Genomic DNA, 144,042 nt, shown 5'->3' with positions numbered 1-144,042 from the left:
AAGAAAAACTGAAGCCTTTGGAGAGAAGCTAAGCGGGGTGCGAAATCTATTTACGGGCCAGAACCAGAGACTGTGTCAACACAGAGCGCTGTGTGCCCAGTGAGGTAATTCCCCATGTGCCTGTGCAGCTGGAGGTGAATAAAGCTGAGCAGCTGGCTGCAGTTGGAGCAGAAGTTTGCTCTGCCGTTTTGCTTTGCGAAGCAGAACATCTCGCCAACAGCTCTCTGCCTCATTTAATCTGGTGTCCGCTCTCGTTGCGGGATCGGGTCGGCCGCACACTCTGGTTAATGGTTCGATTAATTCTGGCCTCGCCGGGGGAAGAAGGAGGGAGATGGAAAGGCGAGGTAAGTTGACACCAAGATAAGCCCGAGATCGTTTCACCTTTGCTTTTACAAATTCACTCTGTTCATTAATTCAGAGGGAGAAGCAGAATGGAGATAAAACAGGGATTTCCCATGCTCCCTTCAGGAGTTTTCCTCACTGATCATGTTGCTATCAAGGGTATGACAGTGATCAGTAAAAGAGGTTCAAGAAGAGGAGTCAGGGAGCAATAAACAGAACTATTACTCCATATGACCTCAGCAGGGTGTTTGGAGAATCCTGTGAAATCTTTAATAACGCCACACACTTCACTTAAGGCGCGTAAAGTTTGTAAACTTTGAACTATGTCAGATGCGGCTTCATCAGGTCAGGTCTGATGTAAAGTAAGCTGTTGGCTCTTGACGTTTTCTGGTTAAAATTGGAACATCGCGGCAGCCGGGGCCGTGCTTTTGATGCAATCAATGCCAGTGCTTAATCAGCCATGGGAACGTTGCCTCAGAAATGTCGCTGATTCACGTCGACGTCACGTGTCAAAATACACTGAAGGAGTTAGCAAATCTCCCAAGCTGTTTCCAGCACAGCCAGTTTTCCATTTAGTCCGTTTTCCTCATTTTTGTGGGCTGTTGTCTTCATTTTTTCCCCCTTGTTTTCTTCATCATCTGTAATCCACCCTTTGCTGCATTGTGTTCTGAATATCAAGATATTGGAGAGAAAAGAAAAAAAAAATACAGTATTTCAGTTGGAAACTGCGTCAACATTTGCCTGTGACATGGTATAAATGCCCTTCTAAAGCTTTCAAACCATATTTAAACAACTTCAATTAAACTCACTGAGGAAATCTGTTGGTGTGCAAATGACAAAACAGCCAACTTTTCAATAACAGATGCACAGCTGTGTCTGAAGCTGCGAACCATTTCAGATCGTCACAGCTTTTCATCTGGTTTGATCTCCGTCATTTCTCTACTGAACAAAAAACCCTTATTCATCCCATCACATGACAACAAGCGCTGCTTTCTGCCTAAGTGTCTGCTTTTAAAATGCAAATGCGCTCATTTAAAGCTAAATGATTTCTGTGGAAGTGATCAGTACAGTGAGGGACATTTACATGCCAAATAAAATTGGGTGAAAAAAAAAAGAATGTTACGCCCATTGGGAAGTAAAAGTAAAAACTGTAGAAAATACCTTTGAGCATTTCCTGTATTCTACAATCATTTCTGGTGAGAAAAAAATAATTTCCACATAAGATGGCCAAAATTACTCAGATTTATCGAATCATGTGAACATGGTGAGAACATCATTACTCAGCATTTTGAGAAAAGGTATTCCATGCTCAACCCTCAGTTTGTGATCCTGAGTGTTGAAGTAAGAGCGAACATCATGATAAAAACCAGAGCGAAGTCTGAAACCTTCAGAAACAAAGGATTTTAGTGACTTAAGGAGCTCATCAGCAATGAGAAGATGATTAAAAGTAGCTAAATAGTCTAGAAGAAGGACAATTAAAACAACTATGAAGACACTGAGGAATGGCTTGTCCAAGCACTGGAGGAGCAGGACGGACGATGATCTAAGATGTATCCATTATCCCTAAAGAGTATTTGCAGGGTTTGCTGATGATATGAAAGTTCATGCCTGATCAAGTTTAACCTGCATGGGAGGTGTGAAAGGAGGAAAGCTTTGCTCTCTAAAAGAAACATGAAGGCCAGACTGATGCTTGTCAGGGGGATTGTAGATAAACACTCTGACTTTGGCCAGAAGAGTCTAAAGCTGAAATATTTACACATTAGACCGTGTTGTACTGCTTTAGTGTAAGGCGATACGAAAAGCACCTCAACAAACTGTAAAGCACGGAGGGGGAGGTATCATGGTTTGGTTTGGGGTTGAGTTGCTGCAGCAGAATCTGGCCAACTAACCATCACATAATCCAACATGATTCCTGTCAGTGAACCGGTTGGTGCTGGAGACCAACACAAGGTTTATCTCTCTGAAGCTGTTTCGACCAAAGTGATCAAACTAGGCATTTCTCAGTCGACAAAACATATTTGTTGACGTTAACCAACAAGTCAGATGCCCTCACCTTTCCGCCTGACTGAGTCCTTGAAATAAGCCTGAATCTGAATGTGTCAGCGTGAGTCGTGGTGCAGGCCTGCTGCTTTTGTACACCAAGTGAAGCTGAGATACCAGGACACCAGTGCGGCCCGCTCAGGACGACGATCCGGAGCATCGCGCTCTCTCTCTGGGTGGCCCGGTGGAACGTGGCCAACACGCAGCATACGTCCCGCTAATTAGAGAAGGTTAGCTGTGAGTTTATTCATGCTCACCACTGCTGGCTCCGTAAACATAAACTCAGCCTCACTCTTCCTGCTCTCCAACCAGCCGTAAAGTTATCATCCGCATGGCAGATTAAAACAGTAGCTGGAGTTTGGCGTTAGAGTCTGGCAGGGTTCTCAGCTCTGTTATTCCTCTTTGTTGACAGACACAAACTCTAATTAAAGCTCCGACCTGCGCTGCTAAAACAGAAAGAAGTACTTATTGAACTGAAAACGTCATATGGTGTGTCTCTCCAAACAGATTCAAACATTATTTAGTGGACTTTACCAGGAGAGGTCACTCTGCAGGATGCGTTGAATGTGGGGCCGGAACATCCAGGTGAGTAGAACTACTATTGGACCTCAGCAGGACTCGACTTACAGCTTATAAATAAAAATCCTAATTGAACCGGGTGTTGTGAATCAAGTATAAAGATTTGATTATGAGATCATGTGGTTGTCTTTGTACTTTTTGAAGGCTCTGCTTTGTCTCTGCAGCGGCTGACTCTGATTACGCATATTCACAGATCAGTTAGCGCTTTATGACACAGTTACTTGGGAATTGGAGCTGAACGGCATCATGTGGAAGGTTTTCTTTCTTTGCTCCAAGCAGCTTGGCAGCATGTGATGTTTCCACAAAAATGTCAGGTTTCCATTCAAAGGAAAGAAAAATTACAAAGGCGGTGTAAGAGGGAGTGGATCGGAGATGTTCCTGGTTTAAATGACGAAGAAATACGATGTCGTTAAATCAGAAAGTCCAGATTCTGGAGTAAGTGGATCAGGATTAAGGCTGAAACTATACGTTGCCTTGTGAGGCAAGGCAATGGAAAAGTTGAGCAATATGTTGTTGAACTTTGGCTTTCAGCTTACTTGACTTAATATGAAATCAAGATTTGGTGCTGTTAATTATATATTTGAATACGTTAATTAAATCCTAATTACACTTGATCTGAATACCATAATCAAAGTAAATCCAGGCCTTTGAAAAATCTTATAAATGACTATGGATCTTATAAGCATTGGTGTTCACGTCCCTCCACAGATTTTCATTTGGATTTTGGTCTGGACTTTGACTGGACCATTCTAATACGTAATACTTCTATCTTTTTTCCACGCTGGATGTACGTTTAGCGTTGTTGTTTTTGGTTGAAGGTGATTCTTGATCCCACAATTGTCCTAGATTTAGGTCCATCCACATTAACCCTGACCATGTAGTCCTGGCTGTGATCAGGAAAAGCATTCCCACAGCCTCATGCTGCCTCCACCATGCCTCACAATGTAAAGCATGTCTTCTAGATGATATAAAAAGGTAGTCTTCTGCCAAACAGAAAACACGTTTATCCACATGATTACTTTGTCGCCTCTACTGCATGACTCAGTGACTGTAATTGGGCAAGTGGATGGTCAGCTGTACAGTACAGTATTATCTCCATAAAACGTTCACATCAGGTACAAACTGTACAGGCCGCTTATCGCGAAATGTCAAAAACCGAGTGTGTTTGATGTGCAAGACCACAACAAGGTCAAAGGCAATCTAGAGCAAGCAATAGTTTCTGTCAACGGGCCTAAACAAGAAGACAAGAATGTGTTACAATCCCCCAAAGGCGCCGAGAAAACTCAAACACACCAAAGGCTGCTATGGGGTTTAAACTTAAAGGTTTGCAACTCTTTGCCCTTGAAAATGCAGCATGCTGTGTAGATGTTCCTTCACAACAAGACCTGTGAAGTTGGTCAGGATCGAAATAACGGTGGACGGTGCAAAAACAAAACATACCAAACCAGCTACGAATGTTAAGGTGAAACATTCAATGCATAAAAATGTGAGACAATGCTTCAGTCGGACTGTGGTGTAATTTAATTACAATCACTTAACATTATCAGGAGTCATCCATCTTAAACAGCTGGAGAAGTTCTGCGTTCAGGAAATGGGCATCAGTCCCAGAAGCTGGCTGAGCCAAAACTACATGAGATGCAGACAAAGTGTCTCACAGCTGTAACAGCAACAACATTGTCTTTGCAAAAGGATCCGTTTTTGGAGGGATAACACCAAGAATGCCGACGTTTCTTTCTTTTTTTTCCCCCAGCAGATATGTTGTCTCGACCATAACGCCTCCAACTCTGGACAGACATAAATTTGCAATTGCGATGGAACGAAAGCAGAGGAAGAATAAGGAAGAGTACAGAGTTTTTACGCTGTAAATTCCAATAAACTGACTAACCGAGGCGATTGCGCAACTCTTGAGTTTCGGAAACTGCCTAAACTGAAAGTGTGCGCTCTAATCAGGTGACAGACCGTTAAATTGTACAATGGTGTTGTGTGCAAGGCTTTGTCGAGAAAATAAATAAATAAATAAAATAAAAATAAGTAAATCAAACTTTATGACGTTTTAAAAATAATTTCCACAGAGGTCTGCAGCGTTTCACTTCCATTTTCGTCTCAGAGGCAGATGGTGATTAAAGGTCCGTCTGCAGCAGAGCGAGGAGAACGTTCCGTCACAGACGGAGTATCAGCTTACCGAGGAGGAATCCCTCTCTTGACCGCCGAGACGTGTGCATGCAGACTCTTCTGATTAACCTATTAAAAGTTGGACAGGAAGTGGGGGGGCTTTTAGACTGAAGTCTGACAAAGACTGGATGTGATTAGTGCTTTTTTTTCCCCCTTCTTAGAAATTAAAGGTTGTTATTTTTTGTCATAAGCATTCAATTAACAGCTTTTCGTTAAAATGTAGGATATCTCTTTCAGCAGGCTTCAAAGCTTTAAATTAGAAGCTAAAAATACAAGGTAGATTTTCATGAAACAATAATTTCCCGACATACAAAACATCTCTCCTTGAGCCTCAGTCAAAGTGTACTCAGTTACGTCCTATTAAGACCCTAAGACGCATTTAGTGACCCATTTAGAGCCACATTTCTTTGCAAATTGAATTGCTGTTGTTTTTTGCAGCCACCGTTGGAGACTCCAGGAAGTCATCAAGCAAGACTTATTTAGAAACTACACATCTGTTTTCCCCCTCTGCTCGCTATAAACCTGACTGCTGGGTTCATGGGAATCATAACAGTTGAGATGACACAGACGAAGTATCCCAGGAGACTTTGCCGGGGTTCTCATGGCCAAACGCTGCCCCTTGGGTCAGACCCTGTTTCCTCTGTTCAGCATGACTTTACAAGTGAACTCAGAAATCTGTTGCACAGACAAAAAATGCCTAAATTAGTGAGTATTTTTTTGTTATAATATAGTAAATGTCATTGGAGGCTTTCAATAAATGTTTCTGTGGGAGAAAATTTGATTTTATTTGGATAAACAAACTGGATTCACTTCTTGACACAGCAGATTTGATTTCTAGCATTGACATGCTTTGGAATAAAATGCCATTTTTTTTATGTTTTTACCTCTGTGAAGTGTTTTCTTTTTATTTATTTATTTAAATGCAGGACCTGCCTGAGCCTGTGTCACTTTGCGTTCCAGTTCTCACACACATTTTGGCACCTTGACATGATGGCAGGCCTCAGCTAAGCGCCCGCGGCAGCTCCGCTCGCCGAGCAGAGCGCGGAAACCGCAAACGTGACATCTCCACAATCTGCTGTGGAAAACACACACGGAAAAACAGCGCAGAAAAAGGGGACGGAAAAAAAACACATTAGTTTCACTGGAGACTTTGGGTGTTTAGTGTCTTTTGAAGGCCCCCTGTTTAAGCGGGCTAGTAAAACAACTCGTTCCCCTTCATTAGAACCAGCCTGCAGGGTTCAGTGGAAAGTTTTATCACTTTAAACATTAACAGAGATCGTGTTCATTTCCATAAAGATGATTTAGGATTTATTTCATTTTTTACATTTATGGTGTCTGTCTGCAGGAGCATCTAAGAAACAATACAGAGAGGGTGCCAACGAATATTACAACGGAGACTTTTTTTCCCCAAAGCGCTGGGAAGACGCCAGGGCTTACCCTATCAGCAACATTTGGTCGATACATTATGTTCATTTAGTAATCAAAAACCAAATTTTCCTCTTTTTAGCATGAATTAATATAGGTCAATTTCATCCATACTGATGGTTTATAAACAGATTTCTTATTACAAAGGTATCACACAAGACACATATAAGTAAATTATGTGTTTCAAGAGCTTTGAGATCTTAGTTTTGAAAACCATGCTGTTGGCATTGGTTACTAGCATTTATACATTTTTTTGTATTTACTTTCCAACTACTGTCTAATTTCAAAGCTGATGTTTATTATCAATATTTTAGAAAAAGTGCTAAAAGGTGAGGTCAGATGTTTTATTACCAACCTACAGATTTCTGGTTCTTTTCAATCAGACTTTCTATTAAAGATGTTTGATGATGTCTTGATGTCCACCGATATGCTGAATAATCCAGGTTATTGAAAGCAGTAACCTTTCTATGAGGGCCCTCGTAGATAGCCATCATAGATAGATCAGGCTAGCTATCATAGATAGAGAGCCATCATAGATCCACTCAAGGGCCATCATGTGTCATGAAGTGGCATTGGTGGAAAAAAAAAAGAAAGAAATTATGCCAAAAAAACTCCAAAATTTTGAGGTTAATCTAATCAGTTTAATGGAAAAACAAAAAGGAAATTTGTGGGCTTGAAAAGTAAAACATTTGCTAGGAACCCTCCGCCCCCCTCAAACTTAAGTTTCTAATATGCAGATATCAATTTGCGTATTAGAAACAATTTGTAAATGGTGCAACTATCAGTGCACATTGGGGCTTTCAAACCCATGTGTGGTATTTCTGGCTCTGCATGAACTCGTTTGTCTTCTACCAGGTTTGTCTGTAAAAACCAACAACTGAGCTGCTCTGTGGAAGCTCCTTGTGTTTTTATTACAAGCCCTCTAGCACATGCAAATCTTTGGAAAAAAAAATATCTTCATTATTTTTATGCTGCTGATATTAAATTACTTTTCCTTTTTTTTTTTCTCCACTTTGATGACTCAGTTGATTTGCTGCCTAGCTAAGCTAAAATGGTGGCCGGTTGATAATGTTCTGATTACACATTTTAGTGAAACAATAGTGCTGATTATAGCACATGAACGTTTTGTACTTTTGCACATCAATTGAGACCATGTGTCAGACACCTGGGAACAACGTGTGATTCTTACCTCACTCACTGGACTCGCATCTTTCACGCTCTTGCATTTTACAATTGAGGTCCACTGCCAAACTCAAATCTGTTTTGATCTTTACTGAAAAAAATTTTTTTTTTTTGGCTATTCTCTGTTCACTAGACAAGACAAAGCTTATCTGTGTTTGTTTTGTTGTTTGTGTAAATTGGGTTTATTCCGACATATGGTGAGAATTTCGTGGAAATGGTGCGTTTAGAAGCAAACTGAGAAAACAATGACCTGTTTAAAACGTTTTTTCCCCCAGTAACACTGCAGCAATACAGCTGCATACCTCTGTTTTTAATGATAAAACCCATCACTGTTGAAAAAAACTCCATGTGGGCATCTGTGGAACAATATGCAGACTTTAAAGAACTGCTCGTTCCTCTGAAAGTTGCCCAGTTTGTCTCGATTGTTCCAAACTCGCAGCATCTCATGTGACCGACATCAAAAGCCCTCAAAAGCGATAGAGCTTCTGTGTTGCCCCAAATATTGCAGGCACGTGAAGGAGGTCAGAGGGAGAGACCACACTGATCTGACTTGTGGTCCATTGAACTTAAGGTGTAAATAGATAAGAAGAACTACAAAGAATAGACAAAGATGCTTCTTTTTAGAGGAAGAAGGGAGAGGAGCCAAATGGAGATGAGGAATAACAGTAGAAGAAAGGATAGTTTTGTCAAACTAAGGCAGAGTTAGAGAACCGTCTTCGCCGGAATCGGAATAAAAGCCCGGCTGGACAATCGGCCCTTCTTCTGAGCAGGAAGCTGAGGTCAGAGGAGTGACCTTGATAAGTTGTCGCCCTGCGGTGCGCCACAGCGTGGTCCTGCCACCAACTGTCAGCTGCAGACAGAAAAGCCTCATTAGACTTCTGCACAATGGAGTCGGCTCTGCGGTCACAGATGGGTTACACTGATGAGACGGACGGACAGAAAGCAGACATTGTGCGGCTCAAAGATCTCTCAGTCTCCGGCTTCCTCCTTCGCTCTTTTTTCTTTGACGTCTTCACTTCCTGCATTTAATCTTCTTCATCATGTCATGTCTTCCCAATTCAATTTCATGGGAATACGAAACAATTTCATAAAGCTCCCACAAAAGGCCCCTGGAGGTTTTCCTTAATGAAGATGTCCGGGCTGTTTGGCTGCTTGATGCAAACTAAAGACTCCCACTGCTAAGGTTTTTGTTAATTTGTCAGGATAGCTGAACTGTTTTATTGACCTCTTGTCCTGATACATGCCGGAGCAGTTTGAGTGTAAATAGAAATGTTGAGAATAATGAGAGCGAATATCTGCAGAGGTCACGCGGCGCTGCACAAATCACAATCATTTTGCTCTGTGAGCTGTTTGTATTTGCCAAGATTTATTTCTTATAAGGAGTGCTGCGATTCTCTCACGTCAGCCCTGTTAGTTTTCATAGGAATCTGATCAGTTTAACAAATCAGGAGTTGATACATGCAGCGGTTTGACTCAACAGTTGTTATCCGTCCGCTCTGTCGTTGTGAGGTAACGATTTACTTCAAGGACGAGGCATCTGACAAATATAGGCAAGACGTCGCACTCTAAATTGAAATCACGTGTCGTCCAAGAGTCACAAGTTTGATCCTGAATGTTGGGGGAAGTACGTCAGCAGATGCAGCCGCAACATGTGAGGGAACAGATGCCTCTTTCTTGAATCAGAGTTAATGAAATTTGATGTGATTATCTACAGGGAGTAAGCAGTGCAGGATATTCTAAATCTTACTGACGGTTGCAAATAAATGTTCAGACGTTATTAATATCTGCTTTTTTTTCCTTCTTCTTCTTTTAACAGCCACAAGCTTCAATGTTCTTTACTGGGAACTTACGTGATAATAATGATAATTGTGAAGAGGAAGAAAAGTGATACATGGTCTTAAAAATCTGATTTTTTGAAATTAAAAATCTGAATAGTGTGGTGTGCCTTTGTATTCTGTATTCCCAGCAAAAAGTCTTCAATGTCTCCACCAGCTTAAAGGATGAAACTCTTCCTTGCTGAATAGTCCAAGTTCAGTCGGATTCAACAGAGAGCTTATTGTATGTCAGCATCAGATTTCAAGTTGTGCCACAGATTCTCGTTTAATTTAGGGCCGTACTTTGACTTGACTATTCTGACACATACATTTGCTTCAGTAAAAATTGTTCAATGGCTCTGACGGTAGACTTTGAGTTTTCTACCTGCTGAAAGGGGAACCTCAGTCCCAATCTCAAGTCTTTACAGGGGTTTGTTTTAGAGAGACCATGTATTTAGAAACAGTCTTCTTCTGATTCCCTCTGACCTTATATATATATATACTGATTCCCTCTGACCTTATATATATATATATATATATATATATATATATATATATATATATATATATATATATATATATATATATATATATATATATATATATATTACTACAGTAATGCTGTTCTCATGCTATATGATGTTAATGCATATTAAATTTGTTTACCTGACCTGATGTTGTCCAGCAGACAACTGATTGTTTTAAGCACATAAATCAAAAGTTGAGTGGAAGAACAAAGTGTCGTGGTAAATTATAGACAATGAGCATTGAAAACCAAAACCTTAAGAGAAGCATTTAACACGTTTTATGATATTCACCAGGTGTGGACTTTTACTAGAGTTAGTACATCAAGAGCCAGTATAGCAGAAACATGGACACCAGATGTTATTTTCCTCATGTAAATCCACTCCTGAAACAGAGAAAACTGGAACGTTTTACCTGGTCTAAGGAAAAAAAACCCACTGGACTGTTACTCAGTGGTCCAAAGTCTCCTTTTCAGATGAAAGTAAAATTTGCATTTCTTCTGAAAATCGAAGTACCAGCAGAGATGGATGACCGGCGGCAGATGGCTGCCTGGTGCACCTGGATGACTATTGACTTTAAACAAAGCTGTCAGTACAAATCCAAACCACATGAAAGAGTGGAGCAAAATATTAAACCAAGAACTCTCAACACCTGGCCGCCTCCTTTCACCTCAACCGAAACAGTGCAAATATCACCCTGGTCCAGCAGGATAATGCTAAGTTAAATCGACTCAGTGCTAACGGCTATTTCATGTAGGTACCCAATCTTATTGGTAATTATCTAAATAACCAGTTGGTTATTTAGATAATTTTACGTAAATACATTCAGAACCCAGTAAACATGGAATAATACGTCTTATGATTTACCAGTTCTCCGAGTAAACATTTGGCATTATGATCATTCCTAAGAAAAAACAGTCAAGGGCTGTTTAACTGATGAAAAGTCGACAGCGGTATGTGAGTGATGCAATTTCAAACTGACAAAAAATAACAACTTTCATTATTTAGCAGTTGTATGATTCGACTAATGCAGATATGCCAGACATGGCTGATTCAAGGACATTTAAGCCTGTTTTTGTCATCATTTTAAATCTGGGCTTTCTCATATTTTCGATTCGGCGTGAAAAAAAAAATAAAGGAGACTGAAGTAGAGTCGCGGCTTTAAAACCGGTCAACAACTTGTTTCATAACCAGAATTTCAAGCTGTGTAAGCAACTGAATTTGTCTTTAGTTGTAAACAGTTTCCTGAGTCAACAGCACGTAAGAAGGAAAAGCTGGTTGGTTGACATATTAAACAAATGTTCCCCGCGCTGGCCGCCACTATGAGCTGTTACTGTAAGTAATCACCTCTCCACACGGAGGATTTGACTTGTAACGGGACTGCTGACAGCAGCCAGTAATGACGAAACACACAGTAGCGTGCGGTCTGAGTGGCTGCTGTTGGGGACACTAAATTGGTGACGTTTGAAACTAGATTAAAGATTTGGCTTGGGAAATCTAAAGAGGAAATAGACTTTTCCTGAGGACATAAACTGATAATTCCTCGCAGACAGACTCGTGATTGCTGTAACTCTAAGGCTCAGAGTTCAACTCTTGAACTTTTTCACATTTTGCCACATTTCCCCAACAACACCAGTTTATTCTAATAAGATTTGTCATGATAGCTCAAGAAAAGGTGAATAATCGAGAAGTGGAATGAGAAGAGGTTCCTGATTTTATGTGTTTTTGCAATTAGAAATATGAAAAAGTGTGATGTACATATGTACTGAGACCGAAATGATTGTCCGTCATTCTTTTACAATTAGCTCAGTCAGATTTGATAAAGGTCATGTGTTGACATCGATTTCCTTTCCCTCATATTCTCAGATGGTTTTAGATTAACTTCCACTGAGCCATTTTAACAAATGAATATGCCTTAATGTCAGCCAGACAATTGTAGCTCTCTAAATGCATTTTTTTTTGCACTGGATGTATTTAGGTGATTCTGAGCAAAGGGAGATAAATGCAAATGCATGCCACGCTGTCAGAGCTTTAAAAACATTTTCAAACTGTTTCAGTTTACAATTACACACCACTCTTGTGTTGATCTATGTCATATGACATAAAATCCTAACAAAATATCTGGTTTAAAGCTGTAATGTGACAAAATGTGGGGTGTAGCTACTTTTGTAACTCGTTGAAGGCCTTTTTTCCCCTCACATTACAAGTTTAATACTACAGGTGGCATATTTACTAAATTTCCCCTATGCAGTGGGAGTTGCTCAGTCTATTTCTAGCATCTCATTAAAATTCAGTTCTCACCAGAAATATTATTTCCTGGAGGTGCTGGCTGTGGTCCAGGACGGTTTCAGATAATCTGCATCTGTTTCAGATCTTTAGATGGGTCTAAAAATGTCCCTCCTGTACCTGTTTCCACACCCTCTGTCTCCTGACACGGAGGTGAACGGAAGAAATTGGGAAGATTCGACTTACATAATGAGTCAGGAAACTAGATGGATCAGTATTACACCCAAGGCATCGCGGTATGGGAACTCTTAAGGCCTCTATAGACCGGCTGAACCAGCCTTGTGATGAGGAAAAACAGCGAACAGGATGCAGTGCGAGAAAACTGTCACATTCAGGGAGGTTGAAAAAGGCTTGAATCAACTGTCAGTATCTATATATATATATATATATATATATATATATATATATATATATATATATATATATATATATATATATATATATATATATATATATATACTGCTCAAACATTTCACTTTAATTTTGTGTGTGGCTCCAAATCCAGGCCTCCATTGGTTAATAAATTTGATTTCCATTGATGATTTTTGTGTGATTTTGTTGTCAGCACATTCAACTTTGTACAGAACAAAGTATTCAATAAGAATATTTCATTCATTCAGATCTAGGATGTGTTATTTGAGTGTTCCCTTTATTTTTTTGAGGAGTGTATATATATATATATATATATATATATATATATATATATATATATATATATATATACACACACACACACACACACACACACACACACACACACCACATACATCAATATTAGCTTCACCAACACTTCTTGGAGTGTTTTCAGTATCACATATTAATATGTTGAAGATGTTTTATCAGATTGAGGTCAGGCCTCATCCGTGTCTTTATAGATCTTGCTTCCTGTACTGGTGTGCACAGGAAGGTGCAATCTGTAAACATTTTCCCACAAGGTCGAACAATGTTTTCCAAAAGTCGTGCGTGACAATGGATCAAGAGTTATTTTCATTGGAACTAAGAAAAACCGCCACTCTATAATCCTCTCCGCACAAAACTTTATTTTTGACACAGTCCAGTTTGGTGAGTACCATTTTCCTGACAATTGCCAAACCCAGACTTGTCGGCTGGGTTGCAAGACAGAGGGGCATGAATCATCATCGCTCCAGGAACACTTCCCTGCTGCTCTACAGACCAGCGGTGCCGCGCTGTACGACAACACCTCCGATGCTTTGTGTAGCACCTGATGATATAAAGCTGGGTGCAGCTTCCTGGCCGTGGAAACGCAGACTAGAAAACTCTATGCACATTTTCTGAGCTAATCTGAAGACCGCATCAAGGAGAAAGACTTTTGACTGCAGAAAGTTCACGACCTTTGCATACTTTGTTCATCAGCATCTACTGACTCCACTGTGTCATTTTATGTCATCTACCAATTGTGGTGGTATATAACACTGTTATCAGTCATTTGAATGGCAATTTAAATGTCCTCTCGACTTTCCATTGTTAAATATTAATGTAATATTAATAATAATAATAAAAAAAATTCCTCAGCCCAAACATTGTAGTTTCCTCAAAACTACTCACTTATTACAAACACATGAGTACAAATGTCATAAAATCACACTAACTTGTACAAGTTAATACAAACAAAGACGCAGAGATCAGTCTCTGTTCTTGTGATGTCAAAGCTCAGATCGGAGGCAGCAGAGGGTGTGTGCGGCTGCGGGGCTGAACGGTACAGCAGCTTTTACATCTGGCAACACAGGCGGACCACTGTGTTACTAATTACTGTGCTGCTCGGCTCTGTCACCTCCCCGGTCCCTTGTGACTTGTCACAACCCACCCAGCACGCAGTCCATTAGTGAAAGGACTCTGACCTGAGAGATGAACTCTGACTCAAAGAGAAGATGTGTCCAGATATGGTCTAAAGTATTTTTTGTTTTTTACATCCAGCGTTGCACAAAAAGCTGGCTGTAGGGCAACACTAAATATATTCTGCTGCTCCGTGAAGCGGCAGCGGCTCCCGTTCGTTCTTATCAGCACAATTAATCGCGTTAACACTGAGCAATTGAATCAGAAGTGGGTTTCTGTTTCGTGATGGTTATCTGCACAGCCTTCTCACTGCTCTGCTTTTCAATACAAACATGTAAGTAAGTCAAACTGGAGCAAAGAAGGCTCTGATAATGCTCATGTTTACACAGTAAAATGAGGCAAAGCTCTTGGCAGGCTTTCAGCGATGTGTCACTGTAAGGCAGAGCATGTGTGTAACTTGACACAGATTAAAAACAATGAAAAGTGACAGAGGAAGCATGCCAACACGTTGGATCAGAAATGAATATTTTGTCTAATGCTTTTTTTTTTGTTTATTTCTCTTTTTCCAGTTTCAGTTTCAGGATAGCAGAAGCACACACCTTCTCTCTAATAGAGTTAAATTATGATCCCTAAGCCGCCATTTAACTTCGTGGATAATTTCAATGGTTCTCAAACTACAGCTGGTTTTGCTTGCAATGCCTTTGGTGGTATGTAGAGGAAATGTTGGTATCAACCTTTGCACAAAAATAACTGTAATTTATAGCCAAAAAGCCCAAACAGCCAAGAAGACGAGCCCATCAGGATACCCAATGTACAGCTGCCAAAAATGTTTTACTAACATTATCAGATTAGACTAGAGCTTTATTATCATTTTGTTCAGCTTTTTTTTTTTTTTTTTTTTTGCACAAATGTCACCTCCAGTTGTCATCTTTAAGGCCTCTTAAAGCATAATTTCCTAGTGGAGAGTTATTAATTAATGTAAATTATAAATAATGCATTCAAAGGCTAGGCTGAATATTTTGAAATTGTAAGTTTTATAATTCCTTTTAGTTTTGTTTTGTTTTTTTTTCTTTTTACACAATTTGACCTTGTGATCCCGTTTCTAAAACTGAGAACAAAAGAAGATTTAACTTCATGTGTTGTTAGGTTTTGCTGATAGCAGCTAAGTAAACTGTTAAATTCGCCTCTGCCTGGTTGATTGGTTGTCTTATTCTTCCTGCCTGCTTCCTGAAACACTCTGTCCTGGTTACCAACATCCACAGCTGCTTTGCGTTTGTCAGTGTCTGCCTCAGTAATGTTGTTCTTATCTCTCTCTTTTTTTGATCATTTTTCATGCTGTTTTTAATTTCTCCATCATTCACACTCTTTGCCCATGTCTATGAATATTGAACCCCTGCAGCATTTACGCTGTTCATAAGTGTTTCGTTGTAATGGAGTTCTACTGTTACTACACAGAAATGTATTGTTTTGTACTCAGAAATATATATCGTAATGACTTTGGAAGGTGCTCCGTCTTTGAAGAGGAAAAGAAAACACCTGAAACTCAGACGTTTTCAGGTTTTGCGTCTCTATTCTAACCTGACAGACTGCGAACGGAGCGAGGCGAACAGTTTCACAATCTTTGATTTATTTGATTTGTGTGGCCATTAATCAGTTTGTGGAGTCCTGATAAATAGGAATAGGAAGCTGGCAGAGCAGAAAAGACAGATCTCCTGAAGATATATCTTCCTGAGTTTCATCCAGTCAGCTGTTTCCCTTCAAGACGGCAACTTTGCTGATGCTGTTAAACCAAAGCGTTTGCAGCAGACTGACTGAAAAACAAGTGATCAGAAAGAAACATAAAAGGTTTCCATGAACATTTCCATAACTGAGTCTGACAAGTACATCAGAAAACATTTTGAGACAAGTAGGGAAAAAGTGTACGTGAATATTAGATTTCAACTATAAATAGCATCAGTAAGTGCATTTTTCTAAATGATCAATTTCAGTGACACAGCATCGGGAATATTTCTGACAAAAGTCATTTTTTGTTTAGCAATCTGAGTTCAAGATGTCTTTGTTGTAACAGTACATCTGATTAACCTTTAGATTAATTAAATATTGATTTTAAATCCCTTTTTAACTTCAAACTTTAAACGATCTTATTCCTTAATAGTTTATTAAAAATGAAAACCAATGGCAAACTGAACTTTTCATTTATTGGATGTTTTGTCTGACATTGCTTCATTTGATTAATTGATTTAGATTTATAATTAAAGTTTTGTAGTTCAGATAAGAAAAAAAATTAGTGGCTATAATCATGCTGTAGCACATAAAATATGATGTATAGCTTAAGTCCTCTACAATAAAATCTAAATCTGCTGAAAATCTGATCCTCTTCAGCATCCCCGTGAGGCGATATCGGTCCTACAGCCACTGCACTGTATTCTGTCACATGTGGGCCAGAGACATCAGAGAGCAGACTGAAGGTAACAAAGTCACCTCAGGGTTCAGAGGTCAAGAGGAGCCACACTTCCTGTTGCCAGCTCCATCGGACCCCTGCCGACTTCTTTACTGGTTCTCTCATTGTTCAGATTTATCATCTCTTCCATTGATGTGGCCTCTCACAGAGGCCATTAAAGACCAAAGGAGCATCACCCTAAACCAGATGTTTCATCAAACAGTGCAGCCTGTCACAGAACCGTACGAAGTACATGAAGGATGAGCCTGCGGATAATGTTTAAAGGTCAGCAGCAAGATAACTGAGATAAAACATTCCTGCAAATGAAAAGATCTGCAGGTATTGGATGAACTGCATTTGATTGATCTGTTGTGTCTATGTTCCACTACTGTGCAAATCATTTTAGCTTTTGATGATCTTTTTATGTTGCTTAGTTCCTTTGACCTGCAGCCGACAGCAAACTGAGCTACTTTAGCAAATAATATATAAGCGTATGACAATAAACTGTCAGCAAGGAGCCAAGAAAACATCCGTTTTTTGCATAATTCAAGTTTGAAACTGAACTAATAATTAAGGTTTTAGTTACTGCCGTTTTTGGCTTTGCAGAAAAAACACAGTGATTTTGACTCATTTCTGTAACAACAGACTTTCACTGAATTGGAATCTTTATTAGAAATAGCCCGACTGCTTTTGTTGCTAACTGTGACCTGAGTGTTAACAGGCTACAGAGCTCACTGGTCAGAGGGGGCTCAACTATGTCAATAAGTCTCTGATGTATTAAACCATACATTTAAAAAATGTGGATATGGTTATATTTAAAAAAGATATATATTTGTAAACATTTTTCATATTCCCATTTTGCATTCCTTGGTGTCATTTTTCCTCTATTTTTGTAGCAATTAAATTGACATTTAGAGGTTTGAAAAAAAAATAGATGGGAAAGTTAAGGTATTAAGTATGTTCTTTTAAAAATCCCAAGTAGTTTTTGTTTGGGTTTAGTTTTTGTTTAGGCAAAAGACTTTGAGGATGAAGATCGTCTTCCAGACGAGAAAAACTCTGGTTTGAATCAACAAACGTTCATGTTATATATTGTTTTAATTTTCCTTTATTCTTCAAAATTGAGCTATTTTGTGTTGCTCTATCACACAAAATACCAATAAAAGCCAAAAAGTTTGAAGTCGAAACATGAACAGATTCTGGGTGTTTAATTTGTTTTTACATTAAAGCCAACCAGGCTCAATGTAAATATTTGAGAAAAATATTCTTCTGAAGGTTATCTTAAGTATTTGATCAATGTCCATCAGTAAACAACCCAAAACCTGTTGGCACCGCAGGGGGAACTGGTTTTACAACAGTCTGGGACTTCACTGCACCCTTGAAGCTTCTCTCAATCAGAGCAGACCAGATGTCACGGTGGCTGAATGGGATCAATAGAGCCAGTTGTGCTTACTGCAGCCTGGCACTTTACAACACAGTCTTCTTCACCCCGCAAAGACTCTAGCTGTTAATTAAAGCAGAAGGAAGTGTGGCATTGGGAGACGAGGAGGACACAAAGAGGCAGGGGGTCTTACCCAACTCGAAGGGCCCTGATCAGAGTGACCTCCCAGACCCAGAGGGCTGCCTGCCCTTCTACAGAGCTTCACTGTCTCCGTCTCTGTAGGACCAAACAGATGCTGGTTTATACAAGGAGACAACTCAGGAAGCGCTGCTGAGCTTAAACAGTCTCTCTAACTTTTTTCCAGTCGTCCCTATAGGTAGACGTTTACAGCAACTTGTCTAAACAACAGCGAGTGAAGCAGATGTGGAGGGGAAAAAAGCTCCCGGATCGTCCAGAGACATTTATGGCTGAAAGTGACAGTTGTGGCTTAACAGTTTGTTATCACATGTTTTGGGAGATCTGGAGAGGAAAGCATACACAATCTCACTGTGGATCAGCTAATATCTTTAATTTCAACATAATATTAATGACTTAACTGCTCCCTATGGAGGCGCGTTTGTATCTGTTCTGGCTCCAAGTTAAATCTGGCCTTTCCTTAACCGTCTCCAGGCCTGCTGCTGAATGAGCTGCACTTTGTAGAAATGAATCCAACATGTCGTAAAGCTGCTCAGGCGTTAAGGAACGTGTGGTTAGGTGCCTTCCAGATTTTGTAATTAATACACCGTTTTGTGTAGGAATGTGTTTAGTCTGGCTGTGAAAAGATCTAATTTCTAATTTTTGTGAGCGCTTGCAGGCTGCAATTGGCCAGTTCCCATCCCCCCATCTTTACTACCCATCTCCAATTTCAGTTTTTTTTTTTTTTCCCCCATGTGGTCCAACACCTGATGTTGCGTGGCTTTGGTGCTGGGATGTAATCACATTCTCACAGCAGACTCTGTCCAATCAGGATAATTGGCACCAGACTGCAAGCCACAAAGGAAAGCTTTCGCATGGATTTTTGACTCCCCTTCCCTTGGCACTTTCAGGGGTTTATTGTTGCATAGCTGAGTTTTAAAAGAATGCACTGGCATCCATTAAATCAGCGCTGTGCTATTTCCTGGGGATTTGTTCTCAAATGATCATTTCATTACTTACACCTGGTTAATAGTGATTTGACTGCTAAGGGTTGAAGGTCCTCCATGAGTCTCATAAGGCTTCTGCAATTGTTTTACGTCACAACTTTTTACCCCCCCCCAAAAAAAAACAATTTTAAATAAGTCATGCTGAATATTTCCTGCAAAATAGTTCTTTTACATTTGTTAGCTTACCTTAAGAAAAGCAGAAATTAAGCTTTGTTTTAGTTTACATGCATGGGAGCCGTCTCTGGAATGGGGACAATGCATAAAGCTATGTGTTGTTGTCTGCAAGTAGGCTGAATTCATTTAGTTTTTTAGTCATACAAACCACTCAATACACTTTACATTTGCACTCAGTCACATTCACACAACAATATGCAGATCCATTGGTCAGCGATTCAGTGTTAAGTTCCTTGCATTGACATGTGACAGGATGAAACTGGATAAAAACTCAACTTTCACACGGTAAAACACACGAGATACCGTACTGAACACCTGAATGTATGAGCATTGTTGTTCAAAATGTAGGAATAACTAATTAAGCCAGTTGTCTCCTTCATTAAGATGAGTTTTCATAAATTAAGCTGCCATATTGCAGAACCGCAGGCGGTGGGTGGACTGCTGAATCAAACTCGGAAACATTCAGACCTGAGGCTCAAAAGTATTTTCATTTGACTAAGACACTCAACAGATGACAATAAAACAAAGTAGGAAAGTAAAACAGGCATTGTTTTACTTTGACTTTTAGCAAAAAATATTAATAAAAAAAAAACTTTTTACATCCGTTTCTATTAGTAGAAAAAAAAATACTGGAAGAACAAAAGGCAAATACTTCTGTTAATTGCTGACCAACTTTTTGTCTTACTTCTCTGGTATTCTTACAATTTGTCTGTAGTGATGAGGTTGAGGTGTTTAAGATTCGAAGACCTCCTTCCCATGACCCTAATATTTTGCTCCATCCATAGATTAAAGTCTGGACTTTGACTAGGCCACTCCAAGACTTTAATACAACTTCCAGAAAGAAGACGCATGCTACTAAAATTGGGAATAGTACAACCCTACAGTAAGTTATTGTCGGTCCATATGCAGTTTCTGAATAGTTTGTTATTGTTAGCACATCAATACAATGCAGTGTTGTGCAGCTCCCACCCTCCCCCTCCTCCTAACATCCTGGTGTAAAAAGCTTTAGTGAAAGAAACGGGGCAACGGACCACTTGCTGAACCCCACCTCTAAAAATCACAGCGATCTGCACTGTGATGTTCGCACAGTCGTGACAAGCTGCAACAAGATAAAGGTGATAAAAGAAGACAGAAAACGTGCAGAATGAAAGTGGGACTCTCAGTATAAACACCGAGGGGAGACGTTTGCCCCTGCAGCTCATCTGGTTTTGGTTAAGATCACGTTGCTATTTTTGCTCTGATATGTGATATTTTAAAAAGCCCTTATCTTCATCATGCCAATAATTTACTGACCAACTGGACATAAAATAAGGCCACACAAATGCTCCCTGGCTGTTTTTCGAGAAAGAAAAGAAAATCAGCAGGGACTGCGACCAAAATCCGATACCTAAATTTGAACAATGTGTAAGATAATAGCTTCAGTCTCCCTGTGACCGCAGAGCTGTATTGCTGCATGGGGACTCTGACCGATGGAGGGAGTCCCAAGCTGCTCAAATTCTCTCCCTGCCACAGTGTTTAATCACAAGGCCACACCAAGAAGAAACTCCCAGTCTGAACCCAGAGAAAAAGCATCTGGTGCACCACAGCTGAGTTTCTCATGTTCAAATATAGACAAGAGCAGGAGGCATAAAAGGAAGAAGAGAGCACATTCTTTCCCAGCAGAAGGTTGCAGCACACACCCTGAAGCCTGGTCCAATACTGTTTGGCTGTGTAAAAAAAAAAAAAAAAAAAAAAAATGAGCATCTCTCCTCCAAACCCCCCCTGTGAAAAGCTTTGTGGACAGAATCCCCCTCTCCCACATGGGAAGTTGCAGAAACCTTCACTTTGCGTAGCTTTCAGCACTCAGGTTCTCTCCCTAAAGCTATTTATCAGTCAGTCAGTCAAGTTTGTTTGTGTGGTACATTTCAGCAGCAAGGCAAAGTGCTCTGTCATAAAGACACCACACAGTAAACCAATAAGCGTTGCCATTGTTGCACATGAAAATGTTGGTCAATGTTTCATTTATTGTGCTTCAAAAGCACATCTGAACCAGTGGGGTTTTTAGTCTAGATTTGAAGGAATCCGTTGCGCATTCATTCCTGTCCTCGGTGGGATTTAGTGCTTTTATGCTAGTACCTGTTTTGCTTATTGTGAAGGATGGGCTATATGTGAACCTGGGACAAAGTTTTAGTATTGCAGGAATAACACAGGATTCAATCGGGCGGATGTTTTGAATGATTTAGGGGTGGTGCTTGTGGAGTCCACAGTGAGCCCACATCTCCCTCATCGCTCCAAGATGCAGCTCACTGACTGGTTGCTAAGATACAAGAGGCTAATGTGAGCACCTGGAAGGTAAGATGAGGTCTGTCCCACCAGAACAAAAGATAAGCATGGAGCCTGACCAGCATGCAGCAGAGAGAAGAGTGTTGGCCAAGATGAAGACTGATGATAAGGATCCACATAAGAGAAGGTTTAAAGCACTAATCATATTCATTTTCACAGCTTTGACAGTCCACTTGTTAGAAAAACATCATTCAACAAATAATATATTGTCTACGTTTTGTGTTAATGCAGTGACAGTAGTATTCATTTTATCTGCATAAACAAGTTACAACTAAAATGTTTATTTTACCGGTACCATTAGGAAAGACGGCAAGCATAATATACAAACACAAAATATGACAAAATTCAGAAAAAAAACAAGTAAAGGAGAAACAAATGAACTTATTGAATTTGTGATATGTCAAAATTGACTGAATATAAAAAGGACATCCACAGAGTCTCTGAGAATCTATCTGAAGTGAAGTGATTCAGCGTTGCAGGATTCTGCCACCCAATGTGTGCATAAAGGGAGGATGGAATAAACAGGATAAATGTTTGCTCTTGCAAAAAAAAAAAAAAAATGCAGATAAGAAATAACTACTGAATGGGTAGGCAATTTTAGCTCTAATTTCTACAAGAAAAAAATGCAACAAAAATACTATATACATAAAAACAATAATGTCTGTCGATATATTTGTGTCTGGATTTCAAATAAGTAATATTTTTGGCTTATAGGTAATCTCTGTGAGGGGGGTACATCTTACAGACTAACAGCAATGGTCTAATTAGTGCATCCATTTGCGATGGAGACATCATTGCTGTGTGTAATGCACAGATTTTGAAGCATCTTGCTGTGTGGACTGCATCTAAAAAAGGGAAATATCTGCACAGCCTTTAACAAAGTTACAGGTAAGTTAGTGTATTAAGTCCTGCAAGTTTATCTCTAGTTTATAAGAACATCCGAAGGATTACTTATGTTAAGTAACTCAATTTGAAAAAAAAAGTGAAACTAATTTATTGTTCACAGTGATATATTTCTAACATTTTTTCTGTTATTTTTTTATGATTACGGCTTACGGTTCACGAAAACTCCATGAAGCGATGCATGCAAGTATATAAATGGAAAGTTCAGTGGATGAAAACTGCATGACGACACATCTTCATATGTGCACATCATGCAACTCTTTGCTTTCAACATTTACATGAGTAATGTTTCCACTTCCTAAGCACTTACAATGAGAGGAGTAATGAGAACTCGGTGGTGGTCAGCATGCCCCTGTGAACAATATTTTCAAGATTTAAAAAAACCCTCTTTAGCATTTCATGACATGTTTGCACTATGCAAATACATTAAAAATGTTCCCATCAAAGCAAATCCCTTTCTATGCTAAAGGCAGAACCATATTTGTAACTTATTAAATTGAGTTCAGCAAAAAAAAAAAAAATCTCAAATCTTCATATTCTTCCATATTATTTCCCAGCCACTTTAACTTTTTTAATGTGTTCTTTGTTTCTGAGAAATTTCCCACACAGCTGCAGTGAAAATGCTTTGTGTTTTACTAATCCACTTATATCAGCGCAGATGGTACAAACCAGTTCCCGTCCTAAAAACCCAAGAAACAGGAGAGATTCTGTTATTGTTTAAGTTCGACTTCTGCTCGGTCACTTAGGCCACTTTAAACCGACATAAGGTAAACAATTGTCTCCAGAGACGTAGCTGTGCAGCCTCTTGGGGATGCTGCCTGCTGTGTGGGGGGTCCAACGCCTGGCACACTTCCCCTGACCCCAAGGTTATCGCCATGGTAATCCAGGCTACAGCACCCGAGAGGAATGATGGCTGCTACTGGGTGATGCCCGGGTAAATTTAAGGAGCTATTCCTTCCTTTGGGTTGCTGAGGAGTCGCCTGCACTTTTCCCAGTCTCACATTAGAAATGATGTACTACTAATGATGTTTTGTGAGGGAATCAAACCAATATTACAACAATAACAACAACAACAACAACAAAAACTGCTTTGCCATTTCAGGAATTTCCAGTAAAACAATGTATGCTAATTGGGGGTGGAGGGCTGTGGAGAAGTAAACATTTCTCCTCGAGAAAAAAAGATGAATTAGATGAACTGAAACTGTAAAATCTTTACTCATACTACAGTTGCGCAAGCTAAACAGCAACGCAGAGCTGTAAATTCGCAGCTGCGTGTGAAACTATCCATGTTCCTGACATGTGCAGCAGAGAAGCTCTGTTTGGGTTGAGACCTGGGTCACTTAGATTTCTCTTGGCAGTTTTATATACCCGGCGGTTGAATGGCTGCTCTTTACAGTGATGCTCAGATGTTAACTGTCTCTGATTGAAGGGTTAAAAGCATGCTGTGATGGCATGTTGCTCGCTATATTTATGTTTGGACCCCGGCAGCTCCATCTGACCGCCGCTCTGCGTGGATCCCCTCTGAACCGCGGAGGCCGGGCTAAGTCCTCCACGCGGTTAGGCTCCCGTGTGTTGACATTTAGAAAACCAAACACTGCTTTGCGGGGGAAACATGAGCCTCACTTGCGGAGAATGAAGAAGAAGAAGAAGAAGAAGAAGAAGGAGAAGGAGAAGGAGAAAAAATATGTGGTAATAAAAAGGGAAACTAATGAAGGAAATACCCCCACGCCCCATAAGATGAGGGGGATGAGTTTCAAAGCTGCCCTCTCTCGCCATTCCTTCTTCCTTCTCCGAGTTCAGGCTGCAGCAGCTGATAGTCGTTTCAGCTGGGCTTTGCCCCAAATCAACTGTCAGGGAAAAATCTGTTTTCAATGAGGCTGTTTCCTGTGAATGCAGGAAACAGGCCTGCACACAAAGCAAGGCAGTGTGGCGTAACTCGTGAAGGTACTGAACTCCTTCAACTTCTTTGCTGCGCAGAGCCTGCTGCACCTCCTCGTTCGCACTGGTTGCATTTCAGAGACACAAGCGCCTAAATAGATGTGTATTGTTCCATTGTCATTTTTGATTATGTGAAAAAAAACAAAACAGAAATGCCCTTAAGTGGGAACATGTGGACACCCATTTTGAATGGATTCTCATATTTATATATATATAAATATGTACATCTGTTCATGTTGCTATTCAGATTTCAAAAACAATGATTATGAAGCATGTGGGCAGATTAAATACTGCTCTGAATGTCTGAGCACCTCTGCAAACCACTTATCCAAACATGACATCAGTATTTTTTTAATCCTCAGCTCCTCGTACCGCCGTATTCATTTCTGATCCAAAAACCAGCAGGCGGCGTAACACAATATTTCCCGGGGGACACACTCACCGCATACCAAAACAGGCTTCAGGGAATCAGACTCAGCCCACAGGATGTCACAGGACCCAATAGCTGCTACAGCAGACTAAGATTTGCAGCCAGGATTTATGGTCAAAAGCAAAGGCTGGCTAACTTTTTTTTTTTTATTTATTTTTTTAAAAAACGTATAGTGACTTGTTGAAGACTTCATAACTTTATCAAATTAAAACCACACTCTCAAATGTGTTTTTTGGGGACTTTTGTTTGACGTATCCAAACAAAGTAGTGAATAATTAGGAAGCGGGAGAAAAATAATACATGGTTTTCTGACTGTTTTTAAAATTTTAATCCCAGCAGGCAATATACTGATTTAAATTCAATGCAAACAACTGCAATGAGAAGTCGTGTTGCTAGTAAACAGTCTGTGAGTGTGTAATTTAATCACAGTATAAGTCCAGCTGTTCTGTGAAGACCTGAGTGAATACACAAACAGAACTGAGGTGGTTTTTCCTGCCCACCAGACCTGCAAGAGTAAAATTACAACATTCGGTTCTCAGCTTCCACGCGAGGTATATTCTGGTTCAAACTTATTTCCTGTTTAGTGTCTTAGAGATGTGTAGTGACTATTACTAAGGGTTCAGATGAAGGGTGACATTTCTTGGTCAGAAAGCACCTCGTTGTTGCTCTTGCTGCCTGATATAGAGCATTTTACTTTAAAGGAGTTTGCAGAGATCCATGACTCAGGTGGGTGAACTATCAGCCACTCACTTTACCTAAATGGACGAAAGAAGACTTTGTTAAAAGAAAACTGTTTGGCGTCCTAATAATAGTTTTTCCAAGCAAAGTAGGGGACAGAGCAAGCATGTGGCAGAAGATGCTCTGACCAGACAACAAAACCTGTAGAGCAGTGGTCCCCAAAGTCGGTCCTCGAGGGACGGCATCCTGCATGTTTTAGTTTTCTCCCTGTTGGTAGTAACAACCTTTTCAGCATGTCAATGTTCCTCTTAGGCCTCTAATGAGCCATCATTTGATCCAGGTGTGCTAAACCAGGGAGAGAACTAAAACATGCAGGGTGCCGGCCCTCCAGGACCGACTTTGGGGACCACTGCTGTAGAGTGTCAAAGTGGACAAAATAAATCTAATCATTCTATCCACATTTAAACAACAGCATAGAAAACTTTGTTACATTGTTGTTGTTTTTGTAAGCAGTTTAAAGCAACTTTAGACCAGTGTAAGGATTACAACCTGAACTCAATAAAAACCCCTGTTTTGTCAGCATTCATCAACAGGGCCCAGAGTAGACAAAGGTTGCAGACATCATCCTGTCTAACAGCTTCTCAAACTGGAGGCCCTTCCTGTCAGGGAGACAGCTCTTCCCAGACCAGTTCTGCAGTATAACATCAAATTATCCTCATCATTGTGATTGTTCATGCCAAACATTAAGCATTTTGTAGAGATGCTAACTGAGGTTGTTTGCCAGAAGGTCAGTGTGACCTGCCTCCGTTAACACTCAGTGAGTCGTAGCAATAATCATACACTTTGACAGCATTTGTCACTTCTGTTGGTCAATAGGTTAGTTTTTCAAAATCCAAGTATGTTTTAAATTAAACACATATCTTTTATCCTTGTGTTTTTGCTTCTGCATATTTATTTTATTTTATTTTTATGAAATCTCTTCCTCGTCGGGATCAATTCAGAGTTTTGATGAGCCTGCTCCACTGGCCTGACCAGCAACCGCCTGATATTATCAGGAACCACTGATAACATCCAAACGAATGAGACTGTAGTTACAAAACTAGTACTCTATTGAGTGTAAAGTAAATGAACAAACCAGGTTCCAAAGAAACGGTGAACTTTTCCAAGAAACACCCCTAAAGATCAGCAGACATTTTCTTAAAAAAAAAAAAAAAGAAAAGAAATTATAGACACTTTTGACGTTTTCTCCTCTTTCTAAAGTTTGTATGAATTGTTTTCAACACATTGTTTTACTCTGGCTACTTTGTGATTATTTTTGAAAGAGGTTCATGACTCTTCCACTTTATGATTATGTGTTACTTTATGCTGGTCAATTTTATAAAATTCCAATAAACCTGACAAAATGTTGAAAAGTTAGAGGTACAAATACTTATATATTTATACACACTTCATGTAGGCGGCAGATACAGACCTGTAACTTGTTTGTATTAAAACTCTCTGTCTCTTGGGCCCTTTTTCGACCATTAAACTCACAAAGATTAGCGCAGAGATCATGACTGTGACTGAGAGAGGTGAGGTGTACAGAATGCTAATTTAGAGCTTGCCTCTGAATGTGAACTTTCCCTCTGAAATGGACCCGACAAACACCTTCCACTTTATACGTCCAACACACATGGAAAGCATACAGAAATACTTTTGTCCGCATAGAAAAGAGAGGTCCAGTGACCCCCCATCATTTGACTCTCTTTCCAGTAGACACTTCAGACACAGATGCAAGATATTTATGGGTCCAGATGTGCCTATGTCTATATGCAGCGTTCACATGTAATGCTGATCTTTGTGACCGTTTCTATTCATATGCTACGGCTCCATCTGGATCTCTGTATCGTGAACACATGTCAGGTAAATCCAGACTGGGTAACAGAATACAGGCACAGATGATGAGCCTTCACATGGAGCTAACATGCCGTTTGTCTGCTTCTTCATGCATGGTCAGCAGTGGGCGGGATCATATAGACGCACAAGGCTTTCCAAGAGGAAAAAAAAAACATCTCGCCGTATATATCAGGTTACACCAAACCTGTGGAGTTTGTAGTGAAATTGCAACAATAAAAATCCTTTTGACACTCAACCACTTGGTTATCTTTGATTTGGCTTCTTGTGCGCTAAATCTTGGGACAGATGAGTAATGGGAAACAGGTTTTGAACCAGTGAAACCTTTGGGACCAGGTCACCAGAGGTTGAAGAGGAAGAGGTCACTTTACCCCAGGAGTTGATGGAGGGAAACGGTCAGGAGGCGGGGGCAACCTGAAACACAAGGAGTCGGTTTTCAATTAGGTCACAGCTTAAAATGTCAAAAGGATTTATGGCTAATTTGCCATTTTGCCTAAATATGAAACTCCTCATCCATCTTTCCATTAAAGGTTCAAAAGACATCCCAGAAAGTTAACCTCTCTATCAAACGCGAATCCTCTGAATCCTCATCTATTACCATTTATCGGCCGGAGGAACACACGTTCCTCTGTTTGTTCTTCTCTGATAACGCAGAGGGTGAAGCGTGATGTTTGTACAACCTCCTAATAGCATTACTGGGACCACTGGGAAACACTCAGAAACACAGAGGATGCCTATCTGTATTTATCTTGGCCACTTTGAAAAAACATTCACCTTTCATGAAGAAGTAAGTGCAATAACGCGCCCACTCTGATTAGGAATAAAAACAGAAGCATTTTTCTGTCATGTGGAAAATAGTAGGTTTGATGTGAAAACAGAAACAGCTGAAAACTTAATGTGTTTATTTTAATAAAGTATTTTACACATACAATGCGCTTTGCCCCATAGCGTGTATTGAAGTCAGTAAGAGTAGACACAATTAAGCCGCAAATCCCACCAGCTTTAGAATCATATTACATTTATTTATTTATTTTTCATTTTATTCATATACATACTAATGTTATTTAACAAAATCAATTCTAAAATGTTAATTTATATAATTACAATCCAAGTAATTGAAGGTCATACAAACAGGTTAATATTACGTCAACATCACCTGCCTACTTTGATGCTGGATGCAATCTGGATTTAATAAAGTAAATCATACAATTAGGATAACGTTTAGATATCCTTTTTGTAGAGAAAAACTTCCCTGGGAACCATTTTCTCCATATATAATACCAAAGACAAGACACATAACAAAGAATGAAAAGGTTACAGACTAAACTATGTATTTTTTTCTTGTCTAACTTAAGATGAAGCAGGTTGTTCTTAAAAATGAGCAGCAGGTAAGTCTCACGTCTCAATGAGATGTATCCATAAAAGTGAAAAAGATATGGAAACCTTAAGCAGCTATGGAGCGGTTGTGCAATAATATTCCATATTATTACACCGTTTAGCTCAGTTCACCAACTTATTTATTCAGTTGGAGACAAAAACAATTGTCTTAAAGCATGACAAGCTATTCTTCACAATGAGATGAACTGAAAACACACATTAAAAAAATATATATATAGTTTTTTTTACAAGGATTTACCATTACTTCATTGGATCAAGAATAACTAGTGTCATTCAGGGTGTTCTAGTTATAATTTAGCTACCTTAGTTGTTGTATTGCAAAAGCAGTATTTAAAAACAAAAGTATGGATTAATAGCAAAGTGGATTTAAAAAGGGCTTAAATACCAATGAGGCCTAAAAACAACAATAAATCACAGAGAAGTTAAACTAGTTCTTTTCAAAGTGTTGCTAGTGGAAAAGACTGGATGTTTAATAAAATAAAAATACAACCATCCTTGTATGATCAAGAGTCAAATACAGAAAGTTGGACCAACCAAAGTCACGTTTGGCTGCAATGCGGTGGATCACAGCCAAACGTGACTCTGATTACTGCAAACAGATTGGGTATCATGTTACTGCCTCAAAGAACCTGATGATTTCTTTAGCTCAGCTCAGCTCGCGTGGGAGGAGAGACAAGACTGACTTATTCTCTCTGGAGCTCGAATGCCTGTCTGACTGTGACTTGGTTTTTTTTTTTTTGCCGTTTGTTTACTCATCCGTTGCACCACTTTGTGTTAAGTATGTGCAACTTGTCTGGCTTTTAAGCCTCTGGACGGTAGTTTTAATTCCAAGAAAATCCAAGGATGAATTTCCCGTAATACCTTTATGAATATCTTCATTATTGTGATGTTGTGTGTGCTTCCTTTGTGCACGCTTTTGATGTGCACAAAGGAAGCAACCAAGTCAACCAAAAGGCCACTTTGCTTTATTCTTTTTAGAGTCTTAAGTACTGTTGCATTTCCTCTCACTGGACAGATTCAGAAATACAGTAAATTTTGCAGGACAATGTGCTTGGCTTGAAGCAGAGAGGAGGTGGATTTGCTGAATGAGGCGGTACACACTGCCGAGTAATCAAGCTGTCAGCTGAGTGTGCGTCGGATCGCTGGCTTCCAGCCCCATTTCTGGGATTTCTGAGGAGAAGAGCGCGGTACGGAGGAGTCTGGGAGCAGAGCACATGAGGTTGAGCCATGGTTTCCTGTGTGTATTTCCTGTGTGCTTAATGTCCAGCTCAGGGCCAGCGCCTGTTTCCTGTGTGTGATGGGTGCCAGGCCCAGACCCCCAGCACACGCACGCACGCACACACACACACACCTACACACACACACACACACACACAATATGACAGGTCAAGCAGCTGCTGTGTGCATCAGCAGACCTTCACAGACTTTATAGATATAAACAGACTCACAGAGTTGCAAAGTTTACAAAATGTAGCTCTTGAGAGGCTCACATTTCTTTTCTCCCCTTTCCCTCTCTCTATGTTTATCTTCAATGAGAACCCCAGACATCTGCCTGCAGGGCAACTAACTTTATATAAATACTGTGAGATTATTATGTCAAGATAAGTTATCAGCTTTTTGTAATATTAAGTCCCTTACTTATTTATGTGAAGCAATCAGTTTGTCTCTAAAGACAGTGTCTTATTTCTAACAGCTACTGAAAAATAATGGTTTCTTTCTTCTTATTTCCCTAAATGTCGCATTTTATCTCGAAATTGGCACAGTAGATTTAGTCAATAGCCAGAAAGAAGGAGTACATTTGTCGAGATTTATAAGAAGAAAAAAAAGAAACTGCTGTGGCTGGAGTTAAACACTATCTGTCAAATGGGAAATGTTTTGGTTCCACTTGATTCTTGTAACACATGTCAAGGTGTCCTGGACCGAAAGCCTAAGCGCCCCCTGTTGAAACAAATCTACAAATTCACGACTTCATGCGATTGTTAAAATATAGAGGAGCTGAGAAGCTGTTTTTTTTTAGCTTCTTGCTGTAGCTTCCCTTAGTTTCCCTGACCTCATTTTTCCGTTTGTTTTTGATCTCAGCCTTAAAGCTTGACAGGAAGATACTGAAAATCCAAATCATACAATTGACATTTAGAAAAATTAATTTTGTTAATACCAGCTGATCTTCAACAGTAAATACAGTTTAGCTTCAGTTTATGTTTTGTATTTGATCTTCACGTATACTACTAATACCTCACTTTCCAGCTCACTAATGCTTCACATGTTCATAACAATGCATGTCTTCGAGAAAAGTACAGAATCTAGCATCAGAAAACCATACTGATTTTCTGCAAAGGCATAAAAATAAACCCTGAGAGTCACGTTGCTCTGCCGCCATGCGGAAGTACAGCAAACCTTCCACAACAAACATTATAACAAACTAATGTGTTGTAATGGCAGAGGTAGTGGAACTCAAGGCGTTAGAACGTTGTGTTTTTGCTACACACTCATGTACAGTAGGTGGCGGTATGCACCTTAAAGTTGCTTGCGAGTTACCATAATAGAAAAAGAGAAGAAGAACTCCATACGTTATAAGATTTTTTTTTTGAGTCATTTATGCCTTATCAGCCAACACTGAGGCAACGATGAAAGGCAAAAAAAAAAAAAAAAAAAATCTCCAATCAGTCCTCCATCAGGCCTGTAAGGTTATTTGCGGGAAGCAACGGAGAAATCAACGTTAAAGACCAAGTCTTTCACAGCCAGAGGAAGAATGAGGGGTACAAAGTCTCATTAAGTGTGAAAGCTGCGTCGGACGCATTTTGTACGAACAAAGCGGGTGAGTAATGACTTAAATAATACTGGCTTGTGAAAATTTTCCTTCAGGAAAATGCTTAAAAAGAAACGGTAGCATTAAAAGGCGCTTAAATGTGAATACCACAGTTACTCCAGCACATGTTGTCATGCTGCCGTACTTATTGATCTTTGATTTGACTGTCTATCAGTGTCGTTATTACAAATAATGGGATGTTTACTATCAGTTACCTGGGTGCAGATGAACAACGTGGTAGCTACCATTAATCACAGCTTCATTCAACTGGACTTGAGGTCGGCTGCAGGCCTTGAACCATTTCTTGCGTTATTCCAGACTTCGTTTGGGTTTTGGAAATGTAATAAAATTGTATTTCGCCGTTTACACGCTTTGGGTAACAACTGTGGGGATTGCGTGTTGCACACTGACAGCGTTGGACCATGATTTCCTCGTATTTTTCTCAAAATCTCTATGACCGTCGCATGTTAGCAATGATGAACCCCGGCAATGTTGACGAGGCTCAGCTCCTCCAGATGAGGGGCGTGTACTGCAGATAGCAAGCTTAGATTGGTCAGTTGCTGACAAAAACCTGAGGATGATTGACAAGTAGCCTCGCGTCAATTTATAGATATATAGAATTAACTCTTTCATCCATTAAAAATATCAATTCAAGTCACTTTGCAAATGTGTTTTTGAAAGTATTTAAACTTGCGTGAAGCTATCAGACCTGGACAAACCTCACTCAGCCTAAAAAAAGACAATCCATGTAAACTGCGACAGATGAAGGAGGCGGGAAGTGAAAGAGAAGGTAAAGACAGCATAGAGAATGGAAGGAGGGGATAAGCATGACTGCAGTGGTTTATTCACCTGCGACAAGCTCAGACACAGACCCTGAAACTGTGACGTGGTGAAAGACTCTTCCTGGAATCTCCAAGTGGAAGAACTACATGACTAAGATGATTCCTGCATTCATTTTCACAGCTGTGAGGTTCAATTATTGGGACATGTCTTGCAACATCTCAAGAAAAAATTGTTTCCAGTGAAGTTTCACTTGCCTCTTACAGTAAAGTAAGTTTAGCATAAATTCAGGTACAGTACGTAAAATAAATAGAACTCACGTAGTTCTAACGACCTTAGAGTTTCTAATTGGGCATGACAAAATTTATTGTTAGAACAACATAAACTCTCTATTGTTGCAACCTTTCATCCGTGGTTTGTGAGAAATGATTTCTGGCAACCACCCATTTACCAGGCAAATTAACAAAAAGATCTGTTCATTCAATGTTATTGGATAAAATATTGGAAAGCGAAACAAAGTGAAACAACCAACCAACATCATTAACTTTTGGACCATTTATATCTACTGGATCTTTTGTCATGGATGGACGGCTGACAGGGATTACATGTGTGTCTGTGCACGAGTGTTTTCCTGGAAGCATTGAAAGGGCTGCATGGGTAAGTCTGTTATTAGGTATAAATACACCAGGCTTGACTCCATTCAAAAGGGATAAAAAACACCTCTCGCCCATTACTAGGAGTCTGAGAGTCTTTTTGATTTTCTTCCTCAAGTGTGCAGTGTTGACAGACTGACTCATTTTGTCAGCGAACTGAATGAAAACACCTCTGGAATATTTTCTGGTTCGTACAAAGTGATGAACAAAAGCACAGCAGCAGCTTAATAACCAGCCCAGTGCCTTCGGCGTGCAGCACAATGATGCATCAACAGCTCTTTAACTGAATATCACAAATTCATTAGGATGGGCCTCAGCAAGGACTTACTCATCCACGCCTTGTTTTTTTTTTTTGCTCAGCTTGCTGGCAGGTTTTAACTTGAAGATGGCAAAAGCCTAGAGGGTGGAGACCAGAAATCTGTGGGTGGACGGATTACTAATTTGGTAGCAAACAACAACACTCGCACACCGAGCTGAACATAAAGACCGACTGAGTTTTCTGTTGGTTTAAAACAAAACGGCAAGGTTGAAGAACAAAAGGTTGACACTCAGCTTTTGAGTAACCTAATTCTTCGTGAGTAAGCTCAACTTTGACATTTACAGAAAGGATTTTCACCTGCACGCTTTGCATCACCAACACGTTCTGCTTCCCATTTGTTAAATATTTGGCTATTCATAAGTATTGACTAAATAAGAAGAAAATGGTAAGAAAATTCTAAGTTGTTCGAAATAAACATGATTCCTATTTGAATCTCTACTGCCCCCTAGTGTTGTTAGAAATCATCTAACACCAGAAACGTTAGACTGAAAAGGTGTTGGGTCACTTGCTTCTTCAGACTTTAATGCCACCCTCATATTAACACAAAGGCAACTCATTTGTAGCTACACCTGTTCTTATGGAAGAATTTCATCTAGGTTCAGGTCTGTTTGATTAACAAGAAGCACATTTCACATATTCGTGCTGGGCGAGAAGGCCTGGCTCACAGTCCTTACTCTAATTTTGCAGCACTGTTGACTTTTACATCCATTTTTCAAAACAGGAATCGAGAGAGAGAGAGAAAAGGGGAAGACATGAAACAAAGGTCCTGAAGATTTAAACCCCAGACGGTTGCAGGAAGCAGTGGTTTCCAACCCTGTATTGCATGATTTAGGTGTCCTCTTGCTGCCACACATCTGATTTAAATAACAGGGTGATTAACAGGCTTCTGCAGCTCTAGACGGAATGCAGAGGAGGCCATGCAATCCATTGAAAGAGGTGTGCTGGAATAGAGACACATCAAAAACAGGTAGAACAGGGGGGCCGTTAGGACGAGAGTTGGGAACCACTGGCAGGAAGGACAAATAGCTTTCACATATGGGGAGCCTCCTTTCCCAGTATGCCAGTGCTACTCTAATCCAGATGTGTCCTGTCGGGGTGAAGTGAGGACCATGGGAAGACCAGTCAAGTTTCTCTTCAACAAAATTGTTAAATAATGTCTATATGAACTGCCAAACCAAGACTCATCCCTGCTAAAAACAGCAGCCACTGCAGAGAACATGTTTCCACAGCTCTAGAGGCATGTCTCAGTGGGGTATTCATTTCTGAATCCAGTACTTTGCTTTGCACTCGGTGAGGTAAGGCATAAATACAACTTCTGAGCCATGCAAACACATTCCTGGATGCTCCCTGTACCTTAAACAAATCTGAAGTCCACATAAACTTTGATCTGTTGATATTAACTCTGCAGAAACGTAGTGACCTCTGCTCACTAGGTCCCTGAGAATCTACTGATCTCTGATTTTACATGATCTTCCACTTCATGACCTATTTCTCCTTGTTATTATACCACAAACTGTTGACGGTGGAATATTTATTGTAGGAGAAATTTCGCAGCTGGATGTGGTGCACAGGTGCCATGACCTGACTCATGCTTTCTGAAAGATTTGTAGAAGCAGCCTGCATGCCTTTCCTTGCTGGACGCTGTTCACTTGTCACCATGGATATAAAAATATCGCAAAAAGAAGTAATAATATTCTGTTATTTGATGTTTTCTAAGATCATTATTGCGCATAGTTATAAGTGGTAATTTTCTGATGTTAGTTGAAAATGTAGTTGATAAGGTAAAGACATTGATCTCATTCAAAATGAATTATTACAGACTATAATATGACAAAGCTATTACTACAACACCGGCTTGCTCTCAACAGTGCTGTTGATCTTTCTCAGAAATTAACACAACTTCTCATGTGGCCTGTTGCAGCCCAAGTGCAACTAAAGTAAGCAGTGTCATATTCCCTAGGTTTTAGTCTGCAAGTAAAAATAGAGCACCATGGGACCTTTGCTTGTTTTTGAGCTCTTTACATTTTGGATCGGGACTCATGTTTGTCTTGATTGGTCATCTGTTGGTAACTAGTGAAAATTAATCCACTCACAATAGAAATAATCCAGTGTCCCTTTGAGTTGAAGTAAAACAAACACCTGACACACCACAGGTTGATTTGTATAAAGTTGCAGTGCAATAATTAGGCCAGTTGGACTTGTTTGAGCTCCAAACGGAATCAGGTTATCTCACCAGACAAAAAAAAAAAAGTATTTTTGACTGAACTGATTAAATACAAGATTTTGCACTAGCAGCTGCTAACATATTCAAACCTCCAGCCGAATCACCTGGAATTAGGTAGATAGTCTTTTATTGATAGTTGTCCAGTGGACCACTGTCAAGTCAACAATTCATATAGAGTACAGTGTTGTAGGCTACAACATTGTCTTGCTCTTGTAATATTAAAATTCTTTACTTTTTTTCTCATTAGCTGTGATTACTTCTGATCAGTATTAAGAGAAATAAACTCTTGATGAATGCAGTGTTGTGCAAATAAACAATATTAACTATAAAGTGTTTGTAAAAAATACAATCTGTGTAAGGACAAATAAAAAAAAACATTATTTTCCAACAGGTATATGAAAAGGCTTTAATCAACACTTTATTATCATAAGAAATACATGACATACTAGCATGACCTTCACGTTACGCTCCGTCAGTAACAACCTGGTAGAATGACCATTAAACTATTTGGAAGAAAAAAATGATTGTGTAGCCCCACTGCAGACCACTAGAGCGCGCCAGAGAGCTGCTGTGTTTATTCTTTGGATTTAGTTAGATCTAGGTGAGTCAGATGGGCTGGTTAGCAAACCACAAAGTCTGTTTGTGATAACAGAAGAGGACTTTATTAGTCATCTGTCTGAAAATCAAAGGGGAGATTTAGAAAACACTGCTCCATCCTGCAAGCTAAACCTCAACATTTCAAACCAGTGACTAACAACTTTCAGCTCAGAGTTCACAATTTTTCCCCACCACTTAAGTGTTGTTGTTTTTTGCTGTATAGTAGTATTCCTGAGCCTCATAATACTTTGGTTTTAAATGGGGTTTGCAAATTAGTTTGATGTGACTGAACTTTTGTATCTGAAAAATGTTGCTGGAAATAATAATGACTGGATGGACAGTTAAGAGGGGAAAAAAATCCCCTACCCTTACAGAAATGTAAAGTCATGTGCAATGCTGTTCAAATGAGAAGGGTGGAAATTAGCTTGCGGCAAGGATCAGTTTGTTCTTCATCTGGGAGACACCTAGGACATTTCCGTGTGAATGAATGTTGGCTACAAACAGGGTGACACAGATCAGGTCTGAAAAATCAGCTATTTTGGTGTTTTTAATCAAACTTGTCTTCAAAGTCTGTGAACGTGTTTGTTTCCGAGCTACGACCACACCTAAATTGAAAACATATAATTCCTGTTTTATATATCGCTCTGTTTTTCTGTAATTTTTCGGAAAAGCTTCATCAGGTGTTGTTTTTTTTTTCTGTCGTCATCACCAGATGCTCTTCAGAAGCAGAGTTTAAATATAAACCTAGCTGAAGAGCTGCTCTGTCATTGTTTCCTTGCCTTCCATCTGTTGGACCTGTGAGGAGAATCTAATCCTTGGGATTTTTTTCCTTTAAATCTTCTCAAACATGTCACATCCTCCCACCCTGGATGATGATGCCCTGCAGTGCTATTACAGGGGAAAGAACCAGACTGAGTGGGTGAATCATCAAAGACATCCACATTGTTTAATGCTAGTATGTTCAGACAAGCTGACACTCTGTTATTAGAAAGTCAGTATTAACTTTAGCTGCACATTCACATCTGACCCGCACGAGGCCTCTTCTGCAGGTTGGTGGAAGCGCAACAGAGTATCCATTTTGTAGGAAACTTCACGATTGTTTGCAAGAAATCTTACATGAAATGGTGCATTTAAAAGGAGCAGCATGTAGTGAATCTTGGAAGCAAATGCACAAGTGTGTTTTTGTCTCATGTTTTGGAGGTTACAGAGTTAAATTTGCTGTGAAAACATGTGAATTTCTATCTTACTGTCAGGATTGTAATGTTTTTTTTGTTGTGTGTTTTTTGTTTGTTTTGCAGGCAAAAACAAGTCAAGAATGGCAGTGAAATTTTTAGAAGCAGGTGGTTAAGAGTGGTTCCAAAGTGGAAAATATGCACGAGTACGCTGGTATGACAACATGTTATCTTATGATTTTAAGCTGTGTACACAGGCCAAATGCCAACAGAGCACCCACCGAAGCATCTGATCTCTGAGCTCTCCTACAAATTTCAAACAAACAAAAAAAACAATTCAGTTTTTTTTCTTTTCTCATGTCTTAGACATACTCATACGTTGCTAAAAAAAAAGGAAAACATTCACAAATGAATTAAATATGAGACTTTTCTTATATTTTGCTTTCCTTCTTGTGATTCACATGTTCTTCATGCCTCATAATTAGGTGAAAGTTTCTGACATGGAACCAGGGCACTGAAGTCTATCCAACAATATCACAAATCCCTAAATGATCTATAAATGGTAAAATGGTATTGGGGGAACAAGTGGGATATCAGTGATTTGACACAACGCAAAGACAGCAGCAGAAATATCAAGAGCACTGGGTGCCGAATAAAAGCAGGAACTCCTCATGATCAGTTATGAGAGGTATGCTGTTAAACACAACCTGATGCAGACAATAACATACTGAGGGCTGTGTTCTCCTCTGCTGGTATATGTATGTAATAATGGACTTAAAAAGGATGCATGTGGATCCAACATTAACTCAGATCTTTGGGGATTTCCACAGGGAAATTCCTCACCAATCCTATGGATAACTCAGGTGACTTCTCCACATTTTGAACCATGCCTCGCTGGTCCTGCAATCTCGCAGCATGCCATGAAAGCACAGAGAGGCTCTGATCTCAAAGTGGCTCAGGAGGTCAAATGTGTCTGCTATGGAGGATTTGTGGACGCATATTTATTTAAGTACTGTGATCTGAAAGGAGCTAGATCTACAGAGAGTAGACAGGACCTCCGATGGTGAAGCGAAGTCACCAAGTATAGAAGATTCCTTGTAGATCAAATTTAAAAGCAGCATCAGGTCTTGATTAGGTTCGTGAGTGGTTAGCTTGAAGCTACACAATTACAAAATACATTTGTCCTCCATGTGGAATATACAGAGGTCCCATTTTTCCGAATGGCTGAACTTACATGACCTCAATCACACACACGTACCATTCTGCACCATGCTGCAACAGAGTCCCAATACCTTCCCCCCAAAGACAGGTGCAGAATTAACTATGTTCAGTAATACTTGGTACTTTAGTCAATATTGACAGCTGACCATCACACTTTTTTTTCTTTTTTTTTTTTTTTTGCATTAAGTGTAAAAAAAATATAAAATCATCTGAACTTTGTGTACTTGTTTACATCCCAGAAATGTCACAATGTTGATCTCATTCGTTCCTAGAGTGTGCAGGACTGCTTCTAGTGGAAATCATTCCCTAAATGATACGTTTTCCATACACTGTATGTGCTCCACATACTTTGTGTGTAGCTTGATTACGAATTTCCCTCCCCACAACTTCATTGATGTAGATAATAAATGGGAGCATGTCATTGCCCTATTTATCACCTGGACATGTGGTATTTGAGCAGAAACCTGCGGGCGATCTAGGATTACAAAAAGGGTAACCTTCCTCAGCGGGAGCAGGTGAGACAGCCCATGAATTCCTGAGGTTAGCCGTTCCTTTATGTTCCTGTTGAGAGATGGACAGGACTAAACGGCTCTCCAGGAGGTGAGCAACAAACGCATAGTCGGAGCTCAGACAACATAAACCCCAGGCTAATCTTGTCACCAGTCTGCACTCGGATATGTAAATAAATTCAGTGAGAATAAACCTAAATCCTCTCACAAAAACGGATGTTTAGCAATATGACAATGACTGTCTACAAGAATAAGAGATGTGGTGGGGTAAGCTCTACTGACATCCAAGCTGCTGAACACCTGAAGAGTGAAGAGGAGATCTGTGTCAATCACAAAATGGGAAAAGGGGATCCCATGACATCGTTCTCTCCCATTGCATAACCCTTCACATTTTAAGCTGTTTTTCAAAAGAAAATAGATATAAGTTAATTTAGATATCCAGAAAAAAATCAGTTTTTGTTTCTTTTATACTTTCTTTTTTTGATTGAAACTGGCAAACTGAAATGATACTTAACATTTTTCTAATGTGCCCACCTCCATCTCACTCCACTAAAACACATGTTCTGACTTGTTTATCCAGCTTGCATGTAAGAGTTCAATTTAAATATTACGAGCCACAGTTTCTGCCGACTTCATCGTTTTTTGTTTTTTTTTGCTAGATGTGGTTGACCAGATTCTACTTCCTGTTGTTCCAGACTCAACACTTTAAATAAGACAATACAAAATGGTAGAAACAATTTACTGGTTGCAAAGGCTTTAAATTGTTTTTGACATAATAATGTGGTTTCAGTTTTTTTATTTTATTTTTTTTATTTAATGTAGCAACTTGAAAAACGTTGATCACCGATGACCAAGAGATGGATACGCTCAGGAATAGACGTTGGTTCACCACAGCGCGCACGACTTCCTAAGTTAAATTTAGAATATCCAATCTGACATGTTTGAAGTGCATGTCAATGTATTACCATGATCTTACTTGCACTTGAATAACATATCTGGATGCAGCTCCAAAGAGGAGCTTTTTGGAAAATAGACGGAGCATTATGTGAGCAAGGCACCCCCAAATGGCTGCCAGGGGAGATGCAACACGACCTCAAACATGCAAGAAGGAATCAAAGCAACATGAGGGGATGACGTAAAATGACACAAAGCTTTAAAAAAGTCAGTTTTACATAATGTGCCATATTTAATGCTTTTATTCTGCTTCCTATAGAGGAAAAAAAAGATGAATGTGATACAGACCATTTTGCAGAAGAAAAAAACATTTGCAACTGCATCTTATCTATATTGTTCATTATAAGTGGAATCTATGAAAAGTAGAACCAGGAGGATATAGGCAACATTCCCCTTTTGGAATGTGTCTTTATTACTGCAGCATGGCTTTGGTTTTAGTTTTGCTGGCTGACTCAAAATATCCAGAGATGGAAGACATCACATCTGGCTCACATAGGTTTCTTTTTTTTTTTTTGCCTTCCTGCCTGCCTAAAATGTCTCCGGCTGTAAAAGCAAAAGACTTTAATACAATGGCAGAAATAATGAGAGCAGTTGATAAGAGCAACCATCTTTAACCAAAACATCTATTTTGACCCCCGTATGGCTGACAATCACGTTTCATGCAAAAAAAGAAAAAAAAAAAAAAAGTTCTTCCCCTGTAATTGACTACATTGCAGTCACACTCCCTGATGAAGAACTTTACCACTCAAGGGTGGGAATTTGCAACTTTACTGCCACATCTTCACTTGCAAGAATCAACATGAATAAGTGGTAATACTGTCATTGCTGGAGGGAGCTTAAAGTGTTCAGATGGAAGAAACCAAAATTATAACGTCTCCTGCTGCTTAATAAATGTACTCATTATATCGTGCATGGGGTACTTATAAATTACAACTGACTGCTTCATTGCAGAGTACAGTTTCCATATATATTAAAAGAAAAGGAATGTACAACAGAGTAAAGCACACAGTGTACAAATAAGTAAGAATTAACTCCTGTTTTTTTTACAAACTTTTATTTCACCATGAGTGAAACATATTTAAACACCAGTCTTGTCAAACTTTTTTCATGAACTCTCACATTCCTTTGTTACTGTGCAAAACTCTTCAGCCATGATAGCTGCTGGTCACTTTGTCCATTTATCGTTTCGCACCTTTGCAGCTCTGGTCGTTTTATACTTCTTTTTTTTATATATATACTTCATTCATGCCTTCCTATTGGGGTGTTTGTACCTGCTTTGCAATGATTTTAAATACTTTTCCATAAACTACTTATACTCTACTGTAATAAAATATGACTCAAACAAATATTAACTGCCACTGATCTCTGTTCTCCATTCAATTTTATTTAATTTTGTTCAAAATCTGCAATATTTCATGATAAAAAAGCTATTTTTAAAGAAAATAAGACAAATTGTGAGACTTATGTATTTTTATTATTATTCAATTTTACAAATATTGACTTACTGCTTTAAATGGACGTGGATTGGTATGAAATGCTATGAAATTGTCCTGGAGCTGAGATAATTGACTTCAGTTTTTTTTTTTTTTTTTTTCTTAAAACAAGGCAAACATTGTAATATCATTAATCCATCCAGATGGCAAAAAGGTCATCAAAGCGTACTTTGAGGCATTTATTTTATTTAGTTATCCTTGCACCTACCTGCTACAGTATATATTGCTGATAATGATAAGCCACATAAAACTAAAGCAGATAATCCATGTTCGATCTACAGAAAGCTTATGCAGAATTGATTTTAAATTGTTCCACAGCACCTTTGAAATTATTTCTTTGAAAAAGAATTATTTCTCTGAATCTTTGAAAAATATCAAGTATATCACATTCTGACAATAACAAAATATCTTCCAAAACACTCGTTCAAAGATGCAAAATCTCACCATTTCATGTCTCATAATCAGATATTTATTGGGGCTCACACAATGCAGCGCACTCCATGGTAAAAAAAAACAAACAAAAAAAACCTTAAGACTGAACAAATCAAACTAGTTTTCACACTTCTTGATGTAGGAGGGTCAACACTGGCGTGACGTCGGTCTAATAAAACCGTAAAATTAGAGTTGCAGCTTTTGAGACAAACTGACCACAGCCTATAAAAACTTGAATGTCAGAAGCAGGGTTACATCGTGAATCTGATTCTGTTAACAGGAACATGGGAACATATTTATCTGATATGGGAAAGTCTAAGAAAAACTCTTGCTCTCCTCTGTGGCTACATGCCCACTCTCTAAACACCCACTCCACTCATTCTCAGAAGGTGCCTCCAGCTCTGTCTTTGTGTCTCACACTTGGAATCAAGAAGTCACTGCAGAAGAAGAATCTGAGTCTTATGGCACCAGAGAGGTTTTTTTTTTTTCACTCTAAGCTGGAATTTATGTCTTTTCAGCTACATGCTAACATCTTCTTTTTAGGTCAAGCATTTGTTTGACACCGGTGGTTCCCAGCATTACTTCTAGATCACATGGCAACAAGAGCAGCATTTAAAGCTTATGTAGTGTTTTTGTTTATGTTTCATGTGTATTTTATATATACAGAGAAGCTGTTTACTCCATATAGAAATATATGCATATATGGTGATTTACAACGTTCTTATGTGAAAACCACTGTTGACAAAAACAAATAACTTTTCTCTCTCTCAACTATTATTTGAACCCTGTTTTTTGTATTAAAGCTGCAGTATGTAACTTTTATCAAAAAGTGTTTTTTTTTTATATTTGTTAAAACCATCATTATGTCGTGACATTTCAGGATGAGACTGAAAAAGTTGAGCTCCTCTGTCTCCTAGTATTTCTGAATACACTGGCTCAGTCAGAAACAACCAATCTGAGCCAGGAGGGGAGGGTCTTAGCACTGTCAATCATGCCTGTGTCTGCTATGCTACAGCTTGTTCACCACAACAGAGCATGCCATGAATGCTCAGGCTAGTTAGTATGGCCACTGATGGCGGCAGAAGGTTAGCTGTTTCACCACCATTAGCATAGCTGCAGCACGTTCACTAGCCTGATTGGCAATGTTAAGATCCGACTCTTGGCTCTGATTGGCTGTTTCTGACCGTGATTGGTGCATTTCTGCTGATGATAATACTGGGGGTTGAAGGGGCTTGTGTGTGTGTGTGTGTGTGTGTGTGTGTGTGTGTGTGTGTGTGTGTGTGTGTGTGTGTGTGTGTGTGTGTGTGTTGTTTTTTCACAGATTATCTGCCTCACAACATGGTGACAGTTTTAACAAATACTTAAAAATCATACATTTTAAAAATAAAAGTGCATCCTTAACCCAGGTAAAATTTTATGTAAAAAAAATCATTTTGTCTTAAAGTGTGAATAAAAGAGGCTAATAGAAAAATATTGTAAAGGTAAATATTGTATATATATATATATATATATATATATACTTGGAATGATTGCATATACATGTAGTGTAAAGATCTAATTTGCCCCAAAAGTTTAAATCAGTCAGCCAATAAATAAACAAACCACGAGTCCAGTTTCATCGATCTTACCCGGAGGAATAAAGATGTTACTAACACTCAGTCTGACTTGCATTCGGCTGCAGGGAGGGAGAATGAAAAAAAAAAAAAAACAGCAGAAAGGGAGAGCTCAGGAGCTGCTCTCCTTCAGGCGTCCCGACAAGTCTGGACTGTTCTGCTCCTGCTTGTGTTCAACTCTCCTCGAACAAGGCGGCAGGCTCGGGAATCAGAAACTGTTTTTTTCACGTTGCTGACTGTCGCCTGCAGGGATGCAGCGATCATAGCTGGGTCGCTGAGCTGGCTGACTGGTGGTGACGGCGCGATCCTGCTCCGTGAAGTTGTGACACTGTGAAACTGTGCCAACCGGTCGTCTGTGGATATCACTGCTGCGTGGAACCCCCACCGCACCGTGGGCTCGGGCTGGATGTGCCACAGGTGGACAGCGGCGGGCTGTGGGCCGGCGCACAGAGCAGAAATCCCCAGGTACAGACAAACTTTTCTTTTTTTTTTTTTTTGCATTTCATTGCAAAGTTTTTTTTTTTCAAAGTGCCATTTTCATAATATGCGAAACTGCTGCCTGAAAACTTCACGCAAAGTTTTAAACGCTCTGACGCAACATCTGTTTGCATGCGGTGCCGTGTGGTACTGATTCTGCTGCAACATCACTGTCACGAAGGATTGCTCTCACAGAAAACCTCTCCATTTTACGCACGTGTTGTCAGAAAATGCTACGAATCCCATTCAAAGGCGAAGATCTAATGGCTCGTGGTTGAGTCTTAATGCGTTTTAAACCCAAACCCTGAAATGGAACAGAAATCCAGCAGAACAGAGTGTGCACTATTAAAGCTGTTGGTTTAGGAACAAAAAGCAAACAAAAACTAATTTGTTTTTTCCTCCAAACCCATGACCAACTGGGTTGGGTCATGGGTTTGAACAAAAGTCAAACTTCAGTTAGTGGATGCAAAAAGAAAAAAAAAGGATTATATTAAGTAATATTTGGATTAAAATGCATTATTTTTACTGTTAGTTTATGTCTAAGTTTATGTTTTGAAAAAGTTTTACTGCGCCATGCTGTTTACTTTTACTTGAGAAACAGTATTTTGGCGTAGGGCATTTGGAGGTCAAATGGCACATAGAGCAAGAGGTGCATATTGTCAATGGAAGTGCTGTGTAAAGCTCTAACATGTACACAGTACAGCAAGTGTTGGCTTCTAACTTTTTATGCATTAGAAAACTTGGAAACATGCTTCTGCTGCTCAAATGTGTTATTTTTAATGATGTCACTTATATGTACTAATTTCTTATTTCATTATTCTCTACCCAAATCTGTTATTTTATATTTTTTCTGTATTTTCACATCATTTTCACACATTAAATTAGATTAAACAGTACATCTCAAGTTCCCCGTTCAGTACTTCACCAGCCATTTAGCCAAATACTTTTTTAATATGGTAAAAAAAATGATGGTAAGCTACAACATTGTAGCCACAGCTGCCCTGGAGAGGTCTGACAGAAACGAGGCTGTCATGTCCCTGAGATTCATTAGACTTTTTTAAAAAAGAAGTCTAATAAAAACTGCATCCATTTTGACCACATATTTGGTTGAAATTGTCTTACTTTTGCCCCAACATGAACCCTTTATTTGACTAAACAAATAACCCGGCAGTTTTAAGTGTGTTGACCTCAGTTGAACTTATTTAGGATGAAGACAGCGACCGACCTTGATTTAGGATGGAGGAAAGTATGCACACTCCCCTCTGCATGCTTTATTGGTTTCAGTTATCTGGTCTACATCCGACTGCACCCTCAGCTTTGTTGTGGTTTAGCTCAGAACAGTAAAAAGTTCAGTTTTTTTGTTGTTGTTGTTGTTTTACAATATAAAATAACATCAGGCTCTTTCTGCTTCACCTTCACCCTCTTGATTTTTTCTTTCTACTCCTCATTCTCTGCATATTTGCAGCCAGACTCGGTTAGGTCTCTGGTGCTTCTCTGACATTTGGTGCCAACATTTGAGAACTGCCGCAGCTGGTCCCTGTGTGTGTTTGATGTGATTATCTTCGTTTTCCTCGGCTGAGGATTAGAAGTAGGATACTCATTTTTGTTCTGCATTAAAGCGGTAGTTTACAATGAGTCATTCTTTTGTTTGATTTCACTTAATTTAGTCTCTAATTGTGTTTAGGTTTGGCTTAGTCAGCTGGAAGGCAGGCGTACTGCTGTGTCTCTGTCTTTTCATGCCCCATTCATGTTCCTGAAAGAGACGAGTTAGTCTTTGAAGACAGAAAGAGCACTTTCCTTGATTAAGTCTGTTCATCTTTTCTTAACAGAAACTCAAAGCTTGTGAAATTCTGGAACGAACTTGAACCTTTTTTCACAGAGGCGATTTATTTTCATAATAGATAGATTATTGAAGTTGGCTGAAAACCATGACGATGGCAGAAGTGATGGATCTTGTTCTCGACTTGAGAATCTTCGGGGGGTTTTCAGATAACCTCTGACAAGGACTCATTTATTCTTACCAGTAGCAGAGAACCAAGAATACAAGATCCCTGTGGGGTGGTCATTTTTTAGCAGTCTTGGGTAATTTAGTGGGACATGTCGCCCTCGTTTGACCCTTCAGTTCCCATGTCCACTCACTTCACAGTCTGCCCTGAACTCTGTCACATGCTAGTGGCCCACTGCTCCTGCTGGGAGAAAGCCATCTGAACCGAGCCACATTTCTGTGACTCTGCCAGAGCCCTAGTTTATAGCTTTGCTCAGTTTTCATACAAATCCTACCAGAAACTCTGCGATGAGTCATAGTACTTTCCTTCTGTCCCGGAAAGACCTTGTTAAACTTATTCAAAAGATTGTGTTTGCACGTTGTCTTTTCTTTTCAAATGGACTTTGTTTAAAAAGGACTTTGAGGAACTATTTACTACTGTTTCTTTCACTGTTAATTATACCTGCTTGGTTTAATTTGTCAGGTGATTTGTACAGAGTGTGGTCGTACAAGCCAGGAGTTTCAAAAGTGAACACATGTCTAAAGTTTCTATCGGTTTTGGAGATTCTGTAGTTTTTTTTTTTTTTTTACTGAGATCCAAAAACTCACAGTGACCATAAATATAGTGATGTAGTGTTAGGTACTGAGTCCGTGGTGCGATTCTCACCACAAAATAATCTTGAGTAAAAATGACTTGGTTTCTCAGGATCATGGTATTTACACAGAGACACCATCTAATCATCTATTTTTTATATTTAAAACAGGAAATCAACAAATATTCACACTGCTTCTGAGATTATATAACACATTGATCACTACAGTTCCGACAATGTAATTCATAGCATTTATTAATTGTATATATCTTGATTGTGATGTTCAAACTTAGAGCAAAAGCACAGCTTCGTTTGATTTTTGGTGCACATGTAGCTGTAAACATTCAACCCTGTTTTTCAAGAGACAAACACAAACAGGAAAATCTGCTTAAGCTTTTCTAGTTACTCTGCTGTCCACAATTCAAATTATGCACATCCTTTCTCTTGATTCTTATCTTATTTGCAAAGGTTAATTTTACTATTTGTTAAAAACACAAAGATGGAGCCAAAAAAAAAAAAAGCACCAAACGTTTCCAGGAGCAAAGGAAGCTGATAACTTACGCCATTTGGCATTTGTGTTTGCCTCAGGGTCTGTGTTCCCACTAAAATGTTGCAAGTCTTTGACAGCTTGGGTTCATCGGTCTCATTGGTTTTATATCTTTTTCTTTAGTAAAACTGGTGCACTGTGTACAAAAGTATATGGGTGACCGCTTCACCAGATTTAAAACAGCAATTGGAAAACAAAATGAAATGTATACAAGCTGATGTGCTCGCTCCAGAGATCTTTGGATGTAATTTAATTTGAAGCGTGTGGAATCTGAAAATACTTAAAGACAAGGAAAAGTAAGATCTACACGTGCAACTTCTCGAGCTTTATGAGAATGTTTTGGACCGAAATAAAATCTTCAGCTGGTAGTCTTGTCGGGTCTGCATCTTATAGGGGAAGAACCGTTTGTCATCAGCTGAGAGGTTTTTGCCTTTTGAGATCAAAGATGAGAAGGAGAAAACAACAAAGCTTGGTAAAATAATCAAACGTTATTGTAAGGCTCAGATCTCTGCGCACATATTAATGCTACAGTAAAGGGAATCAGTGGAGATAAGCAAGAATTACTATGTGCTTTCTGGTTAAAATTCCTTAATACTGTAACACTGCACCAACCTTCAATAGGGATTAACAGATAAGTTACCAGAGGCTGTTTGCAGCTTGTTGCTCATTGAACCAATATTGAAGTGTTTGTTTTGTTATGTAAGACAGATTGCAAGCCAAATTGCTGGAATCTTTCTGTGAGAGAAATAAATTGTCCTCATCAGGATGGATATGGTGCTAATTATAAATAAAGGTAATCTGCTCTACATTATTCCACTGTAGATGTCAACAGTCTTTGCCAGTCTGTCAGCATGTGTTAACTCCATCTGTCTTTCACGTGCTCTCCTGACCTCAGCTCTCCAACGTTCTGTCTGCTTTCAGACATTTTCTCATAAAGCTCCCAAGAGTTAAAATGTTTTGTGTTGACCTGCTGACTCCCATAAACCACTGATTTTATCCTGTTGTATAGCCTCCCGTAGTTCTGTTAACCCGACTGCATTACTCTGATGAAAAGGATGTTCTTGGCTTATAGCTATGCCCCACCTGACCAAAGCTGACACATGTTACAGTCAATACTGACAGATGTTGCCATAAGTTATAAGAGAGTATGATTTTTAAAAGGTAAAAGGAAACATTTTTTTATGACTGGAAGAAGAGCGGGGATCTCACGGACTTCATATCAACCATATATAGGAATCTGGCATCTGCCTTCCATATGAACAAAAACCAAAGACAGATCGAAAACATGCGAGAAGAATACTTTTAAGTTCCAATGCTGTATTACTCCTGAAAGCCAAAGAGATACGCATTGGTATGTGAAGGTGAAGTAGCCTATTTCAAAAATGTAATAACACCCATACGTCCGTCTTTTAGGACCAGGATGGCTGGCTAATGGCAAATGACACAAATAGTGATTGTTTGCACTGATTTCTAATGTGCACAATTAAAACTTGGACACGTTTGACTCAGTTTTGACAGTGTAATGAACTATTTGAATTTCAGTCAGTATATAAACTTTACTTTGTAAGACTTAATCAAAGAGCATATTTGGTGCTTATTAGCATATGTTTATTCACCTTATTCATTTCAGCAGTTTGAACGGTTCAGACAAGCACAGTCAGAGTTCCTGGTAATACATTTTTAATCCTAATTGAGGGTTCAACAACATCGAGGCGGTTTAACAGCTTTGCTGGTTTTGTGGCAGTGTGCACTGAAATCAGAGAGAATTACTTATTTCTTTTTATTCCTTTTGTGTCATAACTGTTTGTATTTATTTGCTTATATTTGGATGGCAAAATAAGGTGAAAGAGTTAGATTTTTGTTAACTCTTTAAGTGAAACAGAATTTTTCTAACAATTCTTGAGCCCTGATGTAATTATACAAGTCTTGAAGTCATGGATTGAATTTATAGCTATTTAAAATAATGCAGGTACAAAATCTCAACAATTTACAACACATCTCAAGTCGCTTTGGTTCAAGACAAGCAGATCTTTATCATATCATCATATTTGTTGTGTTTATTCCAATAAAATCCAGTTATGTAGTCAGATTCAGAACCCTTAGTCAAATTCAGTCCAAAATAACCTGATGTAACGATACTGAATCCATGTCGCATCTTGTGGAGAAGTAGGAACCTAATCTAGAAATGAGAGCGTCTCATTTCTAGATTGTAATTTCTTAAATAGGAAGCACAAACAACGAGAAAGACAGCAGGATTAACAGACTTAAAACTGGATGGCTAGATAGCAGAATGACAACATTAGAATCTGTGAAAGAAGGTGACAGGCTTGTAAATGCCTGGGAGGTGATTGATGGAACCAGAAATGTGCCCCAGTCAACACAACAAGCGACAGGTGTTTAGGGTGCCTGACGAATGATGTGAGAAAAATGAATCCATGTCACAGAAAAATGAGAAATATGCAGACACAAAGAAACAATGAACACAAATGAAGTGACAGCAACTTCAGCTAAACACAAATAAATGCTACAGAAAATGAAGCCAAATTTATCAAGTAAGGGAAAGACTCAAAATACAAAACACAAAAGTTAATGTTTTTTCAGTCACAGTTTAGTTTTTACTCTCTTTTTTTGTCTTATTGCTAGTATAGGAATTGTTTGAACAGAAAAGCGCTGCATTATTAATGACAAAGACTGACAATGTAACATGTCAATACAGCCTGGAGCTGAAGCTGACTGATGTAAATGAAGAGGATCGCTCTGATTGTCAGACAGAGCCGTAAAACTTGGTAACATGCTGCAATTAATAAGACTGGCAGACAGGATAACAAGAATCAGGCACAGACAGGAACAAGCAGTGTGGAAGCAGACAGTGACACATAGCAGCTGAACATCTGAAGATGATGCGAAACTAAATGACTTACAAGATTAAAAAGGAAATTCCAAAGTAACCAGAATAACCCAACAATATGCAACGGATTTAATGGCGATGACTAACAAACTGAAGGAATGTGATGCTTTTAAAAGAAAAATGTTGGTGGCGTTGCATAAAGCTCTTTTCCTCTTTCGTCTGTCCAGGCCGTGAAGATGTGGAGCTGGGTTTTCACTGCTGCTGTCCTGCTGTCCTCCATCACACTTGCTGACGCTCAGGGTAAAATCATTTGTCTTATTTTGATCCATTTCTAGATATTCAGCTTTATTTTTGATTTTCAACATCACAACTTAAGTTTTTTTTTTTTTTTTTTTGTCAACTTATTAATTATAATTTTGCTGCTTTTTGAACTTCTAGATCCTTTTATGTCTGAAGTTTTATCAAATTCTTGGCCTTTGAACTTGATCTGGCTTAAATGCCTACAAAAGCAATGAAATTTAAACTTTTTGAAAATTTGCTGAACTGTATGCAAATGGAAGTTTATGTGATTTTTTTTCTTACCGATGTAGTCTAGTTCATATAATCCTATATAAAACATCCGATATATTGTAGATTTTAACCGATTTAACATTGTGTGGACTTCAAAAACCTATGAAATGTCCCTTTATCAGATTGCCCAAATTATAAGTCTTCTGCATTGTGTTGCTTGCGGATTTGTGGAAAAAGAAAGAAATCCACAAAACAGATGGAAAAATCTAGGAAAATGATTCTGGAAAAGTATGGAAATGTAAAACTAAACATTAACAACCTAACAGCAGACCAATGCTGCTCACTATTCTCTATTTGTTATACGTTCTAGATAATATAGAAGTGATTGTCAAAGCCACTGTCGGATCACGCTTGTGTTTGTCGGCTCCAGAGTTAAAGACTCGACTTTACAGAAATGACTGTCACAGTTCTTGTTTTAACACCAGCAGCTTTTGCAGACTTGACTGAGATCTGCTGACACCTCGGGCTAACCATCTGTCAATCACAACATATCCTCTTTTTTAAAAGTAAAGTAACATTTCACAGAAACGAAAACAGATTTGTTTTGGAGTTTATAAGCAAAATAAAAAGAGACAATAAAGATATTATTGGTTTTTTTTTTTATGCTGAGTGACTGGCTGTAATTTCCTTCTGCTTTTGGACCGGAGGCTACATGCCTTTGAAGTACAAACCACCCAGTCTTACTCTCATGCAGATGAGTTGTTACACACTCATGGGGAAATCTATGAAGCATAGCAATCAGTTTTTCACCTGCAATCCGTTTTATTTCTGCACTGGACTCTCAAAGCTGTTTGCACAACATACATGCAGGAACAATTGCACTAATAAAGTCCAGCAGATGGAAGCAATTTGTTTGCACCATTTCTTTCATCAGATGGTAGCTGTTCTCTCTTTATCCACTAACATAATAGATGCAAAAGTAACAGACACAGACTAGACACATAGATGACTATGTAGATCAATAGATTTATTCATTCATTTAATAATTATAGTAACTTTTATAATGTCAGAGCACAAAAAGGAACTTGTGTATAGATTGATCTTTCATGCATTTGGAAACAATTCACTAAAGTCAACATGAAATACATCTGTTAAAACATTCCACAGCATCTGCATTTCGAATTTTGAAAAAGTGACAGAATAATTGTTCTTAACACAGTGTAGGCATTGTATTGGATTTAATTTGCACACATTTATTTCCAGAAACATCTGGTGTACGGTGATCGCTTCCCTGACTTGCTTTATTTTGCATGTCCCTGCAAAACACAACCAGGGTTTGTTTTGGAAAACAAGGAGTTGTTTGCTCGGGCTGTGGCATACATGAAAATGGACGTGGTTTTTCTTAAATGTGTGAAAAATGCCTAATTTATACGTGGTTGGTTTATGCCAACCACGTATATTCTGAGATGCCTTTTTTTTTGTTTTGGACCTATTTGTAGAATTGGAAACAGATGCAACCCAGTAATTGAAAACATTTAGCATCAGATAATGGATTTGCTCATCTAACCCACAGGGTTTTCATTTTGACACAGATATACAAAGATGTTTCATTATGTCTAAAGAAAGAGTGTATTACCTCACTCAATGCCCATTTTATTAGGTACACCTCACTAGTATCAACTTGGAGCCCGATTCGCCCTCCAGAGATCACTGGACTGCAGCGACTTCATCAATATGGTCGGCGAATCAGCTTGAGACGATTTGAACTTTGTGACAGAAAAAGTTATCCTGCTGAAGGTAGCCATCATCAGAAAATGGGAAAACTGCGGTCATGATGGAAGGATGAAATTATGATAGAAATTATTTCCAATTTTGATGGAATCCAGATCTTGCAGTTATTATTTAAGTATCTGATTGCGTTTCAAATTGGTTACTTTTTAGTGTAAAGGTAGTATAAAAAACTTAAACTGAAGGAACATCAGTTTTTATTTTACTTTAAGTAACATGAGCAATTATGACTGGCTATGTTGCAAAGAGTAAGAAGAAAAAAAAAAGTTAAATTCTTATTTTACTTGAGCTTCCGTAAATTATTGCAACTAAAAAGCTGTTTTTGAAGAGAAGAGTCAGGCTGTGGCATAATTACCAATCAACTGGACCAGAGGAAAAAAGGCAGCCCTAATCCCAGGTAGCAATGTACCAATTTAACGATTTACCGTACAAAAGCCTCACCCTCACATTATTCAACACAAAAGGAAGTTTTGAGGCTGAATTTATGGACATGGAGTAAATGACAAGTCACTGTTTCTCCTTCACTTTGCAGGCAGGTGTAATAATGTGCAGGCAGCAGACATCGTGTTCCTGATTGACGGGTCCTCCAGTATCGGCCGCGCAAACTTCCTGCAGGTGAAGGGCTTCATGGCTGGAATCGTAAAGCCTTTTGCCAGCTTTGTCAGCGAGTCGGGGATCCGGTTTGGGGCCGTGCAATACAGCGATACCTCAAGGTGACTGACAGGACTTGTAACTCCCTCTTTTCTCTGCTTCATAAGCAGAATTACCTTATTATTGCTGTTGCTCTTTCTTCAGGGTGGAGTTCGCCTTTAACACACACCTGACAGGCACTGATGTTGTCAACGCGGTGCAGAATATGAACTACAAAGGTGGAAACACACGCACTGGAGCTGGTCTAAAGTATGTTTCTGATAACTTCTTCAACCCAGCCTCCGCCCGCGACGTCCCAAAGGTCTAACCACCACAACGCTTAATTATTGCGTTTTACTTCACGCTAGGGACTGGTAGCTAATCCTACCTGCTGTTACGTTTTCAGGTCACCATTCTGATCACTGACGGGAAGTCACAAGACCAAGTGCAGGAACCGGCTCAGAAGCTACGGAGTCAGGGAGTGAATGTTTTTGCAGTTGGTATGTTTTTTAGTTGTTTTTTTTTTTTATATATCTGCAGCCTTGTGGATCAGATGTCAGAATGAAGGAGTAAATATGAAATCATCTGCTTTCTTTTGTTCCCCTTTGCCCAATTTAATAATATAAAAATCATTTTAGGAATCAAGAGTGCAGACAGGAACGAACTGGCTCAGGTTTCCTCAAAGCCCAGCAGTGATTTCACCTCATTTGTTGGGGACTTCAAGCTGCTGAATACGCTCCTTCCTCTCGTTAGCCCTGGAGTGTGCTCGGCAGCAGGGGGAGTCTATGCAAGTGATGGTGTGTACGGAGGCCACAGCTCAACATCACTGTATTGAAATATGACATATTCATATTACTTTTCCATATTTTCTTGCATTACAACCAGAGAGCTCAATGTATTCATTCAGATTTAATGGAATAGAGCAGCATAACATGACGTTTTTTTTTTTGTTTTTTTTTGGAAGGTGACTCATTTCAATTCTTTCCATTAAACATCTGAAAAGAGCCGCATGCATTCATACTTAGCATTAATAAAGTACAGAGGTTTGTGGTTATAACTTGGTAAAATGTGAAAAATTTCAAAGGTTATAAATACTTTTCCAATGCGTTGCACATGTGCATGTCACTTTGGACAGTATATCATATTTTTATTGATCCGTGTCTCCCAACCCTTCCATCAGAGGCCTTTTCTGGTCCGTCTAATCTTCAGTTCACGGCACAAACGACTGATTCTCTCCGGTTTCGATGGAGTCCTGCGGGAGGCCCCGTGAGCGGCTATGCCATCCAGTACGTGCCGCTCTCCGGTCTGGGTCAGCCGATCACTGCAGAACTGCGCCAGGTGCGTCCAGGTGCTAGAGAATTTTATGTTGTGACTCGTCGAAAGATAAACCAGCGCATGTGTCTCAGCCCTGACTCAAGAAAAGCTTAATTGCAGTCTTGGGAGCCAAAGTTGATTGTGCTTTGCAAGAAAAACATGCGTTCAGGTGGAGTACAAACATGTCTAATGGGTGGATCCTCTTCATGTAGACGCTGTAGAGATTAAAGCGTGGTTGACTAAAATGATGTAAAAATGCCCTAGTTTAGGCTGTTGTCAGCCACATTCTTTGCAAAACATCTGAATGAGGAATGACTACAAATAAGAGATGTGTCTATCTCTACAGGAATCAGTCTCAGCCAGTCAGAGGTTTTTCACTGCGCAAGATCTCAGGTCAGGAACAGACTACCTGGTGACTGTCATCGCCCAGTACCCCAACAGTGTTGGAGAGTCCGTTTCTGCAAAGCAGCGAACCAGTAAGAGCTGACGGCAGACAAAAACCAGAAGGTGAAGACTAGAATAACACTAGGAAACCTTCTCCTGTCCTTTTTCTCTTCACACAGGGTCACTACCAGGAGTGTCCAGCCTTCGCTTGGTCCAGGCGGGCTACTTCTCCCTCTCTATCGAATGGGATCAGCCTTCAACTCCTGTGCAGGGCTACAGACTCACCTATGGGCCACGAGGTCGAGCTCACTCACATTTCTGTTATTGTTTCCTGTCACTCTTAGACATTCTGCCTCTGACCTACATTATGAATTTTACATTCCTCCTTTGTTCTGACGATATCACAGAGTGAAGGGTTACAGTCAAGTCGATACAGTAGTCAAAAATTGTCAACTTGTTGATGGCAAGTTGGAACCGTGTCAAGAATGCACAGGAGTTTGAGTAAAGCCTGATTAGCGCTAGCTTCTCTTACTCTGAAGTGCCCTCAGGCACCGGCTGTAAGAGTTTGCACCGCTGCAGCCATGACCTAATTTATTAAATGCATTCGTCTTCAATATAGGTGTGAAAAAGGCTAAATTTAACTCTTTTTATAGACTGAACAATTAGTCATAAAATCCTTTCATTTCTGAGGACAGGGTGTGTCGAGAGGTTCTGATGATTACACAGTGATTCAGGAGGGGAAATTGCCCCCCTGAGGGAAGTTACGGCTTCTCCCACTGAACATGTGGCAGGAGTTGCCACTCTCATTCCTCCGCCAAAGGAATCTCATGTTCACCCTTCGACTCGCCAGGCAGATAGACGAAAGTAATTACAGGACAAGTTTTTTCACGGTTTATGTTTTAGGCTACCCTTAAAATTGAGTTAATTCGCCACCTCAAGCCCACTTACAGTAGAATGGATAAGCAAACTTAAGAATGGGATTTTGTATGTCTTTGCTGTGTAAGGGTATAGAGGAGACTTGCAGCTCCTCGGAGATCAGAGCTAAATCCTATTGAGATGCTGCAGTGTGACCTTAAAGGGGACGTTCCTGTTCAGAGACTTTTGCATTGACTAAAAAGTGGGACAGAATTCCTCTACAGTTATGTAAATGACTCTTTGTCAGTCGTCACTGAGGCTGGATGGCGGCCGAGGGTGGGACAAGCAGTTAGTAGGTGTTGTGAGCGACTAGTTTTCGCAAACGGCCAGGTTGGTCTGTAAATTTTTTTCCTTTAAATAAATAAAATCATCATGTGAAAACAGATTTTCTTTGATATTAAGAATTTTAGAGAAAGAACATATCAGTAAGGGGGAGATTCTTTTTTAACCCACTAACATGACCTATAAAGGCATTGTTGAGTAAAAGGTTACCTGATCTAAAGACCACACATACTGCACATTTCTGCTCCTGTAATTATGCTGGATGAAACGCTAAGCGTATTTTGAGATGCCTCCCAGACCGATAACAGTCCACCGTGCATCTTTTTGCCCTGTGCATTGACTAGGACAACCAGCGGCCCAGCTGCTGGAGCAGTCTCTGCCTGCAGACGCCTCCTCTGTCACCTTGGAGTCTCTTCAGCCCGACACAGAGTATGTCATCAACTTGTACCCTCTGTTCTCCAGAAACGGTGCATCCCCGTCCATCCTCAACGCTCGCACTTGTAAGTCCGTCACAACTGATGCTTTCATCAGTATGCTTTAAGAAAACAGATTGGATCAATATTATGAGGTGTTATAAAGCATGTACCGTATCCTTTAGATGGTAATGCCTTTTAGTGGAACAGAAAATGATATTAATCGTTTGTTTCCGATGGCTTCAGTGAGCCTGGAGGCTGTGCAGCAGTTGACAGTGGAGACGGTGTCTGAGGGCAGCGTCCGTGTCAAATGGAGACGAGTCAGTGGCGCACAAGCGTACCGTTTGGTATGGGGACCATTCACAGGTTAGAGTTTTTTTTTTTTCTGATAATATTTTTCTTTAAAATCTTCCATTTACAAAAAATATTTATGCTTTGCTTTTCCCCCAAGGTCGTAGCGTGGAGACTGTGGAGGTCGCTGGTGACACTGAGCTCTATACTTTGTCCAGCTTGCAGTCGGATACTGAGTACATTGTCACCATCATCCCGCTGTATGAGGGCAACACTGAGGGGCCCCGAGCCACAGCCAGATTCAAGATAGGTAGGAAGTGAGATGTTTGTCACGTTAAGCTTCTGGGGATTTTTACCCCGTCTTTACTGCGTCCTAATCCCTCAAAGCATGTTAAAATCAGCAATTAATTACTGTACTTTATGTGAGGCTAGATCTCTAAATGGCACATAGTAAAAAGCAGAAAAGTGGATGTTTTCCTATTTTTCAGTTCCATTTCTTTAGAAAACAGTTCAGTTTCAAATCCGTTGCCTGTCGCCTTTGCCTCTGGAGGTAAACTGGACGCTTATTACTGATACTTCTGTGTCCATTGTTTTTCTTATTAATGTGAGAATTTGCACTAGTGTGAGAATTTGCATCATTTTCCATTTGGTTGCAATTTTGCTTAACGTCAGTATTAAGATCACCATAATGTTTCTAACCTCACACTTTAATTAGAGCGAAGGCTTAGTCATTGCTTTTGGTCCATGTTTGAAACTCAAAGCCGCAGCCTGAAGAGAAGACCACATTTCTCATATTGCAGTAAAGTTCAGAAGGTCTTCATCTTCTCTGAAAACCTTTCACCTATCAGATAAAAACGAAACATTTTTTGAGCATTATTCTCCATTTTGCTGACATGCTGTAACCCATTAAGAATCCTCTTTGAAAAGGCGAGTGCCCTCTGTTTTGACCGGTCAAAAACAGAGACGGGGAAACGAGGAGGGAAAGAAAAGGAAGCAGAAAAAAAGATGGCCAAAAATCTCTCTGCCTGTTTGTCTCTCTTCTAAAAGTCAAACACGTGTTACTGTTTAGGTCGGACAGACACAAGCCTCAAAGCCCGGGCCTTTCATGTGTGATTCCCATATGGTGTCACTTCAATGAGATGAAGGCACTGAGTCACTCCGGAGCTGCTGCTTTTCTGTGCGGAGTAAAATACTGTCTGAAAACTGAAAAGGTTTCAGAAAGGACACACACAGACAATTTGATATCCTCTGCTTCTGTAATTGTAGCTATATGTGTGAGCATGTTTGTCATTTTTGTGATGTTGCCTCGTGGGACCCTTGCGGTTGTTTTTATTGATTGGAAAAGAGCTTGAGGAAGAAAATAATCGCGTGCTGCTTCCTCACTGTGCTTTCCTCAGAACGTCAAGAACAGCAGGTTCTCAGAGCAGTGACCACAGGACCCTCCTCAATCCGCCTCACCTGGAGACTGATCCGGTCCGCTGAAGGCTACCGCCTGGAGTGGAGGGCGGGAGAAGGTCAGATAAAAATGCAACATAATGGCTCACAGTTTTCCTTCTAATTCTGGCCCTGAAAACATACGGACAAGCAAGCATTTCTTTGAAAACATGTTGACAGTTTGAAAAGTTTAATCACAATCAACAGCCTGTTTTAAGACAAAGTAACCAGGAACTTCATCCGAACTACATCAAAAATATGTAGTTTTGTTTTGAAACTTTCATATTTCATAGCTTTTCTCTAGTTTATTTTGAAAATTGTTCAAATTTAACCCCCGGTCTCTAATTGGTGTGTCTGTGCATGGTTGCTTGTCTTGCGTGACTCTATGTTGCCTATTTATTTATTTTTTTTACATTTTTATGTGAAAACCTGGATATCTTGAATTGTAATTCCGCTCCCCCTTCTTAAGGAGAAATGATTGCATGTTAAGATAAAATGCTGAGTCTAAAACCTCTAATGTTGCAGTCTTGCTCTTTCCTGCAGGAAGTCCTCTCCAGAGCCTGTCCTTTCCTCGAAGCTCCACCAGCTACGAGCTAACGGGTCTCCGGCCAAACACTGAGTACATCTTCAAGCTGTACACGCTGTACGAAGGCCGTGAAGAAGCCACGCCTGTCTCCACTGAAAACATAGGTCAGTCAGCCGTTATAAACAGATTTCTGCTTAGTTTATGGGTCATAATCACGCTGGTGAGAGATGGCCTGCTATTTCAAGCTTTGAACTGCATGTCTCGGATGATTGTTTCTCCGTTTCAGACGAGCAGCCAATAGGAAGCGTGTCCAACCTGAGAGTGGTGGAGTCACTGGGCAGCACAGTTCGAATTGGGTGGACAGGCGTGGTGGGGGCCACGCAGTACCGGATTGTTATCTTAAACAGCGAAGGTACGCTCAAATTTTATTTCTGCTTTTTGTTACTTTTCATTGGTTAAGGAAAAAATTATAGCCTTTGCTTCTCCCGGTGTCATGTCAGATGGGACAGAGTCGATCCAAGTTATTCCCGGAAACCAGACGACCCTTGACCTCAGAGATCTGACAGTGGGGGTGTCATATGGCGTCAGCGTCACTGCCCTGGTGAGGTCGAACGAAGGAGAAACCGTCACCGTCTTCATCAAACCAGGTGAGCTGAACAGTGCGTTTGAAATCACCTGAAAATCACCTGAATAGGTTTACAGGTAAAACACCTGTAAACCTTTGTTTTCCTGCAGAGCCGGCTGCAGGCAGAGTGACCAATCTCAGAGCAACAAATGCAAACAGCCGGAGAATTCGCATCGCTTGGCAAGGTGTCACTGGTGCAACAGGATATAGAGTCACTTGGAGGCAAGGCAACAGTAAGTAAAGCTCTGTCCATTTAAAGGAGACCCCAAAAGTATACAAACCCTTAAAATCTTTGAAAATAAGTGAGATAATTAGTCAATTTAAAACCTTTTTCCACCTAGCGCAACATGTTAGATAACACATCTGAAAAAAACAAATCTCTGATAAAGGATATATTGGGGGATGGAGGGGGAATACGACAACTACCTGGTTGTATAAATGTGCACAAGTTATATTTTGTAACGTCTTATGATTGAATTTTAGCCTCTAGTCTTCTCTGGTACATGTTTCAGCCATCGTCATCTTGACAATATTTGACACCCTTATTAAAGTTGTTGATCTCTTTCAGATTGTGAGAACAGCTCATGTCCACATTCCTCTTTAAGTGAGCCTGCACAGTTTTGGTCAGATCTGGTTCTGGCCTCTGGCTAGGCCTTTCCATACCTTTAATTTTCCTCAGGAAGTCATTCTTTTGTTGATTTGGACGTCTGCTTTGGTTCACTCCAAAGCTACAAAGTCTTTATCTATGGTTTCCCGGCAGGTGTCTGAATGTTTTAGCTCAAATTTGAAAGCCTCATAGAACTAGTCATGATTTCATCCATCTTATCAAAGAGCACAGTTCCATCTGAACAAAACTTACTCCATACCATGATGCTGCTGCTTCTTTGTTTCACTGTAGGTACGCTGTTCTTCGGGTAATGGCATGTTTGTTTTCGTGCCAAACATGCCTTTTGAAATAGCAAATTAAAACTTGAAGTTTAGCTTTATCTAATCATATGACTCTCCTCCACAAGGCTTGGGAAACTTTACCCAGTTTTTAATCATTTTCTTCTCCTGACTGTAGAAGAAAATGATTTTGTCTTCAACCATCTATTCCAACTTACAGACAATAATTGTTGTCGCATGTCACTGGTGTAGATTTATGGTCTTAAGTGGAAGGGAATAGTACTTTTCCTCTTGTTTCTTGATGTTTAGCATCCAAAAGGGAAGAAGTCCAGTTACCTTCTACTTAAACTCTTAAAAGTCACATGTAGAACATTTTACTAACATGGTCTTACTAACCTCCTTGATAAGTTTTTAACTCAACCTTTTCATCAGTTTTGGAGAAATGTCCAGTTTTTTTCTCATATTTTTTTTATGTATGTCACTGTGGTTTCTGCATCCATCTCCTGACTGATACCTTTATACAGCATGCTCCTTTCCTTCTCCATAGCTTTGGTCTTTATCTAAAAGATGTAAATGAGCAATTATGAGAGAGATCAAATGGCAGGTGTGAACTCAAGACGAGTGTATGCTGAAATTAAATTTAAAGGTGCCTCAGAAAATATGCTAATAATACAACTTGGACTTTTAATCGGGTGTGTATGCTTTTGAGAGCCGTGACATAGGCATATATTTCAGGATGTTCTACTGCAATATATTTTCTTGTATTTTACAATCTTCTGTTCTCCTGTGCAGACGCAGAGCAGTCTCGTCTTCTGGGAGCAGAGTCTACTTTTTACACAATAGATGGCCTGCAGCCGGATGAGGGTGTGGTAATCGGTGTCGCCCCTATCGTTAATCAGCGTGTTGGCGAAGTCGTCACTTTGTCTTCAAGGACAAATCCCTCTACTGGAGCGTTGTCTGGGCTTCGTGCCACTGAGGTTTTGTCACAGAGGATACGCATTGCGTGGTCATCCTTTTCTCGAGCTACTGGGTACAAGATCGTTTGGCGCCATGAAGATGGTAAGAAGTGATTTGCTGTAGATACAGCAGCTATTAAGGGTTTACATATTCAGTTCTTTGCAAAAGCCTTCATGACCTCTGAAATTATGTGCATCTTTACACATTTTACAATCACAAATCTTTACGTGTTTCACAGGTATTTTACATGACAGATCAACAGAAAGTTAGACATAATTTTGAAGGGTAAGCAAAAATATAACATGGCTTTGCAAAAAAAAAAAAAATTATTTTTGCAAATAAAAATATGAACAGTGTGGCCTGTGTGTGTATTCAGCTATGGGACATAGTAGATATTTAGAACAAAAAACATGGAGACGGGAGACTACTTTTTTTTTCTCTCCCATTCATCTAGCAAAATAGCTCAGCCTCTGTCACAGAGACCAACAGTGATGGATTAAGTTCTGGACTTTGACTGGACCATCTGAACACATAAATATGCTTTAATAAGGTGATCCTCTGCCCATTTCTGAAGTCTTTTATAGCCTTCAACAGGTTTGCCTTCATGATTGTCCTTTATTTAGCTTCCTCCATCTTCCTACAAGTCTGACCTTATTCCCCATCTATGGTTAAAAAAAAAAAAAAAAGCATACTCACAGCATGATGCTGCCACCACCATGTGCCACCATGGGGAGGGGTGTTTGAGGTGCCGTGCTATTTTTCAGCCACACATAGAGTTGTATATGGAGGCCAGTGCTTCTCAATTCCAGTCCTCAGCGCCTCCTCTGCTCTGCATGTTTTAGATGTGCCTCTATTCCAGAACAGCTGATTCAAATGATTGCATGACCATCAAGTACTGCAGAAGCCTGTTAATTCCCCCAAATATTCAATTCAGGTGTGTGGCAGAAAGGAAACCCTGCTATTCCGCACAAAGGGAGATATTATATTAGACAGGTACTAGATACTATTATTAGATTTCTCCATAACTTTCTCCTTGACCTGTCTGCTGTGTTCCTTGGTCTTCATGATGCCGTTTGTTAACTAATGTTTTCCAACAGACTTCTGATCCCTTTACTGAACAGCTATTGTTATACTGAGGTTGAATTGGACACATGTTGACTCTGTTTACTGATTAGGGGACATTTGAAAAGCAATTTGCTGCCCTGGATTTGATTTAAGGGTATCAGAGTAAAGGGGGATTGGCACAAATGTATCACACATAAAAAAAAGAGTATTGAGAAGGTTAATGTTGACACTTTCTGTATCTCCATGCAGGAACTGAAACAACACAAACCGTAGCTGCTGATGTCTCCTCCTACACCATAGACGGCCTTCGGCCTAACTCGGCTTACACTGTGCAGGTTTCTGCCCTCGTTGGCGCTCGAGAAGGAAGTCCAGCTGTCCTCAGCGTTAGAACAGGTATCTCGTTTGTTTTCTCCTTAGCTACTGTTGCTGTTTTTAGCAATGCCCCTGCTGAAAGTGGGGGGGGAGGCGGGGAAAGGGAACAAAGTTTGAAATGTTTCTGTCCTGACAGAATCCGACCAGTCGGTTGTGGGAACTGTGACGTCGCTTAAAGTCCAGGAAGCCCGAGGGGAAGCGGTGCGGGTCTCCTGGGTTGGTGTCCAGGGAGCAACAGCTTATCGCATCATTTGGAGGAGAGTCGACGGTGAGCTAGTTTGTGTTTATCCGTGTGTTTTCTGTCGTGCTGCTATGTTCCCGTCTGCCTCGCTGATCTGCTGCAGAAGTCAGAGATCTTTCTGCCTCTTTCTGCAATAAGATCCTTGTTCGATCTCAGCTCAGACCGACGACCTATCCGTGTTTTACTTAAACACTTCAACCAAACTGTTTCAATAGTTTTTTCTTCAACTTTAGATTCCCACAGCTCATTGCATCCATGTCGGTGTGATTTCTAGTACACCCTTCTTAATGAAACCAATTCCAATTCATGGAAATGCGAATAAAAATCTGACTGTCATGCAAAGAAGGTCTTCTTTTCACACGACTTTCTGCTGCTGTAGGTAGGGAAGAGCGGAGCCAGCTGGTGGGCCGGGATGTGAGTTCCATGGATCTGGACCAGCTCGATCCTGGAGTTCAGTACGAGGTTCAGGTCATCGCTTTAGTTGAAAACAGGGAAGGGTCGCCCGTTTCCGTCAGAATCACCACACGTGAGCCCTGCATTTTACTGTCGGATACGTTGTACGGTGAAACATGTCGGCGTTGGGTTGTGATCTTGTGTGTTCTCCATTTGCACAGCTGGTTATGTCACCCCACCCCCCACACTACCAACCACAACTATACGAGCGACCGAGGCTAACGCGGATTCTGTGCGGCTGAGCTGGGCTCTCCTTAAGGGCGCCACAGGATATATTCTTCGCTGGAAAGAGGAGACAGGTGAAGAAAAGGAAGTCACGATTTACATTGTACAGCCAAACTCTCAATAACCGTTTCATCATTTTAAATATAAATATTCGTCAGATGTCGGCCGGGGCCTCTCCGTCACCCTGCCTCCGTCGTCCAGCTCGTACCTGGTGACCGGGCTGCGTTTGGGCCGCCGGTACAGATTCACCATCCAGCCCACCTTCGCAGGCGGAGTTTCACCTGAGACTTTTGTAGATGAACGCACCGGTAATGCACCGTCATCACGTTAAAAAGCCTCAAAAGCAGGAGACATTTGGCCATTGTTGCGAACCGTTTCCTCTGCAGTGTGTCTGGGTGGACGCCTTGACGTGGTGTTTCTTGTGCCTGCGTCCACCGATCGGTCTGACCTGGTGAGACCTCTGCGGGACATTGTCACCAGTGCAGCAGGGTCGCTCGCAGCTATTGGGCCCCAAGACTCGCAGGTACATTTCACTCTCAAAAGAGAAGAAAAGTAGGTTAAAATGCTGATAGATTTTATTTTTTATTTTTTTTAATTTGACAATAATCTGGTTTTTTGTAGGTTGGGGTGGTCGTGTACAGCTTTAGACCCAAAATCTGGTTCCTGCTCAATCGTCATTCAAGATTCGACACGCTGCTCCAAGAGATCCAGTCTACACCCTTTGATGAAAGCCCAGGGAATAACATTGGTCTGTTTTTTTTTTTAAGAATCATCTGTTTTAAGCAGCTGATATTGTGTGGCGGTGTGCAGTGGCGACATTAACTGTGTTACTCTTCAGGTGAGGCGGTGACGTTCACTCGACAGTACCTGCTGACCCCCTCAGCTGGACGGAGACCCAGGGTGCCCGGGGTGGTCGTGATCATTGCTGACAGAAAGTCTGTGGACAACCTGACCCTCGCAGCCAGCGGTCTGAGAGATGCAGGTGTGAGCGACTGAAACCGTGAACATGTGATGTGTGACGCCGACATCACTCTGGTTAGATGAAATCACTGCTTAGCATTTGGATAGTTTAATCCCTTTCCTGAATCAAATCCATTTTTTCAGTTGTGTCCTTCATAATCCATAAGAATTAAAACAAACGTTATGCAAAACTTTAAAAATAAAAAGTCAGAGTTATAAATATCAAATCAAATCAAATTTATTTGCATAGCACCTTTCAGCAACAAGGCATTTCAAAGTGCTTTACATCGTAAAAGCACACAAATACAAAGTCATAGAAACGGTCAACAATTGAAGCGTTACATTTCGCCGTTGTTAGACATCAGATTGTTGAATAACGTTTCATTGATTATGTTTCAAAACCAATTCCACTCACGGTTTTTGAGTCTAGCTTGAAATGCACTCAGTGTTTCGGCTGTTTTTCAGTTTTCTGGAGGATTGTTCCAGATTATAACAAACTTCATTATAAAAAAAGTCATTCAGAGAAGCAGTCTTTCAAAAGTATCCATGCCCCTTAACCTTTTGGATATTTTAAACTGCTGTGTGTGTTTTTTGGGGGATTTTGTAACAAAGTAATGCAAATTGATGGAAAAAAATACCAACAATCCTTTTTACAAATACAAATCTGAAATGTGTGGCATGCACTTGCATTCACCCACATTTAATCAGATACTCACATTTAAACTCCAGTGAAACAAATCCAGGCTTAAGCTGTTCCATAAAAACGAAAGTAATAAACATCTCAAGTGGTCTGAAAACAAACACACGTATCATTTTTCTTCCACTTAATAGTCATGTGACACTTTGGTTGTTCTGGAAGATAAATTACCAATTAAAAACATTGAAGTTTGTGGTAAAAAGAGACTAGATCTGAGAGACACTGTAGAAGTTATTTATCTTTTTTTCTGATTTCAGTGACATACATTTTTATTTTCTTTTTGACTTCCAAATAATCCAGGTCCGTGGTGTTTTAGCGCTACTTTGTGGATTCTTTATTTTAGGTTGCCTAAAATAACTCTCCTAATTGTGTCATCATGTTTCTGTGACATGTGGGCGCTGCGTGATCTTTCAGGCTACATAATGTGTAATAAACAGGGAAGCTGATTTTTCACAAATTTCCCTGAGATGTAAAAAAAAAAAAAAAAAAAAACTCAGTGTGAAAAATTTCTGCTCCTCTCTTATCTATGTTGCAGAAATGCTTCACTTGACATGAATCTTCACATATGTGTTTGCATGCAAGGTGTGACCGTGCTAGCTGTGGGAATAGGCCAAGCCGACACGGAGGAGCTGCGGCGGGCTGTGACTGACCGAAGCCCGCAGAACATCCTGTACGCCGGTAACGCGGAACGACTCAACACTCTGCACCCTGATCTGGCCGACTTGCTTTGTGGAATTGCCAGAATCCCAGAGGTGAGTCTGTTGATTAACAGGCCACGTTGGTTTTGGGAAAAAAAAGCTTGAAATTCTCTTTAGGATTTGTTAGCGAGTAATGGTGGAGATAGATCGATGGATAGGGGCTTTGTCTGTGGTAATGCAAGTGATTCTCTTGACTGTCGTGTTTTAAAAAAAAATAATAATAATAAAACTGAACCCTCTATAGTCCTCTCCTAATATTTTGAGAAACAGATCACCACTTTTAATCCTGAATACAGGGGGGTTAAATTTCCTCTGTGTGACTAGACTTATCTTGATGGAGACAGTAGTAGCTAGTAGCTCCCGCCGGACCACTGGAGGTGGAGAAACAGCATGAGAAATATTTCTAAACTCACCTAGGGTCACTTAGTTTCAAATTGACCATTGTTTAGCCCACCTGAGTATTGTTGCTGACCATGTCCATCCCTTTATCACCATGGTATACATATCTTCTTATGGCTGCATGTAACACACCAGGTCATAAAGCTTAAATCATTTCAAACTAGTTTCTTGAAAAATGGCAGCGAGTTTATTGGCCACCATGGATCTTTTATCATTTTCCTCAAATTTTAGAGGAATGTTTCTGATACCTTGCTGAATCGGTGCCATCAGTGCCAAACTTGTTCTAGCTTGATTTAACTCATAAAGTGAGCAGCAAGAGGAGCATATTGGCACCTTTCAGTGTCCAACAATGAGCCTGAGAGCTACATTGGGTAGAGAGAGATGTCTGGATTTAAATCTGGTCCCGATTCAACCTGATCTCAGTTAAATGAAAGTCAGTGGATCATTTGATGAATATTTCATTCCACCTAAAGGTTTCCTTTGATTTGTTCAGGTCACTCCAGGTAAAGAGCAGTGTACCGTACAGTGTCCTCGGGTAAGTCGGTTTTACGCCATCCAGGATAAATGAAACTTACTGATGCCTTTTTCCTTATTATGGATTTTTATTCATTTATGCCTTTTAGGGCGAGAAGGGAGATCGTGGCGAGACGGTAAAAATTTACAGTTTCTTTCTCCTTTTAACATCTTCCAAACAGAAATTAGAAAGTTGTGCTATTAATGAAATGACATTTATTAGGTTTTAGCCAGTTTTTGAGTGTCGTTTGCAACTTTTTGTGTCTGCAAAAAAATAATCATCAGTAAATGTTAAAGTGCCTCTTTCTGCTTTGTGCCACAGGGTGCAAGAGGCAGAGATGGTGCAGATGGACGCAAGGGCGAGCCTGTGAGTCAGACAGATCAGCCACTTTGACAATCCGTTGTGGAATAACGTACAGTGTTATATTTTAAGCTAACATGCTGTGTGTCCCCTAATGTCACGATGCAGGGCCGTGATGGTTTGCCTGGGAGGGAAGGTCCGAGAGGTCCTGAAGGACGTCCAGGAACACCAGGACAAACGAGCCCTATTGACCCTTCTCAGCGGATAAAAGGGGAGAAGGGGGAGAGGGTGAGTGCAGCTGAGTTCATGCCAACATGATCAAAAGAAAACTGTCAAAGAAACGTTTATATATTTTCATCTTTTAGGGCTTTCCGGGAGTGGATGGAAATCCAGGATTTCCAGGAAGACCAGGAGCTCCTGGAAATGCAGGCGTTCCGGTGAGTAGAGCTACTGGAACCCATTGATTGATATTTTTTTGTTGTTGTTGTTGGTTTTAGTTTAACAATAAAAACAACTTTTTGTCGACCCTTAGGGCTCCCAAGGTCTCCCCGGGGTCAGAGGAAGCCCAGTGAGTAACACACTGACCCTCGAGCTACCAGGTGTATGTCAAAACTCAGCCCTGTATTGTTGTCTTGTTTTAGGGTGAACCAGGAGGACAAGGCACGCCGGGGTCAAAGGGTGATAAAGGGGAGAGGGTGAGCTCAAACCTTATTTCAAATTTCACAAAGAAAAACGTTCCTTCGGTACAAACGAAAGCCGAGACCAAAGTGATGCGTGAGGTGTTTTATACTTTCTGTGGTTTGGTGATGTTTCAGGGTGAGCCGGGTTCCTCTGTGCCTGGTGGGGGTCTTGCAGGGAGGAAGGGAGAGCCAGGCGTCCCAGGAATACCAGTAAGAACCTATAGAGTTGCGAAATTGAGATAAAGATGGAAAAAAAACCAACAAAATTCACATTTTTTACTGTATTTTGTGTAGTAAATGAAAAGTTCCACATTTAAAACATTCATCTTTTATTGATAACATCATGTCTGATTCCTATGGAGGGGTGGAGAAAGACTCCTGAAGGTGTCACAGATCTCCTTAGGGGAACCCAGTAATTTTCTGGATCTCATGTGAAGGGTAATCCGGGTCGGCCAGGTGGCGACGGAGCCAAGGGAGACCCCGGAGTTCCAGGCCGATCAGGTCAGGACGGTCGCCCAGGAATCCCAGGAACGCCGGGACTTTCCATTAAGGTTTGGCTCCTCCACAGCTTCTCTGCAAATTGATTAATTATAATTGATTTACCAGGGCAAAAGGGGAATGAATACAAATGCCTGCCACACTTTTCAGATTCCCTAAATGATGTTTCATTCTCCTTTTGTGCCACAACAACCTCTAAGTTCTTTACTTTGACCTGTCACATAAAATCCCAATGGAATAGACTGAAATCTGTCACTGCCACATGTCAAAATGTAGATGAAGCTGAAAGGGTACTAATACATTTTCAAGGTCCTGCTTGGTAATTAACATGACTGAAAAATAACAAATCGGAGAGCCACACGTTGGTTCTTTAGTCCTCTTTGAGTTAGATTATTGTTAGTAAAGCAGAGCTGCTGTGTTCAGAATAACTCACATGGTGGTAGCATTGAGTTACATGCAGAGAAAGCATCACAGCCGAGGCTCAAATTTACCTTTGACTTTTCCTGTGGATGAATACTTTCTGCAATTTTTTACTGTATTTGATTTGATCGGCTCAGTGAGTTCTGTTTCATTCCTTGCATGCATATTTGAAAACATTTTTTTTCTTTTCTTGCCAGTAAAATGAATTATAAATATAATATGATCTTGGGATATATTTTACTCTTAGTTACGTGTAGATCGGAATCATTGGCTGTTGCCACTTTTATGTAACGGATATGATTGAGTCCATGCATTGAGTACACTCCAGTCCACAGGATCCCTGCAGCACCTTATTATGCTTTTCACAATGCAGCGTGCATTATTTTATCACAACAGGAGCCAGGCTGCCACAGACGTTGATTTTTTTGTTGCTCCTGTCGAACAATGCTGCCAGATTAGATGTAGAAGATGCCATTTATACCAGCTAGATCTCTCTGATGCAGGATAAAATAATTGCTGCTTAATTATTGCAGCAATGATCATTAGTAATCTCACGCTGGGCTTTGCAGACCCTCTGTCTACACCGATGAAGATTAATTCCTCTTCTTCTCACTGAAAATTGAAAGCTTAAATGATGGCTTGTTCTTCTTTCTAATGAATTCATCAAATAATTATCATATCCACTCATGGAGCTTTGATTATCAGTTTTCTGTTTATCAGTTGATTATTAGGTAAAAAAAAAAAAAAAACCAGATGAATAAAGCAAAGTACGTTTCCAGATACAACAGAACTCTGCTATTCCTTGTGCTTGGTCTCAGTGTACATCACAAAGTTTGACAGGATTTGATCCTGATTTTCACAAGGTTTTATTACGTTCTTTAAATTTAGACCCAAGTAATATTTTTGTTTCACTACACGAACGTACATGGGAAGACAGGAAACTGTGTAAATACAATTCAATGCATTTATCATTGAAAAATCATTCCTTTTTTCCCACTAGTTTATTTTTCCTAAAAAAGTAATATCCCACATATCCCATTTATGTTTAATTGGTTAGTGAAACAGGAGAGTTTATTTTAGCAAAATAATATCTCTATTTTGCTGGTTTAAAAATGATCCTCTCTTATCTGTTACACAGTAATTGTACAGTTTCTTTTTTTTTTTGTCTTTGCTTACTAAGCTTTTTTTTTCTCAAATATTTCTGACTTTGTTTCATTTTATCTCCCTCAGGGAGATAAGGGCAGCCAAGGAGAGAGGGTGAGTCATGCCATATTGAACATGTTCTCTGAGTGCAGACATTTCCCCAGGAGCCAAAGAGCGTAAAAGATCCTCGGCTCTTATCTCTCTTTGCTGACAGGGACCTCCGGGAGTGGGAAGCGGTGTGGCCGTGAAGGGTGAAAAGGGCTCCCCCGTAAGCATCGTCAGTCACTCGTAATGTGCTGACTCGTTAGTTTTGCAGGTGAACCTCTGTGCGCATCTCGTGTACTTTGCATTTTCTAATTGCTTTGACATCCTCAGGGCATCCCGGGAACGCCTGGCGGCCCGGGCCCGAGGGGGCCGGCAGGGCCACAGGGCAGCAGAGGAGAAAAGGTATCTGCAGGCTTGATTTGGTGATCTAACTGTGAACAGAGCAGAGCGACTGTTTTAATGAGAACGGGTCATCTGTGGTCGTCAGGGCGAAGACGGTGCCGGTCTACCTGGACCTCCAGGAAAGCAAGGAGAGACCGGGGATAGGGTGAGTCTGATTGAAGAAGATTTCTGATTGGCCGGTGAGATTTAAATGGCTGCCTCAAAGAAGCATAGCTTAACTTTGAATTAGATGTACGGTGCAAAGTGTATTACCAATGTTTTCTCCACGTGGATTCGGTGCAATACAATCCTGATTCACTAACCAGTGGCTCCACCTGTAGGATAAATGGCAACAGACTTTGCAGAAATTTCACAAAATGCTGTTAAAACATAGCAGTGGATACTTAATCAATTGCTCTGGTAATTGATGAAGTATCCATAATTATTTTTTTAGCAGTTCTAAAAAATAATTATGGCATGTGATTTTGTTTTTGTCCAGATGAGTGTATTTTTGTTTTGTTTTGTTGTTTTTTTACACCTGAAGATAATGCATGATGTTCAACCATGCAATCTTTTAGAATTAGTCTGAATTTGCTTCACCTGAACGACCCTGTGCCCTGGATGAAAAGCACCGCGGCGCAACATTTTTAGCTTATACATATTTCCGATAATTTCCAGGGTCCCCGCGGGCCTGCAGGTGAGATCGGCAACAAGGTAAGACGCATGCGATTAAAACAAAATATTTCTGTAACAAGATGGAAGAGGAACGACCGACCTCTGTCCCACCAGGGAGACCGAGGACAGCCGGGCGAGCCTGGGACACGAGGAGACAGGGTGAGTCATATGTTAGTCCCTGCGGACATGTCCACACCGGCATGTATGGTACTGTGAATGCTTAAAATCTTCAGCTTCTCCTGAAATTGACAGTGGATTGCATCTTGGCGACAGCTTAAGCAGAACGTGTTGATGATGTTCTCGCTTCTCTGTGGACTCTGATGTTCCAGTAGGACTTGGACAGCAAAGCCTTGGTGCTTCGTTGATTGTTTCTGAATCTCCCAAGGGATTTGCTTTTATCTTAGAGGGACAGTTTGGGTCAGAAAGTTGACAGCAGACAGTTTGTTGGAGCAGCAGTTTGTCTATAGCTGAGAGGAAAAAGTTAGAGAAGCTCATCAGAAAGACCAGCTCTGAGACCAGGATGTCCTCTAGTTGGACAATGTCTCCCACCTCAAGCATGAAGCGGCTGCAGAACTGGGGATCTCTGAGAGACCACTGCGTCTCAGGTGCACAAAGTCGCATGATTGCAGATCCTTCCTCTCAGCAGCTATAAGATTTTATAACCATCACTGCTTCCAACAAACCCAACCGGTTGTTTACATCCCTCATGTTTGTTTTTGCACAGTTTTTCATTTTCTTGTCAATTGTGTGTTAAGTTTGCAGTAGCGTTAAGCAAAGTTTGTACACTTCTTAAAATCATCTTATTCAGTTGAACTAAATTATTTCTCATAGGTGTACATGTTTTATATAAATTTCCCCTTATTGTTCAATCTGTTATTGTATTTTTTTTTGTTTTATTGCTAATTTTATGTCTTTCTACTTTCATTTACATTAATTACTGATTTTGTACACCTGAAATTAAATGAGGGATATTTAATTTCATTTCTGTCCCCTTCTCTTCTCTATTTCTATTTCCGTTTTCATTTTTGTCAGTAACCTCAGATATTTTTGAACTTTTGCATCTTCATAGGGGGAGCGAGGGCCTGCTGGGGAGACCGGAGAGAAAGTGAGTAGAGCTGAAGTTGTTGACCGTTGACCTTTATTGATTTAAAGGAAGTTTGCAACGTTTTCAGCATAATGCTGTCTTCTTAGGGAGACCCAGGGAAGGCAGGCATCCCAGGATCACCAGGCCTGAGAGTGAGCATTGCTTAAATACTTCATTCCTCGTCTGTGTGCTTTCCTTTTTGGTGCTCCTTATGTATATGGAGCGTCTAAACTTATTGTTTTAATTTAATCAAAGGGTTTACCAGGCCCAAGTGGACCAGCAGGAGAAAAGGTGAGACTGAGAGTCTATTAGGATCAGCGATGCATGAAGCTGCAGGTCACATCTGCGTGTCGCATCTTTCATAATCTGATTGGATGGACTTTCAAGACACGATGTCTGTTTCCAGGGGAATGAAGGAGCACGAGGGGAGCCGGGCAGGAGTGTGAGTGTTTAGATCTGATACCTGCAAGTATTGACTGAAGGTCTCTGACAGTGAAATGGAGACACTCTGCTCTCTTTTTAATCATTCAGACGGCAGGTTTACCAGGGAAGAAAGGAGAACAGGTTAGAGATAAAACGTGTCTGAATAAAAAAAAACAAAAAAAAACTATTATCAGCTCAAACAGACATTTTATGTTCTTGGTTCTTTGCTTGTTTTTTTTTCCAAAGGGTGAAAGTGGTCTGCCTGGATCTGAAGGCCTGAGAGGGGAGAAGGGGGAACCGGGGCAAAGAGGAGAGAAAGTGAGCATCCACACGAGGAATCACATGTTGGAGAAATCACGTTTATCAAATCAACATGACTCTCTGTTGCTCCATCAGGGTTCTCCAGGTACTGGAGGGTCTGGTGTTCTTGGACCTAAAGGAGAGCCAGGAGAGCGAGTAGGTTTATTATAATTTAGTCCTCACAAAGGGCACGCCTTATTTGTGAAACAATCTTTTGAGCTGTGTCCACTAAAACTCCTCCAGTTTGGTGTGGATTAAACATGTGGTCTTTCCTCAGGGACTTGCCGGTCTTAATGGACGACCAGGAGCCAAGGTATGTGGCCCTTATTGGCTTTTTCTTCAAATTTGCAGCAGCTTAATTGCTAAGTTGACCTTTTTCACTGTTATTTAGGGAGACCCAGGAGAAGCAGGCGAGAGGGGAGAGAACGGACGCCCAGGAATCCCAGGAAAACCTGGCCTGCCTGGAAAACAGGTCCGAATCGAAGGAAAATTCAATCTTTAAAAGCAAAATAAAAAGAGCTTCAGACAACATTGAAAAACAGTCAGATATGGAGGACAAACGGTGCTGCTGGCCTCAAGAGTTTGTGTAATAATTAAACAAAAGAGTAAAAAATAGCAATGTTTCCCATGCAGTAATGAGGTTTGTAGATGTGTTCAAATCCATAAAGTCTCTCCAAAAATGTTTCTTAATAACAGACTTGATAAGTATATAGATATTTTAAAATTCAGTTTAAAAGTGCTGCTTTTAAACTGTGAATTTGATGCGCTGCAGAACATCAGATTTATTGCTGACAAAACGATGTCGCTCACCTGCTGAAGAGCGAATATAAACATCCCCAATCTCCCACTGAAAGGACCTGACGTCCAAAAAATCCAGAGTGGAGAGCATCCGCCCTGCTACTGCTGTGGAGCTTTTTTTTTTTTTTTTAAGTGAGGTTGTAGATTTATGCCTGAGGCTTTTGCCCTAGAAGACGCATTTGTCTTAATTTCCCGTCATTCTAGTCTCTTGTATGGGACTGCAAGCCGCTCTAATGGAGCCGCAGATCAGCCATTCAGATACAATGACTGCTGCATACATATTAGTGTAACCGTTGTTTTTCAGATGACCTTTGACTTCAGTCACTTGTCTGTTGATTGAAATTACATCTGAGTTTATATCAGCTTGAACATGCTGGGAATCATTTTTTACAATTAATAATGAAAATAATCTGTCCAGCGGTCCAGGCAGGCTAATCTTTCAGAACTAAAAAGCTGTTTTAGTGTTTGTGTGAGCTCAACCAGACATATTTTACTCACCCACTGTTTTTTTTTTCACTGTCTACTCATTTTATTTAATCAAAAACAGCCCAAAAAAAAAAAAAAAAGAGTTGGCTATAAATATCACATATTTTAATGTTTCAGTCTCAGTTGGTTTTGATTTCATATTTCTTTGCTAACTGTCTTTTTTGGGGTGGTTTTTGTTAAGCGCTGCGTCCGCCACTTTATTCGATTCACTGATTTTTGCTGTTATTCTTTTACTATTAGTTCTGTGACACTTTGTCTTATTCTTTCATAGTAGATACATTTCGCAGCATATTCGCTGTGATGCTAAGCTCTTCCCTCTTGTTTCTAACATGCATCCCTTTCTAATGATGGCAGTTTAGAGGTAAAGAAAAAATAAAGCCTCTTTTTTGGTGTAAAACTCCCATTTCATGTTACCTGCCACTTCTTTATCATTTTATTTTACTATTTCCAAATTCTAGGGAGAAAAAGGTGACAAAGGTGACGAAGGCACACCCGTAAGTGGCTCTGGTTTCGTTTAATGTGTCATTTAACATGAACTTTAATCATCATTCTGACTTGATGATTAGGAGCCAAATGTGATCATGAAAATTTCATCCGTTTTCTCCTGCAGGGAGAATCTGGACTTCCAGGAAAACCAGGAGAAAGAGGTTTGCGGGTAGGAGATTTTCTTCTGGTTAATTTGCCACATTAGCTGCCACCTCACATCGAGTCCAGGTAACAGACATCGTTACTGAATGCTCGTTCAGGGACTGCCGGGTCAGGCGGGGCGGCCAGGAGAGAAAGGAGACCTGGGAGATCCGGGAGAGCAGGGGAGAAATGTGAGAGACTCTTTTATGTTTAATCGCACAGACAGCTTTTCGATGCGCTCTTGTGCTATTCCGGAGAGCACGTAAGAGAGCAAACCGCCAGGAAGGTCGTCTGCTCATTGCCTTTATCGATCTGGGTTCGATTACAGGGCAGCCCTGGACCCGCTGGCCCGAGAGGAGAGAAAGGAGAGCTGGTATGCCGTCTCCTTTCATATTGAAATCGACTCGTGTACCTTCAGATGTGAACTCAGCAGATTCACACGCTTTCTTCTCTTTAAGGGACCTCAAGGGCCTGCAGGACCACCGGGGAAAGTGGTGAGTTTCTCACTTAGCGTTTTTTTTTTTTTTCTGTTTGGACAAAAATGCCGATGCGTTGAAAAAGCCGAGCTTAATGCGATACCTCATGCTTGTCTGTCAACAGGCTGACATCCAGGGTCAGCTGAGAGGAGAGCGAGGGGAGAAGGTCTGTGCTCGTACTGTGTGTTCTGGTTTCAGTGCATAAAAAATAAAAATAAAAAAATGCAGGAACATTTTACTTTGAAATTGCAGGTTTCGACCCGGAGCTTTGCAAATGTACTCGTACCTCACAACATGAAAGTCACAGCAAGAAATGTCAATGTCTTTTTATGTGATGGATCAACATAAAGTAGAGGAATATTGTGAAATTGAAGGAAATATACTAATAGATGCATTTTTAAAAAAAAAAGAAAAGCCCAAGTGTGGTCTGCATTTCTGTCAGTTCCCTTTACTTTGGTACCACTAAATAAAATCCATTGCGACCAAAAGTCACAAAAACGGTACGGCACAACTGCAAACCTACCGAGTCCATCAAAACTAACAGGTTTGGCAAGGAGAGCATTATTCTTCTGGGAGCTGAGCATAACTGCCTGCCACACTTTAGAGATTTTTACTCATAAAACATTTTGAAAACCGAGCGTTGTGTGTTCCCTGCACTTCATAATCATGCACTGCGTATGCTGGCCTGTCATATAAAATCTCAACTAACCGCATTCACATTTGTGACTTCAACTATTACAAGTCACTTTGTTTTGAAAACAGTAGTAGCACTCACTAGAGGTCTTACATTATCGTGACCCCAGGGTGACGCCGGTGACCCCGGAGAGCACGGCGGCAAAGGTCAGAAAGGGGAAGCGGGGACTCCTGGAGCTCCAGGCCTGCGAGTGAGTTTGGTGTTTTAAATGGCTGCTGATTTTCCACTCTGCTCTAAATGCACCCGCATGCACATCCACTCCTTTCTGTGTGGATTTGCTGTGCATGACTGATCATTGTCCGTGACTTCTTCTTCTTCTGTCCATGAAGGGTCCGGAGGGACCGAGGGGGCCGGCAGGGATAAAAGTGAGTTTGTTCCATGCTTCAGTCATCATAACTGGTAGAAATGTTCGTCTCATTTTCAAATATAATGAAATGAATTTCCCTACGAATGTCTGCAGGGTGACACAGGAGAAAGAGGATCGCCCGGAGAGAAGGTTTGCAATCGATAAGTGTGACGAAGTTTGGTTTAATCAAGACTGAATCCAACAGTTATTCACTTTTTATCTGAGTCTTGAGTTTTTGTCTGAGTCTTGACTCAGCAGCAAATCAGAACGCCTTGTTATTTCTTTCTTTATGTACCACTACAGAAAACACTGCTTAGTGCTTCTGACTGTTTCTCTTCTTGTGACAGGGAGACAGAGGAGCGTCTGGCTTAGATGGGCGTCCTGGTCTGGATGGTAAACCAGGCTCTCCGGGACCACCCGGATCAAGGGTAACCCAGTTCCTCACATATTTGACCAAACTCTAAAAATCATTGCAATGAAAGTTGCTGTATTACAGGTGAAAGCAGGTATTCCCATGCAGTGTATCACAAATGCACTTCATTTCTTACTGTGTGACATTAAAGCAGACTAAACCTTTCCTGTCTAGGGTTGGCATGAAACGTACTCTTTGCTAAAAGCCAAAAATAATCTTAGAAATCTCTTTAGAGAATATTTTATTGCTTTCTTCAAAGGCAGAGGTTTATGTGACATTAGTTTTCTTTTAAGAAAATCTCAAAAGCCCGGTAGACTTATGTCATGGCTGTGTAAAATTGCCATGGGTAAATCAACAGCATTTGAGTTGAATGGATGTATTTTAAGGCGACACCTTAAACACAGCCGCTTCCTCGTGTGATGTAGCAACCAACCAAATCAACCAAGAGCGGTAGAGCGGCTAAAGTCTGGTTCATCCTGTGAGCAGATGCACACTTAAGTATAAACATAATTTTAATATTTACTAATCTTTCCTTTCAGATCCAAGGTGTGTTTTTGTCTGGCATTTGCTAACTGACTCCTACAATAAAAGCAGGAGACTTTGTACAGCTGCTGGCTAAAGCCAGTAAGAATGCATCACAGTGAGTCCTGTTCTGGACTGAAAGGCCAATCAGTGAAGCAGAAGACATTATTCAAAAAGAAAACTAAAAAGCTACAGTATGATATGCGAATGCACACAAGGACAAACGCCAAGACATGTCCGGTGGTTAGGAGTTGGTCATCATGAGCGTTGTTTAATTTAGATGATGATAAATGAAGATGGTAAGTCTGAGAACACCATGATCCCATGTGGCAGCATCGTGTTATTAGCACGTTTTACTGCAGGAAGGAGCAGTAGACTTCACAAAATAGATACAATGAGAAACTCTTGAGTGAATATTGACGCAACATCTCAAGACATCATCCTGGAAGTACATTTTTTGTGGACAACGTCCCCAATAATGCTGCCAAATTAGTTTTCCAGTGGGACACTGTAAAATATTAGGGTTTTTCTACTTCCCATAGAAAAAAACAAAAAAGACCTGAAAAAGTGTGTGAGCAAGTCGTTTTATAAACCTGACTCAGTTAAGCTAGCTTTGTTTGGAGAAATGGGACAAGATGGTGGAAGGAAGTACAAAAAGTTTGACCCGAGCCATACAGTGTAGAGGCAAATCTACCCAGTACTAAGAAAATGTGTGAAAGCTTCTGAATTGAAATAAAGCACACATATATATATATATATATATATATATATATATATATATATATATATATATATATATATATATATATATATATATATATATAATCACTTAATTGAGGTATATAGAAAATAGAATTTTTTTTCCATCATAAGAAAACTAAAACAGAACAAAAATGATTCTGATTTAATATTGGATATTATAAAATATGTATTTTTGATACGGTGTATTTTAATATCTGTTTCCACTACAGGGTGATCCTGGGAAGCAAGGCGACGCTGGAAGAGACGTAAGCTCCCCTTTTCTATTCAAAGTTACATTTCTTATTACTAAAAAAAGAAATTCAAGTATTTTGTTTTTCTTCTTATAGTTTTGTTAGCATACATTCCCCTGCTTGTTGCACTGGAGTCATAGTGTCTGTGAACTTGAGGCGTTCGTACAGCAGATGGCGCTGTGTAGATGTTGAAATTCCTGCTTCTGCTCCTGTGGCTTGTTGCATAAGCTAACAGTGGAGAAACATGTCTCCAGGCCAGGCCAGTTTCACAGGAGACCGTTATGTAATATTGACAGTAATAATGGTTCCGAGGGTTCTGAACTGCTTCAAGCATTCGGTTTAATAAAACCGACTCCTGCTTTTATGGGTGGACACACTGTACCTCTGCAGCTGCTGATGTATGCTATGATCAAACTCTGTGCATATTTTTATTTTTTTTCCCGATTTGATCTGTTCTTGTAGGGATTACCGGGATTAAGAGGAGAGCAAGGTGCCCCTGGTCCTGTTGGTCCTCCAGGAAATCCAGGAATACCCGTCAGTGCTCACTGTCTTACTCACGTGTTGGTTTCACATTATGTCTCTAAACTACTCTGTCATAACCGAGTCATTTTGTGATGTAGGGTAAAGCAGGTGAAGATGGAAAACCTGGTCCTGTGGGCAAAATGGTAACTCTTCATATTCTGGATGTGTTATTACCAGCTTTTGATTTACTCAGATGAGATGCATTTGATGCTTTTGGTTAGCAATGTGATATTGACTTTGTTTATCAAGAGTAAAAAATATTGTGAATTATGTGCATACTTTCCCCTTTCCGTTATTCTCTCACTAATGGGCTAAATGTACTGATCCATTTCTCTGTGGAGGATCAAAAGCTGTGCAGATATGTATTATAAAGTCTGCTGCATAATGACTGCCTTTAGTGAGCAACTGGAACAGCAGAGCTGAGAGCCCCAGGAGCAGACTGGCCATAATTCAGAATGTAATGCATTTTTTTTTTTTATACATACACAGGGAGAGGATGGAGTGCCAGGTGAAGACGGGAGAAAGGTCTGTGGCTGTTTATGAATTTATATCATCTGACACCGGGAGGTTAAAATGTATGAGTGCATGATTATGCATATGAGTGTTTACCATTTCAGCTCAGTGGAAGACATTTAGGCTGAACTAGCAACATGATATTGCAAAGCAGCCTATCGGCTATAAAAATATGTTCTGATTTTAGGTGTTTGATGATGTTTGTGCAACACTTTTAAACTAAAACAAGCAAATGCTTTAGAGTGCATTTCAAAGAGATTCAGACCTTGAACCTTTTTTCAAAATCAATTTTGTTGTTAAAATTTGTGATATGTACAAGAACATACAGAGGACTGAGATTACTCTATGCACATCCGCGGTCCAGTGAGCATCTAAATAAACATTAAACATTAAATGGATCATAACACTAAACTAATTTATAAAAACTAAGTGGACCTAAAGTGTGTGCATAAAGGTGCTCAAAGGTTGTTTTTCTTTTTAGCACATTACAACCACAAAAAAGTGTCAAATTGGGATTTGTTTGATTGAAAAAAACAGAAAATACTGCAGAATTTCGAAGGGAGTTGGAAATTATGCATGTTTATCAAAGTTATTTATAAAAAAAATAATCTGAAAGCGTGATGTGAATGCATTTGGACTGCTTTTAGAAGCCACTACTGAATGTCCTCATCAGCATGTCAGCCTGCCAGTGTTGCATTCATTCACACTCCTTTGATTCAGGCGAGTTAGAGGAGGTGTACATCTGAAAGTTGCAGGATGATCTTGAGGAACGGACCTGGGCACATCTGCAGTGCATCACCTGCACATGTCAAACATGGTGGTGGTATCTTTGTTGGTGGGCCGCTTTCCTGGTGTGATGGTTCATTTTCCAGCCAGAGAATAACTCTAAACATAGCCAGAGCTACAGTGGGGACTGGTTTAGATCGAAACAAATACATGTCACAATGGAAATGTTCGGATTCAAACCCACATCTCATTAAGATTCTCTGGAAAAACTTTGAACATTTCTGTTCCCAGAAACTCTCCTTCCAGTCTGACTGGCTGAGATCAAAACAAAAATGTGGGGGGCAGTGTGAGGGGTTGAATACAAATGCCACATCATTCAGAATCTTATTTGTAGAGAAAATTGAAAAGAGAAAATTGTTGTTCTTCCAGGTAACAATTACCCATTATTCTGTGAAGAAAATCCCATTAGAATGCTTTATGGTTTGTTGATGTAAGGTGGCAAAATGTGAACACATTCCAGACCTATAAATATGTCAGGAGGATAATGTAAAAGCCTGCTAATTGTTGCAGCTTGTGTTTACGCTCAGATTCTCAGGGGTGTGACTGCTGTTTCTAATCTGCAGGGCGACAAAGGAGACGCCGGAGCAGCTGGAAGAGATGTCAGTTTGGTTCAACCTTTTTTCATTTATTTATCTTTCACTGCGCATGTGATTTAAAGTTTGGTTCCACTCTGCATACATTTTCCACTCTTCCCCTCATGCTTCCTGTTTGTATCACTTCGCTCACCGGCTTTCCTTTTTATTCGTCTGTTTCTCTCTCTAATGGCTCGTTTCTCAGGCGTAGTTTGCTCTGACCCCGACATCACACACTCGCCCTCTACTGAATCAATGGGCTCCTTTAGACCCGGCCGTATAGATTCACTATCTTCTAATGATGAAGCTTAGCCTTTAAGGAGGGAGCCACTTCAGAGAGGAATCCAGAGGGGCGCCAAATGTCACGCTGCTGTTTTCATGTGCAAATTCATATTAATTATCTCTTGAACATCAGCGGAGGGGTGGCAGCAGCCACCTGCTTTGATTTTATAGTTCAACCGAGTAGGAAGTCACCAGGAGTAGAGTGAGTCACAGTTTTAAGTTCACGAGTTGTTTTCCTTTTTTTTTCAGGGCCGTGATGGGCAGAAAGGGGACCGTGGTCCCGCTGGGCCCTCCGGCCCCTCTGGACCGCAGGGGCCTGTCGGATTACCTGGGCAGGTGATTCTTGTGAAGAGAACTAGAAAACTAGTAGCAGGAAAGTAGCACTTTTGACTAATCTCTGATGTATTTCAGGTTGTTTATGTAAAAGGTGTTGAGGCTGCGCCCATCCCAGGTCCACAGGGGCCTCCAGGAACGCCGGTGAGTTCAGGATTTTAAAATTCCTGAAAAGCAAATTACTTCTCATCCTGAACTTCATCACAGTTTCGTTCTTTTAGGTCCGTAAACTAGAAACTGTATCAATGAGAACCATGCAGCTTAACCAGAAAATACTTCCTCCTGCATTGCTGTGACATCCTGAACTTATCTAAAAGTTATGACCTAACTAGTTTATGCTCATTTCTTTTCTTTTTTTTAAATAAAATTAAGTTTTAAAAACATGTCATGTGTACATATGTGTGTTGATTGTATGATGCAACATTTTGCTGTGGGTTTCATTTACACCTGCCTCAGTGGAATAACTCATCTTCTTCTTGTTTTCCAGGGTGTGCCTGGGATTCCAGGAGCGGTGGGAGCCAGAGTAAGAGGCAACAGCTTTTGCCTTTTTGTTAATTAATAAATGCTCTGTCTGGTTTCATGACCTTCACTGTTTGTTTGTTTTTTCCAGGGTGAGCGAGGTCCAGCAGGACCTAAAGGAGATGCTGTAAGTCACAATTGATGCTGATGTCCTAAAAGATTAAAATCAAGGTTTCGTCATTGTTGTGTTGAGCTCTGCACGCCTTGTTTATGCGCAGGGAGACCCAGGAGAGGACGGGGCTCCTGGTAGACCTGGGACAGCAGTGGTATAATGACAGGAGATGCCACGATTTCCTCTCTTTGTTTGTATTTATGTATTTATGCTTCTATTATTAATGCGGTGTCTGTGCTCTCTGAAAAGGATGTACAAAAAGCTCTGTCCGGCCTCGGGATACTGGTACGTGGTCTGTCTCTGCTTATTACGTTTCATTTAGGAGACTGTTGTTTTAGAGATAAGGAACTCAAGCTATATCAAAGAGATAAAAGTAAGCAAATTCAGAAAAAAATGTTTTTTTTCCACATGTAGTTGGGGGGGGAAGTAAATTTATGCCATAAAGGATTATCCGTCATTTGTTCAGAATACTACCAGAACTGTGTTGTGACATTTATAAGTGTGTGGTTCAAGGTATTAGGTCAAGGGTTAAGGGTTGGGTGGAGACTATGTCAATAACTGAACCTAGAATTTTGACTTTAGGTTACAGAAAATCAAAATAAACTCATTTTTTAATATAAATACATATTGGCCAAACAATGACTCAAATGCCTCCTCAAAAGGCCAGAATTAATGATGCTAGTTAATGTATGTAAAATATACATGCTGCTGTCTGACCAGTACTGTTTTAGGAATATGTAACAAAACACAAATTCAGGATTATTAAAGTACTTTTTGAGGAACAGCAGCAACAGGATCATCCTTTCTTTTTTTTTTTTTTTTACTAATACCTCAAACTCTTATTTAGCCCCCGCTCTTCAAGAAGGCTGCCAAATCCAAAAGATCCCCTCGTCTAATATTCCCAACACCTCTGAAATGTTTGAGAGCTTACACCCCAACATCTCTTAAAATTATAATGAGGCCTTTCATTTCTGAAGCGCCGGCATCAGAATGTGGCATGTAGAGGAGTCAAATGCATTTCTGAAGCTGTGGACATGAATTTGTTCTGACCTCCCTTTACCTGAGGTCAGAAGCATTTCACAGGGACTCGTTGCTGCCGCTGTAACACTCCTGCATTTATCTGGTTCCTTCCCGGCGTGCAGGTGTCGGATCTGAAGGTGCTTGTGGACAGGAAGGGCACAGTGCTGCCTGCTGCTGTTGAGAAGGGCGACAAAGGAGACAGAGGGGAGCCTGGGTTGAGAGGACCATCTGGAGCAGATGTGAGCGTGACTAAGACTCACTCCGTTACGCGGGCGTTTCGTCTGATGCGTTGTCACTTAATGTGCAATATTAAGACTGTCGATGGTCAATTTTCCAAGCGTTCACCAAGATGAGTACTACACCTGAGAGGCATCTGAACAAAGATCTTTGATGTCTGCCTTGTTGATCATTTATTTATGGGAGTTTCTTTTTATGAGGCTGTTATATAGGGAGGAGAGTGTAAGTTTAATTACAGCAACTATTTAATGACCTTTATTATCTGCCAGTGGTGCCATTTAAAGCCTTGATTTCTTGCACGTGTTCTAAAAAGTGCTTTGCAATGCTGTTTCTAATGTTTCTATTGTATAAGCACAGATTTTTTTTATTTGTAACTCTCCGATGAGCATGCAGAGATAATGAGGAGTTAAGTGATTTGCACACAAACAGCTGGCAGGGCCGGCGTTTTTCATGTGAATGTATGATTTTATTTATTGAAGGGAGCCAAATAGCCTCTTGTTTCATCCGCACAACAAAGAGCGAGCGGATCAGACGGGAATCAGACGGATTCTGATTTGACCCGAGTTGACTCGACAAGAAACACGCTGCGTGCCGTCAGCGAATCGCAATCTCCTGATTAGCTGCAAGCTCTGCTTTGTTTGTCACTTTCTGTTAATTAGAGCTACCACTGGTAGAGTGCCGCAGTCATTACTGAAACGAGGGGCTGCAGAACTGGGCACGGGAGCGGTCAATAATTATAAAATCTGATTAAGGGGCGTTGCAATCTTTCTCACGAGAACAAAACAATGCATGATGTGACATTTTCTGGCACAGGGCAAGATTTTTGGAATATTCTTTTGAAAACTGTGAATCCAATTTGTTCACACATGTGGAGTAAAGGGTTGCACACATCCCAAACCACAATTAGCTTAGATTCCAATGTCTATGTTGTTGGTTTTTATGCCTGGTTGGTTCCAAGGTGGTTGTGCTAGCTCCCTTTTACTGTAATAATGGTTACACAAATCTCAAACTGTGTTTAAAAATGTCTGCTCATTGCAGAACCATTTAGTTCAGAGTTGATTAGTGTGAAAGTTATTCGTTAGTGTGAAACCTGCCACCGCTGGACTCTGGACTCGCTGCAATGTGTCCTCCTTTTCAATATGTGCTGCCAAAATATGAGAACTGCTTTGGGATTTCCCTCCGACTTCCTACAAGACTGATGCATAAAGCAGGACCCATGAGGACGTTTGGTTTGGAGGAAATAACCTCTGACCTCAACTTTAGAGAGCCTTTGGGTTAAGTTAGAGCCAGACACTACAAGCTAGGCTACGTTTTCCAACATCAGTGCCTGACCTCACAAATACCCTCACAGAAGAATGGTCAAATATTACTATTACTATTTTAAATACCACTAAAAATGGGGTGTTATTAAAGTCCATGCATGTGTAAAGACAAACACCTCAAAACCTTTGGCAATGTGTCATGTCCTGAGGGGTAACGACAAGTATGAAATGAAAAATTAAAGCAAATCAAAATGGAGCAATTTGCTTGAGTGAATCCTAAATTGTGACTCCGCCTCTGTTCCAGGGCGCTCGAGGTTTTCAAGGAGATAGGGGACCGAAAGGGGACCAAGGGGAGCGAGGGCCCATAGGACAAACGGGGCCTCCGGGAAGAGCTGTTTTAGAACGAGGACCAGAGGGTCCCGCAGGGCCTGCCGGGGAGCCTGGGAAGCCGGGAATACCGGGCGTTCCAGGGAGAGCAGGGGAACTCGGAGAGGCTGGGAGGCCAGGAGAAAAGGTGAGGAAGACAAATGGTGCCCAAAATGAAGATCTTTTTCATTGACTGGGCATGCACAGTGAGATCATGTGTGTCTGTGTTTCAGGGAGAGCGAGGGGAGAAAGGTGACAAAGGCGAAGCTGTGAGTAATTATGTCAGACACATGTAGTTAGCTTTTACGGTTTTTACTGTCAGCTGATAATTGCCTCCATTTTTCAGGGCTTAATTGGATTAACAGGACCAGCTGGGCCTCCAGGTCAAAAGGTTAAGTCCCTCTACCTGAGAGCTTTTTTTTTTTTTTTGTAGAAGCGTTGAAGAAAAATTGATTTTAAAAGTACCAATATATCTTGCAGGGAGATTCGATTTTGGCTGGTACTCCTGGGCTTCGAGGCCTTCCTGGAGTGAAGGGAGAGCCTGGTGCTGCAGGACCATTTGGACCCAAAGGAGAGAAAGTAAGATACGAAGAATATAAAATCCCATATCAGCACCTCATGCTTTGTTTTGTGGAGTTATTGTGTGTTAAATATATCACAGGGTTTTGTGGGACCTAGAGGTGATAAAGGAGACAGAGGAGATCCTGGAGATAAAGGACGCGAAGGTTCAATGGTGAGATAACTCTTGGTTTAGGTTACAGTATACAAGCGTAATGAAAAAAGAAATACCGTTGGGTGAAATGATGAATACGTCTGGTTCTACTGAGAGGTAGATGTAAAGATAATATGATCATGTTTTAAGTTAGCCTTGGGAAAGTGCTAAAGCTCAGCTAGCATGAGCTTTAGCAGCGCTAAAGAGCTGCTCTGTTCATAAGGGTTTTAGCTGGGTGGACCAGTTCAGCGTTTGGGACAGAGGAAAGAGAACGTCATATTTGAAAACTAACAAAACCTCACTTATATCATTTGTCACATTTGGTTATTGTAAACTTTTGGAAATGCGCTCATTAATTTTCCAAACTATTAATTGATGTTCAGTAAGCTTCACGTTCCCTGAAAAAGTATTAGCCATATTATTGATTCCTTCGTTTCTAACATATTTATGAAATAAAATATTTTCAAATGATGATTCCTTTTTTTAATATTAAAATCCATTCAGACCATCCTGGCCTTGTTTGAAATAACAATTACCAGCTTATTAGATCACAAAGTTCCTGATTATCCACATGTCCTTTCAGTTTCACTTGCCACATTGTTACCTGATTGTTAAAATGCGGAATTAGGAAATCGCTTAAGAATCAACTGTCTCACAATATGACGAGAAGCAACACATCATGCTGCAATCTTAAGAAATTCAAGAACGGAGGAGAACCGAGCTCAATGATGATGAAGCCTAGTCAAAACATATAATATAAATATTATTGTGATTATGTGGCCCGGCCTCAGACAGGCTTAGAAACTCTCCGGTATATCCGAATTAAATTGATTCTGCAGAAATGTAAAATACCTATTTCCAGTGATCACAAGTATTTTATGGTGGTTGTTGCTGCCATTTATGCCACAACCAAATATTATGTTGATGGGCCAATTGCTTTTTCACAGGAATTAGATTGGTTGGGTCATTTTTCCCTCTAATGAACAAAATCATTATTTGTCTTTTATCTTGAAACATTCTAAGTGTGGACATAAAAGTGCTTGTTTATATTGACATTCTTTTACATACATCTTGGTGATAAAATGCCATTAGGTTGTATGCAAATAACAAGTTGTAAATAACATTCGTTGTCACTTTGAACTAATCAAAAGCAATTTAGAACGCTACGTAAAAAAAATCAGCTATTTTAGAAACGTTATCGACACATAAAATCGTCATAAAAAAGGATAAGATGCTTTTTTCTTTTCTTTTTTTTTCTATTTCAGGTAAATCTAAGCTTTATTTTAAGTGGCACATTTATCTCCATCCCTGGTCAGGGTTGATTGCATTTTGCATACATGTTGCAAAGTCATACATGTTAACAAAATGTGGAGATTGTTCATATTAAAAAAGGCAGAAAAATGCTGAACTTATTTCACAAAATCTTTCATTTCACACATAAATGTATATTTGCTGTGTATATTTTAGCACTGTGTGAACATAAGGTATTGTTTTCACAATTTTATCAATAAGTGGTGTGTAATTCCAGGGGGTCCCAGGGGATCCTGGAAAACCTGGACAGGATGGGAAACCAGTAAGTGGATGTGCAGTTCTGAATTTAACGATTCTGAAATTATATTACTTATAGCCTGATGTATTAGCATGGGGATTCAAACTGTGAACTGGTAAGTATTATTTTTGTTCATAGAAGTCAACATATGTTACGACAGCTTCATTTCTGGTATTTTACAGTGTCATTTAATCAGAAGCACACACATTGTTTTGAAAATATAGTCCACATAATGTCAATGCAGTTTTTTTTTTTTTTTTAACTCTAAAGATGTTTTTTATGCTCAAAACTAAAAGTCAAACTCACTTTTTCATGATTGCTTGTTTTGGATGTGAATAAAATGGAGGAGAGCTGCAGACATTAAGCACTTCCTCTCAATTTGTATTTTCCTTCTCGACATGTTGGAGCAGGGCTCTACGGGAGCTCCTGGTCCTCGAGGCCAACCAGTGAGTAACCCATTAGCCAGTCTGCTTTTAGACCTGACCTGCAGACTAAAACTACTGGGTTGGCTGCAAGCTCAAGTCAAACGGAGCTCTGTTTTCCCCCTCCCTTGCGCCAATGCTTCATTGATCCCGTTGCAGCTGTGCACCTAACACCCAACTCTCTAACCGTCTCTCCTGTCTCTGTTCATTTTCTTTTCTGTCTGTCTTATTTTTTCAACACCTTCCTCCACCAAACTGTCTCCCCATGCCCCTCCTGTCATTTCCTTTTTTTTTTGTTCTTTGTCTTTCCTCCTCTCCAGGGCTTTCCTGGGTTCCCAGGAGTTCTAGGCAGACCGGTAGGTTTTCTGCTGCTGGCTGGCATGCTTTAAGCTCTGCAGGAGGGAGGGAGGGTGGGATGTGTCACTGTGCCACCAGACACAAGTGGGTATGGACCAAAGTCACTGATATGCCTGAGGGCTGTAGATTAAACAGCAAGGAGCCTGAAAAGCGACAACAAATGGAAGAACAACCTATCATCACGATGCCGGCACTGTAATGTAACTCCTAGGCAAACTGAGCTGCTTTAATCTTAATTCGTATGAATTTTAAGCCATATTCTGGCAGCCTGGATAAGAGTCAGACCCTGATTGGTTCCTCGTGAAACGTCCCCAAAGGCACTTGTGTTGAACTCAGGAGGTAATATTTGAAGTTTGATTCAAAACATTTTAAGAGCCTCCATCAGGATCCTGTGTACGGCGCTGTGTGTCGGTGACTGTGTCTGTCTGTCTCGAGGTGGGGTTGCTCCGAACCGTTCTGACTTATTGTTGCATTTCGTGCATGTGCAGCTGTGCCTGCTGTCTGTCTTATTATCCTTGCACAGTTCTGATTTTGTCATTGTCTCTTGTTTGCCTTTTGTATGTTTTGTACGTGTTTTTAATTTGTGTCTTTGTGTCTCCTTGTCAAATGTTGATGTCAAATTGTTTGTAAATGTATGACATTATTTGTTGGAGACTCATTATTGTCTGTTTCTGTGTACAATGTAGTGTGTGCAGTTTTATTTCAATGTATATAAATGTTGTATTCTGGATAGTTCTACATTTTGGGAAAAGGTCAAACTCTTTTTTTTGCTCTTTTGCTGAAAGTTTGAAGAAAAGGTCGCTGTGATCTATTGACAGGATGTAAATAATAAGCAGAGCTGCTGTAAAATCTTATCTCTGTTTGAGCTGCTCTCAGGACAATGTGGGGGATTTGTTTAGAAATGGCTTTTTTTAGGAGCCAAGAGTCTTAACAGACTTAACATAAAAACAAAGAGATATTTTAATGAGCCACTAATTGAAACGTTATAGAGCAAGATAGTCGGGGGAAAAATAGCCGAAGTTCACTGCTGGAGAACTCCAGTAAAGAGCAATACTTTGGAGTCCCCCTAGTTGCGATAAACACTATTAGACACAATCTATACACAATCCAGTTGTTTGGGAGTGACGCCAGAAAAAACAGACTCTGTTCAGGATGTCACAACACTTTTTTTCTGGTTATATAAAAGACAAAAAAAACTACAAAAGTTCCTCATGGCCAGTGATAAATAGGGTGGAAAATCTACGATCCTGGATGCCTGGTGCTCCTTCTAATGCAGTTTAAGACTTCAGTGCATTGAATCATGACCTCTTTGAAGAAACCAGGAGATTCTAGATAAAAGTCTGGTTGCCAATGTCAGTAAAATAAAAATGAGTCACTTTTGCGTCTCTCAGGTACATGTGACCAAAATCAACATAAATGATGATTCAGCAGACTCCTCTTTCATAGTCAGCTGGTCCTCAGATATATAAATATTTTCTAAATAAAAAAACACGTATCCTGTTCCAGACAAGAGAGCAAATGAGAGCACGATTTGCTGTCATTTTATCAGCAGTTTTTTTTTTCTTATTTTGACTCAGATTTCTTGTGGTTTTCCTCACTAAGTAAACCTACTGAAAACAAAGTATGGATTTTATTTTTCACAGTAGGAGATTATTCCACCACATAAAAATTAAATAGGCTTTTCTCACATATTTACCAGGGACACATGTATCCACATTTGGACTGATGCCATTGGGTTATTATTGGCTCCTATTGTCCCGATTGCAAATTAACCGAAATGACAGGAAGGGCACAAAAAATAAATACATCATTTGCATCGATTCAAGATCAGTTTTTCTTTTAGCCCATCAATATGTGTGACATTTGAAATTAGTAGAAAAGTTGAGTATGTCAGTAATGAGTGCTGAGTCGTTTGGTGGCTTTTATTGAGCACAAACCAGAGTTTGATCCTTTAACTGTGTCCTCGAGTAATTAATGTGATTTTAGCTGGAAGCGCTTTTCATGATGCATGTTTAAATCAGTCTGTTGTAGTAAGATTAAGGCCCCGAACTCCATGAGGAATGTGTTTAGAGTTTCAGCACTGCTCGGCAGCTGAACATCTGGAAATGTGTCATTTAGTAATTTTATAAATGAAATAGGTTCAATAAGGCTCCGTGGCGTACTGGAGCTTAGAGAAATTATCTACTAATTTTTTGTTTTCCTCTTCAACTTTCAGCGAAATAGCCAAAACAATTTCCTAAATGTCAGAATGTTCCTTAGCATGTGGCGCGTGTGCCTGCACCTGACACTGCTGTCTTATGGTATAAACATTAAATATGAAACATTTTCTCACAGGGAAACCCGGGAGAGCCTGGCATGAGGGGACCAACTGTAAGCATGAACACGCAGTAAAATGTGTTTTAGTCGATGATCCCTTGCCACAGTTCAAAGCTCAATTTCCTTCTTCTTCTAATAGGGACCCATGGGTCCTGTTGGCAACCCAGGTCCACCAGGTGTAAAGGTAGCTTCACAGTATTTTCCAGCATTTCGTCATTTACAAAGTCCTGAAACTCAAAAACACATTTCCTTCCCGCAGGGTAATCAAGGAGAAGCAGGCGTCGGTTTCCAGGTGAGACGGCCGAGCCTAAATATTTCTTCATCCTCAGATTCAATGTCACAGCAGTCCAAACACTGAAGTTGTGGAAGAGATGTGCAGTGTTTGAGTTTAGTCTTCCTCTCTGTAGGGTCCTCCCGGTGCTCAAGGGAGCACAGGTCTGCCTGGACCACCGGGCCCACCAGGAGCTGTCGTATGTGTTGTTAAAAAAAAAAAAAAAAGCCAGCTTCCCTTCGGGGAAAACCCACCTTCACATTTCCTCATTGAAAACCCCTTGCTGTGTAGCATAGATTATATTCCCTTAAAGCAATGTGTTTATTTCTCCCTACAGGGTCCGCAGGGCCCCCCAGGACTGCCAGGCCAGGTGGTGAGTATTTAATTCTGTTCTGACTGCACCGTGGAGCACGGAGAGGAAAATGGGAAATGGAAGAAATGTTTTGCCCCTGAGGCATTTTTTTCTCTTGTAGTGAAAACAGGAAGGTGATTAAAGTCGATGCCAAAACATCTGTAACAAGACCTGATTGATAAATAGCAGCTTCAGTACCATTTTTTTTTTCATTTGTTTGTTTGTTTGGCAGCTTAAAAATAAGCCTATGGAACAGAACCTTAAGATTTTAGGTCAATGTTAGTTCTACCGTTCTCCTTTCATATTTGGTTTGATCAGCCGTGCTGTTTGGGTGCACATATGCACATGCAATAAGTAGAATTGAGTGGAGATGTTTTGTACCTACACATGTATTTATAACAAATATGAAATGCACCATGATGTGGCCTGTTCGTCAGGGTGAAGCGGGGAAGCCTGGTGTTCCTGGAAGAGACGGGGTTCCTGGTAAAGAAGGACTGCCTGGGTTACCTGGAAAGCAGGTACTTTATACCTGTGTGTGTGTGTCTTAAATATTCTCCTGGTTCAGCACACGAGTCAAGTGAAGAGTTCAGACTTCTTGCAAAACTTAATGGTACACTTAGAAGGTAATTCAGCTTTGTTGGACCAACAGAAACATCTAGACTATGTGCTGGCCCTTCAACACTTTGATTGGCCACCCCTAATGTCGCATGTGGAGTTTCGTGTCATTCTAAGCCAGGTAGTCAGCCACTGAGACTTTGAAATTTAAATCCCAGATTAATTCAATGGTTTAACAGCTGCTGTTAAACCAAAATGTGCTTAATTTCCTTACATTTAGACTCGCGTAGACCACGGTTTTCAACAGGGCACCACATGTCGATCAGAAACTGCCTGAATTCACCAGCAGTTCATGTTGTGCAGCAGCGTCGTCCTCCTTGTTTGCTTTTGTCGACTCCTCCTCAGTGTTAACATGGACACTTTGTTCTTCAGGGTATTGCAGGACCTCCAGGGCTGGCTGGCTTCAAGGGGGAACAGGGAGACAGTGGTCCTCCTGGGAAGGTGAGCGTCTTGTCTGTCCACTGGGCTGAAACTGAAAACGACAATTATTCTGTCACTTTGTTTCGACCTAAGCTTGTCTTGGTCTATTTTGGCAAAAACAAAAACACATGTGCTCAGATTGTTATTTATTTATTTAATAGTTTGTTTTAATTTGGCTGTTAGATTGACTGCTTTCCCATGTGGGACACAAAGCTTATAAGTTAAATGGCTCCTGCTGTGCATGTGCTGCTTTGGTGTTTAAATTGATGTAAATGCCTGAAATCTCCATCTTCTCTTCCAAGCTGTGAATCACCTCCAACCTTGATGCAAGCATTTAGACCTTGATGAAGTAGTAGTGTTGCTATAGCATAAATGTGTGGCTGCCAACGTGAACTTATTCACCAAAAAATAATGATTTTTACAAGGTAATGACTAAGTGGACTAAATATGAATCCACTTCAAATTGAAAATATTTGTACTTAAACAATTAAATACATGTTTCACTCTACTTCCACTTGATGGTTATACTTTATCACATTAAATATCAATAGCATACATTGCAATTTGTGCTTGTAAAAATGACACAATGTCAAGAATATCCAAGGTATGAAAGCTTGTATGCACTATATATTTATCAGTTAGTTAAGCTACACTGCAGACTATGTTAGCTGACTGCTGTCAATGCCACAGCACTTTAACAACAACATGTGTTCATCTAAAAGAACACACTAAACATGGGTTTATACTGTAATGAATAATTATTTGATTTGCGCACTATGCTGAGGTGTACAAACAGAAAATCATGTAAGTGGCTCCCTAAGGCATCATTACAGCAACATGTCGGTGCTCTGTGGTACAAGTCCTGGCCATAATCGCATACAATATTTCCTCTACACAGTCCATGTCATTGGCTGAATAAAACAACATAATCTATAATGCAACACAAAGCCCCGAAGGTCTTTGTTTTCTGCATCAATACGAATAGCCAGCCTCTTTAATGTACTCGGTTACAACAGGATGGTTCTATGATGAAGCCATCATAGAGCTCCTAAAGTGTAATTTGTCACTGTTAATGGTTCCAAAGAGGAACCATCCCGCTGCTGACACTGGTAGGTCTCCGCCCGCCTGCAGTTTCTGCTCTAACGACTGCAGACATTTGCAAACGCGACCGGTTTTGACTTGACATAAAAAAACGTGCAAGTTCTGCCAGTGAGGATCTTCACTGAGACAAATTTGCCTTGTTGAGTCTCAAAGTGACAGAGAAGGTCACTTGGATTGTTTATTCATCACATCATCATAAGCTGTGTGCTCTCTCCTGTGATCTCTGCCGGACTTAATGGTGTAAGTGGCATCAGTAGGCATCGCCGTCAATATTCTCTATGGCGTCCTATAACCATCGATTAAACTGCAGCCTTCTGTGACGTCTTTTAACACGTCCTCCAACACCGACACTCCTTTGTTTGAAACAAAAAGTCAAACATTTTGGCCTGGTGCATTGCATTTGGATGCAAACACATGACTGCAGTGTTTCCAGAGGCACACAGTGGTGCACCGTCCAGACAGTGGCACAACTTCACATTATTCAGGTGGATGCGAAAACATAAATCCCCCCTCTGCCCCCCCTCCGAGGCGACGCTACGTGGAGTGTAAAACTCGCTACATGTACCTCGTTATGTGCGAGAGGTGAAGGAGCGTGAGGCGCGCTGAACTGTATGGGAAAACATAATCCGCGCGTCGCCCCCTCCAGACGGGGTTTTGGCGCCCCCTCTGGTGCTGTGCCCCTATGCGTTGCATACGCTGCATACCCCCTTTTTGCGCCTCTGCGTCCAGAAAACATGTAAGAATTTAAGATTGGATGTAAATTCATCACAACTGCAAGATGAAACTCCAAGCTAACATTTCAGCTCTAGAGCACATAATTTATTCATACACGGTTTGGGTTACGGCTTCATTAAGTTGTTGGAAATGTTGAAAGCATCGAAGTTGCACTGAATGCAGCGTCTAAATCAATGCAAAACACAGCTGCGCAGAATAAGCTGAAAACATGTACTGCTTTTCATATTTTAACATATATGGTAATTGTTTTTGTCCTGAATGCATTTATTGTAGTTTTCTTTTTTGTATGTGCATCTCTGTTTAAATCTGGTTCTCAATAGTTGACAGAGTAAAATATATTGTGTTTCTTTTTTAATAAAATCCTGTTTTTAGGTGTTTTGATGATAAATAAATAAATAAATAAATAAATAAATAAAATAAATAAATATGTAGAATAAAATAGAATGGAATGTGGTCATATAACCTAATCTGACCTGGAGCTGCTGGTTCTTATCTTTTTTGCTTTACAATGTTTCCAGAAAACACACACTCACACTCACTCGTGCAAGTTTTGTGTTTTGTGAGCAGCCCCACCATTCAACAGATGTCCTGCTGTTCATAATATTGACATGAGTTGTGGTGACATGTGTCTCGACGAGCTCCCCCATCGTTAGCAGGTTCAGCACCTTGGACAGAGCCACGGTGATGCTGTCAGCGAGTTCAGCAGTTTGATAAATGACCAGGCAGCATCTGCTCCACATCTACCTGCTGCTACGATCATCCCTCAGATATACTCGTATAAACACGTAATTAACTGATAAGATGAGATAAAAACTTTGTCCAAAGAAATGGAAATTTCTCAACTGATATATATATATATATATATATATATATATATATATATATATATATATATATATATATATATATATATATATATATATATATATATTTTTTTTTTTTTTTTTTTTCTCCCAGAGAAAAGCTCTTAGCTCTAACCAAAGCGAATATTTTTTTATTTATTTTTTATTTTTTATTTTTTGTATAACATGTAAACTTCTGTTGTTGACATCTTTGTCAGTTTTCAGACACTTTTAAATTGTCCTCATATTTTTTTCAGCCTCATCCTAAAACCAAGAAAACAAACCAGAGCTTTTGGCATCAATAACATTTTATTAAACTATGAATTGTGACCAAATCCAAAGTGCGGCTCTGAAAGAACATCTCTCGCTGAAACAGAACGTGGCTGTGGAAGGATAGCCAGCATTTTTTCTTAGAGCTTTCCTTACCAGAAGAGCATGAGATATTTAAAGCAAGGATGTACCAGACCTTGAGAGCCTTGTTGAGAAAACACTCTAAGTACCTACACTGGACACGCACACACACACACAGAAATATATATATAAAGTGTTCAATATTAATTTAATCAACATGTACCTTCTTATTGAAGGTGTTAAGTAAGGTAAGGAAACTTTATTTATTCAGCACATTTTCAGCAAGAAGGCAAATCAAAGGGCTTTACATGAATTAGAAGGAAATACAACAAAACAACAAGCCAAAGGAAAGAGCAAAAGAAGACAAATGAAAATAAAACAAATCATAACCCCACATTTAAGAATAAGCAGTTTGTCATCTATAAACTAGTTGAGGTTTCTCTGGATCCTTGTTCTGATAATGTTGATCTAATGTAATGGGTAGTTTCTCCAGATAAGCTTTCTCTGGATTCTAAGTTTTTTTCTAATTCCTGAATATATGAACTAGATGCTCATGTTATAAGTACTCCATCATTTATAAGCCAGAATGAGTTTCTCTGGATTATAATTAGCCAAATGTTGGTCTTATTGATGTTTGCTGCGGCCTAACCAAAGCCACAAAAACATTTGAGATAATGCTAAAGATTAGGATGGGGGGGAAAGAGGTCCACATACTTTAAAGAACTGGAGCCAAAGACAGTGAAGCAACATGCCATCAGTTTTTTTGTTGTTTTTTTTAAATCATCTTTGAGAGACGTTTCTTTCATTTGAATCTGTACCTACCAGGGGTATGAATAGTTTTGGGCTTATTTGTAGGTAGATTTTTTTTTAAAACCATTGAATATAATGCTGCTAAGAACAGTGACTTACATACACAACCAGAAAATGTCAATTCCCAACACCTTAGACTCTGAGCAAGGCTGAGATTGCGTTTATTGGATATCCTTGAAAATAACAAGGAGCCGGAGAGGATATTGATGAGTGTTGAAGCTTTTAATGGTAGAGCATTTTGTTATGCATTTACTTATCATAACAATAGCAGGTGTTTTTTTTTTTTTCCTGTAAAAAGAAATCATAGTCATTTTCTGTATTTTTCTTCCCTCCCTCCTCCAGGCTGTGGCTGGACCTGCTGGTCCAAAAGGAGACAGGGTGAGTCACTGTTTATGTCGGCATGAAAGGTGCAAATAAGCTGTTTTTTTTTTTCATTAGAAATAAGAATAGTAGCTCACTGCAGCTGACGGCTGATTCTGTCTGCTGCAGGGTCCACCGGGTGTGACGCTGCCCGGTACGACTGGAGAGCGAGGCCTACCTGGAGAGAAGGTGAGCATGACCAAACGAGCTCGCTCTCAGTCAAAAACACAAAACAAGCTTCAAGCGTCTCTCTTTGTGAACTTCTGTGCTTTAGGGCAACAAAGGAGACAAGGGCCCTGCTGGCATCAAAGGAGAGAATGTGAGTGTATTACAGAACAGAGCAGTGTGTTTTCTCTCACAACATTTTTTTTTTTACAATGTGTTACCTGTCATCATGTAAGGGAGTGGCTGGTGAGCAAGGAGAGCAAGGAGAGGATGTAAGTAATCAGCCTTTACTGCTTGTTCATGATTTCAATTTTGAGTTTCATCTTCAGTTTTTGTAATGAATCAGAGTGAACAACGAAAATGATAAACATCACGTCTTGGTTCATTTATTCCAAGATGCGAAAAGAACATTTATTCAGAAATATTGCCCACTGAGAAATTATCTTTGCACTGTTTGGAGAATCAGTTGATAACTGTGAGTCATGCACTCCACAAATCTCGACTTTATGAAAGAAGAAAACCGTTGCGGAGGAGTTGCAAGAAACTACAAACATGAACATTAAAAAAATGAACTAGCTACATATAAGAGACAATGAAAGGACAGTTTAACTTTAAGGTCAAAGTGTCATCGTTTACTAAACCTCTGTTTTATTGTCTATTGCTGTTTTTCTTGCTGTCTTGTTTTATTTAAAACTCTACAACGTGATCTTGTTTATGTTTTTGCAGGGAGCACCGGGATCACCAGGGCCTAAAGGAGATAAGGTTCATCTTTTACTATGCATTTTCATTATTTCATCTGAATTCAAAGCACTTTGTCAGTGAAAGTAACAACAGAAATCTGTGTTGCAGGGAGAGAAGGGCCTTGGTCAGCCAGGTCCACTCGGTCGAGTCGGGCCTCAGGGTTTAAAGGTGCGTTATGGCTGAGGAAGATCTAAGAGTTTATCTCTACAATAGGCAGTGTCAGTGCAACCGACCGGATGTGCCACAGCATAAAAAACCGTCACCGTATTTTAGGGCGATCCGGGGCTTCCTGGTCCAGCTGGCCCACCGGGCCCCCAAGGGAAGGCTGGAGATCCCGGACTGCCTGGTGTAAGAGGAGAAAATGGACAACCAGGGCCTCCTGGACCCCCAGGAGAAAGGGTTTGTGGACAGTTGCCATATTTTGTTTATCTGTGCCGTGCTTTGGGAAAAGTTTGGAACAATTATGCTTCTCTCTTCAGGGCCTCCAGGGATTTGCTGGCCGTGCAGGAAACCCTGGACCTCCTGGTCCTTCTGGGCCTGCAGGGCAGCCAGTGAGTTCATTTTTAACGTTGCAGAACTCTTTTGTGATGAGCGTCTGAAAGTTTTAAACCAGGAAGTGGGGATCTGTTTTGCCTGCATCTGCCAATCTAATTGTAGCCTACATGAGTGTGATTGACAGCGATAAGACCCTCCTCCTGGCTCTGATTGGTTGTTTCCGACCTGTATTTCTGCAGATGGCAGTAGGTCAACAGAGAGGATGCAGAGGAGCCTGATTTTGTTTTTCATAAATGATCTGTCTCATACCATCAGGACACAGTGACAATTGTAAAAAACATATTTTTCTAAAAGTTATGTACTGCAGCTTTAAAACTGAGGTAAAACTCATTTTTTGTTGATTTTTTTTTTTTTATTTATTTATTTTTTTTTTTTTACATGCTCTTGTCCTCAGTGTCGCTGTTCTCCTTTGGAATGCCCCAAGGCTTTATTTTAGGCCCCAACATATTTTCATTACATCTGTTAACTCTGGAAAACAACATTCCTTTCATTGGTTTGCTGGTCATTAAATGATATTTTTTTCTATTGTAGCAAATAGATCTGCTTAGTGTTGGACAGTAAATCGAAAAGTGGATCAATTGCAGTCACAGCAGCATTATTGTTATTATAACTACATGTTTCCCTGTGATGCAGGCCCAGTCCTACTTCAGTTTAATCTTTATGACTAAAAATACACATATTATCTCAGATGAAGAATAACTTCCTTCATGCTAGTAAATGCAGCTTATAACTTCTTCTATTTGGAAATTCAACAGTGTTGGATGGTGATGAGAGTACGATTAACCTCCTGGCATCTCCTCTGATGAGATAACTTTGGTTTTACTTTGTTGTCTTCAAACCTTTAAAAATCTGGCCTTCTTAGCAGAGCTACTGCAGTACAACAGAATCCTGGTTTTAGCTTCCTGCTACTGGTTCCTGTTTAAGAATTCACAGCGCCACGTTATTTTAGAGAACTTTTATCACTCGTGCACATACCAGACCCGTGGGACCATCAAAACCAATTATTTTCTACAAATTCCTAGTTGCCAGTTATGAAATAGATTTGACATGGCTGTTTTTAGTCGCAGCCCGTAAGCTCTGGAATCGTCTCTGCCAATGTGACTGAACTATTTATAACACCTCTGGAAACGCTTGTGTCTCAGGCTCCTGCTCTGGCTGAGCCTGATACACTGACGTTTGATTTGTGGTGTCACTAATAGTGTTGTTTTTGTTGTTGTTTTGTTTTTTTTATTTATGAGCTCCTGAGATTCATTGTAGACTTACTGTCTTGTTACTTGTTCTGATAGTTTCCATTGTGATTGTATGGACAGCACTCTGTGCAGAGTTTTTCCTAAAATGTCTTCCGTTAAATTGATAAGGTGAATATATATTTTCTATCTAGCTCAGTTTATTTCAGTTCATCTTATAGCACCAACAAATCTATCCTCGAGGAATTTAACAAGACAAATAGGGCCAATTCATATATAACCACACAGATTCTTATTCAGTCCAAATTAAATTATTACAAATCTGATAAACTCGTCGCAATTTAACCATATTGCCAGATGTAAAAGTAGTTACAATGTATCCAATTTAATTCCAGGTGTAATACAATAATATATATATTTCATTTCTAGGGCTCTGCTGGTACTAATGGAGTCAAAGGTGACAAGGTAATTTTTTTTGCAGCTCACAAGCGCGCTACCTCTGTCTTACTACAGGAATGCCAATCGAGCTTATTAAAGGTATAAATGTGTGTCTTCTGGTTCCAGGGGGAAATCGGTGTTGGAGTTCCCGGTCCCAGAGGAGAGAGGGGAGATTCAGGACCCAGAGTAAGAAGCCAGTTATGGGGACTGTAACAGTGTGTGTTTGCACTGAAGAGTAAATTTACATTTGGGTGATGGAAAACTAACTCTGCCGTGTTTGCCTTTTGTGTCACAGGGGGAGGAGGGCCGAGCCGGCTTGGACGGGGACAGAGGACCAGCGGTAAATATCAGAAGTTTCTGTTTTCGTGTGGCACTCAGGAGCATAATGCGGACCACCCGGGTGTTTTCTGAAATGCTTTCAGCACTCTCGTTCTCCTTTCTGAAAGCATGAAACGGTCTTGTTTGGAGGCATAATGGAAGCAAAGAAGCATCTGTCTAATGATTATACAGATGAAGAGCCTTTCTCACAAGGACACAAAATGTTTTCTGGACTGTAAACATATCATTCACTGTGTCTTTTACTCTCAGCGTTTGCGATTTTTAGGGAAGAAGGAAATCACATCAGCCACACGCTCTAAGGGCTCACAATGTTGCGTCTTCCCTTAATTTCCGGTCATTTATTGTCGAACGAGAACAGAAATAATTTCTTAGTGGCAGAAGCAGACATACAGTAGTCATTTTTACATGGAAACATAACGTGTGTTTGTGTTTTTCCAACAATCAGGGCCCACCAGGGATTAGAGGTCTTCGAGGAGAAAAGGTGATTTTCTTTTATTCATTTCTTTTCCCATTTTCACTTATCCTCAGGTAGTCCATCTTCTTCATCTTGAGTTTTCTCTTCGTGTAAAACAGTGAACTAAATTTACAGACACCAATAAATCGTTTCACCTAATCTGTGTTTTTTCTTCTTCTTTTTTTTTTTTTTTTATACAGGGAGACGGCGGACTCCCGGGTGAGAAAGGAGATAAGGTTTGTGCATTTTAATGTGCAGCGAGCGCTGCTGCCATTCACTCTCTCGCAAAAAGTATTTTGTTTTATTTATGCATTTGAAATCAATGGGAAACAGTAGCAGCGCCTGATTTGATGGAGCTCTTTCTCTCGCATCAAGTTGGGTGAATATAATGAATCTGCAGAATACTGATGAGCCGAAATGTGAAACAAACACAGAGTGTGAGAAAACGAACGAGGATAAACACTATTATTTTTCCTCTGTCGGGGACGAAACAGCACTTTCACAGCCTGTCCTGTCGCTCACAGGGGGACACGGTGCTGGTGGGAGGACCACCTGGAGCAAAGGGCAACAAAGGAGAAACGGTCAGCGGACGTCCAGTGGCACATTGTTCTAAGCGAATATTCATTCAGAGAAAATAAGCGCCGGATTTTGCTGTTGTTTAACTCAGGGTGACAGAGGAGTCAAAGGCGGTCAAGGAGAAAAAGGAACGAAAGGTCAAGAGGGTCCATCGGGAGAGCAGGTAAATTTAAGTGGAGGGGAATCGATTGTTTGGTGTTTAACATGAGCAGTTTGAAGATGGTCGCTCTGATTCACAACTCTGTCAGCATTACAGAGTTTTTTAATTTCCTCACAATGTCATCAACATGGAGCATACGACTCTGGTGAAAGGTTTGCACACACTGATGGAGGAAATCGATAGTTTAATTTCTTTAACTATGTGTGAGAATGATTACGAAACAAAATACATGTTAAAAAATAACAAGAAAGAATTAGGTTCACAAGCTTGAATTTAATGTGGATTTTTTAAATTAGACACGAGGGTGCAAATATATACATACTTCCTTAAATGTACAGGTTGCATAGAAACCAGACTTTGTTTTGTTGTTTTTTGTTTTCTTGTTTATTTAAACCAAACCCCTAATTTTTAGATCTTTACAAAGGATCAAAATGATCTTGTTGTACAATTTGATCAGTATGGAGAAGGGTAAGATCTCTGAAGTACTATAGCAACAAAGAAAGTCATTAATAACCGGAGAAAATATGGAACAACACTGATATAAGAAAAAAAACTGGAGTTTTCTCCAAAATTACTAAAATGGGAAGACATAAGCCACTAGGATTAGTGGAGAAGAGATTCATTTTAGGATTCTGGCGTTTTCTTAACCTGATAGGTTTAGAGAACGTTTGCAAGGCAGAGAGAGCAAATATTACCAAGCCACCATGTAGCTGGTTTGTCCATGTGGGCAGCTGCAAATTTAAGTGAAGCTTTAAGGTTTTTATTGTGGGACCGAGCATCCTGCTCTGTCACCTCCCTCCGTATGTGAAATCTGTGTCACTGTAAACAGGGACAGGTGTTGCAGCAGGTTTCTGTTTGTGGCTGGTTTCCTGGATATTTCTGAACATTTGAACATCCATTTTCTTTTCACTTGACAAGGTCATTTAATTGAAACGGGACAAAGTTGGGTGTTGCAATTGGACGGAGATGTAAAATTTGTTTTTGAATTGGAAAAGCCAGACATCTGGGAAAACTGTCCCAAAACTCTGACCTCATCAACCCTGTTGAAAAAAGGGAGTCTTCTTAAAAAGCCAGGTATGTCCCAGAACACCAACCAATTTCGATTATCTCTCCCCTTCTGATAAGAAGGGTGGTAGAATATCCAGAAACTTGCTGACGGCTGCAAAATACACGCTGTTCAGGTGGAATTTGCTGAGGGACATTTAGTGAAAACGTTTGGGGAGGTGTGTATATATTTTAGCTTATATTTATCAATGTGGCTGTGTATAGATTAAAGAAAATCCCAGACAAATTCAAACTTGTCCACTTAATTTTGAAATTCTGTGAGTCTGTATGGATACAATGACATTCATCTCCGCAGCATGTGTGTAGAAATTATGAGGATTATTCAGGTATCAATTAGTTAAATAACTTGGATCAACCATCGGCAAAAGGAAGAAAATTTGTGCAGTTTACATGCTGAAATGTGCCGATTATCAATGTGAGCATATTTGTCATCAGGGTCTGAGAGGAGAACCCGGAGAGCGAGGATCCACTGGTTTCCCAGGGGCCAGAGGCCCCGGTGGACAGAAGGCAAGTGACATCATTTTTAATTAGTAAAACCAAATCTGTCTGAGAAAAATGTTTAGACTGATAAAAACCATCAATTTCAGAACACTTGATTTGAAAAAATAAATAAATAAAGGAAATCAGAGCAGAATGAATAAAAACTCAAAGGAGTGAAGCACAGATGAATTCAGAATTTGATTTAGTAACAAGTTTTATTTTGGCAACATGCAGAGAAAAGGCAAAAATCAACGAGTACCTCTTGAAAAACTGAGTTTTTATGCTGATGCAGATATTTCTGCAGTGGCATTTTTTTAAATCAGCTAAGCTGTGGAAACTCGTGTTACTAAAGCAGTGGCATATATTAATATTTCAACAGCTAATTAAGGACATTGTTGAAAACATAACTGCGTTTAGGGCTGCGCCACATGTCCAGTGACAGTAGTTATATATATATTTTTTTAACTGAGGACAAGAAGGATGCAGTTCTTGCAAGCATATTAGACTGTAAGTGCCATGTATTCAAATGTGCTTGCTTTTAAGATTAAGAGACACAAGCACCAACATGCACACACACCAAATAGTTGAAGGTCACAGGAGCAAAGGCTGTTATTATATTAATGTGCCCTGCTGGATGCAGTCTGTATTTTATAAAGTCAGTCCTGCAGTTAGGCTCACATCTAATGTGCTTTCTGTAGAGCAAACCTGCCCTGGCACATGTTGGTAACCATTTTTCCAAACAGGGTGTGTCTATAATGCCGATGACAAGAAATGTAAAAAAATATATATAAATAATGTTAATTAATAAGTATCATCATCGTCACAGCGTTTAGTAATAATGTTGCCTATCGCAAAGCCTTGGATTTTATCATTGTAAATTTAGTTTTTCTTTGTTTCTGCGCAGGGAGAGGCAGGTGATCCTGGAGTGCCTGGCGAATCGGTACATATTTCCACCCACTTCTCCATGTTCTGTATGTGCATATTTCATTAAGATCAGACACGCTGGACTCTGTCTTGTCGTCTTTCTTCCAGGGTTTACCTGGAAAAGACGGCCTGGCAGGCCGTAAAGGGGACAAGGGGGAAGTTGGTGTCAGTGGACTGAGAGGAATCAAGGTATTGTAGTTGTCTGCGTTGCATTGAGTGTTTGTTTATTATGTGGTTTCAAACTTCCAGTAGTCGTGGGTGATGGCTGCCTCAAGGGTTTGGAGGTGGTTTAATCAGAGTTTAAATCCCCTTTTAACAATTAGGTGTTGTCAAGTGTCAACCTTTCATGCAGTCACATTGTCATCCCAATTTAGAATGGTTTTGTTTTTAATAAAATCACATTTATTGGAATCCCTTTGTTTATTATTTTCAACCCATTTTTACCCATAGCAGAGCACTTCTTCTTTTTCTTCTTCTTCTCTTTTTAACATTTCAAAATGTTGGAACATCATTTCTCTGAGGGATCTCTGATCTTGACTTTTTGCACAGTTTTTTTTTTTTTAGATCCTGAATCCATTGTTCGGGGTTCTTCTCTTTTACTTCCTTCTCTTCAGCTTCCTGACAGCTATTGTCCTGTAGAGACTCCAATCTCAAGAACGTTAATTGCAGTGGAAGAAGTCTGATTTTGTGTCCGATGAATAATTTCCAAGCTGATTTGGCCGTATGTCACAGACTTCTGATGTCCCGAGAGAGACATCTACTGACACGCGTTTTCGGTTTTATGTTGGAGTACAAAAAGTTAGATTTTTTTTTTATTTTAAACCTACAGACATCTTGAAATATTGATTTATTGATTTTTCTTTGGCCTCTAAAAAAGTTCCCAGAGCCTTTTGCTCTGAAGAAAGAAACCGGCCAGCAGCGTCTCATGTTGTCCTACATACTGACGAGTTAGCATGAGATTGTCATCCGCATCTTCATTCTTTGGTCCAAGCAAAACTCACCTGAGGTTTTTGTTGCAGACAATACATCCCGAACACCCAGTTGACTTTCATAAATCATGTAATGGTTGTCATGGCAACTGGGTGACTCCAAGATGCTGCAGTTCTCTTAACAGTGAGCTTTGAAAGCGGCGTTAACCTCTGAGACATCGGCGTAAACCGCACATGGTCTCATTTACAGTTTAGGTAAGTGTTACTGGTTATTAAAGACGAGGAAGAAAATGTCTGTCAAAGAGCACTATGCCTGTTACTACCAGGCATAGACGTGTCACTACTACTTTACCATGTAGTTTTAAAACAAACGCCCTGTGAGCCATGGAAATATAAAGGATTTCACCATCTGTCTGCATTTTTTATAACCGTGCTGAATATAATCAAGTTTCTCTTTGGGTTTTAGACGGCTGCATGTCTTATCATGCTTTTATCGTGTCCTGAGTGTCTGAACACACATTACCTATAAAATAACTTCATCCAGCTCCCCGTCATATATATATATATATATATATATATATATATATATATATATATATATATATATATATATATATATATATATATATATATATATATATATATATATATATATATATATATATATATATATATATATATATATATATTGTTGTTAATGGAAACTCGCTGCAAAAGCTGCTTTATGTATGTGGTTTGTGGAAGTCCATTCTGAATAACCTAAGTGATCAGTAAGAGAACCATCCAGCCAGATGGGTTCTCTGCTCAGCTGCCGTGGTGCATTTATTTCCCCCCCCCACCCCCCACTTAAAGTCTTGCATGCCTTTTATGTCTGTCAGTGATGATCTCTTGTGTTTCCAGGGCGACCGCGGACCCAAGGGGGCTTGTGGATCTGATGGACCCAAAGGAGAAAAGGTTAGCTCCTAAGACAGGGAAATGAAAACCGGATGTGTAGAATAATGCATGAGTGAACCTTTACAGGAGCATTTCAATAGATGAAAATATCATCAAAGATGAACGTCTTTATTATTTCTTTTCAAAACGTTTAACTCACATATAAAGAAACACAGGGGGTGTTTATTTCTGTTATTTGTTATGACTAGAGGAAAAATCAGTTTTTCTGAGAATTAAAATATTAAATAAGAGAAATCCATAAAGGATTTTTTTTAATTGGTCTAAAAAGATTTTTAATAATGTTGAACAACTTAAAAGTATGTCCATGAACTCGATACTTAGAGATATGTTAGCATGAATCAATGCGGCGTGGCATTTTTTAACGGCTGATGTCAGTGGCTGTCAGCTGGAAAACATGATATGCTATGATAGTCTAGGCCATACCAGAACATTTATCTGTTAAACCTCATTTTATTCATTTATTTTTTTCAATACTTAAAATTTTAAAGGGTCTTTTATTAGATTTGATTAACATTTAAAATGTATAACTGTGTGTAATTAAATTCATATATGTAACTTTCACTTTTTGAGTAAATTGATTTAATAAATTAAGAATTTGATAATATTGTAATTTAGTTGTATCTGTCGGCAATGATGATAATAACTGCAAAAATGTCACTATCATAATAAACCTTTTCTATTTCTGTCTAGAGGTCTACATAAAAGTAACAGTGATCTTAAATTAAATGTTTGTTATTTTAATCGTCTGACATCTTTCCATATTTAACTAAACGGTGTGTTTGTGTGTTCAGGGGGATTCAGGCGTTCATGGACGATCAGGCTTACCAGGAAGGAAAGGTGAACAGGTATGAGCGATATCTGCACATAAAAAAAAAGATCCAAAGGTGTTTAATAAGGATTTCCTGCAGCTCATTTTTGCTCTGTTCGTGTTTCCAGGGGGACTTCGGACCTGCTGGGGCGCCTGGTACGCCTGGAAAAGAAGGACTAGTTGGTCCCAAGGTATAAGGCAATATGCTTTCATTAATACTGAAAAATAATCCAGATGTCTAAACTAAAACATTTGACATAGGGAGACAGAGGGTTTGACGGGGCCGCTGGACCTAAAGGAGCTCAAGGAGAGAAAGGTGAAAGGGTGAGTATTCAGGACACGAATCTTAAAGTATCTTCTTCTAATCTAATCATTTGTATTCATTATACATATTCATCCATCATCACTGCGTCTCGCAGCGTCACCTGAAAACCTGAAATCCACAGTGAACTGCGTTTGTGTTTTTTTTTAAAACAGGGAGCGTCTGGTATCCCTGGTCCTCCTGGTCCCAGAGGGGCCGACGGGCCCCCCGGCTTGACTGGCCCACAAGGACTGGCTGGTGCTAAAGGCCCTGAAGGACTCCAAGGACAGAAGGTGTCTCTCCTCTCTGTGGATTAATCTGATTCTACACCTACAGTACATGAATTATTTATAGGGAGAAAAAGACAAAGGATAAACACATCTCAGAAGTCTATTGGTGCGCCAAAAATAGCTTTGGTTCTGAAGTTGGAGTTGACACGATCTAATAATAGGCCTGAGAGTGGAGGAAGGATGTTACGACTGATATAAAAAGATTACAGTCTTTTTGTGTTCCTCCTGTCTTTGTTGTCCTCTTCCTTTTCCACTCGTCGTCTTCGATTGCCATCTATTGCCTCAAGTTGATTGGCACTTTGAAGGGCTCTCAGTGTGACTGGCTTGTCTGGTTCATCATCAAGTTAATAAAGCAAGCTGGTGACGGGGCGCATCGGGTGCCTGTGATGGACGCACCTTTCAGATGGAGACACTATTTTCTGCTACACTGACGAAAAAAAAAATCTTTTGTCTTTACTGATCTTCATTCCTGCAAAAGGGACACGGAAGGTGATAAATAACGATTTAAAGACATTTATAACTTCTACATCATCAGTCACGTTGATGCTGCAAATGGGAAAACTGCAGGAAGACATTGGGAGGGGAGAATCAGAATTTAAAAAAATAGATAATTGAGAACTAAAATGGCCCACCAGTCCAAAATGTTACCAAAGGCAACACCTGAACAGGCTTACAAAGGAAATATATGGTGCCTTCGAAAAGTATTGACAATGCTTGATTGTATCCGACTGATTCATACAAAGATCTGAATAACTGTGGTGAAACTGGACCGATTTGTAGTTTACTTATTTAGCTGCAGTTATTTTCCTCTCGTCTAAATCCTTTCTACTTCATTTAAATAAGAGTCACATGGAAACAACCATCCATCCATGATCTACATTAAAGTTGTGGCTCTTTTGACAAAATGTGAAAAAAAATGGTGCGAGTGCTTTTGCAAGGCAAGGCACTGAAAGGCACTTTTCTTTTTAATCGTCAAAACGATGAGATATATATAAAACTCACACAACCAGCTTTGTCCATTGATTTGAAGCTTCCTTTTTTTTTTTTGTTCACATCCCTTATCGTAGGTGATTTTTGGTCCAGACCATTCTACTACAGCTATATAGCCCAATAAAAAGTAAATTGCAATGCAGTGTGTGAGTGTGTGTTCCGATGCGTGTTTATTGGAAGCAGCATTAATAACTCAGGGCAGCATTTATTTGCCTCGTTGTGCTTTGTCAGTGTTTGACCCTGCTGGCAGTGCACCAGTTTCCTTGAACAAGCCACTGACTGAAAACCTGCTAATCACTCGTACGCTCACACTGGACCATTGTTTTCTACTGTTGAACTCATCGGTGCTTTTTGTTCTCTCCCTCTTATCTGTTTTTACGTTGCATCAGGGGGAGAGAGGACCAGTTGGCCCTGCCATGGTGGGCCCTCGGGGCATCCCAGGAATCCCCGGCGAGCGAGGAGAGCCGGTTAGTATTCTGTCCCTCACTGCTGAGGTTTGTTTTGTTTTACAGAATATATATATGTGTGTGTATATATATATATATATATATATATATATATATATATATATATATATATATATATATATATATATATATATATATATATATATATATTTTTTTTTTTTTTTTTTTCAGAAATGCTTCATTTTTTATTTTTTTTATTTATTGCTTTGACAAGTAGCTTTGATGGTATTTGGACCAAAAAGCTGATTATATAAAACGACACTCAGACTTTAAAGTTTCTTTTGCTCTTGCAGAGCTGCAGCTCAGCTTAGTTCATGTGAGGATGCGACTGTGTTGATGGCTTCAGTGCACGTCACTTTTGCTGATTTAACTTTCCTGCTTTGTTTGCTGATTTTGTTCAAACGTGGAACCTGGCCCGAGTCTATGCAGCCACTTCCCTGAAAGTCTCTCTTTGCATGTCCTAACACCTGTCCACATTGCAGGGAGACATGGGACCAGATGGAGCCAAGGGAGACAGAGGAGAGCCGGGCATGACGGTCAGTGTGGCGTCGTTACCGCAGGGCTCAATGTGAAGACAGGAAATGACACGCATCCGCAGAGTTCTCGCTGTGCTGCTTCATAATACAGTTTCTGTCTGTCTGCCCCTTGCTTTATATTCAGGAGGATGAGATCAGAGAGTACGTTCGCGCTGAGATGAAACAGCACTGTGGTGAGTCCGTCAGCTTACGTTGCAAATTTAAAACAATGTTGTCCTCCAAGCTGAACTCCAAACTCGATAACAGAGCATGAGTCACAGTACTTTTGAAACTGTTTACGAGAAGCCGTGGAAAAACTGCAGCAACGTTGCATTTCTCAAAACTGATCTGTGCCGTTTTCTCTCTTTCTGATTCCCCTCGGTCTGTTTGACTGATCCGCTCAGCGTGTGGAGGTGAGTGAGCCGCCCCACTGCAGCAAGCAAGACAAAAAAGGCTTAGCTACACTGCAGTGAGAAAGTATTTAGCGCTTGTCGACTCCCTTTGTTCTGGATTTTTTTGTGACGCGATAATGTTTCAGATCAGAGAAATACTTCGGTATCGGAGATGTATGTCTCAAGTAAATGCAAAAAGGAGTTTTCAAATTATTCCTTTGTTTACAAAAAAAAAAAAAAAAACACTTTCCAAACCAACCAGGTTGTGAAAATATGTTTGATACAAATGAAATATGAAGAAAAGCATAAATCAAAATCTTTTAAAACTAATTTTGCAAAACTGTATGAACTCATTTGTTGTTATGGAGTCTGCAGTCACTTATACTTGATAAAAAAAAAAGTGTACGTTTCATATTTTATTAAACAAAGTTACTCCACAGACAGTTTTCTTAAGCAATGTGACCCCATGCATATTTCATTTTGATTAATTTTAATACTCCAGGAGTTATTTGCATAAAATTCAACTTGTGCCAGTTTTAATGTAAATAAATAAAAATGCAAATTAGCAAAAACCTCCCAAACGATGGTACTTACCCACTTTCAAGCTAATGTGTTTGTTGTGTAAGTTGTTAATGGATGCAGGACAACACCAGTGTTATGAACCAGCATGAGATAAGTGATGCTGAAGCAGACTGCTAATGAATATGCAGAGAAAGTAGCCAAAGTCAGTTTCTCCTCATGTTTAATCAATGTGTTATTTTTCAGAAAAAAAACACATATATTTTACGTTTCATAATTAACAACCTAACAAAGATTTTAGGCCAATTTTGGAAAGATTGTTTCTGTTGATCAGTCTTGGGAGAAATTGGCGAATCCTTTCATGTGGTGTTTGTGTCAGATTGGTGGATTGATTTTTTTTTTCTTTTTTTTTTTGGTGCTTTTGGGATTGTTCGTAGGTCGTATGGATGAATGTTATGCAGCGGGACTTGAAAGTTTATAAACTCTTTGGATGTTTCTGTCTTTTTGCATAAATGGGATTCAGAACCAGATTGTTTTCTGAAAGTCGAATAAAAAGGATCAAATGAAGTTGAAATGATCCAAAGGAAAAAAAAGTTCAGCTTTTGCTGTATGCATTATATCATGTGAAGAAATGCTGAGAGTTAAATGTTTGCAGTAATTGCTGATTACTTTGGAGGAATTATAGGACAGCTTTTCTTCTCTTTTCTTGCAGCGAGATTTCTTTTGGGTTAAGGTCAGAACTTTAACTTGGCCAGTACAACAAATAAAACTCATGCATATCTTTTAAACCCCACATAGAAGACACAAGTGACAAAAAGTAAAATGATTCATGTGCAGTGAAAGATCCCCAAACCATTTCACTTGCTACAAATATCTCAAATTTAACCTTATATTAGACTATTTCTTCTCTTATTTAGCAGCTGTTTGTTTGTTTTTCATTTAATTTTATTTTATTTTGACAAAGTAATAGTCAGCATTTTCAGCTTTATAAAGTTTTCTTTTGCATCATTCAGAAATCTGCTTCATCCCGCTGTTTAATTATGAGAAGGGAACTTCAGGAGGCTTTAAATTCAACGTTAAATCAGATAAAATCGAGAGGATGAAACGGCACGAATAAGATTTCTGCATTTAATTTTTGAGATCATGAAAATGTAACAATAATGGGTCTCCTTATTATGCAAAAAAAATGCAAAGATTACCTAAACTTTCAAGCATCGGTGCTGCCAAAATGTTATGTCTTTCTTCTTATTTCCTCATTTTATTTTTCTTTTCTGTGTCACCTACCTGGTCGCTCTCGCTCTCCGGATCATCTTTTTGCTCCTTTGCACCCATGTTCCTCTCCCTCCTGCCCGGCTCTCTCAGGTTCAGGCCCTGACACTCGGTCCCAGCCCACACTCAGGGCTCGACCTACTACAGAGCAAGAACTGGTTCTGAACGGTGAGAAGGGTGAGTGTTTGTCCCACGGCTCTGCAGCTGACTTTAGTCTGTTTGTCTGTTCGTTATTAACAAACATGCAAAACCTGGTGGCGAAACAAGTGGAGACCTCTGAGAACTGGGTGGTTTTCTGAGCTAGAAAACAGAGGACTCCACTTTTGACCCAGAGTGTATTTGTCACTTTATGTGAAGACAAATACAAGAGTATGGTTTAATGACAGAGCAATTTAAAAGCTCTGATAAACAAAGTAAAAAAAAAACAAACAACTAAAAAGAACTCCAATATTCATGTTATGCAAGCAGCAAAGTTTTCACTTGAATTTAAGGCAGTGATGACCACAATGAAAGTGCTGTTTTTCACTGAACTTATCTTCTTAGCTTTGCCACATTACTTTGATAGTTTGAGCTTTCAATTATTCACAAATCTCCAGTTTAAGCAAACTCCCTGGTGAGCAGCACTTAACTGTGCTTCTTTAAGTTTCATTGGTCTTTAATCAAAAACTCCAGATCAAGTTTACTAAACACAATCAGTTCAAAGAGTCTAACGCAATGCTTTAAAGGGAATGTAAGACAAAACTACGCACCTTTCAGGATTTCCGTTTGCAAATGTCCTTTACTACTGTGTTAGAATAAACTGCCTTAAACAAAGCATTCAGTTAGATGACACGATAAGCCGTAAACAAGACATATAAGTAACACAGAAACATGAAGTAACATTACATGTTACTTATTAAAAATAAACAAAATGAGCAACACCAATTCCAGTACAAGATGTAGGCCAATGCTTAACTAAATTAATGTTGTTTTTTTTAACAAGTAACGATCATCAAGTTTCATGTTTCTGAGAAAAAGGGGTCTGGAAACAGACTCTGCCGTGGAAAACTTGAAAGGCTCAGAACACACACTCTGTTGGCACTGCGAGTCATCATTACTCTTCACTCTGTCTGAGGGCTGGAGAGTTTCAGAGTCAGATGAAGGATTTTGATCAGTGTGATGCCACTCCTGTGTCAGGCCGGGAGCTGCGTGTGGTGGTAAACACCAACGACCCCGAATACGAGCACATCTACTCCATCGAGGCCCTGGACGACCCCTTGGACGACACGCTCTACTTCTCCACAGAGTCTGCCAATCTCACTGAAGGTACTCTACGTTTAATAAAGTTTTGTAATTTGTGAGTCAAGTTAAAATTTGTGCCTTTAATTCATTTCCAGACAGTTTACCATCTCATCCTAAATGTCTTTGTTTCTGCAGCTGTGCAGCTTCAATCATCCTGTCTCCGTGACGTTCAGTTTGCGTTAGGATGCGTTAGCCCTTGGAATCACTGAACTGTTGGCACGTCTTTGTTTTCTGTCTCTGTAAATCTTTTCCATCTCCGCTTCCATCACCAGGCGAGGATTTTAAAACAAAAGCTGCCAAAGCCGATCCGAGCAAATCAAGCGGCGCTGCCGGCGCTCACAAAAAAGCTGCTGGTCAGAAACAAGTGAGAGTCCCACCTCTGGCCGCAGACAAGTCCAGATCAGTCAGGCCCAAGAGGGCTGTGCAAGAGGAAGGTAAAGCAATTCATATTATTTTTCATTCTGGGTACAAATTCAGGGTGAATTTTGCTGTCCATGTCTGACGTTTGGTTCTGTTTTTATCTTGCAGTAGGCAAGTCGTGTTTGTTAGTGACTTTCTAATAGTTATTCACATGAAGTAGTTGATTTCGTGCATGCATCCAGGTAAAAAAAAAAAAAAAAAGCAATATCTTTGCAAAAAACTTTATTGTACATACCGTGCCTGCTTGTCTCAACCCCCTCGCTTTCACTGCTCCTCTGCCTCTATTCCCTTTTACCAGCACCGCGCTCATCCCTCGCTCTGTTGCCGTTCACTCATGCACACTTTTTACACGCGTGTGTTCTGCAGGTGCGACAGACCTCTGTCTGCTGCCCATGGATGAGGGCAGCTGTCAGAAGTACACTCTGCGTTGGTATTTTAACAGCCAGGTTCGAACCTGCAGGCCTTTCATCTACAGTGGCTGCAAAGGAAACGACAACCGCTTCCTTCACCTGGAGGAGTGTGAGCAGGCCTGCCTCCGGGAGACCGAAGGTACATGAAGGAACAAACTGTTATTAGTCAAATATTAAGGGTCAGGATCTAATTAGGGCTGTGTTTTCGCAGATCCTCGACCCTTACAGACGACACGGTGATTGTGGCTACCTTCTCCTCCGCCACAAGAATGTTTTTAAAGCTCATTATGTTTCAGATGTCAGTAGGTCTTTGTTTATTTATTGCCTCTTTACACCCAGTGGGACTTTACACTGTTTTTCAAAGGGCCGCCTTTCTTCCAAGTGGATATTTAGCGAAACAGAATCATTTTTTCAGTGTAATAACAAATCCTTATTTGTCATTCTGACACTGAAAATTTGTCTTTGTCAATTTTTAAGACTTCACCACTGCAGAGCTAGTCCTCTCAATTAAACATTGCCGCTGCTTTAAGGTGTTTTGGGACCGTCAGTTCACGTACTTCACTGCCAGTAAGACTAACAGGTGCAAATTAAGCAACAACAAAGGCAAACAACTCAGCTCACCTTACAGTGTAGGGATTAACAAGACAACGTTTTACAAGTAATTTAGTTGATTTTTATTTTTCCATGTCTTCATTATCTTTTAATTCACTTTTGGACCAGTGGATTCTGGTCTTTGTGGCCCTGACACTGTTTCACTTCTTTTTTTTTTACCTTTCAAAAGTATTCACACCCTTTTGAACATTTTGCACATTTTGTCATGTTTAAGCCAAAATCTTTAATATATTCTGTTAGGATTTTATGTAATGAATGAACACAAAGTAGTACATAATTGTAAAATGGAAAAATATGAGGCAGGGTTTTAATGTTTTATTTTATTTTATTTTTTTCAAAATTAAATTTTTAAAAATGCAGACTTGGTCTTCAATCCCAGCTGCATGGTTTTTGGGGTATGTCTCTGCCAGTTTTGCTAGATGGATTTTTCTCCTCATCCCTGTTTCCAAATTATCTCAAGCTCAGTAAATTGGATGTAGAGCATCCAATGTTTTTTTTTTAATCTGTCCATACATACTCAGTTGGATTTGACTCTGGGCCATTCTATCAAATAGAGATGCTCTGGCTCCATATGTAGGGGGGGTTTTGTCTGTTGCATCAACCCTTGCCCCAATTTTCAGCCTTTTACAGCCTCTAAAAGCTCAATTATCCTGTATTCATCTCCTTACACTCTGACCAGCCTCCCTGTCTCTGCAGATAAAATTATCCTCACATTGTTTTAGGCATACGGCCACCAGTTTTTCACAAGCGATCCTAATCGGAGCAATTTTCTTTTTGCTTCAATAGAGGACCGATTTATGGAGAGCACTGCTAATCGTTGTCTTGTCAACAAATTCTTCTACCTGAGCTTAAGGTTTCTGCAGCTCCTCCAGAGTTACCGTGTGCCTGTTGGCTGTTTCTCTGAATTGGAAACAGTTTTAGAACCAGTTTAATCCATTTTTAAACTTCCTCACAAATCATCGCCGGCATCTCTGCTGTGGTCCTTGGTCTTCACGATGCTGTTTGTTTTCCATTGGTCACTAACAAACAACTGAAACCTTCACAACTTTATTTAAACTGAGATTAAATTACACACACACACACAGGCGAACTCTACAGGACTGGATAAAGCAATCAGCTGCACTGGATTTACTTAAGTGAATCAGAGCAAATGGGACTCAATGCAAATGAGCACCACATTCTTAGATTTGAATTTAAAAAGACTAAATAATTTGAACTCTGTGGTTGTAATGTGGCAAAATGTTAAAAAGTTCAGTTGCTATGGAAGAATTTGCAGAGCACCGTATGAACGAGGCATGATGGAGAATGCAGTCGGAGAAAAGTTGTGAATTCAGGAACAAAAAGTGAAATAGGTTGAATTTTTTCTGAAATTATCAAACTATTTGCTGATTTTGTAGATAAGACATTTGTGGGTATAATTTCCTAAATTTGCATCCGTCTTTGAGACATTTAAAGATGAGAAAAAGGCAACATTTATTTTTACCCTGTGATTTTAACTGTGTTAAGTGAAAAGTTTTTATTTCTTAAAGTTTTGTTCCATTTAGCTCCTCCCAAGAAAATTAAAATGTTTTTTTTATACATTATGCCTTATTTTTGTCATTTTATCTTTGAATTACGCTAACTAAAAGTAGTTTATTGATTTTTACAATAAAATCTTTTTTTAATTTAGTATTCCAGGGTTATTTAGAAGCGAAAGGCTTTCCACCACCTCATTTAACTTTGAAAGCTACAGCATCAAATTGTTCTTTCTGTAAATGTTCAAAATGTACCTAGTTTATTTTCATAATACTATCCGACTTAAGCTGTGTGCAGTTTTCTATTGCGTTCGTGATGTGATGCTTAAGAACTCAGATAACTTCAGTACGGCTTTAGTAATAACCGTCTGGGTCCAAGTTTGGAGAGCTTGTGTGCACATTTCATTTATTTTCTTCACATTTATTTTTTATCCAGGGACCAATATATGAGGTTTGTCATCTGCTGTACGTTGTTTATTTTTCAGAGTTTTCCATGCAGGTTCTCCAGATGCATAAAAATCTAAATTGAACCACACTGATGCACCGACACATACTCTCTATGTAAAAAAAAAAAAACCAGATGAGCAGGACCAAAATACCCTCCTGTTCGTCACACCGAAATAACTATGCAAGCATGACTATGTTATTCTGGGTATCGTGTTAACATCTGTTTTTAAAAATGAAGTATCAAGCACAGTAATTTGTTGTATATAATGGTGTGTTCATTATTTTGGGGGAAAGTTGTGTCTATTTTCATGACTGCATGTTTACCTGCCAGAGAAAAGGTGCTATTTTTAAACGTATTTTTATACTGTGTGTTGAAGGTGTAAGCTTGTGTTTTTGTGGTTTGTCGGTGTTCAACTATGTATTTCTAATAAAGCAAATGTTTCAGTGGTACTGGTGTCAGTGCTGTTCATCCTCTGTCACAGATGTTTTTGAACTGGTGGAAAAGTTTTATTAACAAATCAGCACCTTGAGAATTAGCTTGAAATCTCACGAAACGGCGACAATGACGAGGCCGTTTCTCAGTGGAGAATTTGAGGAGATAAAAAAAGAAAATTACGAGTGCAGGAGTGTGACTTATTAGTCGTTGTAATTTCATCAGCAGATTTTATTAATGAGAAGATTTTACGGCTGTCAGCCACGACTCCTCCTCCTCCTCCCGTGTTTGCCTTTGCTCCCTGCCCTCACCTGATTTCCCCTGGTTCGTGACACGCTCGCTCCGTATCTGCTTCGTCTGACTTCATTAGACCTCATGCAACTTTATCAACTCCTTCACCTCAGCTTGAATTCGTGTCTTATCCAAGCCATCTCATCAGGTGCGGGCGGTGGTTATATTGGGTAGGACAGGACTGCGGTGCAGGGAGAGAGATGTTACATGTCAGGATGAAGAGGTGGAAAAGCCTCCAAACACGAATGACAAGATTGAGTTAAAAAGGTCTGAGAACTGTGGGAATGTGTGGGATGGAAAATAGTTGCACTTTGTAATAGGCCTCCGTTACTCAACATTGTTTTTGTCTTTGTTTTTTTTTTTTTTGTTTTACTGACCTATTACACTTCCTTTTAAAAACTGGAGTTTCAGACCCCTGCTGTAGAGGCTGGAATCACATAAATGGTCCGATTTAACAAAATGCTAAACGATATCAAGAGAATGCAATGGGATCTTAAGTGTTTCATTCAGCGTTTTATTATGCGAGAACTTACTGTGTAATCATAGAGTAGGCATCAATTTTAAGCTGCCAGTTCTTTTATTAGAAAATAGATGTCGGTGGATAGTTATCCCTAAACAGCTGGGCTGAAACTCTGTTATTTTCTTCACGAGGACATACGTAAAATAAGGAACACTGGTGTCAGCCCTGAATTACGGATGATTACTAAAGATTTCACTTCTTCTTGCTTAGATATTTTGTCTTGGCAAACAAGCCGCTGACGAGACGAGACCTGACGAGAACAAATTGCAGAACACTCCTCCCGGTTCATCATCTCTTCTTCGTTGCTTTTACAATTAAAAGCCTTCATGTGTGCTTACTGCCAGATCTGGACCTATTAGTGATTGCTTTGAGTGTCTTCCCGCGGTTTTTCCATACAGTGCAATGGCAGATTTTCAATTCTCTTTTAAATCCCGTCCCAGACTCGTAAGCCGCTACAGTTTTCTTTGTGAAAGCCTCGGATATCTCTTTAGATCCCAGCAAGGTGTTTGCTCGCTCTTTAAAGGTTGTACACCAAGCGAAATGTGTTGTGCTTAAATGGGGAAAACCTCCATCAAAACCCTGAGTAACGATGCTTTAATCATGTGCACCTGTGTGTAACCCGAGTCATTTTAAGCGGGATTAAGTGTGGGGTTGTCCTAATTTATTCCTCAGCAAACATTGCATCCTTTAAAAAGAAAATCTATAAAAGGGATATTCTCTTATTGTATTTGCTTATTTATCTGATTTGAATTTTTCAGGTTTAGGAGGATATTGTATATTCATGTGATTTAAATGTTATGTAACCACACAGGCCATCCTCTTTTTTTTTATTTTTTTATTTTTTTTATTGTTTATTGTGCAGCATGTCATAAGTGCAGGGTAACCATTTCAAATGTACCTTTTTACCCAATGTCTTATAATGACTTTTATGTTTCAAAGCACCAGCACCCTACAACGACACGCCTCCATCTACTAAAGCCTCGTCATTCTGACGCGTTTCAATTTGCTGGAGTGAAAAGAAAATGAGAAGATACCGCATGTTTAAATTTGCACATAATCTGACATCCCACTTCATTTCTGTCTGTAAATCTCCTCGTGTGCTGTGTGCTCTCTGCCGTGTATTTCCGTCCGCCTCTTTGTACGTATGGATGTGTGAGATTGTTCGCTGGTACAGATACATTTCGCATGTTCTAAAAATAGCAGCCATCACTGATTTCAGCAGCCGTATCAGCCGGCTTTATGCAATCCACTAAAGCCTTTTGAGCTGTCTCACAAGTCTTTAAAAGGACATATAAAGATGGTAGGTGCATGTCTGAGTCTACATAAACACTTGGGTGGGAGGTTGTGTGTGTAGAAGACTGATTACTAATGTGTGTCTCTGTGGACAGGAAGGGGAAGGGGGGGATAATAACCATATCTAACTTGGTTTACACTTTTCCGCCGGTTAGGAAGGGCTTTCACTGTGACATGCACAGCCATGACATTATTGTGTCCTCCACGTACCAATACTGCTCTTGGTGCAACTTCACAATTTAATTTTGTGTCACTGCATAAATCTGCTAATTTGTATTGATGGCTGTTTGTTCTAAAATGATGAGATAAAAGTTTGATAGCAAGATGCCAAACAGTGAAGGTTTCTGCAGATTTTCTCTGACCAAATTTCATACTCTTCTATGCTCTGACCAGATTTCTTGAAGTGTCAAAAAAATGACTGTATTGAGATCAGGGTTTAAATGTAGAATCTTAAAATACTGGTGGATGGATGAATGGACAGTAAGACAAATTTTTTTGTGATTTACCAATAAGCAAAAACGTCTGGAAATACAAAGATTTTCCAAAGTTTTCTGGCTTGGAAAAATCAAATTGCAAAAAACATTCAGCACAAGTTTTGACTTGGTCCAAATTTTCTCCCCAAGAACATCTTCGATCGAGACAAATTAAGACTCCATTCTGGTGTGAGCTTGCTTCCTACAGAGACCATCGCCCCCAGCCAGACTGGCAAGCTTGTCTGAACTTCCAACTTTAAAAAAAATATATATTTACATGCAGTTTTCATCCACCTACTCTTCCTGCTGAGATGGAGAGACTGCATATTCACCACATGCTGTTATTAGCAGGGGAGTGATTAATCTACAGAAATATCTTTTTTTCGGGGGGGGGGGACAAAAGTCACAGCGGCATATTGAACTGGCAAGTTTAAACTTTACCAAAATGCTTTGTACAATTACTTACACTCATAATTCCCTGTTGGCGGCCATAATGTTACGTCTGCATGAGGTATCTAAACTTACTATAAAGGCAGTAATTCTCGTTTTACTTTTCCACGTTTTGCCAAAATACAAATAAAAAATGATGTATTTTATTGCTCTTTCAAGAGGACTGCATGTTCAGCAACAGTGTGCCATAAACCTTGTAAGGGATACAGAAAATGTGAAAAATGATCATCTAAACAGGTGAGACCAATATTAAACTTCTGGCATGCAATTCCCACATCACCCTGAATGCACCATTACCATAGTGATACCCATGGTGGCTGCAGCTTCATGCTGTGGAGACGCTTTTCCTCATGAGATCTGAATAGGTCTGTATGCCACTTAGTTCAAAGTTTAGTTTGTAGTAAAAACCTTTCAAAACTACATAACTTTGCACTAATTTGTGTTGGTCAAACACATAGAATCCACTAAAAATACATTGAAGTTTGTGGTTGTAATGTGCAAAAGTAAAGGAACATCTAAGGAGTCAGAACACTTCATTGAAAATCATTGAAAGATGAAATAGAACAAGAAATAAGCAGCGGTTTACTGATTTTTGATGCACAGTGCCTACGATCCACCTCAGTCCTTCTGCACGTGTGCAGCAGTTCTTGTAGACAACAATCATGCGCACGCTGTGAGGACAATAGTCTCTCCCTCTGCCTTGCATGGGGCCAGAGCTGCTCTTCACACTCTTTCTTGGATACAAACTATGCAGAAACACGTCCAGGAGTTGTTCATTTTTTTCCTCTTCAGTGACCTTGACTGTTAAGGCCCCCGGGGTCTTGAGTTGGCACAGAGCTGCGTTGGTAGAAGCTCGCCAACAGAGAGGAGCAAGCCAACTTCTCCCTCTCTCCATCACTCCTCTCACTCTAACTCTTGCTCTTTTTTTTTTTGCCACCCACTTCCATCCACAAGTACAAAGGCTGTTGCTATAGCGATGAAACATGTCAGAATGTGCTCTGTCTCACTTTTATCCATTTTCAGATGATCCATATTACTTGTGTCTTGTGGTTGAGTCAGATGCGCGCAAAATACTGCTCATCTTCAAAAAGTGCAGGAAGTGGTTGTGTTGGAGTTCAGCTCAGGTAGTTTGACACTCGGTTCGTCTCCTCTGTCATTATATCGCTGAACTATCAGTTGAGGGCAAATATTAGGGAATATTAGAGAAAAAGTCCATAGAAACCTTCTCATTGGATCAAGTTACTTCATCTACAGCCATGTTTTCTTACATGGACCTGAAAAAGTCCAACCATCAAGTACAAATGAAAGGTAGCAAAACTGGATTTAATGTTCATTTGTTTGGCACATTAAAGCAAACAAGCCAGATCAAAGTGCTTTACATAATAAAAACCTAACATAATAACCAATTCTGTTGAGGGCAGCAAACAATCAAAGTTTTTCAAGTGCATTTTTTAATTTGAAATGCATTTTCTTTTTCAAATCAGAATTATTAAGAATAATTATTATTAAGTCTAGCATTAATCAATGTCTTTATTAGTCAAAGGAAACTCTAAACAGGAGGGGTTTTTATCACCATGATTTAAAGGAACTCAGTGTTTCAGCTGCTTTGCAGTTTTCTGAAGGTTAGCTCCAGATTAGAGGTGCATAAAAACTGAACGATGCTTCTCCATGTTTGGTCTGGAGAACTTTCAATCACACTTATTAGTACTTTTACACATCAATGTTGCCTTTCAATTTAAAGCAGTAGGGTGGATTATGTAAACTTAATTATTTTGTTAAAATAGGTTATTCTAGCAAGAGGTCAATACATTGTCTGAGGTTTGTGGAGGTTTTACACAGTAGGTCTCAAAGGTCTACAAACCTCAGTTAAAATGGTAAATGAAATATAAAAAAATAGTTGTAATAACTTTGATTTACAAGCGTTCACTCCCTCAGACTAAAACTTCACTAAAGCACCTCTTGAGTTCACATCTACCTGTTTCTATTTACCGGTAATAAAGCTCATTTACCCCAGTAAGATTTTTTTCAGATTTTTTTTTTCCTGTTTGTAGAGACCAAAAATGTTAAACAGAGAGGTCACAATGAATGAAAAGGATCTCATTGTTCAAATCTGTCAGTTAGTGGAAGAATACAAAAAAATACATTGTCCATTGTCTATAGCTGCTTGTCAAAGCTGCACTGAGGGGAGCTGGTGCCCATCTCCAGGGGAGCTGGTGCCCATCTCCAGGGGCGCACCGTGGAAAGCACACCAGTTCATCACAAAGGAAGCACAGAGATACACAAACAATATGCACACACTCATGCCTAAGTGTTATTTCAAGAGACCAACAGCGGCCAGGTTTTTAGACTGAGGGAGGAAGCTGCTCAGGATGTTCTGCTTGAGAATAAAATTAACAGTTCGATCAATAACAGATTCTGATCCTGAAGCAGCAAACCAGGCCCACGTCACACCGCTGCCGCCAGGCGTGCCGTCGATATGGTGCTTTGGTTTTCTAAAATATTTTTGCTAAATTCTTGTGAATTATTTCACTCCGAATATGAGACAAGTCTCCGTGTCCTTTTATGTCAGCACTACGACAACCATTCTCTTTCTTATTGTTGAGTCATAAACATTAACATTGAATGAGGCAAGTAAGACCTACAGTACTTTCGATTTAGCTTAATCCTTTCTAACTTTTTTGGACGGCTGATTAGTAGAATATTAGAATATGTTTTTTGGGCTGACCACTCTTGGGACATATCATTTCTGTTCCACGTTTTCTCCATGTGTAGATAGCAGGTCTTATTTTAATTTGCTATTAAAGGTTTTTGATGATTTTCTGTGCCAAAAACAAAGCAAAAAAAAGTGGCAAACATTTTAAACAGTATTGATCTTGTATGTATACTTCTAATCTTGTGAGAATTGCACAAAAAAAAAAATCCACAGTAAATTCAAAGTTGTCAGCCCACATTTTTTAAGTTAGTTTATTTATTAAAGTTGTTTGCTTTATAATAATTCCCAAGCCACTAAAGCAGCTCATCAAATGCGTCAGCCTAATTCGTCGTGATGATGAGTGTATCTAAACCTCCGACTGGCGCTGTCCTTTTGTGTGATGAGAAAAGTTTGATAAATGAGTAAAAACATGCACTTCAGTGACAGAGCTCACTGCTCACAGCAGCTTTCTCTAATGCTGTGACCCCTTGTTTGATCCTTCTTTTATCTCCCCGGGTTTCAAGGTGCAGACTGAACATCAGAGGTTCTTTCTTCTCTATAAGTCCTTCACTTGAGGACCTTCACTTTGCCAGTCTAGGCATTTTATTCGGTGTATAGATCTTAGGTTACCCTCTGCTGCTCTTGGCTTTACTGACACGTTTCACAGAAAACACGTTAACATCAGAACAGGAACTGCACACAGTCTCGTCTTTGTTCACATATTGATTTATCGATAAGCCTTCGAATGCAGTCCATGAAAGAGCAGATGACTATGACTGCACAGACTCAAACCTATAGGAATAATGTCAAATCTTCAATTAAACTGTGTTTTTTGGGGGGTTGTGGGAAAACTGAGGGAAAAAACTAATTATGCATGAAAACAGCATCCATATGTGACACATTTGTGCTTAATGATTTGATCTGAATTTGGGAAAGAAAATGCTAATTGAAGGTCAGACAGGAATACTGTCATTTTGTCTCCAACATACTGACAGTCCTCTCTTCTCTCCAGTTGATCTTTAGCATGGCAAAAGAGCAACCAAGGTGTTGTTTACTCTGTTAATTTATCCTCTCCCGAATGACTCAGCCTTATTTTATTTTTTTTCTCTGTCACAGCTGTGATGAGCTTGGAGCATCTGTGTGCCAAAGTGCCTCAGCATTATTTCAAAGGCTCCCTCGGGAAACCTCAGCGTTTCAAAATTTCTCATCTCTTCCTGCCGTTATCCAGGTGACCGTTTTCTGCTTTGGCTCTGGTTCAAGCCTCTGATGGTCCGATATATTTTTTCGTAGGTTTCGAGCACCCTCTCTCCATTAATCTCCCCTTCCCATCTTTTACTTCCCTCTTTCATCTCTCTCCCCTCCAGTGAACCACTTTCCTCAATTGACTCAAAGCAAATCTGTAATCTATAATTTTGCAGCTGACTAGGAAGCAAAGAGTGTCAGAAAATGTTAGTCAGTGAGACAGTTGGGGAGATAGAAATGTGATAAGATCTTATGAGGCATTAGGTAGGAACTGATGCAGCACCCTGACCTGCCTTCCTGAGGGCAAGATGCATCTTACAGTCCTCTTGCAAAGTGCATGGACTTTTTAACTTTAACATTATATATGGCAACCATTTGATCAAAAAGGGCTACAGTGACACTTTAATGTGTTTAAGCCTCCAAAGAATTACTTTTACACACAGTAGCTGAGCTGGGTGGTGTGCATGTAGAGTCTGGAAACAAGAAAACTGACATTTACATATTTAATATGTTGCTACAATTGAATATGCCTTATTGAGTAACAAATGTATTAAAAAGAAAATATTAACTGCAAAAATCTTTTAAGAAGAAGAAATAAGATGCTGTGAAACATTATTCACCATGCTTTAATTTCGCTAATGTTCACGTGACGTTTCCAATCAGGTTAATCGAAGTGCTGTACAGGAAAATAAACAAAGTCACAAAGATCAATAAAAATAGAATGAAAGAATAATCCTTGAGGGAAAATTTACAGGTCAGAAGTCCTTCTTGATTTAAACTAGTTTATAATTTCTGCACGTCTCAGATTTTCAGGGAGTTTCTTCCAGAGCTGATTGTTAAAATTTACACACGAGTCCACATGGCAGGTTGCTTGAATACTTTTTCAGTTTTATCCTAATTCTCTCGTGCACTGAGGAGTATCATTGAGCACCGATCTTTAACCCTACAATTTGTTGCCGCAAATAATCACTTTCAACTCGTCTGAATTACGTCGAAACTCTGAACCGTCTCTCCTATCGCCGTCGTGAGGTTTTTCCTGTCTGTGTAGTTTGTATTCCTTCCAGCTGAGCTGGTGATTCTCTACAGGAGGGCGGAGCCGAGCAGGCTGCAGCTGGCGCACCTGATTTCCGTCAGACTCATCAGGCAGCCAGGGTTTAAGGAGCTGCCAGACGGCCCCTCTTAGCCTGAGTGCCAACCTGCTGTGATAGTTCCAAGTCAAATTACCTCTGAGATCTTACTTTGTGTGCTTACCGGGCGTCGTCATCTCCCAGAAGAAATCGTCTGAGCTTCTCCTTGGTTTCTTTTAAGAAGGAGGCTTTTCAAGATGCATCAGACATTCCTCATTCATACTCACCTTCACCACCTGCCACATGGTTCTGACTCTCAAACCGATTGTCTTCTACCTTGCCTTGGAATACAGTGAGAAACATTTTCCTCCCTACTATAAATACTCATCTCTTTCAATGCAATACTTGACTCTTGGTGCTTAGCTGGAGCAAGAAGTTAAGACATGAATGAACATTCCTTATTTTTACTGAAAAGATACATTGATTCTGTTGCGTTTCTGGCAACTGTATTTGGATCAAAAATGTTTCTTAAATCATGTCGTCAGACTTTAAGGACAAGTTTACTGAATAACTAACTGTGGCGTTGTGGTGACAACAAAACATACAATTGTCATCAGCATGATTATAAGAGATTATGTAATAAATATGTGATCTGAACTAGGGGGAAGCACACTAAAACTGACCCGATAATGGAGCCTTGAGGGATCCCACGTCTGAGTTTTGTTTGGTCAGACTTTTAATTATTTTTTTGACTCAAACTAATCTCTCTAGACCAGTTAACTACCACAATCTCAATCAACGATGAGATCAATTGCGCCAAGCACAGTTATGGAGTTACACAATCCGGTTTAGTCTGTTACAGAGTAGGTAGAGTGTAGAAAATAATCAGCTGGACAAAATGCCCCTGAAGAAGATTTCAACTGAATCCCAGTTTGTAGTGAACACCCCACAGCAGGAAATAAAACCACAAAGGTGTGAAACAACTTAACTCCTCCAGCCTCGGTGCTCAGTTATACCAGTAATCCCAGCCCAGTCCCACTGAGACAGGCTCAGTTTGTTGATTTATTTCGACCTTTTCAGAGATATCTGAATATAGCTGGACCCCACATTTCACAATGGTTTATCAGCTTTTATCTCCATCTCACTTCTGTGTTATTTCGCCATAACGTCTGAAACTAGATAATCTTTAATATAACTCAGTATTCCCCTAATCGCCGTTTGCGTTGTTGTTCCGCGGGATCGCTGCCTGAATGAATAATTCTCTCTCTACCTGCTACCTAGCCTCACACAACCACTACTGCTTCCTTTGTAATTGCCTAAAATGTGCCCAACTTCAAAAGCCCCCTGTGAACGAAAATTGTGACAATGCTACATTTCCACGTCGTCATAACACAGATAAAGGTGTGACAGTGACTGACGTTTATTTACCATTTATTCGAAGTGGAGGTTGTGAGGAAGGACAGGAAATTATATCCGTGTGTGTGTGTGTGTGTGTGTGTGTGTGTGTGTGAGCTGTCTGAAGGGATGTATCAGTTTGGATAACTGAGGTCTTGTCCTGATTTAGTACATAATGTCTGACAGGTTTCAAGCGATATCTCCATCCTGGATCAAATGACAATCTCAACTTCTATAAAACGTTGCAAACGACATTGATAGTGGCTTGCTACGATAATGGCTCAGAATATATATATATATATATATATATATATATATATATATGAGAGATGAAGAGTACGGTAGGCAGGACTATTGCCACTGCACAGGAGGAGTTGAGTGTATCTCAGTGGGCATATGGGACAAGACAAGACTGACAGGCTGTGCGTGAGGATGAGGAACAACTCGTGCAGGTATGGAGACGGGACCATGCATGTCAGACAGGAGAGCAAGCCTCAGAGGAAGTGGTCAGAAAAGACAGAGTCAGGGTGTGGAGGCAGCAGAGGAGGGAGGTAGAAGTGTCAGGTCAGTGCACGTGGTTCATCTTTCATCCATCATGCAGCCCCTTTGTGGTTCAATCAAACCACACATGGCTTGACTGAATTTGACTGCATGTGCACAGGTGAATGTGTATTCATGCAGACATCTGCACCTACTTGTGCACACACTTTTTATGCTTTTTTTTTATTTTATGTTACGGCATTCAGCTCTGGTGTGTTTCATTTGGATTCTCATATTAAGGACACAGAAATGGCAGAAATGTTATCCACGTCTTTCTGAAATCTTTAGTAAATGTGAGCTTGTAGAACATGGTGGTCATTTGTTTTCTGTCTCTTGAAGTTTGTACTTTGTAAAAATTGTATCTATTTGGGAAAGTCTTTGCCAGCTTTTAATATGGAAAGATGAGACTGGAAGAGCCCATTTTTCCTTGCAGAAAAGTTCAACCTCAGTCAAGCAGGATGAACCTATGAACAGTAAGTTTTTGTGAAGCTTTACAGCAGGATCTATTTCAGTATTGGAGTTTGGACTTTCTCCTTTCAAGATGTAGCTCCACCCAGATTTTGACTTTCCCTGCAGGGGAAAAAAAACAAAAACATTTCCTGTGTTTTCTACATGGCATGTGGCAAACTGCAAATGGGACTTGTAGCTATCTTTCAATAGTGGCTATTTTTACCACTCTTGAATGTTTTTTTTATTTTTTGTGGATTTGTGGCATACATGAATAACAGCTGAAATGAGTGAAAACTCTATAGTCTCCCACCTGAACTCTGAATCTCTGCTCCTCTGATCAGTGTGCTCCTTGCCTCTTGGGATTTTGTTTTAAAGTCCCTGCCTGATTTAAATTTCCCAGTAACGTCATCCCTGACCTGTCTGCTGTGTTTCTCAGTCTTCATGATGCTGTTTGCTCTATAATGTTCTTCGCAGAAGGGCTGGATTATACTGAGACTAAATTACGAACAAGTGGACCAAATAGCTGGATAAAGGAAAGCATATGCGCTCCATACTTTTCAGATTTTTATGTTTAAAAAAAACATTTAAACTATCATTTCTTCTGTTAAAGAAAACAATATTGAAGTTTGTCTTTAACGTGATGAAATATGGAAGAGTTCTACTTTTGCATTGAACATCCACTGAGCCATATTTCTTATTTATTAACCCTGCATATGGAAATGGATGTGCACATTTACAACGGGGAAAAATGTTTTAAATTGCTGTACTTTGTGTAAATTAGAGCAAAAACACTTATTTCCAAAGCCTGCCTTTGGGGGGGACACTGGCTATGGCAAAAATTGTTCTGTAGCCCATACTGTGTGCGGTGATAAAACTAATTTCACAGGCCATTAGACTTATTTGAAAAGCAGCAACCAGACTCTCAGTGAGGTACAATGTGTCAAGAAAATTATAGTTTACGGTATACCTCTAAATACCGGCTAAAGATGATTGGCCGGCTGTGGCGGGTCATGTGGGCTCTGTCAGCGTGTGGCCTGCTGTGCGGGTCCAGGGCTACTTCCTGGGCACGCTGATGAGGGGGTAAATGAAGCTGTCAGTCCACCCCCTCCTGAGCAAAGCCACCATGATGTTATACAAATACACCTCAGAGGTGGCATTTACTGAACTACCTCTCTGTGGCAACTCTTTGTGCTGGCAAAAGGTAAATTTGTTCACCTTCATTCATAATGCAGGGTGGTAATTGGCTGGAGCATCGATCAAAGAGCAGAGTCTACCCTTTTTTTCTGTGAGCTTGGCCTCTCTCCCTCTGTACCCTTTTTCCCTCCTCTGTCTTTCTCTTCACTTTTCTTTACTGGCTGCCCTTCTCACTCCGCCTCACTGATAATCCTCTCCATCTGCCCCATACCCCTGGCTCAGCATTTACTTTGCTCAAACCTGGTCCCAAGGTCGTTTTATCATGCAACAGTGGCTTCACAAAGTGTTTTTTCTCTCCCTCAAACATTACCCCCCCCCCCCCCCATAATCAGGATGTGATTATTTGTAATATCATCCAGTGCATTCACCTATTAGGGTACAGATTTGCAAAGTCATCATTTTCTTTTCTTTTTTTTTTTTTTTTTTGCTGTATTAGTTTCAACTTCTCAGTTTATTTCATTGCGTCAGAACCCTGCCAGCAGCTTCATTCACTGGGATTCAGTGGATGACAAATCCCTCTGTGGTTTTTATTGCTTTCTCATCTCTCAGGTCTATCTGATCAATCTCGCCTCTTATTTTCAGGTCTATCTGATCAATCTCGCCTCTTATTTTCAAGTGCCTTTCATTTGAGCAGGAAGTGGCGCTGAGTCAGTGTTGGTGACGTGGTGGAAATGTTGTGACATTTTAATTTGTGCTGCCTCTCTTTTTTTATGGGACGCTGCATTTGGTGATCTTTCCTGTCTGTCTGTAATAAGGTCAGCTTGTGTCCACAGCATGTCACAGTCACAGTCAAGGGCACACACCCGGCAGTACGTGAATATAAATCACTACTAAAACGCAGCTCAATTATAATGTCTATGAACTATGCTCGGAGTGAATATAAAAATATGTTTCTAAACCTGAAAGGTGGCAATTGTTCCTGTGGTCGGAGCTCTAAATGCTTTATAAGGAGGTAACGTTTGCTTTCACATAAAGTAGAATTGAAATTTATGTTCAGGTTGTTGTTTTTTTTTAGTAATAAGGACCCCAAACATTTATTTTTTTAGATAAATATTTAATTTTTTTTTTACTGTTGTCATGAAGTGTCACAAAATTGCATTAAAAATGTCAACTTTGCATTATTATGTAAATAATGACACTTTTAATGCAAAATTTCATTAAAACTTGCATTAAAAATCCAATAAAATAGTTAATGGGCAAAGTCTCATTATTAACCAAATGAAACTTCCTAGCGGTTGTAAACATTCATGAAAACTCCCTCATCTTCATGCCATGTATTGTGTCAGACTTATGCTCACCCCGTCAAATAAAGCGTTAACATATAATCGTATAATCAATGACAAGCTACTGGTGCCTTATGAAACTATTCACACTAATTGAATCTTTCAACATTTTGTCATGTTTACGACCAAACACTTCAGTGGATTTAACTGGTATTTTATATGATGAACCAACAAAGAGCTGCACATACTTCTGATGGTGTAGAAAAAGAATAAATGGTATTCACCATGTTGCTGAAAAAAATCTGAAAAAGTGTGACTTGACTCAGATCCGAGAAAATTGTGCAGCGTATGAGTAAAATCACAAGCGTCGCTTGCTGGTAAAATGGTTTGATTATACTTATTTTCTGTTGAGGGAAATCAAGCACCATTTAATGACAGTTAATTATATGCATAGTGTTGGAAAGTTTCACTTGAGTGACCGTCAGAAGTTGGCCTGAGTAATTTCAAATAAGCTGCAGGTTTATTATCTTCTTCCCTTCTGCATAGTCAGCCTGTAAATCTCATACAGAACAAAGTCTTTCTGATGCCTCAGCCCAAGTACTTTTCCTGCGTCCTTTTCAAACCATCTTTCAGCCCAGCTCTCCACCACAGCTCCTCCTTTCCTGAATGCTTCTGGCTTAATTTACGTCATGTCTGCGGCCGCTGATGCTGATTTGTTCTGTCTCTTAAGGGGTTTTTGCTGCTGCTCTGTCTGCCTCATGCAATCTACAACTGCAGGTAGAAAAAGCAGAGAGTTTTCAGGACTTATGCGTGTCCTAAAATATAAAATACAGTCGTTAACTACAATTGCAGTAGTCAGTTTTAGTTTTGACCGAAATAATATTGATTCCAAAAGAGGTTTGATACCCGTCCACAGGCGTCATTGTTTACTATGGAGCCCAGCCACCATCCGAAGGAAGCCAACACCAGCTGCTTGTAGCATCTCATTCTTTAGTTTGTAATTCTTAACTTATGACCATGACCATAATGGGTGAGTGTTGGAAAGAAGATGAACCGGGAAATTGAGTTTGAACTTTTAGCTCAGCTCTTTTTTCCACCCCAACAGACTGGAGCAGCAGACGTGTGAATACGAAGAAGGGCCCAGTCCTCCCGTCCACTCCACACATTTTTCCCACTGTCACTCATAAAACCTTCTCTGTTTCATTCAGATTGTTGTCCATACATTTTCTGCACCAGGTTTATTCTCGCATGCTCAAAGGAGGTCGCTGCCTATATCTTCAAAAGTAAACGGGTGAGGCAATGCACACTGTCACTTTGACCGGCGGAGGCTCTGCGTTAAAGAAGGAAGTGAGGCAACAAATGTCTTTGAGGTGGATTTATTTGGGAGCTCCAAGTCTTCATTACACCAACACCTTTTTTTTTTTTGTGAAACAAATAAGCTGACATTTATACCTGAGGCAAGTTCCAACACTGACACCAGGTAAAGGGGTGATAAAAAAGAAAAGACAAACAAACACTACTTACACAAACCTAACAAACAATAAATGATCCAACAAATATTTACATGCATGCAAATTATTAAAACTAAACTAATCTAAGGTCAATCAAAAGTAAATATAACTAAATATAAATCCTCAGAGTATTCCCCCTCTTAATGGAAGCTGGTATGCTCCAGGAGCATTCGTCTCCCTCTCTGCTCCACCTTGCTGAGACACACCCAGAAAGGCAAGTACTCAATTAACTCAAATTGAACTAATCTAAATCAAAACAAACTGACATTTTCCCCCACATTCTCTGAACAGGAAAGATGGCCAGTCTCCCTACCCAAAAAGAATGTTCACCAAATGTCACAATGCAACTGAAATAAAGAACTGATACAAAACGCATTTGAACTGAAAACAAACATAATATCAATAATCAATATGGGATGGAACCCCGGGTCTCCATCACACACACCATGGACAGGACGACACAGTCAGAGACAGATGCAAACATGCATGCACACATCCATATCTAACCTAATTAACTTACGCATGTTTTTGGATGAACTGCACAGAAGCACAGGTGTTACCACTGTTGTTTCTGATAGAGTCTGGATGTTCTCCCAGTAAACAAACAGCCCATAAACATAACTGTTAAGTTAATTTGTTCCTCTAAATCAGGGGTCACCAACTCCAGTCCTCAAGGGCTACCATCCTGTAACTTTTAGATGCGTCTCTGCTCAAACACACCTGGATCAAATAAATGCTCGTTTCCAGCTTATTGCAGAGAGGAATGAATGCTGGTGAGGGAATTCAGACATTTTGGAGCAGAGGTGAATCTAAAAGTTGCAGGATGGTAGCCCTCGAGGGCTGGAGTTGGTGACCCCTGCTCTAAATTTTCTTTGGGTGTGAGCTTGTTTGTGTATGTTTTTTTTTTTTTGTTGTTGTTGTTGTTGACCTGTGATGTACTGATGACAATGTTCAGAGTACAACTTCACCTCTTGACCAAGTGATTGGAATACATGCTGCAGCCCCACCGGCAAGATGAAAGAGTGAAGAAAATGAATGAATGGTTTTTGAACTGTGGGAAACAACCTGAGTACCAGGAGAAAAACACCAGCATACAGAGCAAGAACATGCAAACTCTGCACAGAAAGATAAAACATTCTTGCTGCAGCACAACAGTGCTAACATCTCTCAGATTACTGTCACACTGAAATCCACATTTCAGCATCTAAAATATACGCATTTGTCAGTGTGAATAACGTAAATAACTGAAATGTTTCACGTTCACACTCCTGGAGAATCGTGATTACGCTGTAGATGGCTTACTGTAGCCCGTTGGTAAATAAAAGATCAAATCCAGAGTAGGAGAAGAATTTGATGCTTTTGATGATACCTTTAGGAAGAAAAAGTCGTTCTCCATCAGTAGTGACATTTGCAGAGTTATTAGTGAATTATGACCTTTTGTAGACTCGCCACATAAATTAACAAGGCTGCTTGCAGCTCGGTTAAAGATTTTTTTTTTTTAGTCGATCCTAAGAATAAGCAGAGAAACTTTGACAGGCTGAGATGTTTTCAGGGCAGCTACAATGTCTTTTTTTTTTTGGTAGAAAACTTCTTTACGGAAACACATCACAGATAAATGTCATAGTTTGATATCAGCTTTTACAATCAAAAGGGAAAAGGCATTCTTTTTAGTCCTATCTTTCTGTTGTGACATTTAATAACTCCACGATACGAGATCTTGCGCAGAGGGGGAACAGACATGTCACTCTCTGTTGGGTTTTGAGGTTCTTGACAGAAAACCCTGCGGTTCAGCTATTGCTGCGCCACCTTCACCCACAGTTACAAGCTGCAGGTTGATGTCCCATCTGTTCTCCTTCGAGTGAATTGCAGTAAATATTTCAAATCTGTAAAATGGATCAGCTGGAGGCTTTTATCAGAAGTTGGAGAAAGTGGATGGAACACAAAAAAAACCCCGGCAAATATAGTAAATGCATGCCAAAAGATATTTTCCTTAAAATGAGAAGCAATCTAAATCCACACTGAAGGATCTCTTTGCATGCACTGCAGAGTTCAGTTGTGCAGTTCAGATGCAAGGGTTTGTCCATACCAGGCTAAGAAACAGGCACACATTATGATATTTATGTATTTTCAATTTCTTTTAAGAGTCGTGTGTGCATGTTTGTATGCGTTTCTGCATTTTTCCCTCCTTGGCTAAGAGGCGCAGGCATATGGCACGTGGGTGTTTGGCAGATGCTCCTAATCACAGGCTAGCTTTGCATTTGTATGTGACTGTTTTCACAAGAGATTCAGATCCGTAGCAAGGGCAATGGGCTGCTGTAGTGTTTGCTGGAGTAAAAAAAAAAGAAGAAAAGATGCAGCTGGGGGGTCTCTGCAGGGTGCCCTCAATGTCTTGTGAAATATGTGGTGTAATGAAAGACAAGAAGTGGAAAAACGGGGAACACATTTTCAATGAGGAGGTGGGCCGTGAAGAGGGTCGGTGGGGTGGGGGGAGAGTCGCAAAGAATGACTGAATTACCTTTTAAACTGAAGGGCTTAAAGTGGTTGAATTGACCTGTAGAGAATCTGTTCAGCCAGAAAGAAAGTTCAGCTGTTTATTGAGGATTTATTCACTAAGTTGCATCCTTGATTGATGCCATAATTTAAACCTTTAAAGGAATAATGTATTAGTCATGGGAAAGATAGATAAACAGACAGACATCAATGACTTAATGAAATGTGCAACAACAGAACTACTAAAACTGGATGTGTTTTTCCCCCAAGAAGGGAGAATCAGAACAGAAAATGGTGATTGTTGCTGCCAAGACACAGTCAGCCACACTGTGAGATCTTCAGGAATTTCTGCCAAGTACATTTTGTATACATGTGGGAAGAGACTCCATTTTCTCTATATGTCTAGACCGAGGCTGTGACGCAGAATCCTTTTCTTTCAAAGGAATCACCTGGGTTTGACTAAAACCTTCTGGTCCGAAGGGAACCAAACTTGAACTATGAGCAGCAAGTCCAAGAGATTTCTCTGGTAAAGACAAAAAACATGCGCAGAAATATAATTTTTCCCAGGACCACAAACAACCCAAGGACGTCCTTGTTTTAAATCGTCAGCAGCATAATGAGCACATTTCTCCAAGTCAAGACAAAAATAAATGATTCAGACTTGCGGTAATTCACGTATGCTCAAGTGTATTCTGCATTCACTCAGTTTGCTTCTGGAGCCCTTAAATATTTGTTGTTCAAGGTTATACTTTATTATATACTAGCATGAAAAGGTCAAACGCAAGCGTCAGACGAAATCAAAAGATTTCTGCAACATTTGCACATTAAAAAAAACGGCTGCAGTTTTCTATCAGATTTTGTGAAAACAAGACTTTTAAATGCAGCCTAATTACTTGTTTTTGTCTGATTATTATTTTGTTTATTTTGACTGTTGATAAGGGAGTTTGAGGCTCCTGCTCTCATCAGAGAGCCTTCTATCTTTATCCTTCTCCCTCGCATTATCTCACACATTCAGATGGACATCTAAGTCTCTCCAAAGAGGAAGATCAACCTGAGCAGCACTGGGAGGGACGTCTTATTTATTGTGCTACAAGGTCACAAATTCAACAGCCAGTGACCTTGACACATCTCCTAACAGAGTGCTCAGCGGAGTGAAAAATGCTCTTCAGCTTCGTCTCGGGACCTGTGAATCTGTTCAGCTACCGGCTTCACAGGAAATCCCTACGTGTTGCAGCAAATGTGAAACGGGTCTTAAAGTCTCCCCCCAAAGTGAAGGGGCGCCCATGATAAAACCCCTTAGATCCAGTCATGTCTTCCTCTGAGGGAGATCAAGCAAGTGTGCGTAATGCGTTTTAGGGCAAAGATGGAAGGAGGCGCAGTTGGGGAATCTCACTGAATTACAAAACGCGCGTTCACCCTTGAGGAATTTCAGGTCGTCCTTGTGAAGCGCTACCCATGCACACCACCAACCCCTCCACCCACACCCCCTCCTCCTGCCTCCCTATCTCCTCCTCCCCTCCCAACAAACCCCACTTCTCTCCATCCTCTCTGCCTGCCCTCCCCTTCCCGTGCGGGTCGCCGTATTGGTCGCTGGGATGGAACGACTGCGCTCCAGCGTGCCGTTAGCGCACGATCATGCCTGCGGCCGGTCTGCGTGTGGGATGCTGTGCAAGTCCGCGGCTTGCGAGAGGGACAGGTGTTGGGGTGCCGTGTTAAAGAAACGCTTCAAAAACGCGGGGAATTAGTGGGTTAGTGAGCGGACAGCATCACTGTAGCGGCTGTAGCGCTCTGCATCTGCAGGCGCGGAGGGTTTCCCCCCCTCCCGCTGTAATATTTATGACAAAACGGAGGCGAAATATTCCGGTCACGTTTTTGGCTGACAGCCGGCTGTCCTGGAGAGCGCTGGAGTGGATCGAGGGTCCAGTGCTGGAGAAGGCGCAGCGCACCGACACCTGCAGTACGATGTAAAGGGAATTCCCACGAACAAAACTGGTAAGTTTAACACTTTGTCTTTGCCACTTCTTCTCATGAGACAATTTCTCTCTCTCTCTCCCTCTCTCTCCCTCTGCTAAGCTACATTAATCCGCTTAAGGCTACTGCAATTTTTTCTTTACATAAAGTCTTATCGTGATTCTGATATGCAAATATGCATTTTGCACATTCGAACTGGGAAACTATGTGAAGGATTCAATGTTATAATATAGCCACTGTAAGGACAATTCTGTGTAATTTGACACAAACAGTTGCGGGGAGACCTATGCAACTGTTGGGACTGCGAACGGGGGGAAGCAACAACACAATCAACAGACTTTCAATGAGGCCTTTAATAACATCGTCTTCATTTACAGACGAAACAATTAATTGGTTTGCCAAAAAACTCTTTGAGAAAATAAGGACATTTCCAAAAAAAACGTTTTTTTTTTAAATATGCACAAGTAAAGGTACAAAAGGTCCATTTCCAGTATCCTTTAGTTTCATGCATTCGCGACGCGACGCTTACCATGGAGGTGGTTCCTCTGATCGTTTTAATTGCAGCGTCTCAATCAGCGTGTTTTCATGTTTGATGTTTTGGGGCTCATAAAAGTGCTCGGTCCTGCACCTCTGTGGCTGTAGGTGAGCTAATATAGCACATGAGATCAAGACTTGACTGTAGTTATGTACCTGTAACAGTAAAGTCAGCGCCAGAGGCTGTTCGTGCAGAACTGCTGCCCCATTTTTGCACACAGAATATAGTGGGGGTATGCAAAAGGAACTTTTTCTTTGTTTGTGCTGTAAAAACTCAGATTACATATACATTTTTTTTTCTTTAATAAATACAACGCTATGGCGATCTCAATATAAGATGATGTTGATTCTGAAAAGCTTAAAAATGCTCATCTTTGTTGAATTATAATGTTTCAGACGATCAGATGGAGTCCAGATTTCTTAAACACCAGCGAATGTTACTTGCTATTGAATTTGGAACCTCAAACCAGAATCCAACTTCCACATCATTAGACAACTCATTGACTGGGCGTCACAGCAAGCAATGCAAAAACTACCATTTTGTTCAGCCCCAAATGATGGATCACTTTTTCCCATGCTCCGATGTCACCCCTTAACAGGTTGACACCCTGGGTTGTGTGCCAGATTGCCCATGTTAATGGCCACCCCTGTTCAGTGTCACTGCAGAATGTATTATAAATTTCCTTTTAATGGTGTTCATAGCTGTTCTGTGGCAAAAGCAGAGTATCCAGCTTCCTCTGTATGAGGGCCTTGTGCATACTTGAAATCTCATTTTGAATGTTTGACAAATGTACCAGATGTGTAATAAATGTCATGAAATCTTTTATTTGACATTTACATTAACACTCCTGCTGTGAGGGTCACAGTACATACAATAACGATCTGTTTTTACGTTGCAGTTTGGGACGTTAATAAAATTGGCCCCTGCTTGTAATGAAGTCACTTTGTTGTCCAGAAACTGCCAGACCAAATAAGTACATTACAGGAATAAATCAATTTACTGAACATAATTTTTGCACTGAGACAAAATGTCTCTGATAAATAGATCAGAGTGATATTGTTATAAATAAATAAATAAATAAACATTGCATCTACTAATTAACACATAAATAATATGAAGATAGATATTCTGCCACAGAGTTAATTTACGAAATGTATTATTTAATAGGCTGGCAGATTAACTATAAAACAAGAGGGTTTACATGCAGAAAGCTAAAACATGTAAGCATAAACAATAGAAGCGGCTTGATTCGTTTGTGGTTTAACTGAAGGTAGACGTCCCATTCTTCTCAGGACCTCCTTCAACCTCAAGTCGTATCCTTAGAAATTATTTTAGATACCAAAAGCTGTGTTGAAATCTTTTTCGTTCATGTTGTGTTTCTTGCTCTCTGCAGCTCTGTATTATTATTTTGTTTGTTTTGCACTTGGTCTCCACTGCCTCTTTCTTATCTGCTGCAGACTGGTTTAATACAGATCTTGTAGTGTAAGCTGTACAATAAGAACAAGTTTGGTCTGCAGTGTTTTGTGAAGCGCATCCCACTGCAGAGAAACGTCGCACCTGCAAAGCTAGGTCATATAAAGTGAATAAATTGCTTTAGTTTTCACACCTCGGCCTTTTAAAATCCAGTGATTTAGTTTAGATCTTGAGAAACACAATTTTTACTAGCAAGTCTTTAATGCATCTATTGTTCATTCCTGCTTATTCTTGCTGGAGGGTTTCCTCCAGCAGCCATTGGGCAAGGCTATACTGTGGGACAAGTGACCAATACGTTTTGGACTGTAAGAGGAAGCTGGAGTCCCCAGAAAGGATAGACTGACACCCGGCTGGAGTTTAGCTCCAAGACAATAGTGCCATCAACTGCTGCAGCCTATAAAGAACTTCAAACCAAACTGTAACTGTGAAAATTGACTCTTTGCATTGTATTTTTTTGCCAGATGGTGGAGTACATACTAGCAGTTTTAAGAAATATTGTGCCATGTATGATCATTAATTATTTATAGAAGGACCGGAGGCAATGTCACAATGTTTGTGTGAGAAAGAGAGCAGGCAGCGCTACACAGCTCCGCAGTTAAGTAAGATTTCACTAATATTTCAAAACAAAGACAAGGATATTTGAATCCTTTTTTTTCAATGCTTAGCAAAAATTTGTATGAGTAGTGAGACCACTGTATCTCACTAAGATTGCCAACATTTTCTAGTCCAGTCTGTCCGGTGACAGAGAAAGTTTGTGTTTATTCTCACTTAATTTCCAAACAACTTAGTGTCAATTCAAATAGCTCTTAGTCTCCTTTATTCTGTAACAACTTCAACACTAGAAAAATGTGGTTTTTATGACCTGATGGCATTTGTATGGGGTCTCAGTTGATTGGGAAACGATCTGCTTTATACCACCCAGCTGCAAGCAGGACCACTCAATCTAGTACCACTTAGAAGTACATGTTTATTACAGTTACATATCATCATCAACATGTATTTCCTGTAATTTACATTTTTAAAAAAATCAACCAATTCCAGTAACTAGCTAACTTCTTGGTGTGTACCGAGTACAAACACTCAAACTCTGATATTGTGATTGAGAATATCTGAAGGTGTTAATCCACACTGAGATACATCCCAATGTTTTTCCCATTCTCACTCTCATTAGAGGTTTAGCCTGTGTGTTTGCTTTGCATATGGGTCATTGTATGTTTGCATCTTAAAATGTATTTATAGACGAGCTTTGATGCCGCTGGTGGGGGGGAAATATTCCGCCACACTCGTGTCACTCTCTTACTAAAAGCGGCAGCACAGTTGAGGGAAGCTGTCACATTTGGTTTTGGCGCGGTGAGAAACAGGAGTACTGTACCTCTGATGTGACGTGCTGATCGAGAGGTCTTATTTACTTTTTCAGATGACAATGTCAAGACGGTTGTTAGGGAAATTTTTAGGATTCCAGTGTGAAAAGCATGCAAGGTTCTCCAAATAATCCTGCATGCACTTTGACTGAAAATGTGATATAAAAAATGTATTATTTCTTTTAATTTTTTGCATTGTTTTTCTTACCTTCTTTCCAGCTTTCTGAGGCTCTTAACCACTTAGAAGATAGGTTAGGTAAAGTTAGAGGACATTAGTGAAGAAACAGCATCATGAAGAACATGGAACAAAACAGACAGGTCAGGGATAAAAGAGCTTAAAGCAGAGTTACTTTAACTAAGAGGCCAGGCAAGGAGAGTATTAATCAGAGAAGCACCCAAGATTCATGGTAACCAAGGTTACCATTAACCTGCAGCTCCACCCTCTTGGTGAGCTGCAGAAATCCACAGCTCAGGTGGGAGAATCTGTTGGTTTGCCAACTATTAGGAATACACCCCATAATTCTGGCCTCTATGTCAAAATGTCACAATTTCTGGATTACTGACTGAAAAACCATAAGAAGTCCCCTCTAAAGTTTACCACAAGTCATATAAAAAACACAACAAACACATGGAAAAAGATGTTCTCACCAGAGATTACCAAAATTTAGCTTTTTGGCCTACCTACAAAAATATAGCGTGATGGAAGAAAACTGATAATCTGACACATCATGAAACATGGTGGTGGCAGCATCATGCTTTCAGCAGGACAGGGAGTCTGGCCAGATTGGAAGCTCTAGTAACGGTAAATTGTTGAAGAAAATGTGCTAGAAGCAAAAGTCCTGAGTCTGATGTGTAGATTCAGCCTCTGGGAGGATGCAGAGAGAGACATACAACAAAGTGTAGCTTGTAAATTGACCAAACTTTAAAATATTTAGGTGTTTTTAATCCTTTTGCATGCACTCTTGGTTTTTTTCATTGCAATTTAAACTTAAATGCATGCTCCTCATTTCTTAAAACGTGGTAATAAAGTAGAACGATAACAGTCCACCCTAGGATAGAATAGGAAAGTAAAAACTCAATAAGCCTCAGTAATTGACTTGTCTGCAGATGTATTGATTACTGACGATGGAAGACGCCGGTTCCTCTTTACATTGTTCACTGTGTGAAATGACTTAACCCTTAACTTTATTTTCAAACCCAGCACAGTAAATACTAGTGTTGCTTTCAAATTTGCATCAGCAGAGGAAAGCAAAAATCTCAAAGCAGCTCTTCCCTCTAGATGGGATATAAAAGAATAAGGGTGATGGTGAGAGTAGTGTGCAGGAAGAGCAGACAGAGGGAGGATACAATGCATCATTAGAAGAGCAGAAAACTGGAGAAGTCATGAGAGGAAAGCGATAATAAGAGAGGAAGGAAAAACATGCGCAGGAAAACCTGCATCCACTTTCCGGGCCATGTTCTAGATATAATCTTAATATTTCAACATGCACATTGCAATGCTGCTCACTCACCTGCTGCAAAAGTGGCAAACTGACAGCCATAAGATGAATACAAATGTGAACCTAATTTATGTTACGCCTCCTGGAGTGTTTCATTTAAAAGTCCCTTCATGCAGAATAAAAAAAAGAATCTATCAGTGTTATTTGTGCACAATCATGTCCCACACGTGTTGTTCACCCCCTCAGAGTTAAGGTTTAACCCCTCGCCTGCCATTATGTTATATCATAGTTGATGGCCCTGCAGTGAAGCTCGTCTCCTGGCCAATGATGTCCTGTCTACGGGAGATAAATGGCATTAATTGAGATCTAATTGCCCTCCAGAGTCAAATAGCTTAATCATTTAAACCTGATACTGACTACTTCTGCATTCTCTCATCTTTTTTCTTTTCATCAGCTCAATTTTCTCCATTGCTCGTTTTGATTGGCCATAAAACATCTTTCTCCCAAACCTCTTTATCTGCTAAAACTGAGTCATTCGTAGACGTCGGGTGTGAGCGCGCTCCAGAAATCTGGTGCATAGAGATTCTCCTTTTCTCTGCAGACTCTGAATGAAAACAGTGTCTAATTAATTTTAAGCTGAAGGTTAGCTCTGCATGAGCCCAAAACTGTCCTGATTACCATTGATTTTTTTATTTATTTTTTTCTATCTGTGCAACAGAGTTACTAGTCGAGTCAGAGTTGATGCTTGGAGTTTTCTCTGTTGTGCCGTGGAGTGACGATCCCATCGGGGCCTTCTGTTTGCCCGTGCTCAAACATGAAACAGTGCTACACATATTCCTGCGGATGATTTGACACAACTTCACTAATCTACCACTCTAATGAGCCGAGAAAAGAAGTAATCTGCTGAGAGGGTTCTGTTGAAAATCAATACGTTTAGAAAGAGTCTTTGTTTACAACATGGGCTGCACAGAACACAATTACACAGCTTCATCTTTATATAAACCAATTTAAGACAACCACTTTCCGCTTTTGCTATCCACGTTGTCAGAAAGAATTTCACGTTTGCTCTCTCCTGAATTTATTTCAGGTGTATGAGCTTACAGAAAACGTAGGAAAATCCAAATTTTAGTTATGAAGCGTTTCTAAAAATTAAGATTGCTTTTGATCTCAGATTTTTTGAGGGCCACCATGGCGGAAAATCTCCTAAGCTCACTGTTAGACCAACTATTTTTAAGAAGTATGTGGGCTTTTTCTTGCCCTTGCATCTAAAACTAACATGTGGAGTGGATTCTGGTGAATTCTACTGGGAATTTAAATTTGTGTGCTTTTCTGCAATGAGACCAACCCTGAGCTTTTCTGCAGCAAACACTCCAGGAGAGTTTGGTGGTCAGGGAAGGGTAAATATTTGCCTACTGCTAAGTATGGTGGAGGATCTGTGATGCTGCGATACTGCTTCTCTTTAGCAAACCCTGAGAGCCTTGTTAGAGTCCAGGACATCATGGATTATTGAAAATAAGACCCTGTGCTGTAAATGAAATAAAGTTCTCACTGGGACATTCAAAATGTTATTAATCCAAAACATTTTTGCCAAATCGATCAATCAGTCACCGGACACAAACTCAGCCTTCGTCCTTCTCAGTCCTCAGACCTAAATCTATTGGAAAGCTGTAGGGTGAGCTGAAGAGGAGACAGTCTAACAGAGGATCCAAGACTAGGGATAATGTAGAGAGATTGTTTGAAAAGGAATCGTCAAAGATTCCTCTGTACGCTCCAACGTAATGAAATGTTGTCAGAGGAGACTAAGTGTAGTCCTTTGCCAAAAGGGTCTTGTAGTATAAAGTACTGCCAGCAGAGTGCAAATAACAACCAATGGGAAGAGCCTTTGTCCACTTACTGAAAAAAATTACTTACTGTTAGATTGCTGTATATTTTTCATTGTGAGATTATGCAGTTGCAATAAAAGATGAACTGACTTAAAGTTCTTTTTTTGTTTTTTTTTGTTGTGTTGCAGTGGTCTTTGCCCCGTTATCTACCGTATTTTCCGCACTATAAGACGCACCTAAAAACCTTCAATTTCCTCAAAAGCCGACAGTGCGCCTTATAATCCGGTGCGCCTTATATATGGACCAATATTGAGCCACAACAGGTCCAGCAACGGACCTTACCACAGGGGCCGCGTTTCATTGGCTAATGCCCATTTTAGGTCACAGTGCAGCTACCACGTGCGTGACCGTCTCACAAACACAAGCTACAGTAGTAAACATATGCTAATGTACATTGTGGACCATCAAAACCATGAATGCCGACTTACCCAGCCTTGCAAGAACAATAGGCATCAGTGAACTTGTCCACAGCTATATTTATGCTGAGGGTGTGAGGATCTGCTGTTTTCCTCATCTATCGGTAGCTTTTAGCTGTGACGCGCACAATGTTGGAGGCATCCAGTGGCTCAAACACCTTGATGTCGTCCAAAAAAGATGACATGAACTTGTTGGTTCCCCTGTCCATTGTCGTGGCTGATATGTTGTGAAAATCCGGCAGAAATGCTACGCTAATTAACTCAGATCGAAATGAAAGACGTCATGTTTACACAGACATGCAGTAGGCTGCTTACGTAGTTGGTCCACTACGGTAAGCAGCCGCCAACTTCTTTTTCCCCCGTAGAAGAAGTAGTGCGCGGTGCATGCTGGGATAGTTGTCAGAACACTGGTTTGTTAATAAAGTTTGATAATACATTTAAAGGGGGGGAGGGGCAGGGGAAGAGAGACAGAGACTGCAGCGGCAGCGTGTCGGTTGGTCTGTGTTACCCAGAAAGCAGTTGGGCACAATATCGCAACACCAACACTGTGAGTGAAACAACGACTGGGCCAGCCTACTATATAAAGTACTCGGGGACCATTTCTTTATTAATGTGGATGTGTAATAATAGAGTATGAAGCGTCTATTCTATGCGCCTTATAATGCGGTGCGCCTAATGTATGAAAAAAGTCCTAAAATAGGCCATTCATTGAAGGTGCGCCTTATAATCCGGTGCGCCTTATAGTGCGGAAAATACGGTAATTGTTTTTAAATCTTAGCCTGTCATTCCATGCAACATTTGTTACGTTATGTTTGTTGCCAGCTCCAGCATAAAAAAAAACGACACAATGGAACAATCCATGATAGCTGTCATTTTATTAGCAAAGGAAGCTGACTGAGCAGCTTAGCATTCCCAGTTGTAAGAAACCCAGAAATGCAGCAAAAAGTAGAGACATTTTTCCTGCTTTTCTCTTATCTTTAAAACTTTCATTGGGGGATTCAAACAATTTAGCAAATTGGTTTGATGAAAAACTTTATTGCAAGTTTTTTGGAATCCCTGTTCTCAGTTCTCAGTCCAGCTGCTGTCGCAGGTTGATCAGGTTGACTCTATTGTCGAGGAGAGAAAAGTAAAGTTTCCCCGTTATCTGCTCCCATCCTCTGTCTGTGGGAGACTTTGAGTGATTGTGTCTGCGTGCGCTCGGTGCAGCATGTGTGCTCAGGTCAAAGCTACTGCCAGGTGTTGCCATCCAGCTGCTGCTCCGCTGCTGTGTCACAAGAGAACCATTAAAACGGTGGCAGCCCTCTTTATGTGAGGCGACTATTTATTCACAGCATTCCAGCACAAAGCAAATCAACACAGGTGGGAAGCGGTACACAGGCCCTTTCGCTCTGATGATTGCATCCAGACAATTAATTTACCTCCTAATAGAAAGTGCTATTTGATTTAATTCAGAGTTTATTAAGGCCACAGCTTGTAAGGAGTTTGACATGGATAGATGGTGGGAGACGTCGCTAATCCAGAGCAATCTCCTAAATGCGTGTAAAAATAAAAATGTTATTTAGTGGTTTAAAAACAAACACAATGGATGCTGATTTATCTATCCCTCCAGTTTCTTCTGCTTCTTATTTATTTATTTTTTGTCTTACATCTACACTAATCGTTGCTATTTTCTACAATACTATACCATTTTAGACATAATTTATCTTCATTTCACAAGCTCTCACTCCGGGATTTCTCTTTTGTTTCAAAGAGCGGTGATTGCATGACAGCCTTGATGAGTGCATATTGATGGGACGTGCGTTTAATAGCAAAATGATGTAGCCAGGACGCCACTGGTGGATGGAGGGTGCAGAGGGGTGTCTATAAAAATGGCAGAGCTAAATTAAATCCACTGAACACACTGTCAGGTGGTAATGATGCCTCATGCTGGTTCAAAGCTGTCTAGGGAGCAATGTTTCTATTTCTATGCATAGCCATGCCGGCTGTAGTAATTAACCTGTCCATTGCTTCTTTACTGATGTTCTGGTTTTGCATCTGCCTGTCAGAATAAAACATATAAACATGCATCTCTGAATAGCATTGTAAGAAAACAATTGATGCCTTTAAGGTACAAGTTTTATGAAAAATTAGAGATATTTTGAGAAATCAGCAGCTGAGTGGCTTTCAGTCAGAAACTCAGATATCCAATTTTTTTTCTGATTGGTGAAAGCACCACAGTGAGCGCTGCCTGATTGCTGGCTACAACGCTCTTTGGTGTGGAGGTTGTTACTGAGTGAAGACACTCAGCACATTCACAGCCATGGCAAAACACTCACACCTTTTAGCAAAAAAAACAAACTGATTTGTATTAAAACCAATACAATTTCTGAGGTGTTTGATTTAGTTTGGCATTTTCTTTTTATGTTTTTGGGTTTAACTTTCTGTTTGGTCTTTTATTCAGTTGAAGTCTGATCATGTTGTCAACATAAGTTTTTTTTTTTTTTTTTTTTGTAAATTTAGCATCCATGGTTTCTTCCTTTGAAGCACCCTGTTGATACTGAAAGTAATAAAAAAAAGAGTCATGTCACTTCCTTCTCCTTTGTACAGCCGTGTTTCTGAACTGAATTAGGGTCAAAAACCCGCTGGGTTGTTCAATGCAATAAAAGCACTGAGTAAGCAATTTGTTTTATAGTTATCACTTATTTAAATATCGTTGCAGCAAAAGTAAGCAGATATAAAATGTGGCAGCTGATCTCTGATTTGTTGTAAACATACTAAAGTCTCACT

At 40.0% G+C, this 144,042-nt stretch overlaps 1 protein-coding gene across 1 annotated transcript; it reads left to right on the top strand.

Moving 5' to 3' along the window:
- Positions 1-43,568: 43,568 nt before the first annotated feature.
- On the top strand, positions 43,569-115,384 carry col7a1 (collagen, type VII, alpha 1). The gene is made up of 118 exons (XM_088005585.1): positions 43,569-44,131; positions 50,343-50,415; positions 52,946-53,126; positions 53,209-53,365; positions 53,450-53,543; positions 53,682-53,840; positions 54,224-54,381; positions 54,704-54,833; positions 54,921-55,040; positions 56,283-56,438; positions 56,598-56,717; positions 56,803-56,952; positions 58,040-58,156; positions 58,620-58,766; positions 58,889-59,014; positions 59,103-59,249; positions 59,338-59,460; positions 60,905-61,171; positions 62,384-62,527; positions 62,643-62,774; positions 63,127-63,273; positions 63,362-63,499; positions 63,584-63,733; positions 63,812-63,948; positions 64,047-64,173; positions 64,264-64,407; positions 65,665-65,834; positions 66,673-66,714; positions 66,803-66,829; positions 67,015-67,059; positions 67,162-67,281; positions 67,359-67,430; positions 67,526-67,561; positions 67,635-67,688; positions 67,809-67,883; positions 68,111-68,224; positions 69,822-69,848; positions 69,949-70,002; positions 70,110-70,181; positions 70,267-70,326; positions 70,839-70,874; positions 70,950-70,994; positions 71,905-71,940; positions 72,027-72,071; positions 72,175-72,210; positions 72,326-72,361; positions 72,451-72,483; positions 72,589-72,798; positions 72,920-72,955; positions 73,034-73,114; positions 74,385-74,420; positions 74,537-74,581; positions 74,673-74,744; positions 74,882-74,926; positions 75,012-75,047; positions 75,154-75,195; positions 75,833-75,913; positions 76,053-76,088; positions 76,184-76,219; positions 76,417-76,497; positions 77,975-78,010; positions 78,458-78,529; positions 78,616-78,660; positions 79,007-79,042; positions 80,380-80,415; positions 80,920-81,006; positions 81,082-81,147; positions 81,491-81,526; positions 81,614-81,649; positions 81,741-81,788; positions 81,884-81,919; positions 82,777-82,893; positions 84,458-84,667; positions 84,753-84,788; positions 84,866-84,910; positions 85,000-85,098; positions 85,181-85,252; positions 86,760-86,804; positions 87,191-87,226; positions 89,894-89,929; positions 90,015-90,059; positions 90,135-90,167; positions 90,283-90,345; positions 90,484-90,519; positions 90,936-91,016; positions 91,486-91,554; positions 95,715-95,750; positions 95,862-95,921; positions 96,007-96,051; positions 96,134-96,169; positions 96,624-96,659; positions 96,747-96,806; positions 96,912-97,037; positions 97,118-97,189; positions 98,810-98,845; positions 98,945-99,004; positions 99,114-99,158; positions 99,603-99,638; positions 99,812-99,847; positions 100,136-100,192; positions 100,279-100,350; positions 101,848-101,919; positions 102,797-102,832; positions 102,925-103,005; positions 104,646-104,699; positions 105,491-105,544; positions 105,636-105,698; positions 105,769-105,831; positions 105,985-106,101; positions 107,478-107,555; positions 108,038-108,091; positions 108,216-108,264; positions 108,475-108,483; positions 110,344-110,427; positions 111,427-111,555; positions 111,804-111,965; positions 112,318-112,500; positions 112,573-115,384. Exons 2-118 carry the CDS (start codon positions 50,352-50,354, stop codon positions 112,599-112,601), a joined length of 9,294 nt encoding a protein of 3,097 aa, XP_087861711.1. The 5' UTR covers positions 43,569-44,131; positions 50,343-50,351; the 3' UTR covers positions 112,602-115,384.
- Positions 115,385-144,042: the final 28,658 nt, after the last annotated feature.

This window comes from Poecilia mexicana, unplaced genomic scaffold (assembly GCF_051168715.1).
Source record: "Poecilia mexicana isolate PSO_F unplaced genomic scaffold, ASM5116871v1 scaffold_5, whole genome shotgun sequence".
Lineage (NCBI taxonomy): Eukaryota > Metazoa > Chordata > Actinopteri > Cyprinodontiformes > Poeciliidae > Poecilia > Poecilia mexicana.
This window is presented reverse-complemented; position numbering and strand designations above follow the sequence as displayed.

What these genes read in the sequence shown, in the direction of transcription:
- col7a1 (XM_088005585.1), top strand. Translation starts at nt 50,352, where the DNA reads ATGTGGAGCTGGGTTTTCACTGCTGCTGTCCTGCTGTCCTCCATCACA. An exon ending in CACACTTGCTGACGCTCAGG is followed by an intron (nt 50,416 to 52,945) that starts GTAAAATCATTT and finishes TTCACTTTGCAG; the next exon opens with GCAGGTGTAATAATGTGCAG. An exon ending in GTGGACTGAGAGGAATCAAG is followed by an intron (nt 103,006 to 104,645) that starts GTATTGTAGTTG and finishes TTGTGTTTCCAG; the next exon opens with GGCGACCGCGGACCCAAGGG.